This window comes from Salminus brasiliensis, chromosome 4, assembly GCF_030463535.1.
Source record: "Salminus brasiliensis chromosome 4, fSalBra1.hap2, whole genome shotgun sequence".
NCBI classification, from domain to species: domain Eukaryota; kingdom Metazoa; phylum Chordata; class Actinopteri; order Characiformes; family Bryconidae; genus Salminus; species Salminus brasiliensis.
The window spans coordinates 46929371-47073549 of NC_132881.1; the positions used below are offsets into that span (position 1 = coordinate 46929371).

General features: G+C 42.1%; 1 protein-coding gene across 1 annotated transcript; it reads right to left on the bottom strand.

The window, feature by feature from the left end:
- Window positions 1–16795: 16795 nt before the first annotated feature.
- Window positions 16796–78477, bottom strand: vegfc (vascular endothelial growth factor c). Its single transcript, XM_072677157.1, has 7 exons — window positions 78287–78477; window positions 54030–54255; window positions 52230–52420; window positions 44250–44389; window positions 27698–27798; window positions 20181–20502; window positions 16796–17952 (listed from the first exon to the last, which is right to left on the bottom strand). The coding sequence occupies exons 1-7, from the start codon at window positions 78416–78418 to the stop codon at window positions 17838–17840; spliced, it is 1227 nt and encodes a 408-aa protein (XP_072533258.1). The 5' UTR covers window positions 78419–78477; the 3' UTR covers window positions 16796–17837.
- Window positions 78478–144179: the final 65702 nt, after the last annotated feature.

The following is a 144179-nucleotide window of genomic DNA, read 5'->3' on the forward strand; positions in this document are numbered from 1 at the left end:
AAATTGATGTTGGCGTTCTCAATCATTGCATCCAGACGGTCTTAGTTTGTGTTTCAAAAGGTCAAAGATATCCATGTCGTTTTTCTATTTCTCGTTCGGCGCTGGGCAGCTTTCACAAGTGAACAAAAGAAACCCTGAACCCTTTCTGAAATTTGTGGTTTGATAATGATCGTCCTCCTCGGAAATTCTCCCAGAGTAAGCACGTTCTGAGTTTTGGTAAGGGATGAAAATAAAGCATGGACGTGGCCTTGCACATATTGGCAATCAAAATGATTTATGTACAGTGCTTGAAAAAGCAAAGGCAGCAGCCTAGAGCCTCTGCCCACTGACTAGACTCTCCTGCCTCTTTTGAGGAAGGCACACAAGGAAGCCGAGCTGCTGTGGCTCAGGTTCTCCTCCTTTTTGTGAAGAGCCGACTGCAGAGACCAGGAGGAGAGATCAGAGAACGGATTTGTCCCACGCACCTGTCAAGATGTTTGCCAGTGCTCTTCTGGAACAGTCCGAGTACAGACAGAAAGAGAGAGGCAGGCTGTAAGCACTTTAGAATGGATGGGCTCTCTCCACCTGGTTCTTCTGTCTGTCTTTCTTCCGTTGTTCTGTCAGAAAATGAGAACCAGCTAACCGCAAAAGCAGATGGAGGAGCAAAGGCAATATTCAGAGAACAGCAACACTGCACACCATGAACCTTCAGGCGGGGGCAGATTTAGCACTAAGCAAACAAAGGCAGCCTAGCGCCCCTATAAAAAAAGCACCAATTGGATATGTAAACTGATTCCATTCAGATGCATTTATGTAGGTTTTTACAACAAATGTTGTCCCAAAGCAGCTTTACAGGGATCTGGGTCCGATTCCTTTCTTTTAAGAAAGCTAGTGGCAAGGAAAAACTCCTTCAGATTGAGTGGAAGAAACCTTGAGAGGAACCTAGACTCAAAAGGGGAACCCATCCTCTGGTCAACAAAAGAGTCTGTGTCTGAATCCTCTGGTGCAATCAAATGTTCATAAACACAGTGAGGATGAATCAAAGTGAGAAACCAGAGCAGCGTAGTGGAGAGACAGTTCTTGTCAAGTCAAGTCAAATCAAGTGGGTTTTATTGTCATTTCAACTACATACAGAGTACACAGTGAAACGAAACAACGTTCCTCCAGGACCATGGTGCAACATAGACACAGTGCATACAAAACACAAGTGCAACACAGTACAAGTGCAGACAGACAACACAACACAGTACAGACAGAGGATAATAAGCCTGGATGGCCCAGTTGGAACTGGACATCTTAGATTATGGATAAGAAAGAGAGGGGAAACACACAGGATTGGGAGGAGAGTTTTACAGTGGGGCAAAACTGACCCAGAGGGTAGGCAACAGCACCCAACCGCAAATGGAAAGCTGGGGGCAGCTCAGCACATGAAGAGAAACTGTAAGAGTGTGGATAGACTGATGTACTGCCTGTTAAATAAGTAGAAATGGAAGTACTGGTCACCGAACAGCAACAGGAATTTATTTCAGAGTTGAGGAGCTTTATATGACTATCAACTATCAAGGATGTCTGAGCTAGGCACTATTCCTGAGCTGACACATGGGGGTGGGTACACAGGGCTTGGACATCCCATGGGACTTCAACTAGGCTGCTTGAAACTTTGAGCCTCGTTCAGGTTTAGGATTATGTTTGTCTGAGCTGAACTAACAACTGGGGCGTTGGCCACGCCCCTTCCACCAACGGCATGTCGCACTTGGATCACCATATGAGATGGAGTCAAACTTTCCCTTAACTTTGTTGTCACCATGCGGACACTAGAGACAACCTTGATTGGCCGAGGGAGGTCATGTGATCTGCAAAGGATTCTTAAAATCGTGCAGGTTTGGTTTGCAAGCAATCGTCAAGGGGTTGTTATATAAATAAACGGTCAGTTCCTGACTTGTTGGAAGCAGGAAAACGGGTGATCATTCCAACCTCAGACACTTTGACAAGGACCACACTGTGAGGGCTAGGCGACTACAATCTCCAGAACATCTCCAAAACACCAGGCAGGTCTTGTGGGATATTGTTGGTATGCAGTGGTCTGTATAGGTAGGCCAATTGGGAACGAGAACGCTTTGTCCATCCCACGTATTGGATCCCCACAAGGGTCAGTGATCTGGTCTGGAACAAAGGCACCCACCTATCCCTCGTTCCACCCATGCAAGTCTCATGACACCTGAGGCTTTTAGATACTCTGCTGCTAATGACTTGATGCCAGATACCACAGGAAGCCTTCAGAGGTCTTGTGGAGTCCATTCCTTAACAGTTCGGGCATGAAGGGGATCTACACAATGTTAGGCAGGCGGGTTTAATGTTCCAACTGATTAGCAGCAGAATGTAGAGTAAGCAGAGTCATACTTCCATGAACTACGTCTAGAAGGAACAAATTACACATACCCCAGTACTGCAGCTGCTTCAGTTGTGTTTGTAAGCAGTTTGCGAGATTGCTCGCAATCTGAACATCTTGACTCCTACTGAGTGACGCAATCCCGAGAAGCGAGAGAACTGGCGGGGGAGCAGACCTGAAGCAATGTTTTGTGTTTATGATCTGAAGTGTTCTTACTTTCAGTGAAGCTGATCCATGTTCAAGTCGCACAGATCGTCCAAAAACAGAATGACGTCTGAGGGCCGATGGAAGACACTATGTCCAAATACAGTATTTGTGGACAGCCCTGCTAATGAATGCGTACAGCCACTTGAAGTTGCATCCATTGCTGCACACACACAGCTTGTCTAGTCCCTGTAGTTGAGAAGTACTGCTAATAGAATAGGACTCTCTGGAGCAGAGCAACTTGATGACCCTGTTGGCCCCATGCTGCCTAATAATGCCAGACGTGGGCTATTGGAGGGGTATAAAGCCCCCCAACATTGAGCTGTGGAAGAGTGGAGCAGTGATCTCTGGGATGATGACTGGTGCTCCATCCAATACTTTTGGGGTGAGCTGGGAAGTTGGAGATGCTGACCTCTCTGACCTCACTGACGCACTTGTCCATGAAGGTACAATGTTCCTGGACTGCTGAAACGGGACCCTGTATATCTGCTTCATGCTTACTCGATGTTTATGAAGGAGACGACCCAGTGCAGAATAGTTGTTGCTAAATGTGACCTTGTTTGTAATGATGTATTGTCGAAGGCGTATGCTTATGATGGCCAGTTCTTGCTCGAGGGGGGGTAAGGGGTCCAGGTGTATTGCAGTTCTGCAGAAACAAGATGTAAATGGCTATGAGTGTAAAGTGAAATGCTGCAGTAAATAAAGATCTGCAGTAGTACAGCAGTGTACACAGTTCATCTGTGTGTCCAGTAGTGTGCTATAGAAAATTCCAAAGGGTCTGGATAATGTTCGGCTTTAGATTAGGCTGGACCCTCTGCCCGGCCTCCCGAAACTCTACCCAAGGTTGACCACATGGTCAACCAGAGCGGCCCGGATCTCATTGCAACATAGTTGCTTGTGCTGGGCCTCGTTCTCCTGCATTTGCCTCCATTGTTGTGCAACCCAAGATATGTAACTTTTTGTGTGACCCCCTTTTATTGGGCTCAGGTGCTGATTTGAAAAGATTATCCTGAAGTGTGTTCACCTGTGAGGGCTGGGTGCTGGGTTTGGGCAATTGGTTCATGTGTGGGGTGTTTTGCATGGCAGTGTATCCCAAAAAAAGACACAGGGTGTTCTGTTAGTATTGCTTTATTTAATGTAGCAAAAAAGGCTATTTTTTAAAGTTTGTAGTTTCCAAAGTTGTGCTACCAGTACCTCTTTAGGGCCTTAGCAACTGCAAAAAAATATTTTTTCTTTCCAAGGACCACCTGGAACTACAGCATTGAAAGGAATCTTATTGCACCACCAAATTAATGGAGTTCATTTTAGACCCACATTTGTTACCCACATGGAAGCGTTGCTATGACGACCCTGAGCAACACTGTTTTATATAAAACAGAAGTCTGTGTATCGTTCTTGCAGAATATGTTTTTAGAAAATATTCTGGCATACACACACACACACACACACAGGCTCACACACATCAGTGTATAATCAGATAACAGATTTCTATCAGTGTACTTATGCTGGACGTTTGCCTCATACCTGCACGGAACCGGCTGACTACACTGGAGTGGACGGATTAGTCCAGTGCACTGTATCTGTCGCGTTCTCAGGAATTTACAAGTCTCCCACAGTCCATTTAATTCAACATTTCTTTTATACGTGTGGCCGCATTGTGATATATATTGTCATGATCATGCTAAAACCTTGTATCTCCCTTTTTTTCTTTATTTTTCCTTTTCTTAAACTGTTTTTCACTTTTTTCCCATAAAGTGAATCTGGTAGTAGTTTTTTTTTCTTCTTTATCAGAATTTCCAGATGAATGGACCAATAGAAATGCTCCAAAATTACTTAAAGTCTTTTTACATTTGACCTCCCTTGAATTTTAAGAAAGCTTTTTTCTCTTGTAAAGCTGCAGTTTTGGACCTGAGCTCAAAATATAAGGTCAGGCTAAATCGGTTAGTGTTCGGTTTAGAATTAGGGTCTAGTTGCACAGAATGGAGTTCCATTGTGGGTTGAATGCCAAGTGTCTGTGAATGCAATCAAATCCTCACAGCAATGCTCCTCTAAAATCTAGTAGAAGTCTTCTTCCCTGGACAGTAGAGTTTACAGTTACTCCAACAAACCCAGATTTTTTTAAAACCCTGGATTTCAGAAGAAACTATGAATGAACAGGTGTCCCAATACTTTTGTCCTTATAGTGTATCTGTAGGATTCTTCAGAGATACTGAAAATGTAGAAAGGGTTCACCTAGATTAACAGTTGTTGAATACACCCCCTGATGCTGATTTGGAATAGTGTTGTGTTCCTCGAACCCGAGCCATTTACAGAGCCAGGGGGCGAAGCATGACCCACAGATATTTTCCCAGCATGCAAACAGACCATAGCGCTAGCAATAAAGATGTTTGGTATCAGAGCTTGTTAAGAAATCTGCTCAGTCTGCAATCACTGGTGTGTGGATGGGTGGGTTGAGGGGTTAAATAAATGAAGCAATTAATTCATAAAGTGGCCAATCAGAGGCCCACAAGTGCACTTGGCTTTAAGCCTTAGTCAGCCTGTGCATTAAATTGTCCATGAACACCAGCACAGCCTCCAGTGAGTAACTTAAGGCTAAATAACTTTAACTTTAGGCCCATATCCAGATAACATGCCATTGTGGGCCCGTATGGGTAGCCCAACTGGAAACCACAAGGTTTTGACCATGGGTTCCATGCTGGCTCCACATCTTGATGCCCACCAGGGTCCCAACAGAAACCGTGATTGGAGGAGGGGTTAAACATGGGCCCCATCTGGGTTTGTACACAGGGCCATGCCCACCTGGAACCCACCTAGCCCACGTTCTACCTGTGTGAGCCCCACTTGAGCATGCTGGTTGGGTAAAGACATGCAATAATTAAATATATAAAAAAACAAAGTTTGGTGCATGAGTTATATAAATAAAAAAATAAAAAAATAAACAACAAACTACCTCATGTGGAAAATATGGTGACCATGACCATCACCTTACTGATGTGCTGTGACTGCAGCAAAACGAATTCAGAGAAAAACAAACTGTTCGGATCCAACCATGAGCCCCCACCGGGACAGTGATCCACCTTGCAGCAGGACAGTGACCCGAGACATGCTACAAAAGTAAATCCTGAATTTTTCAGTCAAACAGTGGAACATTTTGGACTGACCAGTCCGTGAGAACCCCACTGAGCCATATAAAGCTAAAAATTAAATAAATAAAGATCCGTTATTGTTCATTATAATGTGTCCAGTTACTTTTGACTTTTGATGACTCCAGTGTGGTTTACCAAATACAGATGTTTTACTGTTCGTTGACTCTCTTAAGATCAAAATGCAGCGAGATTCTTCTAGGCTTTCTACTAGATTCGAGAGGAGAATTGCTGTGAAGATTTGATTGCATTCAGCCACAAGAGCGTAAGTTTGGAAGTCAGGATGTTTGATGATCTCACCATCTCAACTCCCTAACTTATCCCAAAAGTATTGGATGGAGCACCACTATCAGTGCAGAGAGCACAGCTCTTCCACTGCTCCACAGCTCAATGCTGCTGGGGGGCTTTATACCCCTCTAGTCCACACCTGGCTTTATTAGGCAGCATGGTGCCGATAGGGTCATCTAGTTTATCTGCTCCAGAGAGTCCTATTCTATTGCCAGTGCCTCTCTATAGGGACTAGACAAGCTGTGTATGTGAGCACATTTGCACATCTGTGTGCACAGTAATGGGTGCAACTTAAAGTATCTGAATGCATTCATAAGAAGGGGTGTCCACAAATATTTGGACATTTTAATGTCTATCAATTAGCACCTTATTTTTCAGTGTACGTTTAAAATTAGTGTTTTCAGACTCTCTGTGGCACAAACAGGGATTTAGGAAGGTCACGGTTTGGAGAGTGTTAAAAGCACAGCTCCAGCACTGTGGCTTAATCAGGACTAGGCCGAGGTGTGTCAAACGAAACATCCGTTTGCGGCGGGCCCTCCGTGCTTCAGGCAGACTTCCAAATGCCAGCGAAGGAGGAAATGCTTGTAGGCGTTCATTAACTGCAGTATTTGGTTATTTGCTTTACAGGTGGAAGCATGGAGGCTTTTCACTGTCGCAGGAAAAACACACTCCCTCACCTCGCCAATGTCCACATCCTCCCTTTCTGGCTCTTTCGATTAATTCTGCATTACCACTTAATGACTTCCTTTTCCCACGAGCTAAACAAACAGGCCCGTCAGCGAGGGCTGATGCTTCCTCTAGTTCCAGTTCCAGCTCCAGCTCCAGCCGCCCCTCTGTAGAGGTCATGCTGCTCTGCCTGGCTGAGAGGGGGAGGGTTGGGTGGCCCAAGGCACTGCCCAGGTTGCACTCAGGTCTCCGCTGACGTATGTTTGATGTGTCTTCCAAAGTGTGTGTGTGTGTGTGTGTGTGTGTGTGTGTGTGTGTGTGTGTGTGTGTGTGTGTGTGTGTGTGTGTGTGTGATGCTGGGAGGATGGAGTCGAGTTTCTGATTGATGGACTTGCTGAGAAGGAGAGCGAGAGACTGCAGCAGACATAAGGCAACATCTCTCTCTCTCTCTCTCTCTCTCTCTCTCTCTCTCTCTCTCTCTCTCTCTCTCTCTCTCTCTCTCTCGCTTTAATCAAAACTAGTGATCACCAAAACCCCTTCTGGAGATCCTCCATCCAGACAATTTTCACCTGAAACCCTAAAACCCCCAAAACAGTGTTTGTAAAGACCCCCGGGGGTGTGTGTGTGTGGGGGGGGGTGGCACAGAACTGAATAGGGCTCAATGCTGAATACACTGTTCTGAATGTATTCAGTAATGGACTTCAATACAGTACACAGAAAGGACCTCTTGATAAGACACACACACACATACACCACATTCTTTATCTGGTGGAAGTTTGGGTTCATTATGTTCATGTAGCACCAAAAACTATGACCCCATTTACACCAGGTCACTTCATGTGACTAGTAACTGGATTGTATCCTGATGAGTTGGCCCACAAAGCCAAGACTGGACCAGCCAGACCCTCCGTACTTGATGGCGATGGTCAAAAGCCTGTTCTGCACCAAGAGCCCTTCCGGCTTCAAGTACGGCTCGGCTCGACTTTTTATCTGTCCTGCACCGAAGTGGTGGAACGAGCTTCCCCTGGGTGTCCGAACAGCAGAGTCCAACACTCGCTGTCCTCAAACCCAGACTGAAGACCCTCCTCTTCTGAGAGGACTTGGGCGAAGAGTAGAGTATTATGTCTTCTGACTTCTGTATTAAGTAGTATCTAAGCTTAGAGGGGTCTTTTGGATCCTAGCCAATACAGTGAAGCACTTTTGTAAGATCAGAGTGTCTGCTAAAGGCCGTAAATGTAAATAAGATTGTTGCCACATACAATTTACTGGCTTGTCAAATGTGTCTCCAGTTAATCCGACTGAAGTCCGACTAATGTGTGGCACAGAATATGCAAATTTGTTCATCGCACAACAATTACATCATCAAATCACAATATTATGACCACATTGCTAATAGTGGGAGCAACCACCCTTGGCTCGGGTGAGACTACATGGCATGGACCATGATTTTTATTATTATTGTAGAGGTTCGCTGCTCCCCAGTGACTCATCGATTGCTCAGTACCACTCGTCGAAATCATCGTTTCTGATTGGGAGGTGCTCGATATATGTGAGTGTCCATTCTCAGGACACCTAAACTACAGTTGCTCTAGAACATCCCACAAAGTTGTTGGCTTTCGGGATGCTACCACCATGCTTTCACCTGGTTTCCAATTATCATGCCCTTTTGGACGTCAGTCAAAACGTGGCCTTAGCTATGACTGTGGTTTTTACTCTGCTACAACTGACTGGTGTGCTCGCTTATTTGTATGTAGAGCAAGTCCGGTCACGTGGCATCTGTGACGTCCTTTGGTTTGGGGTGGTCAAAATATTCTGATATGGGGACTGCTCTGATGACCATGGTTGGAGAGGATTCTGGAGGAGTCGGCCTTATTTAAACCTCAGACGTTTAGTCTGGTCTGTTCTTGATGGTTGAAGTGAGTGGTAAAGATGATTATCGTCATCATCATCATCATGGCCAGATCCAAAGAGCTCTCTGAGGCCTTCAGAAAGAAGGCTGGAGATGCAGAGCAGTCTGGGAAGGGAGTTAGAAAGATGTATCATTTTATAAGTGTGATATTTCTTCTTCAGTCCTACTGCAGGTGGAGCTGAGAGAGGAGTCGCACAGTTTTCTCACTCCGGTCAAGCTCAGAGCGAAGTGGGTGGGGTTGGGGGAGTTTGGCTAGAGCGCCAGGTCAGGAAAAGGAGCTGAGATTGAAAGGACAGGAGTGGCGACTGGGGTCAGAGGCACGGAGGTAGAGGCTGAACTCTAGGCCCTCAGATCAGGCTGACCAGGCTTTTCTCTCCTTTGGGACCGACTGACTCGAAGCGGGGTCTAGGATCCGCCAAACTCCACTTCAGGAGAGATTGCATCAGAGCCGCTGACCTCTCGTAACTCCAGATGATATCACTTTCCATATAAATCACATTAGGTGTTTTCATATCGGCTCTGTTTTTCTGTGTGAGATAGATGAGCTGTGAGTTTCAGAACCCGGTTATCTCTACGATAACAAGGTCAGGCTCTCTCGCTTTTCAAAATTACAGGTGCTGGGTCCAAGACATGCCTCAATTTCATCAAATCCAAATTTATCCAGTATTGTTCTCTTAACCCAAATGTAGTCGGTCAGCCAAGACATGGTTTGGTGTCTGAAGTGCTGTACTGTAGCAATGAGGTCAGTGTAGCTAACCTCTCTAATCTCCTACACAGTCTGATAGTCGATAAGTCTGGTTCTTTAACAAAGCCAAGAACCGTCTACTTTGGCAGGAAGTGGCCATGCAAAATGACCAATCATAGGTTCTCCATGTAGGGCCATTCATCACACTGTACAGTGCCGGCAGCTGTTCACACTCTCTCTCACTTCTCACAAGCAGCCAGTACTCTTTTCTGCCCCCTACATATCGGGTCCTGGGCAAATCCTATATTTATACACTAAATCCAGGACAAAAGTATTTGGACATCTGCTCATTCATGTTTCTTCTGAAAGGGTTTTAAAAAGAGTTGATCCTGCTTTTGTTGGAGTAACTGTCTCTACTGTCCAGGGAAGACTGCTTTCTACTAGATTTTGGAGGAACATTGCTGTGAGGATTTGATTACATTCAGCAACTAGAGCATGTGGTGAGGTTAGGATGTTGGATGATCATCAGCCAACCCATGTATTGTATGTAGCGCCATCCAACCATCATTCCAGAGAACACAGGTCTTCCACAGCTCCACAGCTCAATGCTGGGGGGATTTATACCCCTCTAGCCCACGCCTGGCATTATTAGGCAGCATGGTGCCAATAGGGTCATCTAGTTGATCTGAGAGTCCTATTCTGATGTGTGTTCACACATCTGTGTCAGCAATGGGTGCATTGTAAAGTAGCTGAATACATTTTGACAGTAAAAAATGCCCCGCCCTCTCAATGCCACTATTGGTGTACATGTACCCGCATCAACCTCAGCCATTGGTGAGACTGGGCCAACATTAAATGAGGGGAGTATCATCCTGGTTCACACACAGCTTAAATAATATATACATATAAAAGCACTGACCAATGGAATGGGGCGCTTTGGACCAGCCATGAGCCGTGAGCTTAAGGTCAGATAGTATACTAGTGAGCATTCGCACGTAGTGGACAATCAGCACACATGCCCAGAGTAGTCGGCAGACATCTCTGCGGTGTCCAGGGACCACCACTCTTCTTCTTCAACATGAAGAGGGACAAACTCCCTATTAATACCCCTGATTTGAGAAGAACGTTGGACAAGCAAGTGTCTACAAACTTTTGGACATGTGCATTTCAGCCACACATCACTGGCAATAAACAATACCAGCCTACAGGCAGATCATCACGTCAGGTCAGACGAGTTTTAGTCAGCTCATTTAGGGACTTGTCATGAAACTGAGAGTGACGGCAGCATGGCTACACTTCCCAGCATGTCCAGCTCCATAAAGCAGAGGGGGTGGGTACAGAACAGTGACCCCTACAACACGTCCCGGTCCGACACAGGCCCTGATTTACAGCCTGGGATGACAGGGAAAGACACAGAATCTGCTTCCCAGGCCGGTCCACCAGTTCACAATCTGCACGTTTGTTTCTTTGACAATGAGTGGCCTGGGCTGGGGTGGTGGAGGCTGGGGTGGTGGAGGGTGGGGTTGCGGCTGTTGTCATGCCCTGTCTGAATCAATGGCGAGAAACCGGATTCAAACACGAAACTGGCCTGGAACCACAGAGGAGATTCCCCTCCCTACATACTGTGTCTGAGTGTTAGTGTTGAACTGGGGCTATTGGAGCTTGGCCTTTTATTTCGGATCATAAATGTCAGAAGTGTCAGAAATCCCTCAACACGTATGTCAAAAATGTACGGCCCACATTGGGGGGAAAACTGGATAAAATAAAACAAACAAACAAACAGAAAAACCTACACACTGTACGTACAAAATATCCTGACACTCCTCTACTGTGTACCCACAGCTAACCCAGGCATTTAGTTGTACATGCACAGCTTGTTTAATGCATGATGGTTTTTATAAAGCGCAGAATTGTTCACAGCTCTGCTCTTATAGTGTTGTATACCATTTGTCCTAGTTCAGAAATAGGCGGTGTGTGTGTGTGTGTGTGTGTGTGTGTGTGTGTCTATAGTGAGTATTTAACACAATAAACCATGTATGTAGGCCTACACTTCAGGCCTACACCATCATAACTGTTTCATACAATTTCATAAACCTTAAAATAGAACCTTGTGGGACTCATGGGGAGTGTTTATCTGTAATAATATATGCTACACTGTTACCAAATTTTATATATATATATATATATATATATATATATATATATATATATATATATATATATATATATATATATATAATAGTTTCTGCATTCAGATAATTAACAGAATAATTATCCTCTTAACTCTCCAAGGTTTATCACTAACACTAAGGTGTATTACTCAGTAACTACAGGGACTTCTGTACAAACTGGTGGGGCTCTTCTCCGCTAATACAAGTTTGTAATAACACAGGTTTTAACATCTGGTTCAGAAGGTTATGTTTTATTACTTTAGACGCTGAACTTCTGAACTCTTGCAGTCTGAGACCAGTTTTGCTAGTGAGGACTGGGAGGTGAATTCAGAAGACATTTAGGCTGGAGTTTGGGGCAGCTTCATGGCGTCATGGAGCCTAAAGCTGAGCCCCTATAGCTTGTGGAGGAGATGGTGTGGATGTGGGTGCGAAGTACAAAATTGAAGAAGAATGGTCTAAAGACACTTTAGTCAATCTGGCCTCGGGTATTGTTTTCTTAAACCTGGTAACAAAGGCCAGAAGGTCAATGGGAGAGCTCGCTTGGCTGTATCTACCGCCTACATACGACAGAGGACAACTAATCCCTGGGTGGCTTAAAATTTTAACCCATTTGATCTTAAATAAAATACAAGAATGAAATAAAAGGATGGCTGCACTTTTAAAAACAGCACACGTGATTATTATTCTTTAAGTGAACAGTGAATTACAGACTTGCCAGAAATCATGGCACCAGAGAGTTTTCACAGTACCAAAAGTTGAGAGATGGGTATTTACACCCACTAGTGAACTAGGGGCACTGAGAACATACACACCCAGAGCAGTGGGCAGCCAACTAAGGAGTAGAGAGGGTGAAGGGTCTTGCTCAAGGGCCCAACAGTGGCAGCTTGCCGATCCCGGGTATCGAACCCACAACCCTGTCATTAATAGCCTGGAGCTCTAAGCGCTGAGCCACCACTCCCCTTTTTTATTAACCTTTTGACCCCTAGATTAATTATTCCTAATTCAGAAACTATTATTTGGTAATCGTATAGCACGTAATATATGACTATACTGAGTCCCACAAGGGTCTATTTTAGGGCTTTTAAAACTGATAGCTACTCAGTTATGAGGGTGAAGAACTGAAGTGTAGGCCTCTGTACAGGATTTAAGGAGTAAACCATCAGAAATCTGTAAAACCAGGGGAGACCTGGTGAATTTGGGGGCATAGGGGGCGCTTTTGTGCAGCCCTTTAAACAGCAGGATAAGAAACAGGACACCCTACGGCTTCCTATTCCTCAACGGCACGCAAAAATTAGGCCTGCCTGACCACAAGTGTGCCAGTTGGGATAAGGCCCATAGATGGAATGGTGCCGCTGTTTGTGAAGCATCCCAGTTGAGGCCCAGAACCACACAAGGGAGTGAAGCGAGGCTGCTGGTGGTGCTCAGGTGCAGTCGGCGGGGGTGAAGGAAGCAGTTCAGGGGACTCGGATGACCGCAAGCTCCCTGTCATACCACGGGCACAACGAGAGCCAGACCCCATAATCAGCTGAGAAAATAAACACCCTGAGCATTTTCCTCCCACAGACAACACAGGCCTTCCAGACTCATTCACTTCCCTGAGTGATTCTAGTCTCGGAGGGGAAAAGCGAATGGAATATTTTATCCTCAGAGGGCCAGTTTGAGCCAGAAACGCTAAAACAGCTAGCAGTGAATGGAAACTGGTGTGGCATGCTAACTGCAGGCTCTCATGCCATGCTGGCTTCTATTTTTCCGAGTCGTGTTTTGATTAAACCGGTCATTGAGCTGGCTTTGTGAATGGACGCTGCACTAAAATAAGGAATGTATCTCAGTATGATCTCAATGTAGTTTAGAGAACTTGTCATCAAATCCAGTAAAAAGGAGGAACAAGAGCTTCTCATTCTGAAGAAAGTAGTGAGATCTTGTCAGTGAGCTAGTCTGAAGAACAGAGCTCGGTTCCTCCAGGTTTCTCCTGGACGCCAGACCCCAGTCCAGCCAGCACAGCGTGGAGGATGTGTTCAACTCCATCATCATCATCATCATCAGCAGCAGCAGCAGCAGCAGCAGCAGCAGCTCACCTGATTTACCATCATTAAGCCCTGATTTACCCCCAAACCAGGTGTTGATCTGAGGAGAACTCTAAATAATACTAGACTCCATGAGGAGAACTTTGGAGATGTTCTAATGATGAACACAGTGATGGAGAACCACCACCACTTTCTGTAGGAGTGTTAATATTAGTGTTTATTCTAATATCAGTGATTTACTGAGCAGATAAACACTGACTGACCAGATACACTATAAGGACAAAAGTATTGGGACATCTGCTCATTTACTGTTTCTTTCAAAATTAAAGGTGTTGGAGTTGCTTTTGTTGGAGTAACTGTCTCTACTCTCCAGGGAAGAAGGCTTTCTACCAGATTTTGGAGGTGCATTGCTGTGAGGATTTGATTGCATTCAGTGACGAGAGCGTTAGTGAGGTCAGGATGTTGGATGAAGATCACCACCCCACCTCATCCTTAACTAATTATTGAATGGAGCACCACTATCATTCCAGAGAACACTGAGGGCTTTATAACTCTCTAGCCCACTCCTGGCATTATTAGGCAGCATGGTGCCAATAGGTTCATCTAGTTCATCTGCTCCAAAGCATCCTATTCTATTGGCAGTAGCTTTTTAGTTTTTCATTTTTAATGGGGGACCATAAGTACAGTATAGGGTGGGATATCTAACTGCACAATATCTGTCCCAGAGCACAACCTGAAAACGCAGCAGGTAAGTGAAGCCAGGTGTTCAATACTGGACGCAGTTCAGGTCAGCCACGCGGGAAGACGCTATGCTTTTATGGACTGGACTTTTTTTTTTTATGACTGTTGGCCGGACCACACGCACAAACACACACATGCACACATTCAGGCCTTCTCAGCACTGCTGGCCTAATGTTTTTGGACGGACGGTTATTGTTTCTTGGTGCAGGGGTGTGTATTTGTGTGTTACTGTACTTTTGGCTCGGGCTTGTTTGTGTTTGTTTGGTGTAAACACGCTGGCTTGGATGTGTGTAACTCGAGCAGTTTTCTCGGGGAGAAGAAACAAGGCGCTCATTTATTTGTCCGGCTGTCTGCGCCGTCCTCGGGACTGTTTTCATTTCTTGTGTAGCGGAACACACAAACACTAAACACGAAGCTCTGCTCTGCTGTGACTTCAATGGAGTGAAATGTAAACTTTAGGCTCTTCTTCAGCTGTCAGGGCAGCGAGGCCAAACGGAGCAGAGGGAACTCGGGCCGGACCACGCTCGCCCTCCCCTAGGCTGGGCTTCGTAGAGAGTGCTGGGGAGCTGGTTCTAGTTATTCCAGAGGCAGCGCTGGGGATGAGGAGCCGGATGTCGCTGATGGTTTGCTCGGTTTGAATCCAGGCTACAGGGGGTGGGTCAGTACTGTAGAGCTTTTCAGTTCAGCTCAGCCTCTGGAAGAGGATGTATCTCCATTGGTCTGATCACAGTTAGAAGTAGGACTGCACAATAGCCCCTTTCACATGTGCACAGTAACCCAGAAACCTTTCCGGACATTACCCGGGAGGAGCTTTCCACCATATTTTGCAACAGCAACTTTCAAGAGTGGGTTTCTTTTGCTTCTGTGTAGAATTTCCCGTCATTTGGTGTCAAGCAGTTTGTGGTCGTATCCTATTTAAAGGGAATGCAGTTAAAAGAAGGCTGCTTAAAGTAGCTAGCTATGCTAACCCAACATGCCAACAGGCAATTTAAGAAGTGTGTTTGTTTGTTTGTGTGTGTGTGTGTGTGTGTATATATGTATGTATATATATATATATATATATATATATATATATATATATATATATATATATATATATATATATGTATGTATGTATGTATGTATGTATGTATGTGTATATATATATATATATATATATATGTATATGTATGTATGTATGTGTATATATATATATATATATATATATATATATATATATATATATATATATATAATGAGAGAGAGAAGACATGATCTAAAAAAGCTAGCGTCAGCATGTATGGGCTTTTAGCCTGGTATGGAGATCTGCTCACATCCCTGGCTTAAGAGTTTGAGCTCCCCTTCTGCAGACACCAGCACAGGAACAGCTGTGGGCATGAGGTCTGGTTTCCATAGAAACACGTCTAAAGGTGATGAGCAGCTCTCCTGTATCAACAAATGTTACATTATCCAGTTTAGCCTTTCTCTGGTGGGCGGGGTTTGCGTATGTTTTAGGGGTGTAAATATAAGAAGTCAAGACTGTGATGTAACAGTTTTGGGGTTTTAGAACTGACCCGTTTTACAGCTCTGTTTTGGTTCTGCTGGATGTTCTTTTGAAGGAGGAACAGCAGTGTTTGAGGTTCATGGTTTGTAACATGTGCATACTGAACTCAAATTATTCAACTACACCAAAATAATTCATATAATAATAATAATAATAATCCACCAAAATTTCCATATTAGTGCACCATTAAGTAACGTATTACTATCAGACAGATGCTCAGATGTGAATGATATATCTGAAGGCGCATTTATTAGACTCCAGAAGACCAGAAGTGTTGTTCTGATATTGGGCTGCTATTGTAACCCTCTGCTACTAAACATAATCTTAGCACAACTATATCATACTTCATACAGAGCTCTCAAATTCCATAACTTCCATCCACCTTCTGATCTTCTAATTCGCTTCTTCCCGGTCAGGGTTGCAGAAGGTCCGGAGTCCACCAGGGATCATTTGGTGCAAGGCAGGAATGCCCCCTGGACAGGGATCCAGTCCAAATTCCATAACGGTCCATCCCTAATTAGAACAATATCCTTCACAATGTAAAGGTCCTTTGGCCAACGGTGTAAAGACTGATATGGTGATACGAGCTATACTGAGAGCTGCTGTGGTAATACAGTCCAGATGCACAACAAAAGTGAGGGTGATGTGACCCCACATGTGAACTGCCCTCCAGACAAGGAATAGCAAGGGTAATGTGTGTGTGTGTGTGTGTGTGTGTGTGTGTGTGTGTGTGTGAGTGCTGGGGGAGGAGTGAATCTGGAGCAGTGCAAATGTGTGTGAATGTGCTAAAAGATGGCGAGGTCCTGAATTTAATAGCCAGGATGAAGCTCTAAGAACATTTGATACCCAGTTCTAATAACATTGACCTCCAGGATGAATTTCTAATAACTACAGGGGGGATTCATCTGAAAAAGAGTGCGCACACACACACACACACACACACACAGACACTCTGTCATGTATATGCATGGTCTGGCGTGAAAGCAGAAGTGATTTATTGTATTTACAGTGCAGTCAGACACAGTGTGGAGATGACTGGTGGAAAAAGGGCAAGCACACAGTCCTCTGTATCTGCACTCCTCTGTTGCTTTCTCAGTGCTACACTGGCCCACTCACACTAACTAAACAAGACCTCAACCAACCAACCAACCAGACACAGTCAAGCAAATCAGTCACCTCAAAGGTCCATCTCCTTCTCCATGTGTGCAGGCCTCTTTGGTTGAAGGTCATTCTTTGCTCTCCATTTTGAATCGCCCCTGGTTAAGACGTTGGTGCGTTCACCGGCTGTGGGTTACCGGAGATACAGAGAACATTCTGGCCGCCGAGTGTCTCCTCTGTACACGCCATAATGAGATCCTGCATTTGTTCTGTCCTCCCACACTCTTCTGGTCTTCATAAGGAACGTCCTTGAGGTGGAAAGCCCTCGGCAGCCCACAGAGTTCTGTCACCAGCGCTCAACTCGAACGTTTAGAAGAAGCCTGGTTTCGTAACTTGTGTATCTTTGTGATGAATGACGCCGTCACTAAGATGTCAAACGTCCTCTGCAATAGATGCGGATACAGTATACACAGGTTCTAGTGCTAGGTCATAACTGAATACATTTGAGGGTTTTTGCATTATCTGTACTATTTCAGTATGATAGACTAGCTTATAAATAAGTTAACAATATATAATACAACTTTATACTTTATTTTACGGGACTTCACATGATACAAAAATATGGATCACAGTGTATTTCCTTTGCAAAGATCTGAAGTCGCTATGAACAAAGACGTTTCAAAACATTTAGTGGCAATAAATTATAGAATCAATATCTGACAAATAATGAGTAAACAAATCAATTAAAAGATGTAGAAAATAAAACGGCTCCGGCCTTTAAAATCTCTCACGGTGATCAAGTTCAAAGTAAGCTCGCTCCCCTCACTCGTCTGATGAGTCCCCCGTTAACGTTTGTTTTCCGTCGCTATTCCATTCCCCATCCCCCTGTAGGACCAGCGAAAGGGAGTCCATCTAGCAGCAGGCACCCTGAGGGCCGCTTCGTAACGTTAGCGTCTCTGTGTTCGGTTAGCTCTGTTAGCTGCTTGGTTCTGATGGTTTAATCCAGTCTCCTCCAGTACTTGGGGATGCAGTGACAGACTTCCTCGCTGAAGATAAAACCCTCCTCACATCGCCGCCTCTTGGGGTCCACATGACACGGCAGCCTGTAGCAACTGCAGATGAGAAAGAGAGAGCAGTTTTGAATTTATTAATAAGAAATAAAGGTGTCATTAATAAGGAGCCTTGTGAATTTCCCCACTGTGGGACTAAAAAAGGATTATCTTATCTGTCATTCTTGTACAGTAGAATGAAATTCTTCTTTTTAAATATCCCAGCTTAGAGCTGGGGTCAACCATGTTACATCGCCCCTGGAGCAGAGAGTGTTAAGGGCCTTGCTGGTCCTTGGTATTGAACCCAGTGCCCTTACCACTGAGCTTTTACTTTCCAGTTAAAGAAACTGTTCAATGATTCTTACTCCGTTTTAATTTGGCTTCTCATCAACTGGTTTGAGAAATAAGAAAACTGTGGTTTGATTTTTATCCAAAACCTCATTTTAATGGAAATCAGTTCCATTTAACAAAGCATTTCTTCCATCATCTAAAGCACACTTTGTGACCACTGCAGATACAGCAATTTAATGTATGACTCCTAACCAACTGACCATTGTGTACTGTTAGGATTAGACTGTCTAGATTAATGATAAAACAACAAAAAAAAAACTATCTATTTTTGGTAATATTAGCCCCAGTGTCAGATAGATGATCCCTGCTCCATCATGTCAAACATAAATCAACTTTGATAAGGCAATGTTCCTTGGCCTTTTGGACCAAATAAATCAGCCACACATCCTCCCAGGCAGTCTGGCTGATCACCTGCTGCACTCACCCAGAAGATCTGGCAGGCTGTGAGAATGAGTTCAGCTGTAATTAGGCAACACACTACTGGACCCAGACTTTATGTTATGAGTTATGAGCAGCTGTGTACCTTTCCAAAGATCAAAAAGGTCAATGTGTACAAACTGTATCTGTCATATTCCTTAGATTATTATTAATAAAGGCAGTCTAAAACATTTCCATCATTAGTGTTCTACTGGCTCCGTAACAGTGTGCAGTGCTTGGACCCCAATAATCGCCAATTTATGGCCAAATGTTTGCCAAGTGTCCATAGCGGTTAGAACTGACTACATATATCAGTGTGTTCCACTTCAATTTCAGGAATGAACGTAATGGAAGCTGACTGTCTTGGTTGCTCACAATTATGTTCACATATGTATTATATTTTTCATCCACTGTTAAGAAAAAAAAGCTACAAAAGAAAAAAATGAATATAAAAATGAAACAAAGAGAAAAAAAGTAAAAAAAAGTGTCTCTCTTTATGTTGTGTATGTATGTTTATGTATGTTTTTATGTCTTATTTCTGATTGGTCCAAGCACAAAGCATTTTTCACTGATAACTTTACTACCTCACTCGACTCAATATTTATTACACATTCCATAATTTGCACACTACCCCCAATTATGTATTATCCTCTGTCTGTACTGTGTTGTGTTGTCTGTCTGCACTTGTACTGTGTTGCACTTGTGTTCTGTATGCACTGTGTCTATGTTGCACCATGGTCCTGGAGGAACGTTGTTTCGTTTCACTGTGTACTCTGTATGTAGTTGAAATGACAATAAAACCCACTTGACTTGACTTGACTATGGTGGAGATGCTTGGTTCTAGCAGCGAGAGAACCACACTCCTTTCCTTGGTTCTAAACCAGCTCTGAACGGCGCATTCAGAACCTAGGAGGAGGCTAATGCTAATGCACACACACTCAATGATCTGACTGCAGTGTTGTAAAGGAACTGGGAACTGAATGGTCAGGTGTCAGTCAGACTGAACTGTAAGATATTAATTAAATCAAAAAGAATTTAGTCGGATTTTAAAAACTGGTACTAAAGGAGTGATTTTACTGCTGTTTATTATTGTGGATTCGCACAACTTACCTATAATGGGCAGCTGTATTATTGCTAAAGCACAAAGATAGGGTTGGATCGGTATTGGTCGATAGTCAGCGGTAAAAGACTCTGATTGGATTAGGGGGTAAAAAACCTTGACTGGGACATCCCTATTCTCCACACTCACCCAATACTCCTCTCTATTACAAACGGCTGTTTATGGAAGGAAATGTGGTTCTTCTATGGCATCGCTTAAAGCTCCTTTATTTTCAGGAGTGTACACTGTTGAAAATCTCCAGATTTCACCAGATAGTTTAACAGTTTGGACATCTGTAGATAATCTGCAGTGGGCTGAAGTTTACCAACCAAATAAAGTGATACCACATGAAACAACAAGCTGAACCATAAGTGTTTATAAGGCCAAGCCTCTCCCCAGTTGCCCCCCGCCTGTTAATCCTTACCTGCACGTGGCCGGCTGGAACCTCCTTCCTCTGAGGAAGCATTTGTTGGGTGACTCCGTGCACTCGCACAAGCACTTGGTGCGGTTGAGCGGCTGGGCGCTGGGACACACCTTGCTGCAGGTGCACTGGCAGGTGTCCTTGTTGAAGGTTTGGTGAGGACCACACGACGAAGGCTGTGTTTTACATGCGCACTGGCAGGTGTTCTTGTCCAGGTAGCGCCGTGGCCCGCAGCCGGCCGTCCTCAGGTCCTTCCGGCACACACACTGACACGTGTCCTCGTCCAGCTCTTTGTTCGGCCCGCAGAAATCCTGATTGAAGGAATCTTGGTATGTGGGAGAGAGAGAGAGAGAGAGAGAGAGAGAAGCTGAGTCAGCATGACTAACATTAGGATTGCAAAATAAGAGGAAATGAATGATATGTTCCTCTATTTTTAGGGTAGGAGGTATTGGGTAATCTAATGGGAGGCCTTGGCCTGCTTTCTAGCTAATTTATTTAAGTAAAGAATGATGTCCAGGACACATTTTTGTCAGACACGATAAACTGTTTAGCATTGTGCATTCCTGCAGAGCCTCCAGCGAGATGCATTTTCCCCCATGTCCTCAAAGTAAGATGTTTGTCTTTTAGGCTTGGCGACAGGCCAGTCGCAACGGTTAACATGACACAGTCTTGCCTTTTCTTTCCCTAAATATACATAAAACAGTGCAGGGACTTGGATAAAGTAAGACTCTTTTTCTCGTTCAGCTACAGTCATATAAAAATAACCTAAACACCACATTAAAACTTGAACATATAAAAAATCAGGACATATTTAAACATCTGGATGTTTGATTTTCATGTGATCAACACTGAGAGATGGAGGTAGTCTAACTAAACTCACACAACTGCAGAAACGTCTTTAATCCTCATTTATAAAATATAATTAATATAAATGTAAATTTCCTGTGAGAAAAAAGTTGCCCCCCCCCATATTTATTACTCAAATTTGTAGAATCAGACTCAGCTGCAGAACATCAGCTGCAGATGGTCAGAACATGGTTGGAGAGGATTATTCTTGAGGAGTCTGTCTTATTTAAACCTCAGACGTTTAGTCTGGTCCTGTCTTGATGGTTAAAGTGAGGTGATGAAGATCATGGCCAGATCCAGAGAGCTCTCTGAGGCCTTCAGAAAGAAGGTTGTAGATGCAGATGGGTCTGAGGATGGGGTTTACAAAGATTTTCGAACAGTTAGAAATCACTGTGACGTTTTATCAATTATGTATATAGTTCTGACTAGAGGAGGATGGGTCCTTTTTGTGAGTCTTGGTTCCTCCCAAGGTTTCTCCTCCAGCTCTGAGGGAGTTTTTCCTTGACACTGTTGCCTTTGGCTGCTCACTGGGGGGTTTTTAGGTTTTTATGTTTTGATGATCTCCTGTCCTCTTACTCATTCCAGTAAAGCTTCTTTTCGACAACGCACATTTTCTCTTACAGGAAAATGGGAAGGATATTAATTAGGTTTCTATCAATTCATTTCTGCAAGGAGGAGACTTTGCTGTCAAATACAAAACATCAATGCTAGACTGAAATAGTTTGCCAGAGGACACCACAATAAATGACCAGGGGTTCAGGACTAATGTGTTTGAACAGATAAATCCAAATTGGTTTACAGATCTTTACAAAAACAATTCTCTTTATCTGTAGATACTGTTTGAAAAAAGATCAAATATCGCTGTGTCCAGAACTTAATAGTTCATTGAGTGTCATTGAGTGTTTATTCACAATCAAACTGCACTAGTGACACCTAAAAAAGAAGCTGACCTGTTTCCTCCTGTGATGGACTGAAAGATTAAACCATCTAGACTAAACATTCAGCTTTTATTAAGTTGAGGCGGAAAGCCTTTAAACGGAATAAACTGTAATGTAACAAAAGTTTGTTTTCCACCTTGATATGTGGTAACCGTGGGCACAAACTATTTTTTGCAGTGTGGTTTCCAATGATCTGACGTTCTCTCGGGAACTGCCAGAACTGTTCTAATATAATTGCCTCTACTGGGCTATTTTGGCCCGGACCTGTGTTTGTCTGGTTTGACAGAGTAACCACTTATAAACCATGCCATGGCCCTTGTTTACAAAAGAGCAAATGTCTCACGGTCAATCTAACCCACTGTCAGATCCTGAAACACTGGGGCTGGTTTGGGTGCTACACCACAATCAAACACACAAGTATCAATCCATATTTTCATGCAACAACTGTAACAGTAGAGTCAGTTTGAAAGCTCAATTACGAACAGCTCCAACAGCACCACAGCCGCCCTGGGAAAAGGCTCAGAGTCTGAGTGACGGAGCTTGGTAAGAGAGCATATTGGACTTTTGAATAGTCTGGTGGGTGGGTGGGGGGGGGTGTTATTCGAATGCCACTGCATGAAAAGTGGCCTGGCAGATTGCTGCAACGTTTGGGGATTTTCCGCAGTTAAACTGAGTTTCATCTTTGATGTCTACTAAGTTTAATCCCACACGCTGTATTATGTATGATATGCTGCATGAAAAAGACACTTCTGCAAAGTCAGCAGAGACGACGTGTATTATGAGAGAAAAGGGTATCGGCCACAAGTGCAGAACAACAGATGGGTCCACAGAAACCACCCCATTTACACAGCTACACTTTCTCAGAGCATTCCAAGCATGTCCTTCTGTGAGTTCAGGAGTCAAATGGTAAAGATTAAGAAAGAAAGAAAAAACGGATAGAGAAATGATAAATGGCTATGGCCTCTCTCGCTGAGGCAAGTGTGTACCTCCAACTTTCTTTATCTGATCCTCCACAGCACCTAAGGAGGCAGTTCTCCCAGCTGTATCTGAAGTGCTAATGGAGTGTCCACCGCCGCGATTTACGAGTATACTTACACAGTTACTGCACAGTTTGAATGGAATGATGGATGATTGCTAGAGCTAGCCATTTGCACTTGAGGTAAATCCACCTCACTGGTAGGCTGAGGGTCCGGTCACAGAACCCCTGGCTATAGGATGAACAGCGTGTCTGTTATAGAGTAGATTTCAGTCTGTGTAGTGTCGGGCCTCTCTGGCAAAGACATGAGCCAGGAATGAGATGCTATCTGATATTTCTGCAAGTTCAAAAACCCTCCAAGGCTGGGATCTTGCTCCTGGGGCGGCTGGGCTTTGATGGAGAGACATTTCACCAGTCCTCTCATGACGATTATAAAGGAATGCAATGTTGATAACAGTAATCTTTCACTTAGGTGCAGGCAGTGTTCAAAAATGTTCGAAATGCTGATCTGATCTGATGTCTGTCTTTTCTAATCAGAAAATCCTTCTATACACAGTGATCTAAATTGGACCCATGAATCTGAAAGTTGCGATTCTTTTGGCATTGATTTGTCACTGTTAGATTGGCTGGTCTTAAAATTGTACGATTAACGTTGAACACTAAAATGTCAGACAGATTTCTTTGGACAAAATATATTTTTTAACATGTGTGTGTATTGGTTTAATTGTTGTAATCTGTAATTGTTGTAAAAAGTGGTTGTCAAACCACCTTCAGGGACCCCCAGAATGGTCCACATTTTTGCTCTGTATTGTGAGTGAGGAATCCTTAAGGACCAGTTTAAGAACCACTGACTATATTAGAATTAGAATTCCTATAGATCTCCTATTTGTGCATTCTGTCATTCTGTGGTAGGCGTCATATGCACCATTTTTCTCTATGAGCAACAATGTTTTTGAAAGTACACCCCCCGTAGACCTGTCGACTTATCATACAACATATAGACATGACCTCGATAATGTTTGCTGAACTTGATATTGCCCACTGTGTTTATTTATGTGTATTTTAGCCAGTTTTGAGTTCCGATCTCTCGTCTGCTTTCTGTTAGAGACAAGCTCAAGTACTGAGCACAGCAACATCTAACACAGTGAGATTTTATTAAAAACAATTACAACTGCTAAATATTCTTGACTATCAAAATTATCAAAAGGTCACTGCTCTTTAAAATGGTGTCATTGCCTCAGTGATATAAACTGGCAATAATATATTGTATAATTATTAATATTAATAATATATTTATCTTAAAATGACTATAATATCATCATTTCTTTAGCACAATTCTTTTTGGGCCTATTTAACTCTGAGATCTGAGGCATTGTGACCAGGCCTACCCCTCTCCCTCAGTTAAGGATTTTGTATAAACACTAATCTAAACCTGACACATGAATCTGAAAGTTGATCTAATGGGATTGAGTTTTTACTGTTAGTTGATTCTTATAGAAATTCAATAATATTGAACATAACAAGAGTAAACATAACGTAATAAGGTTAAACATAGCTAGGGACTTCCATTATTTATTGGCCAAAATAAAGCTCTTCAGTTTACATAGTAAAATGTGTTTATATTGTTTTTAATTGCTTTAATCCATTACAGAAGTGGACCCCCAGATGGTCCACATTTTTGTGTTGTGAGAAATCCAGACAGTTTGGGGGGTTTTGCACTATACATGTCCGAGTTGTGCATTCTGTCAGTGTTTCTGTGGTTGTCTTTATGTGAATGTAAAGAATTCCAGGTCTAAGCTATTTTTCTTTTTTTTGAATGTCGCTGCTGTTGGAATAAAACCGTTACGAAGCAGATACGCTTTATTGTCCCCTCCTTCTCATTTGTGTGATACTTTGGTGAGGCTGCCAGTCTAGCGATGCTAGTTCACAGTGTTGCTAGCTTACACTATGTGTTAAAAAGTTTGTGGACACCCCTTTTAATGAATGCATTCAGCAACTTTACTTTAACCATGGCTGATGCAGCTGTGCAAATGTGCCCACATACACAGAGTTTGTCTAGTCCCTGTAGAGAAGTACAGCCAATAGTATAGGACTCTCTGGAGCTGAAACACATGATCATCATGTGCCAGGTCTTGGCTAGATGGGTATAAAGCCCCCCAGCATTGAGCTGTGGAGCAGTGGAAGAACTGTGTTCTCTGGAACGATCATGGTGCTCCATCCAATACTTTTGGGGTGAGTTGGATAGTCGTGGATGAAGTGGGGTGGTGATCATCAGCCAACCTGACCTCACTAATGTGCATCTTATTAAATTTAATCAATTCCTCACAGCAATGCCCCTCCGAAATTAAGTAGAAAGGATTCTCTGGACAGTAGAGACAGTTGCCCAGCAAAAGCAGGATAAACTCTTTTTAATACCCTAGATTTCAGAAGTAACAATGAATGAGCAGGTGTCCCAATACTTTTGTCCATATAGTGTAAATGTGGTATTATTTATAATTATATTTACAAAAAGATGATTCAGGTTCAGAATTGCAGTCCTGATAAAAAGGATTCTACAGAATTTGAGCAGAATACATCTTTGGACCATTATGGCAGTCAGGGTTGGGGTGGTCACTTTGAACTTCTCTTAAGATTTATGTCTAGTGGTACACGTTGACCCCAGGGTGCCTGACTCCATTCTTCCATTCTGATGGTGAGTGTATACACCTCTGGCACTAACAATCTGCATTAGAACAGGCCTGTCAAATGTGGTTTAATGTGAAGTGAACAAACACATCTGCTTCCATACTGTAAACATGCTGCTGGACTAATACACACACACACACGAGAGAAAAACGTCCGTCAGAAAAAAAGAGACAGGGGAATGGAGAGAGACATGTGGACAGCAAGAGAAAGACAGCGGGACGGCTAGAGAGAGAGCGTGTTGACTCAGGGGTCTTCGGGTGATGTTTTTGTGTGGTGTGGAGCATTTGTGACCAGTGAGCACAAAGGCGAGGGCAGCAGTTTGAGAGTCTTGCCATCACAATAGCGAGCCTTGTGTGGGTTTACTGCTGGGTTAGAGGGTTTGCTAAATATTATGGTTCCTAAAGCACAGTCTGGACGGGTAGGAATAAAGCTTTTTAAGATCAGTATTATTTTAGGTCTGGTTTGTTGACACAGACTGCACACAGTCACGTCCCCTGAGCATTAACTGACATGTTTTTGCTTTGTGGACCAAACTAGAGTAAATAAGTTTCAGCCACATTGTAAAGCAGCTAATTATGGGGCGTATTATTGTGACACACAGTCATAAGGTTTGGACACCCCAGTTCAAATGACATGCTGTGGTGATTTTAGTGGTGATAAGTATTGAAGGCATTTTTCCTGCATATTTTAGAGAGCAATTATATATATATATATATATAATATATGTGAATATATCTTCTTTTATTTTTTTTTTTTACTGAATTTAACATAAAACTTAAATATAACAAACTGCAAAAATGTGATTTGCCAATACTACATCTTAAGTAGTATTTTACCCCAAATACAGTCATGTAAGAGATTTACATCCCATTAAAACCTTATGTGTTTTTGTTTAGATTTAAACATGTGGACATTAGATCCTTATTTGAACTACTGAGAGATTGAGGTAATATAACTAAACACACACAACTGAATAAATGTCTTTAATCATCATTTCTAAAATATAATATAACCATCCTATATATATATATATATATATAACTCTTCTAGAACCATCTACCAGTCTCACAACAATACTTTCTCTCCGAGGGTTTCCTCCTTGCACACCTCCAACACCAAGCTTGCTCAGTATCTTTCTCTAGTATTTTTGATAGATGCTGTACTTGGCATCAAATGTGGTGAGAGCTAGCTAGCTGCTACTGTGATGACATTTTAGGATTGTTGGAGACTTCTTTACTCATCTTGTGGTCTGATCTTTCGCATAACTTGTTAGAACAGTCGACCTGGCCATGTTGGCACTTGTAAACGGTTTAGCGGTCAGGTGAACGTCTGATTTCTAATTGTTCTCCTTCTTTCTGAAGGCCTCAGAGAGCTCTTTGGATCTGGCCTGGGTGATCCCACTCAACAGTCCAAGAATCTAGAGCAAAAACATCTAAATGTCTGAGGTTTAAATAAGACAGATTCCTCCAGAGTCCTTTCTGACCATGTTCTGATCATCTGCATGTGATGGTTTTTCTGTCTTTTACTAATTACTAATTATGTAAAGCTGCTTTGTGACAACAACAGTTGTAAAAAGCTCTACAAATAAATTTGACTTGACATGACATGTTTGACACCTGATTCTAATTTGACATGTTTATCACTACATAATTAGGGGGGGTTCAAACTTTTACCTCACATGAAAATCACGTAGTTACTAAATACATTTTTACAAATGTAATCACTGGCTGGTCTAATGTTTTCACATGCATATATGTTGAACTGAGTAAATAAACAGTAATTGTGTGATAAAATGTGAAGAACTGTGGGGAACTGAGGGCTGAAGTTCAGCACAATCTGTTGATTTTGCTGCTCTAACACACCAACTTAACCTGGCAATTGACAGGTGAGTTGAATCAGGTGAGCTTAAGCAGGAAAAGCACAAAACTGTGCAGAAATCCAGGCCCCCAGAAATTCCTCATTCCTGCTGTAGAGGATATGACTTATTTACACAGGTATGAAGTATGTTGAATATAACACCATCGACACATACACTCTTACATTCTCCTGGGTCATAAATGTGTAGTAGCTCTTACCCGAGTGGTGCTGGGGGAAGAGTGTGTCGTGAGACACACATCTGCATAAGCTATTGCTCCAGCTCTGGTTCTTCGAGCATGTTTTATTCGCCGCATGGCATCTGCAGGGGAAATCAGTGATTAGCCATGAGACAGACGGTAGCACGGAATAAAGCATAAAGAGAAAAACACACGCATTTTGTCTTCTGATGCCGATTTATCAGGGTTTTCTCCGAACTTTTTACTTATGAAAGCTCAGCCAGTGAATCTGATCCTAAGGTAAATTAGCTTTTAGGAGCTTGAACATCTCCAATACAAAACTCCTCTTCAAACGAGTCCTCAGAAGACCTCATTTTAGCAAGTGAATAAACAAACACGATTCTGATTAAAGTTTTAAGTGAACACAAACACTCCTCTCTTGGCCTCCGCTGTGCAGTTTTTATGCCTTGTGAAATATATATAAAACTCTTCACTGGGTCCTTGCCTGAAAGCAACACATGTTGGTTTGGCTAGCCTCAGCGGGGTCTGTCAGCGGCAGTCTCAGAGGAGCGGATTTAGTAGGAAAGGAAGAGGGAGTGATGCTATCACAGGCTCTCACTGTCCCTCAGAACAACAACTCCTCCTGGAGCTGCCAATTCACTTTCAATCCGATGGAGAAAGGCCCGTCTGGCAGCGAAGGGAGGAATTTCCCAGAGGGGGGCCATGGCAGCATCAATAGACAGAAAAACCAACAGCGTTCGGTGAACTCTTTGTGGGTTCATATGAAGAATTAAGAATTGGTGATTTGACAGTGTGTAAGAAACATACAGCAAAATCCACTCAAGTCATTTTGAATTCACTGGTGCAGGCTGGTCAGGCTCACAATCAGAACGCACTTTTGTCCACGTCTGTCAGACAGGGGTGGGGGATGATCACATGCATCATGATACCTTTAGGAATTTTTCACAATGCACAATACGTATCAGAGATTAGAATACAAAGTTTCTTATAATGCAACAATAACACATGCCTGATTATGCTTTTCTTCGTAGTGAAACATGTAACTGACCACTGTTCTCCATGTAAGTACTGACAATATCCATGGCATGCTCAGAAAAGCATACTGTATTTATTTTAAGGGGTTATGTTAAGATAAGATACAATGAGATTGTATCTTATCTTGATCTTATTTGTGAATTCAGTGTTACAGCAGCAAAGAGATAGCAAGTTATAAAATTCACACTCAGTTATAAAAAGTTGATAAATTAGCAATATATGTATAATAGAGATAATAGTAAAGGTCAAAAACTCTACAGAACTCAAATATTTACAGACAATTAGTTGCTTTAATAATGCAGGCAGTTGCTATGGAACTGCTAGGTGGTTGCCACAATATTTTATGTGATTGCTATGGCATTGCTAGGTGGCTGCTATAGTATCCCAAGTGATTGTTGTAATGGTTGACATGGTGGTTAGTATGGTGGTGTTAGATGGAGGCTATAGTGTTGCCAGGTGATTGCTATGGTCTCCCAGATGTTGTATGTTCTTTTAGGTATTCCCTGTGATATACTGTTAAAACTATCCTAAGGAACTTTTGGAGGTTCCTCAGAGAACCTTAACAGTTTTCATCCACAGTATCAAACTAAAGAACCTCCAAAAGTTCCTTAAGGATCTTATATTTTTAACATTCTTTAATCCCATGTAGTTGGTTGGGTGCCACTAGTGAATTTGTATTATCATGACATGGGAAGGGCATACAAACTTTTGCCCCATACATTAAAATGGAGAATAAACAGTAAAAAAAAATCTTCCTGTAAAATCAGATTACACAATCACCCCGAAATGTCTTGAGATGGAAGTGTTCAGTTCTCAAAATGCGGAAGAAGTTACCAGCCATGGTTGCCAACAATCCATAGGCTGTAGAAGAACCTATCAGCTAACAGCTCCTTGTGGTTGGACACTGAGCTGAAACATCTGCACAATTCTGCACTGTACTGCACCACACTGTAGTGTGTTCACCAGTAGATCAATCCAGGTCCTTTACTGGTGTTCACCCTGGACCTAGGCCCAAAGGCTTATCACTGTTATCATCCATCCATCTATCCATCCTTCGCTGTCCTCCAACTGCAGCAGTATGGCGCACGCCTGCAACTACTGTGCATTAGCTCCAACCAAAATAAACGTTGCTCTGGCTCCTTCTCAAACAGAAATGCAAACCAGCCACCTGGGCGAAAGAACTAGAGCAGTTCTGAAGGCTGCAGGACAGCAGGCAGCTGTATTTGTCTGCTGAAGCTTCACCATAGCTGACCTGAGCTTTCTGCTGATGTCCACGGGCGATGGAGATGACATGAAGCGTAAGACGCAAAGCATTACTTGCATCTGGTCAGGGCAAAGTTGTCTGACGGGGTCATTTCCGCTCTGATCGCTCTGATACGAGGAAGCTGTCTTCTCCGCTTGCATGCCGTGAAACTGACAGACATGAAGCGAGGGGTGGGAGAAGAAATTGCCACACTGATGACACCTAAAATGCCTGCTTTATGCATATGCCTACATGAACTGTCAAATAAATCATCACCAATGGCCTTTTCACAAGAACTGAAAATACAAAAAAGATGTCTATTACACTACTGGCTTATGGACCAGTATTTATTTATTTATTTATTTATTTATTTCAATGGTAAGCATTTGGGTATGACATTTCTGTCAAGCAGTTGTAGAACCACAAATCTCAACCAGACCACTGAAATATGCTCAGCGTATTCCACAGGCTGCTGTATAACTCCAAGACTTCATTCATCTCAGCCAATACAAATGAACAGCGAAGCACAATACTTCTGTGGACCCCCAGTAAGATAGCAAAGCTATGATTTAATGCACTTCCATAGGGACTCGCTGGGTGGAATTCAGGGAAAAGTACAGAGAGAACAGCTGAGGTGACAACTTCAGACTAATGAATATTTAAGTATATTCAATTTATCACAGTGTTTGCTGTTGAAGGGGCTGTGAACAAGGGAACTGGGGCCAAAAGGTTGAGCTATGGGTTCTTCTATAGTTAATGACAGACTGGAAAAACATGCCAGACCTGAGTTTTTTGTTCATGTAGCGAAAATTAAATTAAAGAAATAAATGATTGCGTTTCACTGTTGCACTGTGTGACTAAACCTGTGACTGCACCCTAACATCTGCTCAAGCTTTTTCTTATCCCTTAAGAATGTAGAGGAATTTATGTCCTCTTGATACTAATAAAGCAAAAAAAAAAAGAGCTGTTTGAGCTTCTGCTGCCCACAGTCCAATTCCTGCCCTATTCATGAGGTATATTCAGTTGTAAAAAATTTTCATTTTTAACATATTTTAAACAAACTGGCATTTGAACAATATTAAGAAATGAAATTGGGCACAATAATTAGATTATTAGCTTATCATAATATATGTACAGGACCTCCATCATTTTATGTGACCTTGATATTGCCTAGTGTGTTTCCAAGGGTGTGTTGCTTTTCTGCAGGTGCACTGTTCTGTCCTCTTGTCTGAGAGGACGAGTCCGAGAGCAGACAGTGGCATCTATTGCGTAGAAAAACAGTGCAGTGCGCATAATGGCAGGTAGTGGTGTAACATAGCGCCTCCCCACAGTTCGGCACGTATGTGAACCGTGGATTTACAGTCAAAGGTTAATAATATTCATGTTACACAGGTTGCAAAATGTAGAGTTAGTTGTAATACCCAAGTACTCTTGTTGGTGTAGTGTTGTGTGATTGCCCAGCTGAGGAATTAACCCTATTCTGTCATGGGAAGGCAGTGTTTTACCCCCGATGCTACACAAACCAAATGAACATGCACTTAACACTTACACTTATTTCCCTACTAAAGGTGTTAGAATGTGAATATGGCTGAGCTCTATGGTCAAATCTCAACCAGACCACTGAAATATGCTCAGTGTATTCCACAGGCTGCTGTATAACTCCAAGACTTCATTCATCTCAGCCAATACAAATGAACAGCGAAGCACAATACTTCTGTGGACCCCCAGTAAGATAGCAAAGCTATGATTTAATGCACTTCCATAGGGACCTGTTGCAATATCTGAGCCCCCCCCAAACATTCATTTTTCTTACCATGAAACAAAAGAGCTGGAGAAAATGTGGTCAGCAAAGCATATTAAATGGGGATTACCATTTAAAGTAACATAGGCTCGAGCCTTGTCTGAGAAAACATCCCCTACATGTTTGTCACTAAGTGCTTCATGCAACGGAGCAGACGTAGTAATGAAACCTGGCTCAGATGTGAGCCTCCTGTCTAGGTCCAATCGGCTAGACACAGTCTAAACGTCCTGATCGTTACTAAAGTTACTACTACTAATAAAAACAATAAAACATTTAAGAATAGGAATAATTTCACACAGCCACAGTCGCTTCAAAGTTGCACAATACAATCTACCCAAGAGTAGTGGTTGAGAGGGAGCGGAAGTATTCTGAGAGAAGAGCCAGGCCTAAAATGTAGAAAGCGCGGTACAAGAGAGAATGGATGTAGGTAAGGTTCCAGAGTTCCCGAGTTCTCAGACAGCTAGCAGACCTAAATCAGAGGACCTTCATTTACAAGACAGAACATCTGGATGAAGCAGTTCAGACATATATGCAGGTATGAGACCATGCAGGGCCTTGAAGGTTCTCTTTTCAAGACATCCTTAAAGGTATAAAGGAACGATTCCTTACGTTTCTACGGGTCAAAACCTTTCTTTTTGCCTGCAGTGGGTTAGATTAGGGTTAGAGGTTCTGAGTCTGGCTTGGAAAAGCATTAAGATTTCCACTTACAGCATTTGGAAGAAAGTCTTATCCACTTCCAATCTAATCAGGTTGCAGAGGTAGGTGACTGCAGCTCTTGCCCATGTGTGTGTGTGTGAGCGCAGGAAACGTTCACACCCTGCGGAGAATGGGGTCGGATGTAACAGCTCGAGTTACAGGTTCACCCTCATTAATCTCCCTTTAACATTAGGTCAAAGGTCAGGGCCAGTTGGCATGACCTAGGGCAGGACGAGGTTCAGACTTCTAAAGGAAGGCGGTCTTCATGTGTAACTTTCACTTCTCACCCCTGTCCTGTCCGTCTATGCCCAGCCCCAAGTCTGCACTCAGCACCTTCAACAGCGGTTGATGTATGGCCAGCGAGGACCAGGCAGTCATGTGGGGTCACATTATGAAGGCTTTTGAAGAACTGGTGAGTTCTTACACAGTGTTGGGGCTGGAGTTGCATGATATATTATAAACTGTTTTATTATGTAAACTGGCAGTCTTGATATTACAGTATGGAAATATGATTACTCAAATGTCTTTTAAAAGCAAGCATGTTTAACAACACCAGATGGTCTAGATTCTAGAGTTCCAGTGGATGTTTTACTCAAGGCAAGGCAAGGCAAGGTCTGTATATGGTGGCTCACAAAACTATTCAACCCTTTAGAAGTCCTGCTGACTTTTTAGGATTTATCCAGATAACAAATGACAATGGCACAGATTATTACATATTCTCTTAACGTAAATATTGTATCTTGGAGTCGGTTCCTTCCAGCTTTGCTCACCTTGCTCAAGTGATTTTTGCCCATTCTTCACCTTTGACCCCATGTAAACTTGGTCACATCATGACAATAGTCTCTGGACTGTATCCTGATATGATTTTAGCCGCATGCATTAACACTGGATAGTCAAATGCATCTCCTATGAGTCAGACTGAAATCTGATTGCTGCATGGAATGAAATATGCAAATTTTAAGTCCCAGCTGAGAAAAAACATCCCCACAACATAATGCTGCCACCGCAATGCTTCACTTTTGGAATGTTGTTTGTTAAGGAATGGACAGTGTTTCATTACACCACAAATACAGTTTTGAATTGTAGCTAAAAAGTTACATTTTGTCTAATCTGACCACAAATACCATATTTTAGTTAGATCACTCTGCTTTCTGGCAACCCCCGGGCCTGCTTTTTCTTCAGTAGTGTCTTATTTCTGGCCTTGTTTCTATACAGCCCTGTTGTATGAAGAGATTTTGATATTGTTGACTGGTGCACTTTCACTCCAGTCTAAACCACTGAACTCTGTAGCTGCTTCAAAGTGATTGTTGGTCTCTTTGAGACGTTCCTCCTTCTTGCTTGAACACTGACTATAAAAGAACAGCTATGTCTAGTTATGAAGGTATAAGTCAGCAGTGCTCAGTGGGCTTTCCAAACACTTATTAAACACTTATTTTGTAGACTTTTCAGACCTTGAGCTCATCTATCTCTAATTTCTTTAAAATTCTTTTTGGTCTGCATTTTCAAAGCTTTCCTACAGGCCAATGGCAGCTGAATTAAGGGGGTATTTTATCCATAAAAGGTGAACTCTATAATAAGCTCTATAAGTCAATTGTGTCCTCATTAGGACAGTATATTTCTGTGTAATTTGGAGGTTTACACCAAAGAAGTTGAATACTTCTGTGAATAGCATTTTTCAATGAATCATTTGTCAGAATTACATTCATTTGACTACTTTTATTAATTCAATGTGATACAAGACAAAGTATTAAAGGGTCTTTTGTAATCCAGATTAAACTGAGGACATCGGCATCAGCAGATACAATATGTACAGGACAAATATTGGATATTGCTGTATCCATAACACAATACGATTGCAACATGGTACTTTGCTCAATTCATGCAGCTCATTTCTTCCTACTTGGAACTACAAAAATGGGGTAACAATAACACTTCTCCATATCCTTGGATAGAGTCAGATACCTATTGTATTGTGCAATGAATTGTAAAGGGTAGAGTCTATTTTGATTTGAGACTGCATTTACTCCTAATGTAAGAATAAATGTGGAGATGATTACCACTTCAGCTCATCAATCTAGAAAAACACAACCAGGCAGTCTGCAAGCAGCGCCGTAAAATAAAACAAATTGCCAACGTCTCCCCAGAACAGTTCAGCGGTGGGCTACACGTGGGCGAGCTCCCCAATGTGTTTTCAATTACCATGCGCTCACTGACTTAATAAGACAACACATTCCTACGTAGCGAAAGGAACTCATGACACAGGCTACGCAAGGTGACAGACAACTTATCTGATGACTAACATGTGCACTTACACCTTACCTAACGCGAAACAGATGCGTCCGTTTAGAGCGGCAAGGTGTCCGAAAGAAGATCTATAAGCCTTGATAATTTGGAGCGCATGTCTTTTAATGCTGTTATACTGCTGAACAGCCCTGTAGCCCTGCACGAAGGGAAATCTGCACCAGCATCTCTCCTGTGGCCGGATGGCTTTGTAGAGACGGCTCATATGTTAGATATTAGGGCTGCGTCTCCTTCCTCGCTACAGGCTGCTTAAGAGTTCTCCACTTCACGATCATGTGCTGATTTACATCTGCATGGCTGCGGGTATATGCATGTCCACTTTCCGTGATGTAAATGAGTCCCGAGGGGCATACTGTGGGTTGAGTGTTGAAGTCCATCAGCATAAATGACTACCCTACACTCTTAAAAAATAAAGGTTTGAGCAATGACATAGAAGAACCCTGCTTGGTTCCATGAAGAATCATGTTTACAATAGGGATGTATCTGTAAAAAAAAATAAAAAATAATATATATATAGTAAATAACCTTTATATTAAGTGGTGGTTCTTCAGACATTAAAAAAGGACACATCTTGCTCAAAAATCAGGTTCTTTATGGGAAAGTGATTCCTCTATGACATGGCTCAACGAATGCTTTAAGGGACTTTTATTTTTAAGAGCGTATATCCAGCTATATACTACGTTACATCTCTCTGGAAAGCTAGATGAGATGCCAGAAGGACGTCTGATTCGAACATTGGTGGGGTGCAAAGAAAGAGTGGTTCAGGACTCAAAAAAAAAAACCAAAAAGCCAAAGTTCGTCCATAACCGTGTGAAATATAGTTTTACTGCTACTGTTTTTTTTCTTTTTTTGGTATTTTCTACAGCAATACTTCCCTCAGTCTGGATGCACAGCTGCAGTGTAAACACAAAGACTGAGCAGCTGTCTGTCAAAAGAACGCAGCGTGTGGATAAAACCGGTATCTGCATCTGCAGCACCATCTGCAGCACCATCACTCTGGTGTGTGAGTGGACAGTTCTAATAGTGTGAGTCATGGGATTCTCATATGAACATGAGCTGAGCTTAAAAAGGAGAACTCTTCAAGTAAGTAACCCAGAGATGTTATAAAGGAGGAAACCGCCACTGGTTTACATATAAAAGGGAGTTGTCGTAAAGCTCGACATGGCATCTGTTTAAGTCTTGCTCTTTAACAAAAAGAGCCAATCAGAGTCTCACATTTGTCTCCCTGTTTCTATCTTAATCAAATTGGGAAATTGATTAAGAGAAAAAACAAAACAAAAATTGAACATCCTTGGTTTTAAGTTTTGACAGAAAAAAGTTATCTTTTATATTAGCAGTTCAATAAAACTTTTTGAAAATAATAATAAGACTTTTATAACTTTTTTAACTATATTTATTGTTTTCATTGTTAGTTAGCAAATATATAAAACAATAATCAATAATCAAAAGATTATTCAGCTTGTTTGCCGCAGCAATAAACATTGGAAAAATTGATAGCAGATAAAAATGGATGAATGATGTCAAAACCCAGCTCTGGCTTTGACATCAACCTCTAATGCTGGACAGACCTTTTCAGTTGGAAAGTCTGATATCTGTCAAAAACCAACATTGATGTCAAGCTCCAAACACTGGACAGGTGTTGTATTTTGGTTACCTGACATCACGATTTGAAATCAACAAAATATCAATATCTGACAATGTCGGAACGTCAGGTTGAGGAGATGTTGTTTAAAAGACCATGTTAATCAGACGTTCATGTGGATTTTAGTTACTTAACATCACAACAAAATGTCAACATCAGTTGCCTCCAGTATTCCACCTCTATTTAATATTTGCATTAGATGTTGGAATTTTGGTCACCAGACATTGCAACCCTACATTCAACCAATGTCTGATACTTTTTGTGACCAACATCCAGTGACAGCAACAGTATCTGCATGTTCTAACCAATGACGGTACATGTAGCATCTACAGACACTATATATTTCACATGTCATGGTTTTGTTCGACATCAGTGGTGTGTTTTGTTGTAAATAATATTTTAAAGCAACTTTTATATTGTTATAAGTATACGATCCTTGTGGAACTTTCAAACTTCAGTTTGAAACTGTGGAGAAACCTCTTAATGTGCTTTGAGGAACCTTTTAAAGGAACCTTTTTCTTCTAGAAAACCTTTTCTCGAAGGGCTCTCAAAACACCTTAAGATGTTCCTCCGCAGTTGCGACCTGAAGAACCTCCAAAAGTTCCTACTTTTACCAGTGTACAGCGCATGAGCAGCTGGCCTAGTTTAGCCTAAAACGACAGATGGTCTACAAGGGTCAAACTGGGGGAAAAAATGTTAGTGGCGTTAACAGTTGGTGTTAATGCATTATTAACGGGTCAGCTCGAACAGAAATAGAGCATTGTAATGTGAATCTCTCAAGATAAAATCCACACTAACCAGCATTAGTTTGTGAATGCCTTAATATTAGAAGAAGTACCTGACCACAAACCCAGGTTAGAAACTTCTTCCTCAGTCAAATCTCTGAGACAAATGTCATTTTAGGTGAGCGCTAGAGGCTCCTAGGAGCTCCCACCCTGCCTCCTAACTGTTTATCCTCACGGAGAGGCGTTATTTTCCTAAGGTAGTGAGTCACCGCCTCTCAGTCCAAACAATGAAGCGAAAGAGAGAGTGAGAGACCAAAACAGAAAAAGGCAGAGAGAGTGAGAGTGAAAGTGCCAGAAGCCCTGCCAGCTCCCCGTAATTGCTCCCAGTCCTCTCTCGTTGCATTGCAAAAGCCCCGATAACAGCTCAACACTTTGATATGTGACGTTGCCACACAGCGCCACACGCAGGGGTTTCAAAGCGTGGGCTAACACACTCCGTTTCTCCTTCTGCTGATAACCGTTCTGATGACCTGTAATCTTTACTTGAAGGCATTGTTGGCACCTTGAGGTGCCTCGGCCGTTAGTAGACAGTGCAGGCTAAAGCAGGACCCCTTCCAGTAGATGAGATAGGAATCAGAAGGAATGCGAAAGCAACCTGGGCGCCAGAAACAAAGTATTGACCCTCCTGTTTTTAAAAGCAATGAATAAACAGGGAAGGTGAAGTGCAGAGCATGGCCTGGGCCTCTTTCTCAAAAAGGCTGATCCTGCTCGTATAGATGATTAGCACGGCAGCTGTCTGGAGATCGTTTGTTTGTTAATAATTATTGCAACATTGCATTATTTGGCTTTCGCAATACGAATATCACTGAAGACTGCAGTTTGCAAATGAGCCCACAAATAAGACCAGTTTTTGATTGTGCTTGGTTATTGTCTCCTGACTACTCTCAGCTGTTCTACGTCAGTGTTGTCTCAGTGGTTTGATGAATCAAAGCGTTCATGGAATCCAACCAGTGCGAATAATTTTACATTTACATTTAAGGCATTTAGCAGACGCTCTTATCCAGAGCGACTTACAAAAGTGCTTTGCCATTTACCCAAGATAATATAGAGCTGTTAGTGGCTATGTTCTGATAGTGAGTATACTGGTGGACTCTCAGTGTGTATTTGGTTAGTGGTGTTGCTCTGCTTCCCTAAGAGACTCATTGCATTGTACACATTCTACAGGCTGAGTTTGAGTCAGAAATGGTTAAAAAATACAGACTGATGATATATTCTTTATCGTAACACAGCAGTTATGGAAAAGGTATTTACTGTATGTGATGTTCTGAGGAAGTACTGTAGTTCCCCAAAAATGAGCTATTATTAAACAGACGATGAGTAAAGCTTTCATTTCGAAGTACTCTTGTACCTCCTAAGGCTGAAGTCAGCTTTTCACCTTAAACAGGGCAGCAGTTCTGCTCGGTCTTTCAAAGTGGAACAAAAACTACAGTCATTTGGCTAATGCTAGGCTACAGATGCTAAACATTAAACAGTAGCAGTTTAAATGTGCCACACCAGCTTAGTATAAATATCTAAAGTTATCTGTCTCACTGTATCAATGATGTCAACCCGATTCACACCTCATTTTTTAAAGCATAAATATCTCAGACATCACCTACCTTAGCTGCAGCTCACAGCCTGCATCAACACAGCATGAGCTAGAACAGGCAGACAAGTTAAGGACCTCTGTAATTTCATAAGGTTTCATAAAGTTTTTTAAGCCATGAGATTTAATGTGCCAATAATAGCTGAGAGAAATCAGTAAAACTACAGCTTCCCAATATTATAGATGCTACTGATTAATTTACAATTACACGAGATGTTTTCTCCTTAGTGAACAACGTGCCAAGATCATTTTTTTTCTTGTTTTTTTTTTTCTATTTATTAAGGTACTCACTTTGGGAGCATGTGATTCATGCCTATTATTACTCGATTTTAAATGATGCAGACAGAAGCAGCTTGCATGATGATGGTGCCCCCTGCTGAGAGCAGATTACATAGCGTGCAAAAATAAAAGACCATGAATATCGCCACAAATTTAAATGATCACAATATCCGATATCAAATATCATTCCAAGGCTTGCACACACAAACACACTGCAGTCCCCAGTGGCGTGAAGGTATGAGAAGAATGAGGGAAGAGAAGCCTCTCTGTGTCCAGCAAAGTAAAACAACATGTAACACACTTCTACCCAGCCTGCTGCTCAAAACACCCCCCCTCCTCCCGCGTCCTACACCACCCCCACCCCCACCCCCACCCCACAAGTCACATCTGCTTCTTCTTAAGCATAGCGTAGATACAGGAGACCTTGCAGAGGGACCATGCCTCTTCTCACTCTCTCACTTTCACTCTTTCTCTCTGTTTGACTCACTCGCCCTCTGACGGGGATTATTATTGGGAGGAATATAAGATCCTGGAATTCTGGAAAATGAAGTATTAAACAAATCAGTCAGACTCTGGGGTGCTCATTGTTCAAGCAGGCCTGTGGTTTGCTTGGAGAGATGGGGTCCTAAATCAAGACTATTCATTGCTAACAGTGGACGATATTCCATCCTCTCGTGTAACTTGGAACGTTACCCGTATGTGCTTCACGCCTTATGCACAGCAGTTGATCAAAATGAGAAACAGCAACTGTCTCAATCAGGGCCTGACTTGATTATCTATCTGAATTCTGTGGCAGTTCTGCTCGAGAGTAGGATTACACTCAGCAGCCTCAACAGCAGCCTCAGTTATTCTGCACTGAAGCCTTTGCTGATAACTGATCCACAATCCGTAGCTATGCTACTACTGAGATGGTTTATAGCTTCTGGAAGCTCTTCAGCGAGTTCGTGCTTCATCAGTGACGGAATCCGCATTACTACAATCAACAAGGCGTCCATGAAAGCCTGCAGCTACAAAAAAAGAAGTGCTGGTGAGGTGAAAAAAATCCACTGTAAACACGGTTCTTCTGTGTTTGTCGGAGTTCCTTTAGAGATACAAATCTCTATCTACCAGCGCTAACAACAACATCTCAACATCTCCACCTCTCCTCAGCACTGCTGAGTGCAAACAGACCTCTGAGCAGTGCCGGAATAAGCTGGCTCCACTGCCGCCCATGTGGGATCGATCGCTTTCAGCCTGGTTCTCTTCCCTCGTCCAGAAATGCATGGAGGCTTTCTTCAACACGCTGCAGCATGAAAGATTCAAAAGCAGATTTTTCCCCCCTCTATGTTTGTGGCGCTGAGTCACTTCTCCTCGTGCTGACGTGTCACACGCACTAACTGTAGATACAAGGCGCTAAACATTTACAAACCGCTTGACGAAAAGGAGAGCCGGTGATGCAAAACAGACCATTATTGTTTCTCAGTATTCTTCACACTCAACTTATGTAATGTCTTAATGCATTATCCTGAGCCTGTGTGCCAAAAGACATGTATTACACCAGATGCTCTGCCTGCTTGTCTGTGCTTTCGTGGATCGCTATGAAACATGCCAGGGAAGTGCGTTGACCGTGACACTTGTCATGTTGGTATTTTACCTATGTGCATTTAACTACTGGGCTCCCGAGAATAGCACTATTTTTTATATTTACATTCACTGCCTGACTATCCACATCACTCCTTATGTGTTGCCTAACAGTTGTAACTCACTACGCATCTCCAAATACCCTCTGAAGTGCTCTGCTTAACTGAATCATGCTGATATAGAGCCTGATTGAAGTAGTCCTGGCTTGCCACATCTGGCTCCAACATACAACAAACAGACTGCCTGCAGAATTACTGTGATCCTTCAAACAGAACAGCGGCAGAGAGCTGGACCTCACTCCTGATCAAATACACTGCAATTGTAGTCTTTCATACCCTATATTTCCCTAATGTTTGTGGACATCCCTTCTAATGAATGCATTCCATTCAGCTTCTTTATGTTGCACCCACCTGCTGACACAGATGTGCAAATGCACGCACGCTGCTTGTCTAGTCTGTGTGGAAAAGTACGAACAGTAGAATAGGACTCTCTGGAGCAGATAAACATGAGTGCATTGGCACCATGAATAATACAAGGTGTGGGCTAGAGCCCAAAACTATGAGAAGAGGAGTTGGGAGTGAGATAGGGTGGTGATCATCCAACATCTAGACTTCTCTAACACTGTTATTCAAATCCTCCTCACAGCAGTGTTCCCCTGAAATCTAGTTGAAAGTCTTCTTCTCTGGACAGTAGAGACAGTTACTCCAACAGAAGCAGGATCAGCTCTTTTTCCATTACATTGATTTCAGAAGAAGCTATGAATGAGCAGGTGTCCCAATACATTTGTCCATAGAGTGAAGTCTGATTGTGGTATGCCACATACTATTTTAAAAACCATGCAGATGAACCCTTGAATAAATAAAGACAGGCCTGCTTATTTTTTTTAAAGATTTACACTAATTGGTTTGATTTGTCAAAATCCTCAGAATAAATATTTGTGAAATAAAAAAACGAATTGTCACAACAGTCAGTAAACAGCTTCTGGGTAATGTGCAAGCCTCCTGATCATCTGGAGAATTCTGCTATTATGCTAGAATTCCCAAAGCTGAAAACATTTTGGATTAAAGTATTTGGAAGACCTCAATGTCAAAACATTTTGCCAAATCCGTTTGCTCCGAGGTAAGCAAAACTTGATCTACATTTACTACATTTTTATTTTTATTAAAAACAGCTTTAAGTTTAAGTAACATTAATAAGCTGACTTTAGTTAGTTAGCTAAAAGACCTTGTGCAGTCTTCCTTATAATCAAATCCTGCGACTCATCTGAAGGAGTGGCTTCCTCTGCTCTAACTTAAAACCTCTTTCTTATTAGACATGCAGAAGCTTTAACCTCCAGTGACTACTTTTTCCTTTGTGTTACTGAACCGTTTCATCATTTAACCTAAGTATTGCCCATGCTGACCAGGTGACCAGAGTAGGGTTGCAGGAGTATGAGATTTTCACAGTATGATGACCATCTCGCAAATGTCATGGATTTACAGTATCATGGTATTCAGTATTTCACAATTTTTTTTGTTGTTATTGTTCTTTTTTATTACTATTATATATATATATATATATATATATATATATATATATATATATTTTTTTTTTTTTTTTTACTACTACAGTTAAAGCATAAAACAATTTATTAATGGAAATACATGTAAAATGTCTCCTTTTTGATGATGAGAAAATAGGAAAGCTGCAGATAAGGTGGAACTAATTTGAACTATTTTGTTTCCAGCTAATGATTATTTTCATTATGGATTAATCTGCTGATTGTTTGGTTTTTAAACTCTTAAAAAAAAACAGTAACAATGTGGTGTTTGGTTGCATTTTTCCCTTAATACTTTTCATACCATGACATATCTAATAACAGCACATCCCTGCAACCCTGGACCAGAGCTAAAAGTTTAAATAACAAGAGAGTTTAGAGTTGTTCCTCACTCCAGTATGACTGATTCACTCATCTGTTAGCTATCAAGAATTGTTTGAAGATGACGATATGTTTGAGCAGAGTAAATGAGATGCCGTACTTCATCCTTCTGAAGTTTGACACTATAGAACATACATGCTCTGACCTAAAGTTGTGAAAACCATGACCACAATCTCAAGGAGATTATGCTGAGCATATGTAGCTTCATTTATTTGGTTTGTGGATCTTGGAACAGCTTGGTAGTTTCTTAGCACATGTGAATGCGGAGAAGATGTAAATCTCTGTGGCCGCCGCAAATACTGTCTGGAGCACTGAGCCAAACTGCTCGTACTGTTGTGCTTTAAAAAGAGCTTAGTGGTTGAGGTTGAGGTGAGGTTATCATCGGTCTCTGGTTTACAAGGAAGCATCTTTATTTATTCAATATTTATACAATTAACCTGCTCAGACAACATACACTACAAATGCTATATATTGTTACATACACCCTGTCCAAATGTTTGTGGACACCCCTTTTAATAAATGAATTGGCTGCTTTAAGTTGCACTCATTGCTGACGCAGATGTGCAAATGCACGCACACACACATCTTGCCTAGTACCTGTAGAGAAGTACTGCAAATAGAATAGGACTCTCTGGAACAGAAACATGAATATGAACCTACTGGCACCATGCCTTAATGCCAGACGTGTGCTAGAGGGGTATGAAGCCCAAAAGCATTGAGCTGTGGAGCAGTGGAAGAACTGTGTTCTCTGGAATGATGGTGGCGCTCCATCTAATACCCTGACTTCATTAACGCTGTTGTTGATGAATGCAATCGAATTCTCACAACAATGCGGCAATGGATAAACTCTTTAATACCCTTGTTTTGAATGAGCAGATGTCCCAGTACTTTTGTCCTTTATAGTCTACCTTCAAAATGCAAGCATAAGACCTCAGCTGTTTTCGGCAGATGAGACAATTAAACATAGTTAGAAGCACTGAAATTCCAACCAATCAGTGGCCATTTAAAGTAAGCCCAAATCAGGTAGTGAAAATCTGAACTTCATCATCTGGGAAGCAGCCCCTCAACACATAAATGACCGTCTTTCAGTTCATTAAGTCTAAGCTTTGTATGGTAACTTCATTATAACGGCCTACTGGGAGTTTCACTCTTTACTATGTTCCAGAAGTAACACATGAGCAGGAAGCTCTCTAGAGGATCCAACAATGGGTGGCCACACCAAGCCAGCCAACTGAAAAATCTATTTTGTATGTGCTACTGTGCAGCACTGAGGCCTTCTACATCCAAAATACACACATCAATCTCCACTCTTAGACTCCAATGAGAGCATGAAGAGCCAAAGCACACTTTAGAAGTGTAGGGTAAACATGCAGAGTCTTAGTGTGAGATCTGACCTTCCACAGACATTACCCTACATTGGATCCCCCACAACCTGCAGCCATATTCATCTTCCTCCATCAACATTTCCAGGAAAAAAATAATAAAGGCATATTTTCAACTTTTTGATCACTGACTTCACTTCATTGTTAGAAGCCATGAGCCAAAACCATAGCCCATGCCACTATGCACAAAGGCCATGGTCTGATTTATTATTCTGGTTCATGAAACAAGGTCAGAGTGATACAGCATGGACAAGAAACAGAACAGGGTAACAGAGAGGAATCTTACTCTGGCAGGGCTCGCCGGATGATGGAGTGTCGCTGCCTGTACACATCCAGCTTGGACAAGCAGTTGCAGGAGGTGTGGTTGGCAAAGCTGATAGTGACTGGCTTCGGTGGCTGTTTCATGGGGACCGTGATCTCAAACAACTGGTGAAGTGAGGGGAAAAAAAAGGAAGCATGGGTCAAATTTTGGACATTATCCATATTAGAAATACAGTCCTGTTAACGTTTAGCTGTAAGCTAGTGTAAAAGCTGCTTCTGTAATTCTGCTTCACCAATGTACAGTGGTATAAAGGTCTGGACATCCTGGACACATCCTGGAGAGAGTAGCGGATGAACTGATCTGTTTTGGACAATTTTAGACAAATAAATAAATAAATAAGCACAATGCAAAGGTTTGGGCACCCAAAAAGATTTGAGCTCTCGTACATTTTACCAAGGTCTCTGGGTGGGTGGGCAAAAAAAGAGAAGTCAAGTGATGTAAAGTCTTTAAATCTTGTCACAATTGTTGGCAGCCAAGTGCCCCTTGTAAGCAGCTGCCTGACACTCTCAACAATCAAAACCCTCATATGACTGCAAAGCATCTTCTGGACGACTCAGCGGACTCTGGAGGGGTGATTCATTATTCTACTGTGTAGCGACACCCGCACTAATATGACCTCAATGGAAGAGTCATTAGAAGATAACCTTCAGCAGCAGGAGTATTTTTGCGTTTTGTGGACTGATGAAGTTAAAATAGCACTTCTTGGCCGCAAAAAGCAAAGCAACATTTGTGGAAAAAAAAACTCAAGGTGAAAAGAGGATGGCTTCTACTGCAGGATACTGACCCAAAACACACCTCAGAATCCAAAATGGAATACCTCAAGAGGTGCAAACTGAAGGTTTTGCCATGGCTCTCACAGTCGCCCAAACCTAAACATCATCAAAGATCCTTAGACCGACCCTAAAAGAGCATGATTCTCCTAGAACTCTGAATCTCCAGAGAATTGCTGCAGGGCGAATGAGTAAAATGCTTTAACATTTGAAGCAGTTTTACAGTGTTTTACAGTTTTAAAAGAACAAGAAATGAAAATGTCTTGGAACAAGGTGTGGGCATCCTGCAAAACACACCTCAGAATCCACAATGGAATACCTCAAGAGGTGCAGACTGAAGGTTTTGCCACGGCCCTCACAGTCACTCAAACCTAAACATCATAAAAAAATCCTTAGACTGACCTTAAAAGAGTATGATTCTTCTAGAACTCTGAATCTCCAGAGGCTTGCTGCAGGGCAAATGAGTAAAAATCCCCAAACAAGAACTAAAAGACTACCAAAAGTGTTCAGCCAAAGGTGGTACTAAGTACCGTCCATGCAGGATGCCCACACCTTGTTCCAGGACATTTTCCTTTCTTGTTCTTTTAAAACAGTAAAAGACTGTAAAACTGCTTCAAATATTAAAGAAGGATTTCATCTTTAACGTTATGCCTTTTGGAAATTGCATCATTGTTTCCTTGCTTAGCTATTCATGGGGGTGCCGAGTATCTGTTTATTAAACACTTAATATGGGAAGCCATACAATTAGAGGACCGCAAACCTGAAACCACTGAAACCACAGCGCAAACACAAACAGCTACCCCCCAGCTACTGCACCACAGAGGAGGAATGAAGAGGACAAACATGGAAATGTGCAAGAAAGGCAAATGTTATTTGACCAAATAAAGGCAGACATCTTCGAGCTATGACAAAGATTCTAAAAAGGGCTTAAAACCTTCTCCCAAGGTCGTGGAACAGTGAAGGAAGGAACATGGTAGCCTGTGTAAGACAATACCCAGCCCTACCACATGAACTAAAATGACCTCATAACTATTAAAATGAGTTAATTCTGTAAGGCCATGTTAAATTAGCAGCTACCTACTCACCAAAACGTCAGACTGTACACTGCCAAAGACATTGTTTCTGTGAACTGGATTTGACCGCAGGAACATAACCTGGAACGTGACTAATCTCAGTGACTTGATCTGCTCCTGCCTCACTCAGAAACTCACTCCCTACACCTTCCATCCTCTGTTCTAATTAACTCTGCACCCTCCTGTTTCTCCTGCCTGATGGTTTCTTGGCCCTTTTCCTAGGCAGTGATTAGGAAGTGGCGGCCCTGTCTCATTGGCTCATTCTTGCCCTAAGCAAGATCATACAAGCACAAAGGTTGGTAGCTTAGACTGTTCCTGTACAACCTGACACTCCCAAGAATCTGCTGGAATCTCTGTATCCTATCCTGTCCTCCAAAGCCAAACGGCACAACGGCCTACTTGGGCGGCTGCAGGCCAACTGCTAGCTGACACCACTGGTTCTCTAGACCTGTTGTTTTTAAACCCGACCCTCAGAAACATCCGGACAGTCCATATTTTGCTATATGCCTATGTATAACAAGCAGGGCTGGAGCAAAAATCAGTACTTTCTAGGGGTCTCTGAGGACCAGTTTGAGAACTACTGCTCTAGACACGTTTCGTCTACACTGTGTCTCATAGAATCAAGAGGAAGATCATATCTAAATGTACTGCAAGGCTCCTGACTTGGCTTCACTAGGCCACACTGAAGCTATCTGAATATACTACCTTCAGAAAGCTATGTCTGCACAACTTACAATGCAAGCCCAACACTGCAAACTGCCCCTATCAACTGGTTTACCAAAATAGGCAGGCTCTGACCAACATGTGTACAGACTATAACATGAAGTTGATGTGCCAGAGGTAAAAGTGTCTTGTTCTGGAATCAAGGACAAACTGGACCTTTTGACACACCCCATGGTTATCAGAATATGCTCAGCATGTCATTAGCTTAGCAGGGAATTTGACTATTGGTATACACAGTCATTTCAGAATATTACCTACCTAATAGTAGTGGGACAAAAACACCATTTGTCTGTCCTCTGTACACCTTCACTTGGCTCTAGAACATCCCACAAAGTTAGTGACCTGTGTGTCCTGGGCCAAGTTCATTCCAAACTATGGGTGGACATAATATTCTGATATGACTCTGACAGTGGGTGAAGGGTGGGAGCATCTCAGAAACTGCTAACTTTGTGGGATGTTTTAAAGCTGCCGTAGTGAGGGTGTACCGAGAATGGACTTTGGAGTACCCCCAACGGCATAACAGTGGTGTTCCACGGGCCACTGATGCCCGTGAGAGGGGGACAACAATTCTGACGAGAGGTACAGAGTAATTGTCGTGCCACTGTGGAGCAGTTAACCTTTATAATGAACACCTTCCGTCACCTCATACTGTCAGAGGACTGTTATTTCCACTATTATAGTTGGTAGGAGGTCATAATATTCTGATATGACTGTGTAACATCACATCCTGTGCACAGGCCAACGGTAAGATTTCACTATCTGCCATATTGCAAAGGTTATCTGGAACTCATACATGTTTGCAGTTTGCAGACAGCTCTGTTGTTGGGCTAAAAATGAAAGAAGTAAAGCACTATAATTCATAATCACTATGAGTAGCAACTAATAAGCTAACAGTAGCTCTCATGTTGGATACAGTTGAGGACTCTGTCTACATGTTAGTTTGACAGAGAAATAAATTCATAGGTTTTAAATTAGTCCTTTTCATTAATACAAGCAGAACTGGGGTAGTGTTTCGTGTGCTGGGCTGTAAGGTACAAAAAGTAGGTGTGATTCTTACAGTCACTCTTGTGAGGATGAGGAGGCAGTAAACATGGGAGGGGAGAGACTAAGACTTGCATGCGTACAGAAATAAAAATAAAAAGGGTGGCTTTCTAAGGCACTTTATATTGCCTATGCCAGCACTGCTGCTGTGATTAGGACTTAGGCCTGCAGGATTTGTACCAGGGAAGGAGAGGCTCAGCACCTCCAAATGGATTTGGCAGCACAACAAATTCTCAAACCAGTGAAGACCTCCACAATGCCTGCAATCTCCATTTCAGCCCTGGCCAAAATCACACCCTCCTTTACACACACACACACTGATTTACATACACATGTCCTCATTCCTATTATAGGATATTCTGTGCTGATCTGAACACCCAGTTCTTCCATCTCTTTCTATGTGTGTGTGGGGGGGGTCCTTCCTAGCATTTCTCCTATGTCACAGAGCAGAGCTACTACACACACACACACATACAACTACAGGCATCAGGTACACAGTGTCACAACAAAGAGACTGCATCACAATACCATTCAAACAGGCCAGGTTGACCAAGTGGAGGCAACAAGGCAAGCATTGCAAGAAGTGTTCTCTGAAGGGCCATTAGCTCCCACTGTTAGATCATCAGAGTGGACAGGGGAGTGGACAGGGGAGTAAGTTGTAGGTTGTAATGCTTGAAAGTACCTATTCTTAACACACACACAAACACACTCACACACACACATACACACACACACTTACTACACAGTATTGCCTAGTAACAACTTTTACTAGGGAGCAGCCTTAGTTGGCCCCTTCACTTCTCCTGATAATAAAAGAACCTCAGCTCTGTATTTACAGTCTGTCAGGCCTGTGGATCGTCTGGACCAGATGGAGGGTCAGATGAAACCAGAGATGCATTTAAACTGACCTGCCTTCCTTTTCTTGATGGCAGTGTAACACAGGGGACTGGTAAACCTGACACAGGTGTCTGGCAAGTGTCAAAAACAGAAAAAAAAACAAGATAGGCTTGGCGCACAGAGCTGCAGAGACAGAGAAATAACACCGAAGAGTCTGCAATGTAGGAACAAATAGTACCTGTAACGTAATTGTTTCTGGGCCAATACACACTGCCATATTCAGATGTGTTTAGTGGAAAGTAGGGGTGTAAAGCTTTAATACACATGAAAACACTGAATTTAAATTCAAAACTATATCACCTCGATACTGAAGCGCTCTCTTGCATCATCCTCTGTTGAAACCACTTGCTGAACCAACGTTGAAACCAGCGTTACACACTGTTCTTAACCCTCTGGAGCCAAAGTGAATTTTCTCAATTTCTGCATATCATTAAATTCGTCTCCAAAGGCACTTGCATATAAGACACTACCCACGTGTTATACCAGACTGCTCAGAACAGAGTCTATTCTGTCTGTAATGAAAACCTATGTGACCAAGACTACAGATTTTTTTATTTTTTCATTTGAAGAACTCTTTATTTTCTTTAAATGTTTCTTCAAACCTTTACTCATGTGAACGAATTGTTCTGGTGCTGGAAACAGGTTTAACAGAGTCTTCACTATAGCAAAGGACTGTCTGAATAAAACAGTATATATAACAGTATGTCTATTAGTTACTTTCACGCAAACCATAGATGGACGCACAAATCCACCAATCGCAGATAAGAGGCAGATTTCACAAGAATCCACCAGTTAGACACGAAGAGAGGCAGAGACGTCTATCCTGACCTGTCTTCATAGCCTCGTAAGTCCGGATATAAGTCACATACAATCTGGCTCTACAGATTCAGCAATTGTCTGAAGCGTATTTCTGCATGGTATTATTACAACGTGTCAACCCTTTAGCACAGCAAGGCTTATTACACCTTAAGGGATTCCTGTACAAACTGAAGGGGCTATTCTTTGTTGATTTGAAGTTTGCAATAACACTTTTGGCTTCTGCTTGCGGTTCATAGCCTTTTCTAGAAACATAAAGAAACATGTATTGTATCAGTGTAACTCTGGTCCAATGAACCAGACACTTAGAGGTGTTTTAATGATACAAACAGAATCTAAAAGAGTATTATATAACTCAGACCAGATCAAAACTGCAACGGTTAACCGTTTAAGAAAAAAAAAAAAGAAAGTAAATTGGGTCAAAACCATAGATCTGTTACAGGCAAAACAAAAGACAAAACAGTCTAAACTAGGGGTATAAAAATTATACTATATACTATTATATTAGTATTTTTTAACACATGAAAATACATAGACATTTGATCTTCAGTTGAACAATCCATAATTCTAATGCCATGATGTTTTTATGGCAGCAAATGTGTCAAATGGTCTCTTTCTGGTGATGGAGTACTTTAACCACATTAACCATGGTGAGATCTACCTGTAGGTCCCGTGATGACATTTTAGGACTGTTGGAGACTTCTTTACTCATCTTGAGGTTCTGCTCATGGGCTGAATTTGCTAGGAAGGCCTGACCAGGCCATGTTGGTCAGTTGTAACACTTGTAAATGATTTAGCGGACAGTGGAACAGCTGATCTCTAATAGTTCTGAGATCTTCCCAGATTCATCTGCATTTACAACCTTCTTTCTCAAGGCCTCAAAGGGCTCTGGATCTGGCCATGGTGATCTTCACCACTGAAGAGCAGACCCAGACTAAATGTGTGAGGTTTAAATAAGACAGACTTCTCCAGAATAATCCTCTCCAACCATGTTCTGATCATCTGCAGCTGATGTTCTGCACCTGATTTGGATTCTACACATTTGAAGTAGTAATAAATGTTTGAACTTTTTAATCACAAGAAAATTTCATTTCCAATAATAAAATTCTGTTAGTCATTCTTCATGTCCGTGTCTTTTCTTTAACTCTCAATATTATTTAATAAAGATCAAATGTCCAGATGTTTAAATATGTTCAAAAAGACAAAGATTTCATAAGATGTCCTCATTCCCTGTGACTACCCTCAGTACCCAATGCTGCAATGTGAATGAGAACAGTGTGAGTGACAGAAAGACCTCTATTCTTCACCTGGTGGGAGGGCGTCATGGTTTAAATCACTTATAGAAAATATGTAGCCTCTGGGGTCAGCCCACCCAAATGATTGAGCAATTAAGGGGGATACCCAGTGCTGTGACCTCATATCTGGACTGTTGATCTGTGTGTGTGCCCTAAATCAAAGCTTAACACAAGGACTGACACTTCCACAAGCACACAGTGGTCCACTAATGCTTCTGTGGTCTGCTTTTTCTCAAACGTTCCTGAGCGAAGAGCAGCCTGCGTCACATGGAGGTCACAGGTAGCTGAAGGAGCCATGTTTCAACTTGCTAGCACTCCAGAGATGGGTTCAGTCTGATATACGTACAATCATGAATTCAACAGCTATGCACCTAGACTGGTTTGCAGATGAGGAATGGAATTTAATCCTGATGAACTAAGGGTGACTGTTAACCTCAGATCTGGTTATCACATACACATGTGCTCACTGTCATGTAAAAACATGTATATAAACATAATTTATATTCCATTCATCATGAAATTCTGATACAATGTAAAGAGCAACTGCCAGATTCACATTATCGATGAGGCCTCAGAGAGCTTTTTGGATCTGGCATTGGTGACCTTCACCACTCACTTCAAAATTCAAGAGCAGACCAGACTAAATGTCTGAGGTTTAATAAGACCGAGCCCTCCAGAATCCTCTCTAACCATGCAGGAAAATGACCTTTCTATTAATTTTTATAAATGATATGTTTAGTTGTATTACCTGCATCTCTCAGTGTTGATCACCTGAAGATCAAATGTCTGGATGTTTAAATATGTTCAAAATGACAACGATTATTTTTTGGGGGGGTCCTAGTTTTTTACATGGCTGTGAAGCCCTATTCAGACAGAATTAGCCTTACATGGGGAGGTGGAGCAATGTAATATAATTTTACTACAGGACACCTGTAAAATTTAGGCTTGTGTGGTTTTGTTTCATGGGTAAGGTTTGCATTGTCTCTTCCAAACAGCCAAACTGTTGCAACAGCACTATGCATGTTGTTTAGCCCTTGCCTGACAAAAGTCCTGCAATCTGCAGACCATGCTTGGCAAATCTGTGAACATGCCCAGAAAGCCTGACAATCATTATGCTGACATTTGTATCCTTAATTGTCAACGACAATCATCAACGACAGATCCTTTAGTTCCTAAACTTAAAAGGACATCCAGCATCAATTTCCATGGCTCCTCTTTTGATTCTTACATTAAACAACATCTGGTGTATTGGGTACACTGGAGAAAACCCCACTGTGTGGTCATGGAGACCAACGAAATGTCAAATAAAGTGCTCACGCTGAGACTCACCGTCTTGCTGATGTAGGAGGTAGTGATGTTCATGCACTGGTGTTCCTCGCTGTTGCAGCAGCCTCCACATCTGTAGACAGACACGCAGGGTGGTTTATAGAAGGTGTTTGTGGCTGCCCCAAACTCTTTCCCCACATCTAAACAAACTTCGCGTGGCATGCACAGGGTCTTTCTCCACTCTGCCTCAATACCTGTTACACGATGAGAGAGCCAGACAGGAAGACGAGAAGCATTAGATGGAGCAGAGCAGTAGTGAAAAGTGTTACGAGCAAATTTTTCACACTGTGGTTGATCCGTATTATTGATTTGTTTTGAGGCTGACAGGCTCTTGGCAGTTTGGATGGTTGGAAACTCCAGCCACGCTCCTGGGGAGCTACCCTGGAGAGCTTCTGAAGTTCTAACCCTAATCCACCACAACAGACAAACAACGTCTACAAACGCATTTGAATACTGAAGCAAGTGCGTGTAGGACTGGGCTTGAACTGAACTCCAGAAGACTGCAGCTCTCCATGAAGCAGGACTGGAGTTAATTACCTCATGCAGTCATTTGTAAAGTATAAGTGGTTAAAGGTCATTTGTTCTCTTTCTCCAAAAACATCCCAGTGTTGCAGTGATTTAAGACTGGTGTTCTGATCATTTAGGATAGTGTTTGAATTGATACTCACTGTTGACGTTTGCGTTACAACTACTCTAAAGGTCTCAACCCAGGAAATGGGTCTCATCCTGGCCTATCAATCTTTCTTTCAAAGCTGCACAGAATCCTTTTTTTCTAACTATTGAGAAATTGTAGCAAACAACACAGATTTTGTCAATATGTTTGTAGATATCTGATTGGAAAGATACTTGATACATTGCAATACAATATCATATTCCTAATATATTGGAATATTTAAAGTTGTTTTATTTCATTGGTATATTCTTTCTTTCACTAATTTAGGTATTTGTTTCATTTATATTTATATTTATGTTTGTGTGTTTGTACATTTTGCTTTGATCAGAAGGGAGAGGCATAGATGTGTTTTGGGCGGCAGCCATGGAACAACAAAGTGTTCAAACTGTGCAATGTTCATGTTGGTGATTTTGGAAATGTAATAAACAGAACTCTAAAATACCTACACCTAATGCCCTTTATACTGCATTATTAATGTGTATTCTGTAAAAATTGGTAATTTTTATGCTGGTAGAAGTGATCATGTACTCAGGGACCGTGACAGACACTACAGTTGAAAATTAGCCACATTGGCTAAACTGGCAGTTTATAGAAATGTCCCTGTACATCTTACAAATTATGTAAAATTAAAACTTAAAAAATACAACTGAACTCCCCACAGCTGTTTTAAATGTTGCTAGCCTGATAAGTTAACATATGCTGACATCATTTTACCCTGTATTTGTTGTATGTAGACACAGATTAACCCCTTAGGCCTAATTCTGATTTAAAGAACGCTGATTCAGTCTATAATTATTCATTACTCAGTAATTACTTTGGGCCCAGATACAGGCCTTTAAGGTTTAAAGCTTGCAGTTTTTACGATTCTGTAGAGAATATGTGCTGCTTTATTACACACACTATCCATCCTTACATTGTGATCTTTCACATGCAAGTAAATATAAATATAAATATAAATGAAACGGAAACCTGAGCTGTGTGCTACAATTTCTCTTTAGGTTCAAAGAGCTCTTTGTCAGTGTTCTGCAATCCTTGTCCAACCTCGCAACAAAAGCCATTAATAAAAACCTCATTTTTGAGCAGAGCATCATTGCGATGCAGCCCAACAAGGAGTGTACAAAACGACTCACTTTTAAACATGTCGAGGTTGATGTACGCTGCAGCGAAGGACATCTCCTCCATACGTGTTTCAGCAGAGGGCTGCTCTTTGTGTTCTCGTAAAGCAAAATGGGGTACGGCCCCCAGTTTGGAGCGGCATTTGAGCATGTTCCAGTAGCTTGGGTACAGTAGCCTCATCAGCTCATCCACGCTGCCGGCGGAACGCAGCTGCTCCTCCAGGTCGGGCTCTGAGGGCTCCTGATAGAACACACAGAGGCAGAGGGGAAGTGAGAGAGGCAACTAATGCACAGTATACAGCACTGCTACAGTAAAGACAGGGAATGAATGGACTTGGTGAAATTCGGAAGAAAGGCTCTAAGAATAGGTTTTAAAAGTATATCGTTTTAGGTGTAACTGAACTGAGAATCCTGCCAATTTCTTTTCCTATATTAAGAGTTTTAAAAACAATCAGTTGATTAATGTAGACAGTAATCATTAGATTAATCCAATAGTTTTTGTTTATTTATTTTATTTATTTTCATCTGTTTCACCTATTTCTTTAAAGGCCAGAGCACACAGACCAGACGAACAAGAAGGAATACCAGCAAGCACGAATGTTTGGTTGGTGTGCCTCGGTTGTGTGTATTTGTTCTGAAATGTTTGGTTGAATCTGACATGCTGAATTTGTGTTTGTTGGTGTTTGATGATGTTCGGGCAGTCGGCCATGACTTCCAACAGACTTTTCTACATGCAGCTACGCACCCACTGAAACTCAGCTCACGCTTTCCTGCTTTCAATAGCGACCAGCTCACTGATTATGCTGTTTACCTCTTTTCTGCTAAGCTAAGACATTGATAATGGCATCGTTTTGGACTGAGTGGTCGTCCTTATTATCAAGTACATTTCAGTCTATTGTTCCTCATTTGCTGATAATTTGCTAATAAGGAAGATCTGCTGTTTTGTTGGGTGGTGTTTGTCCGGTGTGCCATGGACCTGTTGTTTTTAAGAGCATTTAAAACAGCTGCAACGTCAGAATGTTGGAGTTTGGCCTAGACGTGGCTGATGTGCTCCGTCCTTAAAAATGTAAACATTAATAATAATAAAACTAAAAAGAAGAAAAGGAAGAAGAGCAAGAACTGTTAAATTCTGTATACTGTAATACTGCAAAAGAGTTGAGTTTCTGAGATGGTTATGATACCGTGAAAACCTCATATCATTGCAAACCAACTGGATACACAGTTCTTAAAATGTCTATATAGGATCAGTGTTGTCTGGCATCTCAGCTGTGCATGACTGTGGCTGCTGACATACTTATGAATAATTAAAGTTGTATGATGTGGTTTATTATACACTGTATTACAATGTTATCCTCAATTGATGCACTAGCAATAAAATGGGTAATGCTGGCTGAAACGCTGATGTACATAAAGCTTCTATAAATCGTAAACCACCCTATAAGGAACAAACCTATAGTGTAAAATGTTACTGGATAGAGTGCTTGGATGAAAGAATCACTAAATCAATCAATCACTCTAGAATGTCTCATTATAGATAGGATCAGTATTGGCTGATATCAGCATTAAGAGACTCGGATTGGATCAGAGGAAATAGAACTGGATTAGAGCATCCTTACTTAAAATACTTTAGGTATAGATGTGGGAACATCACCTCAGAAAACAGCCAAACACGCTCGTTGGGTCCGAACTTGCATGCAAAATTTTTCACATTTCCACTTAACGATAAACCAAGTTCAGGCGGTACTTAAGGATTTCGTGGGATTTGTACCTGTTTATTAGGGATTTTTTCACATTTTTAAAATTCAAAGAATCAAACAATGTGGATAGAAACATCCTTAAATCACATAGAAAATAAGGCCATGTAAACAGACCAAGATTCAATTAAACAAACAGGACTGCAAATAAGGGCTGGGCGACATTTTTCACGTCATGTCAGGCGACATGTTATAACAGTCTATATATATATATAACAGGTTCAGGTACTCTCCCATCCTGAATACAGTGATTTTATATTCAACATCTGCTGCTCTTCATCTAATTAAAGCAGTATAATTACACTGTAATGAAACCTGCAGTTCATCTGTGTTTATTAAGCAGAAACAATATCCTCAATATGCTTAATATATATGTTATTATTTCATTTGTTTCAGACAACAGAATGCAGAATAGCAGGCCAATGTGAAGTACATAGATCTCTGACTTCAGTTCTGTTCAGTTCCTTCCTCTGATTTATATGTAAATGAATCATTTGTATAGTCACTGCATAGAACTGCGTTACTGTATTACTGCATTAATAGTATTCTAAGCACATGGCATAGAATTAAAGATGTGAGGATGGGGTATTCCGTGGGAGTGGCTAGGTAACTGGCTAAGAGTGCACACCTGTGCATTGTTCCCTCTGGATCCATATACAGCCTGTTTCTCCTCAGAAACAGGTGTGAAAATGCACTGGACCTGTTTGTTTTCTGTGCTTCTCTACCTCAGGGAAACCAATGATAGGAAAACATTCCCCGGCCTGGCCTATGCTGTCCTTTTGTTCATCAATTCTTCTCACTTTAGTTATACACTATGAAAGAAATCTTACACAAAGAGTGCAGATAAACATGGGCCTACTGGCACCGTGCCTATTTCCAGGCGTGGGATAGAGGGGTATTAAGCCCCCCCCAGCAATGAGCTGTGGAGCAGTGGAAGAACTGTGTTCTCTGGAATGATGGTGGTGGTGCCACTTCCAGTACTTTGGGGATGAGCTGGTGAGTTTGGAATGAGTTGGGGTTGGGGATCATTATCCAACATCCTGACCTCACTAACGCTCTTGTCACTGAATACAATCAATTCTTACAGCAATGCTCTACTCAAAATGTAGTTAAAACACTTTTTCCCTGGACAATAGAGACAGTTACTCCAAAAGAAGCAGGATAAACGCTTATTAAGACCATTGATTTCAGAGAAAACGATGAACGTGCAGGTGTCCCAATACTTTTGTCCAAACAGTCTGTACCATAAACATTCATCATTTGAGGCCTCTGAATTAAGCTCCATTAAAAAGGGGGCCAACATTTGTTATACACACACAGCAGTTCACAATCCCACAGAAGACAAATCTACCAATTGCAAATTAGTTACGATTTTCATCCATTTGCATTGTGTTTGATATACAACAGCAGCGCTCTGCTGTGATGGATTACAACTTCCAGCATCAGTCGCTGGCTACACTCAGCACCTTGAGTCTCGGGTCTCAATACACTACATCCCAGAATGTATGCAAACATAAACTGTATGCTTTGGAAAAGCCTTTCTTTCCTTAATAAAATCAAAGGGTGTAAATCACTCCATAATAGACTGGATTGTCATCACTTGTGGGTCCCAGGGCTCCCAACCTACTGACAGTGATGCTTATTTAGTAAGCTGAGGCAGGACTTACAGGTCCGTCTGGGGAGATGAAACCGTGTCTGTCTGCAGTAAGAATACCCAGTGCACACTTCTAAACCCCACAGAACCCTGACCTCACAGAGTCTCAGGGGAGCTGGAGTTTGCCAGAGCGTGAAAACATAAGCAGCGTCTGCAGGCGGCCGGCAGTCCGTGATGGAAAATGATACCGCTGTCTGGGACATTCCAGGAAGCGTGCCCAGCTCACCGCCATGACGGATCACCTTTGGTGATAAAATGCGCAACCCCCGCCGGCGCATCTCAGAGGTGTCAAAAAGAGAGAAAAATACAATTGAAATACATTCAATATTTATTGCTGCTCTGTATGAAAAGAACAGACTTGGTATAAGAGCAGCGTATTAATAATCAATTTCTGAATGCCACCTGCATAAGGGGAGTCCACTGTTAGGGGGATGCATGTTTATGTCTAAGACTAGTCCTTGAGGGACACCATATGTGAGGGAGCAGAGAAATGTGTACCAGTGGATATAAGATGAGTGACAGCAGAAAGATGTGAACATGAGATGCAGGAAAACTGTCTAATAATAATAAAAATAAAAATAAAAATACTAAACCAATATACATGACATAAAACACCAGAAGTACTAGCCATGTAATAATCCCTTCCATGACCTCTATAATTATTGGCACATTTGGTAAAAATTTGGAAATTTGAATTATAAATAATATAAATGATAACACTGAAATGCTGTTTTTCAGCTGCATAGACAAAAAAATATAGATTTTTCACGTTACATTATTTGAAAAAACACAAATCCATATATTGCAATATATTAACAGGCAATATATTATCACCTTACATCTCCAAATTGCAGTTTTGCAGGTAAAAAAACTTTCAACCTCCTTCTTCTTTTAGTGGAATTCAATTTATTCTATTGTAAAGAACTTGAATTATGTCAAAATTACAAACTGTTACAACTGTAATTGTTGCAGGGCAGCAACATTACACATACATATTTATACCGTAAAATCTTACAATGGTTCACCATGCTACATTTATCCTATGTATTAAGGGTGGTCAAAATATCATAGTAAATATTGTGTATCATGAATTGTCTTTAAATGACATAATATAATATTCTTACCACATTCTCTATTTTGTATGGTTATCAGCCCTCCAGAGACTCTCACACACAACCACTGACAGGCAAGATTACAGTCTGGGCAATAATTCAGAATCAGATAAATCATTCATGACTTTTAGCCATTTGGCATACTGATTACAAATATCAACATGTACATATGTTTGTGGACACCCCTTCAAATGATTGCATTCAGCTACTTTAAGTTGCACCTATTGCTGCCACGTATTGCTGTGCGAATGCACACACAGCTTGTCTAGTCCCAAAAGAAAATAGGACTCCCTGGATCAGATAAACATGAAACTGTTGGCACCATGCATATTGTCGGCAGTAGGCTAGAGGGGTATAAATCCCCCCAGCATTGAACTGTGGATCAGTGAAACTGTGGATGGTGGTCATCAAACTTCCTGACCTTACTTATGCTCTTGTCACAGTATGCAACCAAATGCTCCAAAATCCAGTAGAAAGCCTTTCCTGGACAGTAGAGATAGTTACTTCTGCTAAAAACGTTTGGACGGGTGTGTTTGCACTTACTTTACCATACTTTAATTAGTTCAGTCTTTTATACTAGCTGTGGGTGTGAATGCTGCTTGCCCTGTGTGGCACGTCCCAACAAACAGTGTTTGTACTAGATATCAACCACTATCAACTTTCTGTTGTATCTGCTTTGGTCATTTCTATCATTAATGTTTAAAATAGTCTGGCCAGAGGAGGATGGGTCCCCCTTGTGAGTCTTGGTTCCTCCCAAGGTTTCTTCCTCCAGCTCTGAGGGAGTTTTTCCTTGCCACTGTCGCCGTTGGCTTGCTCACGGGGGTCTTTGACCCTTCATGTTATTTCTTCTTTCTTCTCTGTCCTTTATTAAGTACTAATTATGTAAAGCGGCTTTGTGACGACAACAGTTGTAAAAAGCTATACAAATAAATTTGACTTGACTTGACTTGACTACTAGATTGAAGAACACACATGTAACATTAACCATCAAGCAAGATGATGAAGGACATATCAGCTCATAAAACCCATTCAGACGAAGCTGAAATAGACTAATGGGGTGGTGGAGGGGTAAACTTGGAATAGAGGCAGTAGAATTACCATGAGATAGCTGCTTTTGTTAGCTACAGCAATCAGGGCAATGTTATTTTAGTGACCATCTACAAATTGCAAACTTCAACAAAGGATGAGTAAAGGGGTAAAGGCAGACAGGAGGAAAAGCTGTAGAAGAAATTGATATTCGAAGTTTGTTGTAGAAACGTTAACTTGGACTAAGACCTAAACAACAGAACACTGCTAAACAGCTGCAGGAATTTGTTGAATAGTGAGGTCACCAAATCTCCAAAATAGAGCCAAAAGAGTTTGTCCGACACGTCATTCATATTTACACAACAATAAAAAATGCCCATATTTCATACTGTGGATGTAGTTCTTTTCTACATGACCTTGACTTTCTTATACCCATCTGCTATTTCCTATTTTTGTCTCATCTGACCAAAGAACCTGGTTCAAATCAAAAGCCACAGTGATGTTTAGCAAACTCCTAGTGCTTATGTTTGTTACTGGACAACAGCAGAGGTTCTCTTCTTGCAAGCCTCCTAAATAGGTTGTTGGCACGGGGTGGGTGTCTAATTGTAGTTTTGACAGCCCGGTAACCCCAGTGTGCAACCAATTCCTGCAACTGTTCGACAGTGTTCATTTGTTTAAGTCTGTAACAGTATAATTGCTCTACGCTACGTAAAACCCAGGGTGGTGTAGTGATCATATAACACTGCTATCCTCCATTATTGTTGTAATGTTCTACATAAAGATGTCATTTTTGTTATATATTAACGCTGCTGTCCGACTTTAGTTAGCTCATTGGTTTTGCCTCTGCAGCCCTATTCTGATGGCATTAGTTTTACATGGAGAGGAGGGATAACGTAATTATTACTACAGTGGAGTTTCTCTGTGATTGTATGTATCTGCACACATGGAAATGATGCATCTAAAAATGAACACACTTTTAAGAGGCTGTTTACATCTTGCATCATCGTATTGTGTATTTCACCTTGATTACACATACAGCCAGTTGTATTCAAACCAAGGATGCCTTGTGATCAGATTCAGAGGTAGTCAGAAACAGACCTTGCCCTTGCCAATGCAATTTCTAGATCTGCATACAATTACATAAACAATGCCCTTCTTTACAAATTAAGCTGAATACCCGGTGCTTTACGCAACAGCGAAAACCGGCATCATTCTTCTCCATCAGTCTTCTCTCTCATGTCTAAAAAGAAGTCTCTTGACTGTAGTTCTGCTGCAGAAACGTGGAGCTGCAAGATAGCCTTCTACTCTACCAACCCAGACAATCGGTTGCCTGACCTTACTTGGACACAGTGGGCACACAGCCAAAGTATGTTCATCACAGATCAGATAAGATTCAGCCATGAAACTTGTAAATGGTAATGCATTTACTGAGTACTTAAGTTATCGTTTGATAACGTGTGGCTTTACCTGACTATTAACCACCCTGTTAATTTACCTCGGAAACTCATGATAAAAAAACGAAAGCTAGTATCAACCACAACATATTCTCCTGAAGGCTTTCTCTACTGGGCTGGGGATCTATACATTGTGGGGGTGTAAATACATCACAGGTCAAGACTGTTATGTGAGAGTTTTGGGGTTCTGAAATTGGACTGGTGTTCTGATAATTCAGAATTTTCCGTTTGGTAAAGAGACAACCGCTATGCCACTCTCATTATTACCGATCTCTCATTATTCAGTTATGCCAAGATAAATACTACTGTCCACTTTAGAGCACTTTTAAACAGCCTTAAACATGCACGACAAAAGCTCACATCTCTCCCTACAAAGGCTGTTGTGAATAATTTCCCATAGTTCTCATCAAAGAATCACGCCCAGAGGAAGAGTTCAATCTCGGTAGGAACTGGCCGTTTCTTCCCACATTGACTCCTTCGTATTTACTCAGGGAACTCGAATACCACCAAAAGAGCCCGAACAAGCCCATTGTATTTGGCCTCTTCCATGCCTTTGTTTACGGTGATCTATGAGATAAAGTGCCAGTCTGTTTCCTATGCAAAACAATGGGGACTGTGTGAAATGTTTGTGTGTGTGTGCCAACTACACAAGCGCATTCACACGTTACTGTGTCTCAAACCCCAGGATTAGTAACTGCAAAAACTTCTCAGTACAATGCACTATTTTTACATGTCTGTGAAGTCGTCATAAATAGGGCAGGAATTAGACTGTGGACTGGGAGGCACGAAGTCTGTGGCAGCTGAGCCTCAAAACAGCTCTCATTGTTACTTTATTAGCATCAAGAGGGCAGAAGTTCCTCTACAACATTAAGCAGGAGAACAAACCAGGCTCAGGTGCAGCTTACTCACACCACGCAAAGTGAGTAATGCAGTACTAACTAATGTACCTGCATTTCGCAGCCACCGACTTGAGGATTTGTCCGGGTTTTAAACCACATTAAACAGTGTCAACTCCACCAGTATCACCTGTCTTGTTTGCATCTTTTGCTCCAAGCTTGTCCTTCTAATTGTTGTTTTCACATCCGTCGTGATTACCCATCAGAACCCGTTTTATCTGGGAAAGAAATCCTTGAAGATTCAGTGTCTTACGCAGTTATTTATAATGAATGTTTAAGAGACCTCTCAGACAGTCTCTCTGGAACAGGCCTAACAGTCAGAGCTCCTTTAGTATAAAGTCCAGCAGCCACCCACCATGCAAAACCTCCCCATGTCCTCCTTTCTTTCTGAGCTCATTTCAGTTAATGTGGCCAAGGGAGGCATTTAGTCTCTGGTAAGATCTCCCAATACTCATCTCAAAAGGAATAAAAGCAAAAGCAGCAAAATGTATTAGAATGTTTTTACTACATATTGAAACAACAGACCAAATCAGAATTGGGTTGGTGGTACTTTCGAATACATTATTGACATAGAAGCTAATTTTAGTGTTCGCCAGCTCTCCGGTATTGTTTGGTGATTGCTCTTCACATACACACTCATTAAATCTGGTAATTAACAGTTAAATTGGGTATGCTTTAGCAGGAAACCAGCTGTGATGGGCAGGACCAGACCAGAATTAAACACCCCTGTACAAAATATTGGGATTGTGCAGAAATAAACATGCTCCCATAACATTTAAGCCACTTTATGTGAAGTGAAAAGCACTAATCTGATTATATGGTAAGAGTGGCTCCTTCAAGGAGTGGATATATTTGGCAGGAAGTAAACGGTCAGTCAGTTTTTTTTTGTTTTTTTTTCTCTAGCATGCAGTGGTCAGTACCTATTAAAAGTGGTCTGTGAAAAGACAACCAGGGTCATTTGCACCTAAGGCTCATTGATGCTTCCAACTTACACAAGGATCTGCTAGTAATGTCTAGGTGCCACATACCACGTGACACCGTTTAAATGTCTTTTGGGGTTAGAGCTGTTTTAATGTTTTGGCTAATTGGTATATAGCTCAATTATGGATTAGGCTTCATTTGCTAACAAATGATCATGGCTTTAGCAGAACTAGTGTCAGTGGATAGCTAGTTTTCCATAGAATTCTTTAAATACTTTGGTGAAATGACGCAGAAACCCACCACTATTCAGCTAAAAACACAGCCAGTTCTTTGCTGCTGTACCATCACAAGGCTTTTGTCTGAACTTATTGCTCCTTTAATTACGCTCTTGTGTGCTTTATAGAGTTATAATGTGAATGACGATGTACTGAAGGATATGAGTAGCATCAGGAGGAAGATGAGACACAGGAAGGCCTGCATTAATAATTAGACAAGGACCACAATATCCTGCTGACAAACTGCATGAGTTTTCCTACAACGCCGTACCTCTCGGGCAATGGTGTGCCCGTATGATAAATGAATCATAATGGAAATACTTGCAGGGAAGGAAGTAAAGCATACCAACAAAGTCAATACAACACCAAACTAATGCCACTGCGGCTTATCCAGCTAAGTAACTTAAAATCAACATGATGTCACCCTAAGCTGAAATTCTGACTCATGGGACTGTCTTTTGCAACAGGACTGCGAAAGGATGTTTCGGATTTCCTGAACTGAAGAAGTGCATTCCTGTTCCGTGGCTCACAATCTCGTTCCTCTGGCCGAGACTCACTGAAGTGTAAGCCGAACCTGGAGGTAAAGCCAAGGCGCTGATTTGGAGCAAGAGGTTTGTGTATATCCGTCCGCTGCCAGCCTCCTGAGCCATTCTGGATCGAGCAGCTGGACCCCTCGTCCAAGAAGGGAATTCCTCATAACCTTCATCACAAAGACTCGAGCCAGGTTCAGGATGCTGCAATTTCAACACATTCCTCCCTAAATGACTCAAAACTCTGAAACTTGCACTGTTCCACATTTGTTTTTGATTTTTAAATCTCCACATACTAAAAAATTTACTACAGTCGCTAATGCAAGACGACATACGTCTCTCACACTGAAGTCAAAGTATCATGAAGTTCAAGGGGTGTGTAAACATGCTAGCCAAAATAATCGAAAAACAATGTCGTAATGGACATGCCGTAACCCTTAATTGTGCAGTTATATCACCGAGAAGTATCGCCAGGCAATGTAGTGATGGAAAAAAGTATGAAATTCACTCCCACTCTCAGACGGAATTACTCATCCTTTTAAAGAATTGAAATAGCCCAGTTGCAATACAACAGAGCGAGGCGATGGAGAAGAAACAGACAAAGACGAAACAAAGGAACCTTCCTTTATTTCTCTCCAAACTAGTGACTGAGACTGAACTCTGATGCTATAAAGAGGGGAAATTCTGGAGTCTCTGCAGGCAGGCTGAAGCCCAGACAGGCAGTTTTGTTCGCAATAATAATAATAATAATAATAATAACAACAACAATAGCAGCATGTAACTGTAACAGGCCTCCTGAGAACGCTCCACATTGTCGGTGTCATGCAAAAACATTCTCCATGTTTGCCCTTTTCCACTCTTTTTCAAATCTGGCCGTTGTTCGTTACATTCTTTGCACAGCATTTCATGATGAATGAAGCAATAAAAATCTGTTTACATTGTTTTACAAAGGTTTTTTTCTTTCTCTTGTAAAGTTGCCATGTCTGAGATACAATGTTTTTGTGTGACAGCAACTATATATCATAAAGCTGGCAGTATCATATAATCATTTAGGAAATATGATGTTAAACATATCAGTTAAACTTTAAACATACTTATGCATTCCTATGTGCAGAACATATTCTGATAAACAAACCAGGGGGGAGAGCAATAGGATGTCTGACCACTACTGACTACGCTTCTGTGGCCTAATCCAGCTTCTCTATTTAACTCCTTAAACCCTGTACATAGGCTTACATTTCAGTTCTTCACCCTCATAACTGAGGTACTGTCATAATTAACACAATTTCCTAGAACCCTGTGGGACTCAACAAATACTTCATAGTAGCGTCTGCATTGTGATTAATAACAGAAGAATAAACCTAGGGCTCAAAAGACTAAATACATCCAGGGTTCTGTCTATACATTTCCAAACACATGAAAACGGAGAACTTTCTGGAATTTCTATCGAATTCACCACTTTGCAACGTTGCAGGATTAGAGAAGCATGCACAGGATCTTCTCCAGACATGGCTTTGATCCTCATGAATGAGTCTCCAGAGACGGAGGCCAAGTACACTGACTTCTCGAGTAGGCTCTGGGTCTGACAGCCTAAACTCTAATGCTCTGAAGGATGCAGCTGAAAGATGTAGATGAAAAGAATACCTGAGGCACCAACAGGAGGTGGCAAGGGGGTTACAAATTAGGTCTGAGGTACGATTAGAGCTCCAAGATCATTGAGAGTTGAGACCCTGACCTGAGATGAACTAAAGGAAACGTGTGCCCTGCAAATGCAGAGAGGGGAACCAGACTAGGCTCAGACATTCAGACGCTAATCTCTGTGTTCTTTAAACACACCTAATCCTTCTTTCTTCTTTCCAACTGAGATGTTCTCCTGAGGAGGAAAAGAGTGCAAAATACGAGCCCCATTAAATGTTATGATACAGCTCATAATGTGACTCTAAACCACCAAACTGACTCTACAGTGTCCTCGCTCAGTTATATATATACACACACGCACACACACAAATCTGGATCTTTCAAATGGAAATGGTTTTTCCAGTCTTAAGATATACCTGCTGGATCCATTAGGGGAAGTCAGCAGCATCCGTATAAAGCTCGGCCAGTCTTGTGCTGCCAGGGTCAATAAGCAGTTTGATGAAACTTTGTATCAACTCATTATTTTACCTATTTTATTAACTCACTCTTGTTATAGCTACCATAACTAACATGATCGAACTTAAAATATGGAATTAATTTAAAGCATTTCATAATTAATTCATGGAATTAATTCAGGCATTGTCTCAAAGCGTCTTCACAGAAATTCTTAAATGAATAGACTAAGGGTGACCAAGGCAGAAAAGGTTCTCAAGAAACTTGACAAGGACGCCATCTCCCACTGAGCTTCAATAGCTAATGAAGTTTGGTCACAGTAGCTATTTTTCAGTAGCTACATTTCCCCTAAAATTGACTGTAATTCATATATTCAGTTGCTACTAATATAGTATTTGATTACAAACCATATATTTGGTTATGGTTTCTGTGGTGCAGTAAAGTTATTAGCCTGGAATATGAAATTGCGCTAAACGATACCACAGGGATATTAAGCTCAACGGTCTGAAACCCAACTGCTGAACTCTCCAAATAGCATAATAAATGCTCATGCTCAGAGCAAAAAAAAGAAAAATAAACACTTCATTCAAAAGTGCTGCAAAGATGGAAATATCACGTGCAGCCCTTTCCTACTTCTTGAAATCCCATAGCTCTGGAATAATGATATTTTACAGCATCTGGTCTAAACAGCTGGACCCCAAAAACAATGAAAAAAGTACACAAGGCTGAATCTTATTAAGGTTCAGTTTCATGACGTCATTGCCTCTTCTTCTGAGATTAGGCAAACTGCACCACATATTTTGGTTTGGCTAATGTCTCACAACTTAAACAATTAAAAAAATTCCATTAAACTAAATACTCTCAAAACAAAAGGGCAAGGGCATACTGGTCTAGAGAGACCACCTGTGAAACCTTATCATTTATTTCACTATTTGGCATGGGTTGCATTCACCAGGTGGCTCAAACTAAAGAAGAGAGCCTTTTATTTTACATGTATTGGGACATCTGCATGTACTGAAGAAGACTTTCTGCTAGATTTTGAAGGAACATTGCTGTGAGGATTTGATCGCATTTAGTGAGAAGTGCGTTAGTGAGGGTCAAGACCACCCCACCTCATTCCTAATGCATCCTAAAAGTATTGGAGGGACCACCATCATTCCAAAGAACACATTATTTTTAAAATGTTAAAAATGTGTGCATTTCATTATAGCTATATAAGCAGACAAAATCATAGTGTGTGTGTGTGTGTGTGTGTGTGTGTGTGTGTGTGATCTTTACTAACATAGTACACACTATTTAAATGACTTGCATGCAGGGTTCCATTAAAAGCATGTGAACATCCAGCAAGAGCAATAGTGGCTCTCCAGAATTACTGAAATGCCTTAATTAGCTATTCAATAAAAAAATAAAAACTGACAGAATAGTTTCAGTGTTTTGGAAAAGGTTGATCGTTTCTCTTTTCTCCTGTTATTTATTTAAATTAATCAGGACATTGCACAGCATTCTGCACAGCATCTGGTCATGGAGGACTTTGAGATTTGAAAACCCTAAAGTTAAAATAAACCCAAGGTGCTGAAAGTATTATTTTAAATTGAAAGAAATCATAGCTACAAAGTGTGTGAGCACCTGATCTGCATATTACAGATGGTTAGAAGGGTCAGACTAACAACATTTGCTAACAGCGATAATCGGTAGTGTTGATAATGTATTGTATTAATGCATAATTACTGCATCTGTTATATATAGTTATTATTAGTGTTAACTGTTTTAATGTGTTATCTTAACTGAGTATTACTTTGTATATTTTAATAATATTTCAGCTATTTTTAGCCAGTTACTTTATGAACATCCTTGTGAATGAATGAATTTTAATTATATGAAATACTGCTTAGCATTTTGTTTTATTCATGTTGCATTCACTATTTTTCACAATAATTCCATGTAGTTGTTTATGATTTGCAGTGGTAAAAATGGGGGTTTAATAGAAACACACAAGCTACTAAATTTGGTCCTTACCACCAGGCTGAAGTTGGCAGCCTAAAGCTTATACAGGCAGAAAAACCCACAGTCTAGAAATTACTCAAGACCTCTGCAAAAATACTGCTGATCAGTATAGAAAGGGTTACAGTCTTGGGCTCCACTGAACCACAGTTAAGAGCCATGAATCCTAAAAAGAAGAAAAGATAGCAAGTCATGAATCTTTTTGTGAATGGCTTTCAATCTCTCCTACAACAAGGCAAAAAAAAATCACTCATAATGTGAAAAAAACTCATCTGCCAGTGAGCTAAAGCAAGAATCACAGCTGGGTCGCGCACCAAGACAACAATCCAAAACACACGAGTAAGGCCACATAGAAGAACAAGAAGGGATTCAATAAGAGGAACTTGCAAAGGACCGTTTTTACAACCGCCAAATACCAGACGTTAACCTCATTGAGATGCGCTGGCAGAACCTAAAATGAGAAACCGCTTGAAACCCTGCAGCGATCCATAGAGAAGTGGGCCAGAACTTTCCCTTACTGAGGTCAAGGATAGAAATTACAGGAAGCCTTTGCTTGCCTTCACTGCTGTTAAAGGCAGCATAAGTAACTGGTCGCAGTTACGTTTCCAGAGAGGGAATGGAATCTTAGATTAGTTTCATAAACAAATGAACTACAGAAATACAACCTGTAGTTAAAGTGCTGACTCCAGTTTCAGGATCTGTAGGATAACGCCGATCAACAAAATGAAATGAACTCTTACATGAATCATCCATGTGGTTTAGCTCTGACACAGGATGCAGCGTGGCCTTCTTCCCTTTTCCATGGTACACAGAGCGTTAGAGCTTTGCGGTCAGCAACATGTTAAAATAATCTGTGTAGAGAAGCAGTGGCAGCCACCGCGCTCCGCTGAGCTCCATCTGAAGGTCTCTGAACACGCTCACTGTTGCAGAGAGGTCAGAGGGCACAGACACAGGCATTTTGAACTGCGTACTGACCCAGACTGTAGCCTCCTCTGGAAGAGATTAAGAAGTGTGCAGTGGAAATTGCGAGGGCCACACAGAAATCACCAACACTGTGTGAAATTCCCTTCACACCACCACTGCCCAGCTTAGAGCAAAAAGGTGAGATTCTGGTCAAACAGGTGGCCGGCCAGCCATGCCTGTTAGGCTACACAATTAGACACAGCTATAACACAGAGTTATTACACAAATCCCAGTCTGTTCAAACTGCCTCCCATTAATTCTTGTGTTAGTAACTAATCAAGCACTTAGTTAAGCAGATTAGCGTAGCAGCTATAGTAGCTTTAGGCCTAACTAAGCCACATTTCGCTTGTTTTTCTACTTTTTTGCACTTTGTCCTTGCAACAGTAAAACTGATCCACTGTCCAGCCATAACATTAAAGCCACATGCGTGCCACCAAAACAGCTTTGACCCATTACGCCATGGAATCCACAAGACCTCCGCCACGAAGTGTCTTGTGTCATCTGGCACGAAGACATTACAGCAGATCCTGCAGGTTGTGAGTTAACGCTTCTATGACCAGCAATGAACCTTGGGCGTCCATGACCCTGTCGCCGGTTCACAGGCTGTCCTTCCTCTGACGACTTTTGGTAGGTACTGACCACCACATACTCACAAGACCTACCTGATGTTTTGGAGATGTTCTGACCCAGTCGTCCAGAACACCACAATTTGGCTCTTGCCAAAGTGTCTGAGATTCGTATGCTTGCCCATTTTCCCTGCTTTGACACATCATCTTCGAGAACTATATTGCTGCCTAATATATCCACCCCTTGTCAGGAGGCACTGGAACCAGTGTAACCAACGTAATCCATTTCTCCTGTCCGTGGTTTTAATGTTATAGCTAATTAGCATTTTAGAGGAACTAAAACTGCAGAGGAAAGGTTTACAGTACTCTCTTCAGCTTCTCCACCACGGATCCCAACATTAGCCGTTAAATCTGAATGAACTTATGGTTCAATATGTCTATGAAGATTTCAGTCTTTAAAGCCACTGAATTGTAAAAGTATGTAAGCAGCTGAACTGACGACTCCCCTCCTACTGCAGAGAAGGTCCACGAGCCTTGCTTTACTACTGTGGTCTTATTTTTTAAAACAGTGCACATAGAAGGAAGCTAGTAGAATTGGAAATAGTAAAATTGGATATAAACAGTCAGGAGATGCTTTTGGTAAGTGTTATTAAAATGGGCCGATCCCAATTTCTGGTATTTTGCATATTCATACATAAACATTGTTGCATTTTTTTTTTACATAATTTACATCTGGCCATTGTTCTTTACATTGTGTCCACATTTCATTGCTGAATGGACCAATAGAAATGTTCCAAAATGACTTGCAGTAAAAGTTGAAAGTTAAGGGTTTATTTTTTTTCCAAGTTAAGCCATTTTGAATATATGAGGTGTTTGCAAGACAGTGACAATTCATTTGTAGAGGGTTACAAATAAATTATTAGTGCCACGGGTTTTGAAATACTGGTCAAATTTAAACCTGCTTACAATTCTGATGCAATTCTGCACCCCTAGTTAAAATCTTCTTCTTCAGTCAAAGCAATGCAGTGAGGGTAAAGCACACATCTTCTCAAACGTCCATACTGTGTCACTATATTCACTAGTGCCACATGACTGCTGGAAAGACAGCAGAGCTGGACTGGCAGGGCTCACTTTATCTCTTCCCTGCAGGCCTGAAAAGAGAAGCATCAGCCAGTTTTACTGTCAGACAGCCTCATTCATCCACACAAAGCCCTGAAAAGAGAGCTAAAGCCAGTTCTCCTAAACTCTTCCACAGCCAACTCAAGGCCACAGTTCAAATGATTAACTGAAGCATGACTCCTTCAGAATTATAGTGCCTCTGTATCCGCTTTCAAGATAAGTGCATTCTATTGAGGAGACTGACGGAGATCCTCGCCTGAATACATGTGGGCAGTGTCTACTTTTAATCCACTGTGAAATGTAGAGTTTAAAAGACGTACAATTTATACTTTTGCCAGGAGCAATGTCTTTCACATTATAGGTATCCTCCATGTCTCGTTACTTAGGGTTTAAACCTGATCTTTTTTGAGGAAGAGAAAAAAACCCCACTTTTGTTCAACACCTTAAACAACGAGGTTTGGGTTCTCTGTTCTTTTCAGCTCTGCCAGGGAAATGAAATGATAGAGCCAGATTATAGTGCAGGAGTTTAGCCAAGTATGCTTCTGCTTGGATTACACACAACACAGCGACAAAGTCAGATTTCAGAGACTGTCCAGATGCCTGGAGAGGGAAAAGGGAGGACTATTACAGCTAACGAGGGCAGATGTAATTCAATTTTCTCCTTTTATTGCCTCCATTTCACAAGCAAACATTGTACTTGGATCACTGAAAAGGAAATATTAACATATGCAACAAGGCTGTAGAATTTTCTGCTTCACCTTGAAGGGCAGAATTACACTTGTTTATGCAGCAATATCCAGAAATTAGACTTACTCAGCCATGCCAGGCCATAGTGCAAAAAACACTGACTACATTCAAAGAACCATGGACCCAACCAACCCTTTCTGAGTGTGTTCCCAGAGTTCAACGCTAAAGTGTACTAAATAAACATGGGATCAACATGTATTTATTTATATATTGATTTATTATATGATTTCCAATCCTAAGCCCATAAGCCGACATGAAGAAGCTCCGCAGTTATTGGTTCAGAAGAACGTTGGAGACTTTTCTGCACTCTGCTCTGAGCTCAGCACACGGCCCTGACCCCACTCTGTAACTTTACGTGGTCTGACAGATACTCGGTGGCTGAGCTGCTCTCTGTGGTTCCTCCTAAACACTTCCACATAATACTACTCACAGCTGACCTGTCGTTGCAGTGGTGGCTCCTATTACAGAACCACGCTGGAGTTCAGTGAGCTCTTTAGAAGCACCCATTCTTTCACTAATGTCTGGAAAGGAGTTGATGCAGTTAGTACGGTTAATTAATTCTGTTTTACTACCCTTGATTTCAGAAAAAAAAAAACAATGACTGAGCAGGTGTCCAAATACTTTTGTCCATATGGTGTAGTTTACACATGTCAGTTCCTCACTCCTTTACCTTTCTTCCCTAACTTTTAAATGTCACATGTTACTGACCCCACAGCAATCTAGACCAAAGGTGGGGTTGTGACATTTGGGGACTTGTGTTGGACGTTGGACTTGTGTTGTCTCCGGACGTCTGGCAATGGCTCTGCATAATTAGTGTAAATCTGACTTTCTATGGTCCTCAAAGTTGTTAAGTGTTTTAGGATCTGCTCCTAAAATTGTGTCATGGCCTGCAAGGTCCCACTTTCTGGCTACTGTGAGAATGTGTGAGAAAATGGGGATGAAATCCAGAACAGATTCACTCTGGGTTTTCCAGCTGGCTTAGGCTCATTGGTGGATCTTTAGTCTTCCATTGGAAGTAACTGGGTCAGGCCCATTGTCTGGTTTTAGACAAATACATCAGAAGGCCTGTATAATCTACGGTCACTTCAGGAATACCCTGCTGAAGATACAATCCTGTGCTATCGAGAGCGAGAGAATCAGAATGGGAAGAGCATAGACCGGAGAGCAAGAAAGGGTAAGAAGGATGCTGACGTCAGCAAATCTATGGCGATATAGACGATAAACACTAAACATGATTGACAGCTCTGTCAATTCTTTAGCAATGCATTCTGCATGGCTTCTCAGAAACTCAAAATCTACTTTCCTGGGTAAGAAGAGGGGGTGTGAATGGGGGGTCTGTCTGGCTGCAAATTTGTCACATTTGTCTGGCTGCAAATGTCATATATCTCCATTATTTAAGCATTTCTCAACAGTCATGAATGTAATAGCGATGAAATAGCACATTCGCAACAGTTGCCCAATGCTGAGGGGCAGCTGAAGCTGTAGTGTCCCCGTGGAGCCTGCCAAGGCCTCATTCTTATGTCAGCTCCTCATATGACTGGCCCTGCCTCTATCCAGAGCTGCACTGAAAGCTGTGAAGTGCTGAAAAACAGCACTGATAAGCCTACCGAGAAGAGGGGCTGCTTATTAAGAGTGCAGATAAGGAGAACACATGAAAGTAATCTCTTCCACCTGTGTAAAATCCCTACCTGGGTGGTGTACACACACACATACACATACACACACTGGAGAGAAAGAAAGGTCCCAAGGGAATCCCTGTGTTATCTACTGGGCATTGAGTCATGTGAAAAAAATTTGACACCTCATGAAATACTTTGTCTTTTTTAACAGATTTAAACACATGGACATTTGATCTTCATTTGTTCTTTGATGTACATTATTTGACAGCAAGGGTTTCCTCTTTGCCACCTCTCATTAAACTCAAAATTGTCTGGTCTCTTTCTAATGACAGATTCTGTACTTTGATATAAACCGTGGCGAGAGCTTCCTGCTACCGTGATGAAATTTGAGGATTGTTGGAGACTTCTTGACTTCTTGTGGTCTACTTTTGGCTGAACTTGCTAGGATGGCCTGACCATTTTGGCAGTTGTTTCTCTTGTAAATGATTTAGTGGACAACTGATTTCTAATTGTTCTGAGATCTTTTTAAGCCCAGGCTCTTTGGGTCTGGCCATGGTGATCTTCACGACTCACTTCAACCATCAATCAGATTAAATCTCTAAGGTTTAAATAAGACAGGCTTCAATGGGGTGTTCAAATTTGTTCACATGACTGAATTGGTACTGAAGAATATTAGTATCAGGGATATCATCAGAAAGTCAAAGGGTATTGGAAACAGAAAATGCTGAATGGGAAAAAAGGTAAAGGTAAAAGGTAAAAAGAAAAAATACACTAGAACTGGGCGATATAGAAAATCTTTGTATCACAATATTTAAAGACATTTTTTGCTGTATGTATCATAATATTTTGTCATGTAGACCATGCACCAACAGCGTAATAAAAAAACTGCTATCCAAATACTCCCTCATACTAAGTACCGTGATTTTTACTCAAAATATGCTTCACTCCATTGAATTACATAGGACTGATTACACTCTTTGTAATGAACGTGCAGTTATTCCGTGTTCTTTAAGCACTGACTATATCTATGATACACTTATAGAAGCATATTGTGTAACATAAAAACACATTTTATCACAATACAATAACATAGTCATATTGCCCAGCTCTAATATCCACTGATATTGATATCATCACAGTCAAAAACCTGGTATGTCCAAAATGGCAACTTTACAGGAGACGGAAAAGACTTTCAAGTTCAATGGAAGTCAATGTAAAACGATTTTATGTATTTAGGCATTCTGGAGCATTTCTATTGGCCTGTTCATCATGAAATATGACAACTGTCAGATAAAGGGCAGTGGTGGCTCAGCAGTTAGAGCGCCGGGCTATTGATGACAGGGTTGTGGGTTCAATTCCTGGGCTCGGCAAGCTGCCACTGTTGGGCCCTCTGCTCCCCGGGTGCTGGAGTTGGCTGCTCACCGCTCTGTGTGTGTGTGTGTGTACTCACTGCCCCTAGTTCACGTGTGTGTTCACTGCCACGGATGGGTTAAATGCAGAGGACACATTTCGCTGTACAGTGACAAATATGTGCACCTTTACCTTTTTAACATTGTGAAAAATGGAGATACAAGGTTTTTGACTGGTGTTAAGCAATCTGTACTGTGACCGAGACTGTGACACTCATAGCATACATTAAGACCAGTACTAACTAGTCAATAATATAACAATAATAACCAACACGTTACATTAGTCCAACAGGAACCTCATCAGATCTGCTGCAAAACCTAAAACCAAAAGTGCCTAAGTCATTCTACACTTAGGCCACTGCTGTTGATAACCAAGGGGAGGGCTTTCACCAGCCTGACGAGAGACGGTCACAGCCGAAATGGTAAAGGAGTGAGAAATAAGGTCAGCGTAAAGCCTGATGAGGAGTGATGCCTGATGACTTATGGAAGCCCTGAAGTATCTGATCCTTTACGGCTCAGCCTTTCGCAGCCACATGTGCAATTACAGAGCAATTATTCACCTCCATGGCTCGAACACAAGACAAATATGCCCCAAATGGATTTAAAATAAACCATTAGAAATTCAAGAGTTTCTCACTTGTTGTCGCTGGGCAGGAGAACTTTTTTTGGGCCCCCTGGTACTCTCTGAATTCCAGCGAAATGAATCTTAATAAGCTTTGAATTTTACATAGACCCCAGGGACTTCGGGAGAGCTATGAAAACAAAAAGGAGAGCGGCTCTAATTTTAGGCAATCATGATTAGTGCTCTGCCTGTACCACACATTACTTGTGGGAAGCGCTTCAAGTTGTTGTCAAGACTTCCACCTTGCCGTGCGAGGCATATGGGATCATTTATACACTCTGCACCACGCTTACACCAGTTCCACAGAACTGCGCATTGCTGGATATCAAAAGTCAGATAGGAACGTCAAACCGTTCCTGAACTTTCTCAATGACTGTACAGTCGAGAGCAGGCCGATTTGCTAATGCTGGTGTTTCTGTGAGCCAAAAGCAACACTGAGATTACACTGAACACTTAGTGTATGTGAGTGTGTGTGTGTGTGTGTGTGTGTGTGTGTGTGTGGCAGTTAAGACAAAAACTGTGGCCTGCTCACACTCTTTGTGTGCCTGGGTTTTAGTCTTGAGGGGAAAAAAGAAACACCCTGGTCGTAACTTTAATCCAACCAATTAAGCGTATGATCAAATGGCCACGTGTTTGAGATTATCTGTCATTTTGCTGCTCAGCAGCCCATAATCTCCCAACCTCTTACACACACACACATACTCAAACTTGGTGACCTAATAGCACCTATGGCTCCTCTCTGGGTGATTCCCATGATGCCTAATATTGTGACATTTTTACAAGTCACATTTTTCTTCAGATCAGTTAATGATATTTTATATGGTTGTTTTTGTGGAATCAATTTAAGGTTAATTAAACAACTTTTCCAACCTTTCCTCCAAAGTTTGACATTCATATCCACCCCTGTCAAACCCAACAGTCTCTGAAAGCAAAGCCAAAGCCATTTTTCCACTAAATTAGTACCACCTCAGGTGGCCACCAGCATTAAAAAGCATTGTCATCTGGTTAAATGCAGGTCATGATGTCCGACAACCAAAATTCCACGCCAGGAAAACGTCTAATGCCAAGATCGATTTGACGTAGAATAGTATCGACAGCTGACGTTGGGATTGTTGTGGTGTTAAGTAACCAAAATCCAACTTCTTCCAAACATCACATGCCAATCACATATTCATGTAAAATCCCATAATTTAGTTGTGAGGTATGTCTGCTTCATAACTTCATAATGTTAATCTTCACACAATGTGACGTTTTGTCGTTGTAAGAAGTCGATATGATGTTGGTTTCAAGTCATGGTGTCCAGTAACTAATATTTTACATCTGTCTAACATCGGATTTCCAACCAAAAGTCAAGGTCTGTCTAATGTTGGGTTTTGAACACCAACATCAACCCAAATTTCATTTTCAACTAAAACTCAATGTCCGACATTACAACCTAACTTACATCTTTTTAATGTCCAATTGATGCCCGGTGCCTGCTGGGACCAGACTACCCACAGCACTAATTCCTAAGCATTTAAAGAACATCAGCCTGATGTTTACTTCTGCTTACTACACAGTTCATGAGATGATGATGGTTCACTCTGGAGTAGGTTCAGGAGAATTGGGGTTAAAACTGTGAAAGATGTGGCCACTGGGTTCCTCACTGGCTTTCCTTTTCACACAAAGCAATTTTTGCACTGAATTAATGTCACCCATAGCTGCCCATAGCACTACTTTCCAATACATGTAACAATAATATTTCAACCTGATGTAAGAGGTTTGGGTTAGAACACGAAAGACACTGGGGTTGCCACTGGGGTTCCTCACTGGCCTTCCTTTTCAGGTCTTTCCCAATCTTTCCTCCTCAAAAGCACCTATGTCAAAACCAACAGTCCCCAAAACCATAGTCAATTTATTTCCCACTAATACCATCAGACTGCCTATAGCACTACTTTCCAAACAATACATGTCAAAATATAATTTCAACCTGATGTAAGAGGTTTGCCACTGGGGTTCCTCAGTCTTCCAACAGTCTCCACAACTGAAGCGGAAAGTGATTTTTCCCACTAGTACCCTCACACTGCCCATAGCACTACTTTTCTAAGAATGATCCAGGTGTTTACTAACTTACCAAACAATACATGTACAAATATTAGTTCAACCAGATGTAAGAGGTTTGGGTTGAAAAGCAAAATTGGGGTTTCTCACTGGCCTTCTTCTTTGGATCTTTCCCAATCTTTCCTCCTCATATGCACTTCTGTCAAACCCAACCATCTCCATAACCATAGTGGAAGGTCATTTTCCCACTAGTACCCTCACACTGCCCATAGCTCTACTTTCCTAAGAATTGTCCAGGTGTTTCCTGCTTGAACCTGCATTTATATCAACCTGAACTGGATTCAGGAGGTTTGCCCATGACTTACAAACTGGGAAAGATGTTTCCATTGGGTTCCTCATTGCCTTTCCTCCTCAGACCTCTTCCCAGACCTCTTCCCTCATCCCTGTCAAACCGTTACCAACAGTCAACCACATTTCTACACTAATACTAGCTACTAAACAGCCTAGATTGCACTACTTTCTTATACACTATCGTGCTGTTTCTCCTTACGAGTCAATCCACCAAGTTCCCTGTGAAAGACGTTGACGTTGTGATTGGGGTTCCTCACTGACCTTCCTCTTCAGATCTTTCCCAATCTTTCCTCCTCATATGCACTTCTGTCAAACCCAACCATCTCCACAACCATAGTGGAAAGTCATTTTCCCACTAGTACCCTCACACTGCCCATAGCTCTACTTTCCTAAGAATTGTCCAGGTGTTTCCTGCTTCAACCTGAACTGGATTTAGGAGGTTTGCCCATGACTTACAAACTGGGAAAGATGTTTCCATTGGGTTCCTCATTGCCTTTCCTCCTCAGACCTCTTCCCTCACCCCTGTCAAACCGTTACCAACGATCAACCACATTTCTACAGCCTACAGACCTCTGTTCAACCTGAAATGTGGGTTATTAATGGTTATTAATATTAAACCCTGTGAAAGATGTTGACGTTGTCATTGGGGTTCCTCACTGACCTTCCTCTTCAGATCTTTCCTCCTCATATGCACTTCTGTCAAACCCAACCATCTCCATAACCATAGTGGAAGGTCATTTTCCCACTAGTACCCTCACACTGCCCATAGCTCTACTTTCCTAAGAATTGTCCAGGTGTTTCCTGCTTCAACCTGCATTTATATCAACCTGAACTGGATTCAGGAGGTTTGCCCATGACTTACAAACTGGGAAAGATGTTTCCATTGGGTTCCTCATTGCCTTTCCTCCTCAGACCTCTTCCCAGACCTCTTCCCTCATCCCTGTCAAACCCTTACCAGCAGTCAACCACATTTCTACAGCCTACAGACCTCTGTTCAACCTGAAATGTGGGTTATTAATGGGTTAAACCCTGTGAAAGTCGTTGACGTTGTGATTGGGGTTCCTCACTGGCTCTCCTCCTCAGCCTGCCTTCAGACCAGTCGCTGTTCTCTGAAACACTTACCAGGGCATCTCCTTCGTCCGGGTCGTAATCGTAGTAATCGTGACTGGACTGGAAGGCGAGGTTGGTGTAGAGGAACTGCGAATAGGCGAACAACACACTTAATCCCAAAAAGTTCATCTTAGCTAAAAACATGTAGATAGATCTCACAAAGTCCGGACGGAAAACCGGCCACGCGCTCAGCAGCAGGTCTGGAGTTCTTCTCCACCTCTCCTCCTCCACCTCCTCCTCCTCCTCCTACTGCTCCTCACTCGGCAGCGCTTTTTATTCGCAGAAAATAATGATATTTATCCAGTATTTCACCGACAGAAAGCTCCCGAAACGCTGAGGCGCCGTTACTGACCGTTACTGGCCGTTACTGACCGTTACTTTTTGAATCGTTCGAGTCGCTCTCGCGCTCTCACGCGCTTTGTTCGCGGCAAAGTTCTGAGGCTGCTCGGCATCCAGCGGCTGCAGTAGTGGAGCTGGAGGTCCTCGGCGGGCTGACTGGCATGTTTAGCGCGGTTTCACGCTGTCACACTGCGGCTCTGCTCTCCTCCCCCTCCGCCTTCGCTTCTTTCGTCTCTCCTTCTGTCCTCCGTCTCCTCAGACTGCAATTGATGCAACTTTCACACACAGCGCGCGAGCCGTTTGGCTGAGAGGAGAGGGAGTGAAGGAGGCACGCGCACCCTCCTGCTCGTCCTGCTCCTCCTTTTCCTCCTCCTCCTCCTCCTCCTCCTCCCCCTCCTCCACCACCCCATACACATACGCACGCGAGACGTTTTTCGCGGGAATTTGTCCATTGCCTTTTATTAGCACACATGACGTATTCACGCATATACGTTTACTCATATGATGTCATTACGTTACTACGGTTTCTTAATATAGTGCAATTACAACCGTGTGAGTATGGCAGCAAGTGCATGACTTTACTGTTTGTTTATCTGCCCCAAAACAAGAGCCAGCGCCGGCAACCAGTGACAGGTACATGGATCTACATAAGTCCCGCCTTCTCATCATCAATAGTGGTCTATGTGTACCTGCATCTACATGCAACCATTGGTCAAACTGCCTAAGTCCCGCCTTCTCACAGTCACTAGTGGTCTACGTGTGCCTGCATCTACATGCAACCATTGGGCAAACAGCTAAAGTCCCGCCTTCTGACCACTACTATTGGTCGGCATGTACATGCATCTACATGCAACCATTGGTCAAACTGCCTAAGTCCCGCCTTCTCACCGTCACTAGTGGTCTATGTGTACATGCATCTACATGCAACCATTGGTCAAACTGCTTAGGTCCCGCCTTCTCACTGCCACTATTGGTCGACATGTACATGCATCTACATGTAATCATTGGTCAAACTGCTTAGGTCCCGCCTTCTCACTGCCACTATTGGTCGACATGTACATGCATCTACATGTAATCATTGGTCAAACTGCTTAGGTCCCGCCTTCTCACCACTGCTATTGGTCGGCATGTACATGCCTCTACATGCAGCCATTGGGCAAACAGCTAAAGTCCCGCCTTCTCACCGTCACTAGTGGTCTACGTGTACCTGCATCTACATGCAACCATTGGTCAAACTGCTTAGGTCCCGCCTTCTCACCGCCATTATTGGTCGACATGTACATGCATCTACATGCAGCCATTGGACAAACTGCCTTAGTGGCCACTAGTGGTCTATGTGTACCTGCATTTACATGTTAAATCCCGCCTTCTCACAGTCAACAGTGGTCTACGTGTACATGCCTCTACATGCAGCCATTGGTCAAACTGCTTAGGTCCCCCCTTCTCACCACTGCTATTGGTCGGCATGTACATGCCTCTACATGCAGCCATTGGTCAAACTGCCTTAGTCCCGCCTTCTCACCGTCACTAGTGGTCTATGTGTACCTGCATCTACATGCAACCATTGGTCAAACTGCTTAAGTCCCACCTTCTGACCGTCTCTATTGGTGTACATGTACCTCATCCATTGGTCAAATTGTGGAAGTCCCGCCTTCTCATTGCTACTATTAGTCAACATATACATGCATCTACATGCAACCATCGGTCAAACTGCTTAAGTCCCGCCTTCTCACCGTCAATAGTGGTCCACATGTACCTGCATCTACATGCAGCCATTGGTCAAATTGTTCATAGCCACAGCGCGCACACAGGCAAAGCGCTACAGTAGGCCCTTAAAATTCAACCGCCCCCAAGTGAAGTGCTGTACACGCACTGCATCATCATCATCATCATCATCATCATCCGTTGTTGAACTTTACGCTACAACCTGACGACAGACATGTGTGATGTGTCTCTGGTGGGGAGCGAGCTGGACGAAGCCAAGCTTGGAGCGGTGGGTAAATAATTGGTTTGGAGGGCCGCTTCCCTACGGGGGGTCTCTCAGCCGTCAAAGCTCAAGTTCACTGAGGGCTCTTGTAATGCAGTGGAATGCAGGTCCGCTGTGAGGGATTTTCCTACCATAGTGTTTCTTTCACAGCTGTCTGAGGCTCTTAACTCTGTGATCAATGCAAGGGCCAGCACAAGTAAGAGACCAGCCATGCAGTGTCAAGCACATTATGTGCTCAGTCTAATGGCCTAATTGAGCAGGAGAGCTTGTTTTGAGACTTCGCTCATCAGAGTAATTCACCTGCTCCTTTGACGGAGCCAAACAGCAAAATAATGTTATCCCTCTGTGGAACAGCGGGAAGAATTTTCCATTATATGCTTACATAAAACATCTGATAATAGAAGACACATGGTAGTAGTAGCAGTGGTTACAGGATATCAGGCAGTGAGGAGAAGTGATGTTGGACCATGAGCTGTAAAATCGCTGGATGTTTGGCCCACCTGCTATTCTAAGGAGCTGTGACTAGCAGAGAGCCGTTAACATGCAAGTAAATGTGAATTCAGCACATATATCCTGCGTTTACATCAAGGCGATTGGTTCTGCCTCCCATTGATTTCTATGAAGACAGGCAGGACTTGTGTGCTAAGGATTGCAGGAGAAGCAGGCTAGCAACCTGTCCCAAAGTCCTCCATTGCAGTTTGCTCTACTTACCCGTGGGTATCTATCATGTCTTGGTGGGGCAGACGATTGGCAGCTTTCTCATGATGTTGACATTCGTCCCCAAACGACCCCTGAGGTGCCTTACGCCTGTCTTGGTATTATATCATCTATTATATATGTATATCTAAAGGGACTAAAGTATTGGGACACCTGCTCATTCATTGAATTCTTCTGAAATCAAAGGTATTCAAAAGAGCTGGAGCAACTGTCTCTACTGTCCAAGGAAGAAGACTTTCTACTAGATTTTGGAGGAGCATTGCTGTGAGCATTTGACTGCATTCAGCGACATGAGCGTTGTTGGTAAGGTCATCATCGCCCAACTCCCCAACTCATCCCAAAAACTACTGGGTGGAGCACCAACCATCATGCCAGAGAACACAGCTCTTCCACTGCTCCACAGCTCAATGCTAGGGGGCTTTATACCCCTCTAGCCCACGTCTGGCATGAGGCAGCATGGTGCCAGTAGGTTCATGTTGATCTGCTCCTATTCTATTGGCGGTACTTCTCTACAGGGACTAGACAAGCTGTAGTGGAATGCAGCAGAATGCAGCAGAATGCAGATGTTGCATATGTATGTGAATATATATATAATGTCTACCGAAATGTTTGCGGACACCCCTTCGAATCATATACGCTCTCCAGCTCCAGGATTCTTGGGTTATGGGTTCGAACCTTGCTCAGGTCTCTCTCTGTGACGTGTCTGGTATGTATGTGTGCTTAGGTGTCCTCCTACCTCTCAAAATCATTCAGAAATGCTTGAAGGCAGGCCACCAGGGAATCTCCTCAGTGCTCCCAACTGGCAGTCCAGGCCTGGTTATGGGTCTGACTCATTTCCTCCACCATCGCAATGATGTTGCAATAACGCCCGTGCCATTCCTGTTGGTCACAAAGTAATCTGTCCAGATATTAGAGCTTAAGGAGCTTAGCTTGATGAAAATCACTTCATATGAAAATCCAACAGCTAATGTAATCCTGACGTCCTAAAGAGAGCACTGTACTGTCCGCTGAGAGATCTAACAGATCAGAAACAGGCAGACAGCTCACCAGGTCTCTGGCCGCCACTGAATCCCTAGAACTGTTTTCCAAGCGGCTGCCATTTCAGATTCATTGTGCTGGTCGAATTTTCACACATGGCCTGGAGCTTCATCCTAAACTGTGCCAACAGCATCATATTCAACAATTTAAAGCAGGCCCACTGTTCCATAAAATATATAGCTATGAAAGGTTCCTGTGTGAAGGTTCTTCAGGTTCTTCCAGTTGAAATGTTACAAAATGTGACATGTTCTTTATGGAACCAAAGTGGTTCTATGGTATTACTTAAAGAACCCAATGTAGCACTGTCATTTTTAAGACTGAACAGTATTTAGTTGAACTTAATTAAGGTGCTGCACAATGTTCTTTCAGTGATGCCATAGAAGAACCAATTTTGGTTCCATCAAGAACCATTTTTGTAAAAGTGGGAGACTGGGGTTCGATTCCTGGTATGGGTGGCTACGCTGCGCTACACCAATGAGTCCTTGGGCAAGACTCCTAACACAACATTGGCCCACCTCTGTAATATGAATAACCTTGTAAGTTGCTCTGGAGAAGAGCGTCAGCTAAATGCCATAAATGTAAATGTATATATATATTTTTAAAGATTTAAAGGTTCTTCATACGGCCTTCTCTTTTACAAAACTTTCTTTATGGAACCATGGCATTACTCAAAGAACTCGCTGTAGCTCCTTTATTGTTAAGATTGTATGTTCCTTGGCTTTGAGTGGCTCAGCGGTCTAGTGAGCTATGACCACTATGGCCCATAACTCACAAGTCATGTCGCTTTGCCATCAGTCGCCGGAGTAGCCCCCTCTCCAGATGGGTAGGTGGCTCTCCTTCCCCTCATAACTCTTAACCGATGTTGAGCAGCACAGGCGTCTGTTAGCTGGTGCGGTGTATCTGGGGACTTGGGGACCTGGTGCTTTCCTCTGAGCGCATAGACTGCCTGGCAATGGCGCATTAGTGGCAGTTTGAAAAGAGGCGTTGGCTGGCTTTGCATGTATAGGAGGATACGTGTTAAGTCCTAACCCTACTAGTGTTGGGAGCTTTCCTAGTGCTAGGGGGAGCTATGAATGGGTGGGTTAATTGACAGCATCAAATTGGGAGAAAAGTGGGAATATGTTCCATTACTTTACATTTCCCATCTGATCTAGTTTCACTCTGTTTTTCTCCTTCTTTTAGGTGACGAACCACGTGTCACATTCGGGGGCTTCAGTTTATGAAGCCTCTCTGATGATTATATTCCACCTTAAACATCTAGAAACAATAGATGAATTAACAGGAGGGCAATTCACCTTAAATGCTGAAACACTACAGGCCAGTCGTTTTCCACAGTGTGTCAAAAAACAAAAAAAACAAAAAGCATCCGCTGACTTCTTTATGTGCCGTTAACTTGGAGCACTTGAGTCTGAAAGGAAGAGCCCCCCGGCAGGAATTTATGAGGGGTCCTCATGGCCCGCTGACCCAGCTCTGTGCTGCGCTCCTTCTTGCCCACCCGTGTGTGTGTACAGCTTGTTCCCACATGAGGGGCAATTGCTCTTGCCGGAACTGGGAACAATGCGGAGAGCAGAGTGGCTGCTTTGGGAAGCGCTGGCCCCTGCTAAAGCTGGAATTTGTGGTGTCCCTTTCGCTTCAGATAACAGCCAGGCAGAGCAGAGGCAGATTGATGGGGATAAGATCGAGGGGTCACAGAGGTCAGCCTGGAGCTTGCTGCTTTCTAGCAGCCCTCAGCATCTTTTCTCTGCTACTTTATTTGACGATGTGTCACTGGTGTGAGGGGTTGAGTATGGTCAGTTCGAGGAAGATGTGTGGGACCTAGGTCAGCTGCACTCATTCAGGTGTTTGACTACACTTACAAATAAAGGGACCAGAATGGATTCTTTGAAGCAACGACATCCAAGAATTGATGGTTTATTTACTTCTCTTTAAAGCTTAAACAACCTCCACATAACAGAAAGTCATCTATACTAACCTCAGGTCTATGCTAACCTGTTAGCATGTGAACCTGACAGGTGAAGTGACCAACATTGATTATCTTTATCTACAGGGATGGGCAAGCATAAGAGTCTGTGACGCCTTTGACAAGAGCCAAACTGTGATGTTCTAGACAACTGGACATCAGAACATCTCCACCAAAACATCAGGCAGGTCTTGAGGGGTTTTCCCAATATGCAGTGGTCAGTACTTACCAAAAGTGATTCAAGTAAGGACATCTATTGAACCAGTGATGCCAATGGAGGCCCCACCTCACAAACGTACAGGACTTAAAAGATCTGCTGCTAATGTCTTGGTGCCAGATACCACTGGACGGCGCCTTCAGAGGTCTTGTGGATTTCATACTTTGAGGGGTCAGATCTATTTTAGCAGCACCAGGGGGACCTCACAGGATTAACATTAAACACAGGCTGTTATGGCTGATTGATGCAGAACTCAAGTAAAAGTACTTCAAAATGTAAAAGTTAGAAATTATTCAGTAAATAGACTACTTAATTAGTATGATACTTCCTGGATCTCATTTAATAATCAAAATAGAACTGCAATATCACAGTCTTATTATTTGGTACAAAAACCAAATAATGGCCATAACAGTTTTTCTTCAAACTATTATTATTAATAAAATAAATAAATGTAAACGAGCCATTTGAAAACCCAAATTAGGACTAATTTCCACAACAAATAATAATGAATTAAAATGGTAATAAAATAAATAACAAACTAATTACAGATGTGATTTTTATGATATGAGGCCAGGGGAGCACCTCTTCAACAGCATCGCCCATTTGTGCAATCACAGTCCTGCACGTACTGTGCTGATATCAGCGGTTCCCCCTGCCGAGCCCACAGTGTTACAACTCGGTACCTGTAGTTTTCAGTATATAGCTGCAATTGATTGGTCAAGCGAAGTCCTGTAAGATGATTTTGATAGGAGATTAAACTTTTTAAACTTTTTGGTGAATGGATCTGATACAGATGAAAAAACAAACAAAATTCATTAAAAAATGCAAAATGAATAAAAAAATTGTTTACAAATGTAAGTAAAAATAGTACCAATTGTTCAAAAACGTTACTACCCACCTCTCAGTTCGCTGTGTGTTTACAGCGTAATACAATATGCCTATGAGCTTTCTGACACAATGAGATAGCATCTGTAATAATGAACTAAGGTATGGACACAATTTAGGCTTTCTTAGCTGTAAATCTGTCCCTGTTTATAGATGCCAGAGAATCATACAATGTCAGAAACCACACTTGAGGCAAATGTGTAATAACTAAGGCACTATGCTTGGCACTATGCTAAGTAGTTTATATTGGCCTACTTGTTAGCTACATTAGCTTTTTAGTTCCTCTACAAACTTGACACCCTAGTACCTGGCTGGCTGACTTGGTAAGGTGAAGTTTGGGTAAATTCTTTAATGCTCTGCTTTGATTGCAGGTTTTGGGACTAGAAGAGTGATAATCCTCATCAGCAGATAAACGTCAACAGGGTACAAATCTGCATCTGGGAGTGTGTGAATGTGAAAACTCTCCACCACACACAGACAGCCTACAGGCCTACAGTGTGCAGCACCATAGTGGGCAGGTCACTCTTGCGACGTTTAAAGGGGGGAAACATGCTGAGGGTGAGATAACGGCCTTTTAGCACTCCTTTGTTTCAGGATTGACACTCAGACATAATTAACTAACCAAGAAAGAGCCGTGTAAACAACTCCAGTGTGTGTGTGTGTGTCTGTGTAAATGTTGTTAGTAAGTAGTGCTATGTTCTGGACAACCCTAATAAAAAAGGTCATCCAAGGTCAAAGAAATGTTACTAAATGTAATTTGCCAAACAGAATGGGTCCAAAGAGACTGAGCTTGTGTATCTCTGTTGTCCATCTAAAAAAAAAAGAAGTGGACAAAGCTCTTCTTAGATCATGACATATCTTGTCTTGACTGATTTTCAGTGACCATCAATAACCATCACTGGGTTGTTTGGTTCAATAGCCAGGTCCACTGAGCTGCCACTGTTGGGCCCTTGAGCAAGACCCCTAACCCTGTCTGCTCCAGGGGTGCCATAGCAAGCTACTGTGTGAGTGTTTAGGTACATTGTACAGCATTGCTTTGTTCAACACCAAAAATGCTTATATGAGGTGGGAAAGCACCATGTCCTTTCTGCAGTGGCGTTTGGCAGGAGGTCAGTGAGCAACAATGAGGTGAAACAGCGACCTCACCCCTCATTAAATGGGCCACCGCCTGCCTCGCCTGGTGTCTCTAAAGTGTTAGAGCTACAGCCGTGTACAGCAAACAAGGCCCTACCAAGAACTACTAGAAGGTTCAAACCTCATGAGCTAGATTTGTACAGTGCAGGACATCTGCTAAAGTTTGTTAAGCCTTGAAATGGAGCTGACTGCATCAGTTTGGGCCTTCTTCCAGACCTTGTCAAAGTGGCAGCACCTCTCAGTTGTTTAAATGGATGGAATCTGGAATCTGCAATCCAGGAGACGTTCCTGACTTGTGTAATTCTACAATCATCCTTCTCAGATCTGCATTGATCTTCCTGGACTTTCCCATTGTACTGTGTGTGTACTGGGCAATCCAATAAGTGCTGTTATACGATCCCTTTTTAATGTGAGCAGAGAGAAGCTACCAGCGGTACACGCATGCCTGAACACTTGCTATCTAAGCTTCTCTCTGAGAACTGAGAGTCTCCCTGTAGGCTTAGGGGAAAGTCCCCGGACGCAGAGTAGAGATGCTCAGCCGGCTCGCCTGTGGCGTGGATAAGCTACCAAGACGTCCCCGCAGAGGGAGATATGCAGGTAGTGGATCAGTAATCCGACAGAATGGGGACGTGCATGCTTTTAGAGGGGCAGTGGTGGCTCAGCAGTTAGAGCTCCGGGCTATTGATGACAGGGTTGTGGGTTTGATATCCGGGCTTGGCAAGCTGCCACTGTTGGGCTCTTGAGCAAGGCCCTTCACCTTCTCCACTCCCCGGATGCTGCGGCAATGGCTGCCCATCGCTCCGGGTCTGTGTGCTCACAGTCACTGGGTGTGTTTCACTGGTGTGTATGTATGTGTGTTCACTGCATGGATGGAATAAAGGCATAGGTGTCCAAGCCTAAGGTGTGCCGAATTATTAGGCAACTTCCTTTCCTTTGGCAAAATGGGTCAGAAGAGAGATTTGACGGACTCTGAAAAGTCAAAAATTGTGAGATGTCTTGCAGAGGGATGCAGCAGTCTTGAAATTGCCAAACTTTTGAAGCGTGATCACCGAACAATCAAGCGTTTCATGGCAAATAGCCAACAGGGTCGCAAGAAATGTGTTGGAGAAAAAAAGACGCAAAATAACTGCCCATGAATTGAGGAAAATCAAGCGTGAAGCTGCCAAGATGCCATTTGCCACCAGGTTTGCCATATTTCAGAGCTGCAACGTTACTGGAGTATCAAAAAGCACCAGGTGTGCGATACTCAGGGACATGGCCAAGGAAAAACGAAGGCTGAAAAACGACCACCTTTGAACAAGAAACATAAGATAAAACGTCCAGACTGGGCCAAGAAATATCTTCTGACTGATTTTTTAAGGTTTTATGGACTGATGAAATGCGAGTGACTCCTGATGGGCCAGATAGATGGGCCCAAGGCTGGATCAGTAAAGGAGAGAGCTCCACTCCGACTCAGACGCCAGCAAGGTGGAGGTGGGGTACTGGTGTGGGCTGGCATCATCAAAGATGAACTTGTGGGACCTTTTCGGGTTGAGGATGGAATGAAGCTCAACTCCCAGACCTACTGCCAGTTTCTGGAAGAGCTTCTTCAAGCAGTGGTACAGAAAGAAGTCGGTAACAAGAAAAACAGGATTTCCATGCAGGACAATGCTCCATCACATGCATCCAAATACTCCACAGCGTGGCTGGCCAGTAAGGGTCTAAAAGAAGAAAAAATGATGACATGGCCCCCTTGATCACCTGATCTGAACCCCATAGAGAACCTGTGGTCCCTCATGAAATGTGAGATCTACAGGGAGGGAAAACAGTCCACCTCTCTGAACAGTGTCTGGGAGGCTGTGGTGTCTGCTGCACGCAATGCTGATCGTAAACAGATCAAGCAACTGACAGAATCTCTGGATGGAAGGCTTTTGAGTGTCATGGTAAAGAAAGGTGGCTGTATTGGTCACTGATTTGTTTGGTTTTGTTTTTAAATGTCAGAAATGTTTATTTCTAAATGTTGTGTTATATTGGTTTACCTGGTGATAATAAACAAGTGAGATGGTATATATTTGTTTTTTATTAAGTTGCCTAATAATTCTGCACAGTAATAGTTACCTGCACAAACAGATATCCTCCTAAGATATCCAAATCTAAAAAAAAAAAAAAACACTCCAACTTCCAAAAATATTAAGCTTTGATATTTAGGGTTTAGAGTCTTTTGGGTTGATTGAGAACATAGTTGTTGTTCAATAATAAAAAGAATCCTCTCAAATACAACTTGCCTAATAATTCTGCACACACTGTACGAATATTTCTTGACAAGAAATTATGCAAAATTGTCTTAGTAGATAAAATCACTTAAAGTTAGAAATAATAACCTCTCAGAATATGAAATATTAGACTACATTTATGAGAATTTCACTTGCTAAGATATAATTATTTGCAATGTAGCCAATCATGACCACTAACAGGAAATTAGGAGGCTTTGACCCTGGCAACGTTTTCCTCAATTAAATTCTTGTTTATTTCTCTTACAGATGTACATCGTAACTCATTCTGCCCCAGACAGGGGCACCGTATGAGGGATGGGGTGGTGGGGTGGAGAATTAGAGCAATTTGAAGGGCCTGTGACTGACAGGGGCACTAAAAGAAATGATTAACTGTGTATTTTGGCAGAATTGTTGGAATTGTGAGGCCCAGTGTAATATCTTTGCACTGGGCCCAAAATTCCTGGCAGCGCCCCTGGCCCCAGAAAATGAACAAAATTGGTGACATCCCATGGTGTCCATGATGAGTGTGTGTAAACTTCGGAACAAACTGTAGCTGCACAGTGCTTAAATTCCTAGCATAGGCTGCTACTTATCTAATAAGCTCTGGACGTAGTCAAGTTGAAGTAGGCATTAATAACCAGGCAATCATATAGTAACTACACTATATGTCCAAATGTTTGTGGACACCCCTTCTGAAGAATGCATTCAGCTACTTTACTTGTACTTTAGTTGCACCAATTGCTGACACAGATGTGCAAATGCACACACACACAGCTTGTCTAGTCCCTGTAGAAAAATACTGCCAATAGAATAGGACTCTCTGGAGCAGATAAACTAGATGACCCTATTGGCTCCATGCTGCCTAGTAATGCCAGGCGTGGCCTAGAGGGGTATAAAGCCCCCCAGCATTGAGCTGTGGAGCAGTGGAAGAACTGTGTTCTCTGGAATCATGGTGGTGGAGCTCCATCCAGTACTTTTGGGATGGGTTGGGGAGTTGGGGATCTAATGCTCTGGTCAATGAATGCAATGAAATCCTCACAGCAGTACTCTTCTGCCTTCTTCCCTGGGCAGTAGAGACAGTTACTCCAACAAAAGCAGGATTATCTTTTTTTCATATACTTGATTTTAAAAGAAACATGAATGAGCAGGTGTCCCAATACTTCTGTCCATATAGTGTAGGAGGTCAGAAGTTGTGTGGTGTGTTCAGTTTTTTTCCTTTCTGGTTATAGAAGCTGTAATGCAGTAGGTTAGCCGGTGCTTGGTGCTTGTTAACCTCACTGTCACTTCCTAGCTGCCCACCACCAGGTCTATAACCAGCCCCCTTTGGTTATTGGACCTCTGGCTTAGCCACTGGTCCAAGCATACTGCACCAATCCCCATTCTCTGGTGGCCATTTAATTCATTTACAGGTTTATCATTACCTCACAGGCTTGACAGAAAGCCAGACAATTTAAAGTTCACTTCACAGAAAAATAGGCCTTGCCCCCCGAGGTCAGTATGTAATATAAAACCCAATCCGAGGATTCCTCAAAGGTACTGAAACCGCTCGCATGTCCAGCTGACCCTTCACAAATTGAGTTTGCTAAACACAAGCTAATGGTGAAATGAACGCTTGTCAGCAGAGCGTCCAGAACCACTCTGCCGTGGACGTATGCGAGAAAGAGAGTGGGATGATTTCACAAATGCTGCTTGGAAATTTCTGCCAAGACACCTGCTAAGTCTGTCTCTTTGAGTGCTCCAGAATCCCTAATCTAATTCCAGCCTTAATTCCCTGATCCTGTGAAACACACAGAGCAAAACGTCTCTTTAATCTAAAACACTGTTCCGTCAATATAATTTTAACTAAGTCAAAACACTTAAAAAGCTTGAGCTTTGGGAATACGAGCCAGGTGTTGTTTCTAGTGGTGAACCCATACGGACATCTGATAAATGGCTGTATATCGTCGCTGTCCAATGAAAACCATGTATCTCAAAATTGAGAATTTACAGGAGAAGGCAAAAATGCTCTTATCTTTGAATGGAAGTCAATATAAAAGTACACTCTATTCCAAGTAATTTAGAGCATTTCTATTGGTTGATGTATTCAGAATTATGTATACAGTGTACAGAAGCAGCAACAGGGTTCAAACCATGGAGAAAAAAATGGGCATAAGTGGAGAAACATGCTTTTCATTGGACAGCAGCAATATGAACATATATCATAAAGGGTTGGGCAAAAATTTCAAAAGAAATGCACATATATGTATGCATATACATTATTATTATTATATACACAATTAAAAATCATGTTTTCCCATCATTCTGCACTTAGTATTCCATAACGACAAAGTGAAAAATGTACTGTATAGGAAAAATGCAACGTGACATAAGTATTCAGACACTTTACTCAGTACTTTAAACCATTGAAGCACCTTTGGCAGCAATTACAACCTCCAGTCTTCTTGGGTATGATGCTACAAGAGTTGCACACCTTAATCTTTTTTGCAGATCTTCTCAAGCTTTGTCAGGTTGGTGAAGATGTTCGATTGGGTTCCCGTCAGGGCAGCAGTAAAGGACACTCACAGAGTTGTCCCTAGGCCACTTTTGTGTTGTCTTGGCTGTGTGCTTAGGGTCATTGTCTTGTTGGAAAGTAAACCTTCGGCCCAGTCTGAGGTCTTGAGCGCTCTGGATCAGGTTTTCATTAAGAAGATCTCTGTACTTTGCTCCATTCAGCTTCCCCTTAACCCTGACTAGTCTCCCTGTCCCGGCTGATGAAATACACCCCCACAGCGAAATGCTGCCACCACCCCACTGTAGTGATGGTATTGATCAGGTGATTCCCTCCAGACATGACGCTTAGAATTGAGGCCAAAAGCTTCAATCTTAGTTTCATCAGACCAAAGTAACTTGTTTCCCACAGTCTGAGGTTCCTTTAGGGGTCTTTCATGTGTTTTACTGAGGAGAGGTTTCTGTCTGGTCACTTTTAGACTCTATTAGACACTCCTACCTAGCTGGTCCACCTTGTAGATGTTATGTCAGAGACTGAAGCTCATCTGTTGCTGTTGGTGTTGGTAATCCTCTAGTTCTTCATCAGTGTTCTCAGGACGTTGCTGCCTACAGGACATTGCTAGCAGGACATTTCTGGTTGGTCCTATCCTCAGTCCATCAGCGATTCTGAGCTGTTTAAGCACTCCAGCAGCACTGCTGTATATTATCCACTCGTACCACCAGTGCAACACACACTGTAAGTAACACTACTAACACTCGCCACCACCATGTCAGTCAGTGTCACTGCAGTGCTGAGAATAACCCACCACCCAAATACTACAGTCTGCTCTGTGGTGGTCCTGAGTTATAGAGTGCTGCTATTTGGTCAGTGGAGCTGATAGAATGGGCCCAAGCTCATTCCAAACCAGGGGTGGTCCTAATATTGATAAGATTGTGTATGTTACACATATATTTGTATATGTTGATATGCAAATTAAATATATTGTTCATATTTAAAAATCTCCAGTTATGTTTACAATATCAAAACTTCGTATCTCCAAAAACATTACAGAAGAAGGACATGACCTTCTTAACTTTTATAGAAGGTCAATGTAAATAAAAGGCATTTTGAAGCATTTCTATTGGTCCATTTATCATGTAATTTTGACACAATGGTAAGAACAACTGCCAGTGAGAAATGATACAAATCTTAGGATATATAAGACAATATATAACAAGATATAAGACAACTCCAGATATTCTAATGTGACGTATGTTAAAGCTTTTCGTTTGGTAAGTGAACTAATACACTAGCTCTTTTGCTGCCACTAAAGGAAAGCAACTCTAAGCCCTAATGAAAGTGAGCGGGGGTGTTTGTGTGGCTACACTTCATGAGTTGCCTCTAAAGAGTTGGGTACGAGGTCACAGGCTGCTGGGGCATTTGACCCTCACACCATTGACGTATTTGCCCAGCAAATTACTCTCACTGAGTGGGTTCCCAATGTGTGTGGCAGCTGACGAGACCTTGTCACATCAGCTGGCTTGTTTCCATTGGTTTGCTTCTTACACACACACCCACATACAGAAGCCAGTGAAGGGAAACAAGCCAGATTGAGAGATTGTGTGTGTGTGTGTGTGTTTGTAAGTCCACTTTGGGCCTGCTGCATTCGTATGGAAATAAGTCCTCCTGGGAAGTTTATGTTGAAGCCCCTGAATGGTGACTCCCCCTTCGCTAAACATAGCGATTACAGAGCATCCATCTCCCTCAGACAGACAGTCTGAGTAAATATATACCATCTGAACAGAATCACACACACACACACACACACACACACACACACACAAGTCAGGAATTCTGGCTCAAGCTCAATCAGTGATTCAGCTTACAGCCCCCAAATCTATTCAGGGCAGAGGATTTCACACATGGATTGGCTGCAACTTCAGTAACACTCACTACAAGCTACAGACTGGATGTAAATACTGTTTAAAAAGGTACAACATCAATTAAAAAGAAAATAACTATAACAGGCCAGTGATGACTAGGATTGGCCCATGTGACAGGCCTAAGAGTGAGTTTCCCTAAACCTTCATATTTGATATTTAAGTAAAGGTTATTTGTGTATTTCCTGCAATACTGAGTAGCTTCTGGAACTGCAATAAAACAAGGAACCACAGAAAAGGACAGTGTGTTGCTGTCCAATGAAAAACATGCATCTCCAAAACAGTGAAGTCAATGTTAAATAAGAGCTTATTCAAAACAATTCTGAGCATAAAGAATGATTAACACAGTGTACAGATCAGCTACAGGGTTCAAACCATGGAGAAAACTATAAATAGACAAAAATACATGCTTTTCATTGGACAGCAGCGGTATGTAGTATATATGTAGCAAATTCCATACAATGCAACCTTTGTGTTGCCATGCATTAATTATTCCAGATAATTAATTGAATGGAAATGTAACTGTTGCTACAGTGAGGTTAAGACCCTGTCCACACGTATCCGGGTATTTGAAAAAGCTGAGATTTCCCCTCCCTTCAGTCCCTCCAAGAGATGAAAACAGTTGCATGAGCATGCTAGCCTTCTGGCTGAATGTCAAATACCACCTTACTTCCTCTATAGTGATCTATAGAAGTACAATAGAAAACTACAGCATCTGCATGCAGATAGCACTAATTTTCAGATTTACACATATAAATAAATGTTAATTTATTTATATATAAATGTAAATTTATATATATATATATATATATATATATATATATATATATATATATATATATATATATATATATTAATGCTCATAATCAGATTTAGATTTTCATGCCCTGCGTAGTACACTACATAGGGAGTAGTGTGTAATTTGGGATTTATCCTCTGTGTTTTCGTCTTTCTTCTTTGTGGTGTTTTGAAGTCTCTCTCTATGAGGTACTGTTGCAGGGCTAGCATGCTCATGCAAGTGAATTTCCTTTGTCTCTATATAGACGGAAATATTTGAAAAATGAAAACCTGATCCATTGCTGGCAGGATATTTCTGGTTGGTGGACTATCCTCAGCCCATCAGCGATGCTGAGCTGTTTAAGAACTCCAGCAGCACTGCTGTATATTATCCACTCGTACCACCAGCGTAACACACATAATTTGGGATTTAACCTCTGTGTTTTCGTCTTTCTTCTTTGTGGTGTTTTGAGGTCTCTCTCTATGAGGTACTGTTGCAGGGCTGGCGTGGTAATGCAAGCGGATTATGCAAGAGACAAATATACAAGCATTTAACGGACTGGTTTCAAGAACAGCTGACCACACACCATGAAACTGCCCCGAATCTGAATGAAGGAATGAACTCCGCCACAGTCTTGGAGTGTAATAGTGTAGTGAAATTCCATGTCAAGGGCCTTGGTCCAGAGGGCATCGGCCTGCAGCTACACTGCTCTGTAGCCTCGTGTTTATACTACACCAGGATAAAGGGCCCTACATAACTTGTTTGACGCAATCAACAGTTTAGCCCAGTCGGCCTTCATCAGGGCAAGAACCAATTAGGTGACCTCCACGGGCCTGTAGAAAGCCAGGATAGTTAAGACCAGTTGATGGATTTGAGCATGCGTCAATGCCAGTACATACATTGTATACCACGGCTCTTGGTGGGCTTAATGACAACTACAGCTTAAACCAGGGAGGAGAACCAATGCTCTAACAGTCTAACACACCTACTCAACCTGGCAGTCAACAGGAGAGTTGAATCAGGTGTGCTTGAGGAGTTTCAGCAAGGCAAGCACAAAGCTGTGCAGGAATCCAGCCCTCCAGGACCAGAGTTCCCCACCCATTACGATGCTTTCTTTATGACTGTTAGAAGAACTGTTTGTACTTTCTCTGTACATCTGTTGGGACAGTCCACCGACGTGAAGTCTTTAGATGTTCTGCATCTTTTGTTATGTACTTTGGCTTATTATACTTGGATTATGAGCATGGGAGGATTACATTACATTATCATAGTGTGCTTTTTCATAGAATTTCCATTAACAAGCATTATTTTAATCGAGTTTATTCTTGAACATCCCTTCTAATGACTGGTACAGATCAACTTTGCCTCAAACTGGACTTTAAAATATAAGTCCTGGCTCGTTTTAGATCATGTGACTGATCCTAACAGTCATGGCTTTATACAGGCCTATAGAGATCACCTGATTTTGCCACGCTCACATTGTGGTCAACCTGCCTTCCTTTATGAAGCGTCATCTTCTGGACATTTTAATAGGAATCTGGGTGCGTGATGACCTCGTAATACTACGGTGCAGAGTGCCGTACCACTGTTCCTACACTGATTTTATGTAGATAACGGGGTTGTAAATGATAATTTACATTAGCTGTCAGAGCCTAATTAACATATGTTGTTAACCAATTACTTTTCTAAAATGGTTTTCTAAAAAGGCCCTTTATTTTCAACAATCTACATCATTTTTCAGTTTTTGGTTCATTTTACTCTGAAGCCCCGGCGGTTTGCTGCCTAACTTTGTACTATTTGAGGTCACGGGACCATTGTGAGTTATTCGATGGACTAAAATATCAATAAAAACAATGGAAAACTGGGAATGTTCTAAAACATTTGACCGTCAGATTTAATGGAAATTAAGGTGGATACACTCCTTAGTTTCAATGAAGAGACTTTTGGTCTGTTCCTGCATGTTTGACTGGGCCCTAGTGCATAAAACAGAGTGTGGTGTAGAAGAACTGGCCTGACCCACGCAGAGCCCTGACCTCAACCTCATCGAAAACCTTTGGGATTGAATCATCACTGTCTGACTTCTCAAATACTCTTTTGGATGAATGGGCAAAAATCCCCCAGACATCCTTCAAGTGGAAGCTGTTAGAGCTGCAGAGCTGCAAACTCCATGAATATTAATTTAGAATAGGAGGTCTTAAAAGCTCCTGCAGGTCTGATATGTAGGTGTCCTAATACTTTTGTCCATTTAGTGTATGTCAATCGTGGCTAATCTGCATACTATTCACTTCAGACTTAGTCATCTGCCCATGTTTTTTGCACATTATGCATTATTCTTATTATACTACACATTTTATGAAACCATTCTTTAGGTGCAAACTCAAAACTCCTCAGCACAGCCAACCCAAACCTACGAGCTGTAACCCCCAAGCTCTTAAACTGAGGAGGGAAAAAATGGCTTTACTTCCCCCATATAATACCACCCTGTTGACTGTCTGCAGCTGATTTCCTTCTCCAATTAACTGACTAAGCAGTTTCTGGTTGCCTTTGCTGGCAAGACTAGGAGCTGCTCTGCAAGTAAGCACATGATATAGCCCATAAAAACTCACATCCGGCCCTCAAATCCCTGTCTGGTGTTGGCTTTTCTACTGATCTGCAGTTAAATCAATGTGCTGCTGTGTGTAATCACACCTGCCTCCTCAGTTAAAGGTGGCTGGGAGCTCTGCAGAGCACCCGGCCCTTTAGAGCAGTGATCTCCAACCCTGCTCCTGAAGAGAGCTACCTTTATGTAGACTCTATCCAACTCTAATCCACCCCACCTGATCCAACTTACGTACTTACGTACTGCCTTCAGAAGTCCAGGATTGGCTGAATGGGTCTCCAGACTGTGGACTGAATATTTCCTGATCTGTGCAGTGCTATGCAAAAGAAAAATCGAGAATTTTAGAAATTTAGATAAAAGTTTTTGGTTACTTTTCCTTTTTTTTCTTTTTCTTTTTTTTTAATTTATTTGTTTATTCTCCCCTCCTGAAAATGGGCTTTTCACATTCGGTAGGCATTTTTCAAAAAGTAATGTAAGCTCAGCATTTAAACTTTTAATTATCATTATTCAGGAAATATTCAATTTAATTAATTAATTTAAATCACTAATTTAAATAAATGCTCACTTTCTTAAATTTGCAAAATGTTTCATGACATTAATTAAATATTGATTAATGACTAGCAGCACAACCTGATGGCTAGCAGCATAGCCTGGATTCGACCACTGATCCTCTGGTCATAGTGACGGCCCCTTATTCCGGGCCTTATCCAGCTGGACCACTCGGAGCGTTCCTATAACGTTCTCTGCTGGCTGGGCACTTTGTATTTTGCTTGTAACTCATACAGTTGTTTAGAAATCAGCTTTTTAAGATCATTTTATGTTATGTTTTACTGGTTTTAATATGTTGGAATTGAGCTTAAAATGTCCAGGAATGGTTTCTTTTATTTAATTATTTATTTGATTATTTATTGCACTTAGAAAATCAGCGAAACTTATCTGTTTTGAATCTTATCTGCAGGCAGATAGTTCACAGACCCAAATCTTATGAAACGACAGTGGCTGCCACTAGGCGTTCCCTGTAGTGATAGTCACTTGCAGATTTCACAGAGGACATTCCTGTCCAGCAGGAGATCTAAGCAATTGCTCATTGGGTCAGAAGCAATGGTGTGTGGGTGGTTTTACACCATTATATCACTGAGGCCTACATGGTGGCTGGTGCACAGGACAGACATGGTGACATTAAGCCTTCAGGCCAAGCCATGATCCTCACAGGCCCCCAAACCTAAGGTCTAAATCATGGATAGACCTCAAACGAGCAGTGCAGCATGAAGACCCAAGAATCTCACAGAAGTTGAAGCCTTCGCTGGAAGAATGGACCAAAAGCTCCCAAACAAAATATGAAAGCCGTTGCAAGCTGCTTTGCCGAAACTGATGAATGGGGGCCGTGTTCTTTCAGAAACCGGGGGTGAAGGACTTTTGTGCCCTCCAGTTTAGTCTTTTGTCCACAATTTCCAGTAGACTGGGATTCTTGCCACTGCTGGTAGACCTGTATGACCGTATGCTTCCATAGACCTGCAGATTCACGCCCAAATGCAGACACCCCTTTAGGCCAATCCTTAACTGTATCTTCTTTGTGAGCCATTTTCCACACATCCAATGAGCCCCTCACTGCACTGTCCCACCTCTTCTCAATCCACGAATCTCATCACTCTCACACCCCACATGTATTTATAGGCCGATCACCCTTGTGCAGCGCCATCTGCAAGAGCCTGAAGTTACCACCACCTTAAACATACAAGGAGGGGCTTATTTTCCATGATGTTGCCCAAAATGTAGCATGGTACTGTATACATACTGTATATACTACATATGTGTATATATATATATATATATATATATATATATATATATATATATATATATATATATATATATATATATATTTAGTAGCAGCATAAAGAGAAGAGTTCATTAAAGACAATAGGGCTGTGCACTGTGTGTCATTGGACCTGAGGCTACAGGCCCCAGTGCAACTACCCCACCTGCACTGCCAGAAGTTACACCACTGGAGAGGAGAGAGAGAGAGTGACAGCGGGAATGTTCTCTGGGAGAGACTCTGGCGTCATCACTTTATATAAAAGTTGTGCAAGGAGGGTGTAGAAATATTTAGGAAATATCAAGTGATATCAGATCCACTACTGCCAAAGAAAACCACTAAAGCAGAGTATGCACCACAGGACCGAGCTCCAAAATGTACGTGCACTCCATTCTTCTGCCATTTCTCCTGCCCTCGGACACCTCTTATGACACGCTTCAGCCTATGCCGGCGCTTTCTGGAAAACAGCGGAGAGCTTTAGACGGGTCCTCAGCCAGCTGTATCAGCATAGCTACTTCTCGCTGGGGCTTGATTGACAGCTCCCTGTGGCTGCATTTATTTATTCTAACGGACATATGTTTGTATGTATATCTTCTTATTTGAGGGGAAGACGGACCGTTTTGTTTTCTATTCCAGAATTTGATACGAGTCAAAATTCTCTTTCCGTTCTACTTCTGATGGAGCTACTGGTGGACGCCAAGCAACAAGCTCACCAACCATTACAAAAGAAATTCAATATGAGACGACTTTACCTCATCTAGCTTTGATGTCTTGGTGATAGACAGTATGGTCTGGATGTGGTAGTAAGGCACTGTGTTTGCAGCTGCTGTTAGGATGCAGGGCACTGTCCAAATTATTACTGTCAAAACCTCGTACCTCTGTTTGATAATCTTCTGGATAATGGATTAGAAAAATTACAACAATGGAACAAATCTTATGGCAACAAATCACTGCTGTAACACAAAACCTTGTATCTCCATTTATGCCGTTTTGTATTTTTTTTTACTATAATGTGAATCTGGTAGTTGTTCTTTACATTGCACAATGAATGGACCAGTGCCTTTTCCATTGACCTCCATTGAAAGTTAAAGTTTTTTCCTCGTCTTGTAAAGTTGCTGTTTTAGAGATACAAGGTTTTTGTATTTTTAAGCTTTTTTTGGATTTAGAAATTGTAAAAAATTAGGAATGCCTTATCTTCTCACTGTATAATGGGCGAGCTGATTAGCATGTGGATCCATATGGATACCAGGTCTGGCTAAATTAAGGAAAGCTGATGATAAAAGAAATCCCACTCTGGAAAGGAAAGGAAAACTGACCCTGAAGCAGATCCCCTCAAGCTTTTTTTTATTGAATTTTGTTTTAGTATTTGTTTTTTAATTAATCTTACATCCAGTTTGTTGTAATGCGCTTGTAATGTGTCTTACGCTTTTTATTTTTTATGGAGTGCCCTTCAAACGCTGCTCTGGGTGCCTTCCTCAGAGTTCAGTGGCCCTCAATTGAGGTGTTGAAGAGCTGAAGCTGGGGCAGATCTTAGCTGGTTGTACTACGCCCATCGTGCATGTGTGTAATACCGTTTGCAGCAGCATGGAGCTCAAAGGGTGAATGTGTGTTTTCATGAGTCTCTCAGGGCCGCATAAAGTCCACACTGAGGGTTAGGCAATGTCTCATTAGCCACAGTGAAGCTTTAATGGACTGCATATCATTATGAGGGAACTCTTGGGAGGTTGCTGCGTCCTGCCAGCCACACACAGCCACACACACACTCACACACACACACACACAGAGGCACGTACAAAACAACTGGCGCTGTTCAAAGGGCTGGTCTGGTCCTGCAGCAGCACCCGTGTGAATGGGGGGAAAATGACCCCTCCAGAATGACTGAGGAGAGAGAGAGAGAGAGAGAGAGAGAGAGAGGGAGGTGGTATGTAGGCCATTTCCCATGAACGTTTGCCAGGTTCTGTGGGTTTAATCCTCTGGGAGAAACAGGCCCAGTGTGTTTCAGAGCTCTACTTAAGTAACAAGGAATTCTGGCCTGAGTCTCTAATGGGAGAGAGCTTTTTTATTTATTTCCCAAAAGCTGAGCGGAGACTTATCTATCAACCTGAGTAATCATCAGGATGGGAAGTGCAAGTATTCCATATAATTCACATTAACACACAGTCAATCACATCTTTGTCAGACAATGTCAATGTAGTTCAGCAAAGGCCTACAAAAGGAGCTGATCTGGCTGAGATCCAGACAGGGGCTAATCCAGCACTCCCTCCGTTAGCAGCCAAGCCGTGGCTCAAAGTCCCTTGAAGTGGTTACACAATATTTTATAGCTTACCCTCTTTTAATAGCTTATTTGGGGTGACCATAGTTTGGTTTTCGAAAAAGAAGACACTGGGGACACACAGGTGGCAACTGAGTGTTATAAAGGGTCAGATATTATGGTCTGTTTTCAGGTTCCACTGTAAAATAGCTTCACACTGCAGAACCTCAACTCCTTTATTTACCTTCTGAGAACGTCCACTCTGCTGCTGCAGCCGGCTGGGGATAATATCTGTTTATGACACCTTGAGGACACCAGTTGGCACTTTGAACACTGTAGTTAAAACAAAGACTCGGAACTGGAGTGGGATTAAAATAGCCAATGCCCGATCCATTAACATATACCTGGATTGACCCCAATCCTGATCCAGTGGATTGGATCGGGAAATCCCTAACATTAAAATGTACTCATAATCAGCCTTAATAGCCTATAAGACCAAATCATCTCCTTTCTTTTTTTTATCTTCATGCTAATACAATAATCCAGGGGCTTTTTTGTGGTTATTTACATTTGTGTTTAAGCATTTTTTTACACTGTGGTGGAAAGCAGTGTGAATAATGTCTGCATGTAGATACAGGTACATATAGACCAGACCTTTTTACATCCCAAAAAGGAGAAGGAACATATGGTCACTCTAGTGTTTTCTACTTGTTTCTTAGAAAATGGGCATAGAGTGGGTTGTTCTGTTAAAGACATGGCAGGTAGATGCAGAGGAAGAAGCCTCTTTAACTTAACGTGGATTCTCTGGGTCTTTGAAGAGGATAGGCTTTACCCACCAGTGCATGCCCACGCCCCTTCCCCACTGTGCCCTTTACGGACTCAGTTTGACCTCTTTTCAGTGATACAGAACCAATGTGATTACAGATGAATGTTTGAAAGACTTATCTTATTTGGACACACCCACTACCCTTTACACTGTCTTTACAGCTAAGCCATGTGGCTCAGTTACTGTAGTTATGAATTCTGGGTCCTGGATTTTCATCTCCACACAGTAATGCTTTCTCGTTACTGTCAGAGCCCTCCCCTGAGTCAAAATGAGAATTTCTAGGCCTGCGACATCTCTATTAGAGCATGAGATTTCCAATTTCTGGAGAGGTTTCCTGTCACAGAGAAGCCCCTTACGCAAGAGGTGCCCAGACATTTTGTCTGGAGGGAGCTGAAGTGTAATGTGTGAGGTGGGCAGAGGGCCAAAAGGGGGAAAATACACATGAATAAAGATGGTAGATAAGCTTTTAATGACTTAAGCTACAGTTTAAACTCATGCCTGCTGTCTCATTGGGTAACTTTCTAGTGGGCCCGAAAAAACAGTGTTGTTGGCTAACTCTGACCCATGGTCCACACACTGGGCAGCCCAAAGCTTATATATAGACCCATTTGTCTGGATAAATCGTTCAACTATTTAATGCTAATAGTGCTAAAATATGTATACCAACCAAAAAACCTCAATTCCTCAATGTCAGCCAACGCGCACTGCTTTTCTTTTTTTCCCCGAAGTTAATGCACTCGAGTTGTTCTCCGACTAGTTTGTCTGTGTCTGCTGAAGGGTGCTGAAGCGACACTCTTCACCCAGTGTGAATATATCTACGCTGATCTGCGCTGCGGTGGTCTCGAAATGAGGGGTGTTCAGGACAATTTCTGGAGTATTGCTGTGTATCTTGGCAACGGAAAACACACCAGGAACTCCACTGACTGAAAACAGTCTAGGCAGACTAGGCGTTCGTTGCTATCTTGACAGTGAATTGTCAACACAGTCGTGTGCAGCCCGACGCTCGTACACCCCCCCTTCACGCTTTACACCACTGAAATAGCAACCCGCCAATGTCAGTCAGACCGCACCTGGCTCTTAAAGGGAGCGACGGCGAGAGACACGCTGATTGGTTTATTACTGCACATTACGCCCAAATAAAACACACCCATGATTAATTAAGAGACTCAGTACATGACTTGTATTACGCCATGACGTATTTTTCCCGTTGTTACCATAGCAACTTTTCCACCCATTTTTAAGGTGGATATTATTATATATTGTTCCTCTACATGAGGGTGAAGTTGATTTCTATTCGCCTATTTAGTGTTGTGTTCCACCTTAAATTAAGGTGAAATGACTACATCTTTTTTTCCATAACATATGAGAACGATATCGTTATTTTTTTTTTAGTTTTATTTAGGACTTTATTAGACATGGGACTCACGTGAAACCTCCCTGGCGTTAACCATCATCTAACAAGACACTTTAATTTTTTTTAAATGTTTGATCATTAATTTTATCTTGCTTTTCACTTCTCACAAATAAAGGGAGCTAATATAACTCAACATTATGCCTTTTTTAGCTAACCAGCTAGCTATCCATCTTTGCTGTGTAGCTAACCATCTTTGCAGGTAACTACCAAACTACCTAAACACTTTGTGTATCGGTCACCATAGTATAACTTTAAGAATGTTCTACAATCAAAAATGTAAAGAAATAAACTTATCAGAAGAAGCAAACAGCTGCAATTAGATAACAGTATATATATATATATATATATATATATATATATATATATATATATATATATATAAACTGCCCCCAGAAAGAAAATGATGGACCACAGCATCCTCTTTTCGATAATAAACAGTGAAAAGTAGCTGTTATGGCATGTGCATTGTACAATCAGTTTCAAATGACTTGATAATCTATTAGTTAATGAAACAGAAATTAAATATTAAGTTTTCAGAAATGCGTGATAAGTTATAATCACACTAACAACATTTTCAGAACAAGTTCAGATAACTTTTACTGTAAGCATTTTTTTTATTAAATGTTTGGCCTTACCAAAGATCCCTTGAAAATCCAGTTTTTAATGCTATGGAATTTCTTTTCACATGTTCGTGCTAACATAACCCCACAGCTAGACAAACGTCCTGCTCAACGCTGAGGCTATTGGGCTTAGAAATGTGTGATTTATCAGGGGAGCTCAACTTGTCTCAGCACTTGAACCCCTTTTGACCCCTTAATGAACTTAATGAAACACACGGAATTCTAATCTCTGCAAAATGCATGCAAAACGTATGCAAGTCAAACAGGATTAGCGGTTGTGTCAAAACAGATGAGACACTCTTCATGGCTATTCTTGTTGTGATCTAGAGAGTCCTTCAGCCGTTTCTTTGGTTTGAAGAATCTGTCATGATTAGTGTTTGTTTATTTGATTGTATATTAAGCTCTACTGCACTTAACCTTGTGCCTAAACTGAGAAACTGATACTATGGTTAGATGCTTCTGAGTTTAAATGATAGTGTTTACAGGTTATTACCAAATATGTGGTTCTCAGTCAGAAGTGAGAAACAGTACTTTTGGGAATACACTTGAGGTTTCTGTAGTTGCTCAGGTTACCAAATTTACAAAGGGGTTTCAACAATGCTAATGTACTGTAGTTACATTTTATGGACAAAATTATTGGGACATCTGCTCATTTATTCCTTCTGAAATCAAACTTCTTAAAAAGAGCTGATCCTGCTTTTGTTGGAGTAACTGTCTGTACTGTCCAGGGAAGAAGGCTTTCTACTAGATTTCGAAGGAGCATTGCAGTGAGGATGTTGGATGATGACCACAACCCAACCTCATCCTCAACTCCCCAACTCATCCCAAAAGTACTGCATGGAGCTCTACCATCATTCACAGAACACAGTTCTTCCAGTGCTCCACAGCTCAATGCCAATAGATTAGGACTGACTGCCAAAATGACTATTGGCACCATGCTGCCAATAGTATAAACCCCCCCCAGCACGGAGCTATGAAGCAGTGGATCTCTGGAATGATGGATGGTGGTGCTCCATCAAATACCTTTGGGATGAGTTGGGGAGTTGCGGATGTGGTAGGGTGGTGATGGTGAGAACAGTAGAGACAGTTACTCTAACAAAAGCAGGATAACTCTTTTTAATGCCCTTCATTTTAGAAGAAGGCGTCCCAATACTTTTGTCCATTTTGGCCAGTCCTGACCACTGTTCTTCCAGAGCCTGCTCCACATCTTAAGGCAGCGACCATAGCAGAGTCTGAGATCAGCACAGAAGAAGCATTTCTTACGAGAACGATGTGTGTGTTGATCATGTAAACAGCAGTGGCTGAAGCCCTGCCCTGATGTTTTGCGAGAGGTGAGAGATTTATCACCTGGTGTGTCACCAGCGCAAATGTATGAGTGGTCATTCGTTTAGAAGAAGGCCGTTCACAGGCGAATTCTCATAAATCAAAGAGGGTATGATGAGAGAAGGTGTTGCAGCGAGCTGTCGGGACCTTGTTTTATGGGGATCTGAGGAGTGGAAACATCAGCTGAACATCAGGCCAGGATTCACAAAGTGTCGGGTCATATTTCTCCAGGGTCACAAAACCTGATTCATCATCACTCCTACTCCTGAGGTGGATTGCCAGTGCAGACCCAGGAGAACAGAGAGGTAGTCTTCTGTACGCTAGGAAGATGAGGTCATGGCAAGTGAAATCACTGACTCACATGACTGTAGAAACATGGACAGAGCTACATCTTTCAAAAGTGTAGCAACCACAGGTCTAGCACCTCTGCTGACTGGTCACGCCCTTCCGCCGATCCCGTCTTTCCACCTCCAGAGTTTTCCCTGTGCTAATATTGCCACATTTTTAATTTCCCCCAGAAATCAGTTTTTAACCCCTTACTCTGCTCTATCATAAGAAGGCGGTGCTACACTTAGGAATGAAGTGATTGACCGACAGCCTTGGCCGAATGTCTGCAGCAGGACCTGCATGGCAACCTTTTTGTTCATGACATGTAGGAGCTGAGCTGTAGTGGAACTTACATAAGCTGCACAACTTTCACTGGTGAAGCGTCCACTTACCGGACAAACTGGGAATCCAGGGGGAAATCTGCTCTGCTTCTGCGCTGGAAGCTCAATGAAGACGGTCTGAGACACTGAGACTCAGTCTGGGAGTAGGGGGTGGGTCTACCATATGAGTAGTCGAGTCTCTATTATGCAAATTTGGCGGACACTTTTGGCTTAATTTCTGTAGAACTGAGGGGAATGGGACCACAGCATCCAACTTTTTTATGTCACTGGTTGCAACAAACACAGAATTTCATAATTGTGAATAACATTGGCGAAACGTTTCAATGGACGCCGACCATTTGGGTAACTTCCTTTTTTTTTATGTGTGCTTTCCTCTTAGCTTGCAAGCTTTCAAAGCCCACACTGAATGAAGGAGGAACTCTCAACAGCAGTATTCATTCACTATAGTGAAGCCACCAGTGATATAAAGAAACCAGTGGTCAGCAGGTCCAGCATTATGTAGGGAATTAGCAGGTGGCAGGCTAACAGCATTATTTCTTACAGTGGCAATTTTGCTTCAGGCTTTGGAAAGCCTTCCCAGCGTAGCTCCGACATATGGAACGGGTATATGTTTGGCATGGTTTCACTGCAGCTTTGCTTTTGTTCCAACATGACATAAAATTCAGGCTTCTGATTTGTGCCTTGCACTGCACTCGTATGTGGGTTTTATATTACCTTGTGCAGAGAGTCTGTTCTGAAATTGGAAAACCAGAAGACTCTGGAGTGAGATACTAGAATGGTGAGCAACCGTGATGTAGCTTTGTTCGCTTACTGGAGAGCAGGGCACAGTGTAAGCTGATAAGTTCTGTTGATAACAGTATGATGTGCTTTTGCTCACCTCAAATTTTCATAGCACAACGATAAGTCACAGGATTCTGGTGAAGAAAGAAGAACTGACCAGAGAAAGCTGGAGAATCCAGCAAAGTGAGCTGCTACTAAGTGGATACTACCCTGCTAACAGTATAAGATCTTCTTAAGGTGCTTTGAGGAACCTTCAAGAAACAGTTTTCCTCTAAAAACCTTTTCTTGAAGCACCTCAAAGTTTCTTAGAGGAAATCTGAGGAGTGGAAGTTGAGGTTTTCACGCTCTAGGTTCCAAGAGCATATAAAAGAGCATTAAGTGTTAGCAAGGTCAGGATGTTGGATGATCACCACCCCACTTCATCCCCAACTCCTCAGCTCACACACAAAGTACTGGATGGAGCTCCACCACCATCATTCCAGAGAACACAGTTCCTCCACTGCTCCACAGCTCAATGCTGGGGGTTTTATATCCCTCTACTAGCCCACGCCTGGCATTATTAGGCAGCATGGAGCAAACAGGTTCATCTAGTTGATCTGCGACAGAGAGTCCTATTCTATTGGCAGTACTTCTCTACTAGACTCAGACTAGACAAGCTAGTACTGGGGGAAGTGTGGATGTAACATAGTGCTCAAGGTCTTTATGGCGATCATGTTTTGCATTTGTAGCTCAGTGTATTTTAATGGGAGCCATAATGCTTGCACAGTAGATCAGATTTTACGCATTTTGGAATCTGCCTTGTGATTGGGGTATGTTTCCCATTAGCGTGGTTTGCTTTACACTGACAAATCTTTCCTTTCAGAGCACATATTGCTGGATCACTGGACACATTCACCCCATTGGTCATGCTGTCCCATCCATTTAAAGCAGGGGTTGTAAATTCTTACTGTCATAAACGTTCTGTAAAAGTTAGTAGGAGATTGTAGGAGAGCGCGGGACACAACCTAATACAATAAATGGACAAAATTCACGGTCTCTTCTGAAATCAAGGGCGTTAAAAAGATCTGATCCTGCTTTTGTTGAAGTAACTGTCTCTACTGTCCAGGGCAGAGGGCTTTCTACTATATATTGGAGGAGCAATTCTGTGAGGATTTGATTGCATTTAGTGACAAGAGCATTGTTAGTGAGGGCAGGATGTTGGATGACATCCTTATCATCCCCAACTTCTCAACTCATTTTTCTAAAAGTACTGGATGGAGCTCCACCACCATCATTCCAGAGAACACAGGTCTTCCACTGCTCCACAGCTCAATGCTATATACCCCTCTAGTCTACGTCTGGCATTGGTCAGAATGATGCCAATAGGTTCATGTTTACTAAACTTCTCTGTGTTCTTTAGAAAGTACATCCACATCAGCAAATGGATGCAACTTAAAGTGGTCGAATGCATTTATTAGGAGGGGTGTCCACAAACATTTGCACATATGATGTACATTTTTATTGCTTTTCTAAATAATTTTAAGACTATTGTCTTTTCCATGTTCAGTCTTTCATGATTTCTTTATATTAGAATACTCACTTAAAAAGAATCAGCTACAAAAGTCCAATGATCTCAATAAATCACCATTTTGCTGTTCCGAACATATTTCACAGGTGGAGGGGAAGTCCCGCCTTCCTACGCTTGTTATCGACCTCCTAACATGCATTTTTCAAGAGGGCGAGAGGCCCAATTAAATTAAGAGTGGATCTACTCTTTAAATACCAGCAAATTCTGAGATCAAACATTAGAGTAAAAAATCATCTCCAGCTGAAAATGAAAAGAGGATGAGCTTCTACAGCAGGATAATGACCCTAAACCCATCTCAAAATCAATGGGTGAATGCTGAAGTTTTTTCCATGGTCCTCACAGTCCCCCGACCTGATTAAAAATCTCTGGAGAGACCTCAAAAGAGCATTACTGCAAGACGACCCGAGAACCTCACAGAACTAGAAGCTTTCTGTAGGAAGAATGGGTGAAAACCCCCAAACAAGAGCTGAAAGAGTCCAAAGAGTCCAAAGACGCTACAGAAAGAGCACAAGCTGTGATACTCGTCAAAGGGGTTGTTAAAATAGTGAAGAGTGCTGCTTCACTGTTTACTGAAGAAGAACCTCAGCTAGGTTAAATAGACTAAAATTCAAAGATCCTCTAATCTTAAACTCTACTAAACTCAAGAGGGAGACCAGAATACTCTACTCTTCACCCAAGTCCTCTCAGAAGAGGAGGGTCTTCAGTCTGGGTTTGAGGACAGCGAGTGTTGGACTCTGCTGTTCGGACACCCAGGGGAAGCTCGTTCCTCCACTTCGGTGCAGGACAGTAAAAAGTCTGGACGCTCGTCTTCCGTGGATCTTAAAGGATGGCGGGTCGAGCCGAGCCGTACTTGAAGCTGGAAGGGCTCTTGGTGCGGATCAGCTTTTGACCATCGCCATCAAGTACGGAGGGGCTGGCTGGTCCAGTCTTGGCTTTGTAGGCCAGAGTCAGGGGTTTGAATCTGATGACCTGGGCAGCAGCTACAGGAAGCTGCAGTGAAGAGAGAACGCAGCAGCAGAGGAGTGACATGGCTGCAGGTTTCCCAGCCTACTGCTTTTGGCGACTTTTTGGGGTTATTATTATAGATCTTGCTTAAAATATTAAAGAGATGTATCACTTTTAAATTAGGCCATCTTCTACATCTTCTAGATATTTCGACCAGGGGGCCCAAACTTCCTGCCTCTTGCCTCAACAAAACCCCATAGCATGCTTCTGATCTTAAATACATGTGTGACTAGCCTAGCAACTGTTGCTATTTATTAGATGCTTGGACAAACTGCTTGGATAAACCGTACACACACTCACTGCACTATTGATTGTGACCACTGCTTAAAACAAACAATACAAATATTTTTAAAAGACACAAATAATTCCTAACATTCTTTAGGAGAGTCGCTGGCCTTGCTTTGGCAAATCAACAATGCTTTTGAATAATACTGAGAATGCCTGCGTGTTGTCATCCATTGTCCCGAGGTGTTTTTGAAGAGTGGCGGAAACTTTACAGCTTTCAAATGAAGCTCCTTTTGGGAGCCCTTAAAACAGTGTGCCTGCATTCTTAGCATTTGCTCTCATTGTGCATCCTTTCTCCAAGCATCTGCTCTTCATTTTCACATATGCATCAATAACGCACTCTCATAAACAGCGCTCTGCCCTGCGAGGCTCGTCAGGATAAAGCATGGTGACGTTTAGCGCATCCTTCTGCCATGGCCGCTTCTTCACTTCGGCTGTCCGAAGGGGCTTTCCCACTCAGGTTTCAGCGTGTTTGTGTTTCTAAGGCTCAGGGCCTGAATGGCCGGAGCTGTGTTTGTTGGTGTTCGTGGACGTGCACGCGAAGCCCAAGGCCTTCTCACAACAAGAGTGTTGGAGAACCTTGAAATCCAAGCCTGGGGAAATGGGACCACCTTGGGTTGGAGCACTGTGTGCTGTGACAAAATGACTTGTGGAGCTTCTTTAACCCTTCAAAGCCTAAACCATCAAATAGTTGCAACTTGGTAAAATGATTTGACCTTAAAACCAATTATTAAAAAAAAATAATAAATAAAAAATGTTTACTGCTACTTTAAGTTGCATCCATTGCTGACACAGATGTGCAGATACATGCACATGGAGATGGGTACTGACCATTCAATAGGACTCTCTGGACCAGATCAGCTAGATGGCCATCAACTATATTGGCACCATGTCTAATAATGCCAGACGTGGGCTAGAGGGGTATAAAGCCCCCCAGCATTGAGCTGTGGAGCAGTGGAAGAACTCTGAGATCTCTGGAATGATGGTGGTGGAGCTCCATCCACTACGTTTGGGATGAGTTGGAGAGTTGAGGAGGAGCGAGGTGGTCTTATGGCTGAATGCAGTCAAATCCCCACAGTAATGCTCCTCCAAAATCTTGTAGAAAGTCTTCTTCCCTGGACAGTAGAGTTTACAGTTACTCCAACAAAAGCTGGATAAAGTCTGTGAGCATGTGTCTCAATACTTTTGTCCATATAGTCTATCTGATAGTATTTTCATTGTCAGTTGTTTATTTGTAGTGTAGTTATTGAATTAGGTCTTAAATTGAGAAATATTATTATTTAATGGAATATGAAACACAAACACGTTTAAAGGGTTAACGCCCTCTCTCCTGCAGTCTGGAGCTTTTCCTCAATTAAGTCTCTACAAGTTTACATTTCGTTCTTCTCAGTAAATCAGCAGTAATAGTTTGGCCGTGTCCTCGATGATGAGACATACGTTAAACAGACCTCTGAGGCCGTGCCTCCACTCCACTAAGAGGAAACACTTCCTCAGCCTGTGGTAAACAAACATAAATCGGATCTCTCTGATCCTGTGTACCTGAATCATCTGAATTATGAGGCCAAAAATGAGAACATTGCGCAATATCCAGAACTCCACTCCCAGTACCTTCATGCACATGTTCTGGGAAGGCCCTGATGTAGCAGATCTGTTGAGGACTGCATTACCCCAAGTATCAGTGCAGTTTTAGCTTCCCCTGTCTTCTGGATTTCACTGTAATACGTTTTGACACCATCCTTCTTTAAGATAAGATAGATCTGTCTGTGTCTGCCGTCTGCTTGAGACAATGGACCTCAGGCATAGTGTTGTCATAGTACCATGTTCTGCCCACAGCAACATGAGAACTTCTTAATATATTAAGAACTGTAATGCATCCTGGACACGAAACACCTCCTTCATAAAATGCAAAATAGTACTTGTTGTTGGAACAGGGTGAAAGGAAAGAGCTGGGCCCTGTGTGTAACCCCAAATTTTAGTTTTTTTAGCTTGTCCTGTAGTATTTTACCCATTTCTACCCCAGTGACTTGATACCACTGCCTCCTTGTCCTTGTATTTGAAATGATAAATCAGTGTCTCATCAGTGTTTTCTTTAACTGAGGGGAAGATGCTCATGAATGGTTCTACTGCCAGAAATACCAAGATGTCCTCTATAAACTTCTTTATGTCTGTTTATCCAAACAGCGTTCACATGGAATATCTTATAGTTCGGCTCAACGAAGCAAAGCAGTCAGCTGTTGGCATTTGGGAGACGTCGTCTGACTCTCTTCAAGAACCTTCAGACCCAACTCCACTGTATAATATTTATTTCCAGATGAGGTCCTTGAGGAACCTACATTTACATCATGTAGCTGACGCTCTTATCCAGAGCGACTTATAAGGTTACTCGTATTACAGAGGTGGGCCAATGTAGTGTTAGGAGTCTTGCCCAAGGACTCTTATTGGTGACCTAGACCGGGAATCGAACCCCAGTCTCCCACATGGTGTGGTAGCTCACTGGCAGGTAGTGGTATTATCTGTTGCGCCACACCGTCCTTTCAGGGGTTCTTTTTTTGGAGGAACTGTTGAGGAAACCGTTGAGGAAACCTTCAAGGAACCTTCTTCTGCCAAAAGGTTCCTCAAAGCACCTTAAGATGTTCCTCCACAGTTTCAAATTGAAGAACCTCAAATTGATGGTCCTCAAGGATCTCATACTTTTAACAGTGCACATACAGTATTGGTTTTGTCATGTTGTCAGAATGTACAGAATCTGGAAAAAAAATATTATACAGTAGAGTTGGATCTGGAGGTTCCTGAAGAGAGTCAAATAAAGTTTCCCAAAGCCAACAGCTGACTGCTTTGCTTCGTTGAGCCGAACTGTAAGATATTCCAGCAGGAGAACCCTTCAAGAACATCTTCCCCACTTAAACATGGTACTAGGGTTTTTGTTATTATGTAAAATAGATATTTAATTTGCCCCAAAATGTATATAATTACTTCAGATATGTTCATTTGTTTATTATTGTCATGCCATGTGTTGCCATGTGCTCCCAAGCTCTGTTTGTGTCTTGTCTGTCCTAGCCCCGCCTGTCCATTAGTGTTTCCTTTGTTTTAGCCCTTCTTTGTCTGGTCTTGTGCATGTTCATGTTGGTTTGTTGACTTGGCCTGTTTCTGTGTGATTCTTGTTTTGTTTTATTTTCATTTATTAATGAATATCCTGCATGTACGTCCACCTTTGCCTTCAACCTCTACAAACTGTGACACTTATATGGAAGCTGTTCACAATCCCTGACTTTATTTCCTTGACTTAAGTCTATTTTTATAGTTTTTTAATTTTATCCTATATAAAAATAAACAGATTCTTCAGTTCATCGTTGAAAGAATCAATATATTACATAATTATGAATAGTATCAGTATTGACAACCCCCCCCTTCATAGCCCCCTACATCCTCCATGAGTGCATTCCTCAGCTTTGTAACTCACATCTGGTGGCTTGACCTGCCATGTGCCGCCGCCGTACCGCCCCGTATCCATCACGGCTTTCTCTTGGCAACCTGCTCAGACTTGCGAGGGAAAAAAGTCCAGTCTTTCGTGCCTCGAAATAGTTGATAAATACTCGATTTCAAGCTCCCCCGCAGCCTGCCAAGAATCAGAGGGCAGTGCAGTTCAGAGTCCCCATGGGGCGGATTGCAATGCAGACTGTCTGTGATCCGACCCCCAGCCAAACAACCCCATTCCACTGCTTTTACAGTAACAGGCTGTGTGTGAGTCTGCCTCAGCCAGCTGCTTTCATCAGTAGTGAAAGAGAAAGAGGGGTGGTTGTTTAAAGTGTCCCAGAGATGACATGTTTCTACAGGTTTGTAGGTATAGAAGTGACTGAGGTTCAGATACGAGTCATTTGGGTTATGTTAATACCAAAGATGTGGAACTCAGAACCTTTTCAGCCTGAACAAAGGTTGGTTAGCAGGTAGTTTGGAAAGCAGGCATGTCAGCTGACACAATAATTAGTTAATTTAGCTGAAGATTAAGCTGATCTAGAGTCTGAAGCATGGCCGAGCACAAAGCCGGGCTAAAGTTGTCCGAGCAACGGCCCATTTGCCCTCGGTCTTAGCTTGCTATATGAAATAAGCTAATGTGGGCATTAGCTTTCTTCAGCTTAACCAGCATGGGGTATGTTTTCGCCTGGATGACCATCTTTTCAACCACCTTCATCATCATCAAAGGCCAGCTTAAACCATCTGAAACCAGCTACCAGCAAAAGCTGGTCTTGAGTTGAATTGTCCAGCTCATTATTTGAAGTCTGCTATGTAGCTTGTTTTTTCTAGCTTGTGACACAAACCTCTAGCTACACGATATGGACAATTGTATATAATCAATTAAATAGATAATAATTACATAAAATCAGAAAAGAAAATCAGATGCACTATATGGACAAAAGTATTGGGACAGCTGCTAATTCACTGCTTCTTCTGAAATCAAGGGTATATTTGTTTATCCTGTGTTTATCATGCTTTTGTTGAAGTAATTATCTCTACTATCCAGTGGATAACCCACCCAGGGTATTCTTTTGCCTGGATGACCAGCTTCTCAACCACCTTCAGCATCATCAAAGGCCAGCTTAAACCATCTGAAACCAGCTACCAGCAAAAGCTGGTCTTGAGTTGAATTGTTCAGCTCATTATTTAAAGTTGCCAACCTTTAGCTTGCTATATAAAACAAGCTCATGTGGCCTTTTTCTTGCTTGTGACATAAGTCTCTAGCTACACATATATGGACAATCGTATATAATAATACATTTGACAAATCAGAATGAATTACATAATTGATAAATGAAAATGATATATGGACAGAAGTATTGGGACTACTCATTCACTGCTTCTTCTGAAATCAAGGGTATATAAAAAGTAAAACGTGTATCCTGCTTTTGTTAAAGCTACTGTCTCGACCACCCTGACCATCAAATCCCAGTTTAAATCATCTTAAACCAGCTTCCAGCAAAAGCTGCTCTTGATTTGTATTTCTCAGCTCATTATCTGAGGTTGTGTTGAACATGGCAGGTTTGTAGGGGGTTACTTATTTTTATATGTATACACTGCCCTGCTGGCTGCTAATATCCTGACTAAACTGACTAGTCTCAGACTCTCAGACTTTAGATATTTGAGACTTGACCGAGTCTAGCAGGAAGCAACTTGTGAACTTCTCTGGTCAATGCCAATAAAGGATTTATGCAAAGCGGGGCAAATAAATTCACAGACCGAGAAACAAGAATTCCTCAAATACTTTCAAACAACTGGAAGTTAAAGTAAAGAGACACAGCTGTTTGGGAAATAAACAACTACGTGAACACACTGCATAATGTCCTGTGCTTTCATTCGCTTTCCAAGGAATGTCATGTGACCCTGCTGCAATGTGTCGTCGCTTTTTTACAGGCTCGGTCAAGCCTTTTTCCACTGTTGGGCCAGGCTCTCATTTTACAGCTCTCTTTTATTGTACTGAGCTGCGTGTATTGACTGAAAGAATGATTTGGGCCTCCTGAATGTAATGTCCCTTTGGGTTCTCTCATGTGTTTGGCGATGGAGTGGAACTGTAATGCGGTGGAGGGTCAGATCCAGTGCACAAAACATCAGCGCTCATGTTCCTCTTCAGGCCCAGATGACAGCAGTGAAAGCAGCATTGCTGTGGAGCGTGATGATCAGGACGGCGCTGGATTTTAATGGTGCTGCAAAAGCAACAGGTTGCAAATCACTGTGTATGAGTGACGGTGGGGTTTTACGCTACAAAGCCCCCCCATGTGAGGCCGATGTGAAGTGTTTATGTTATTATCATAACTATATATTTTGTACGTGACCAACAGGGGTATGGAAATGCAGCAGATTCATTTGTCAACACTCCAATCCATGTGGGCTTTACTGAGCAGAGCTACAGAGCAAACACTGCAGACTCCCCCAAGAGCGACTTTTGGCCTGATTTGCTGTGATTAGTCGACAAAACCAGACAGAGAGTCCAAAAATAACCCTGTACATTATTCAGCACTAGTGACCAACAGTCCTGCATGGTTTTACTAGAAAAACAGTATAGAAGCACTCCAGTGTACAGACAAACTAGATGTCCAAAGGTTTGTGGGCACCCCTTCTAATGAATGCATTCCGCTACTATAAGTTGCACCCATTGCTGACATTGCAAATACACACACACACACACTTATCTAGTCCCTATAGAGATGTGTAGCCAATAGAATAGGACTCTCTAGAGCAGATAAACTAGATGAACCTATTGGCACCATGCTGCCTCCTAATGCCAGGCGTGTGCTAGAGGGGTATAAAGCCCCCCAGCATTGAGCTGTGGAGCAGTGGAAGAACTGTGTTCTCTGGAATGATGGATGGTGGAGCTTCGTCCGAGTGAGGTGGTGATCATTATCCAGCATCCTGACCCTGCTAATGCTCTTGTTGCTGAATTCAATCAAATCCTCACAGCAGTGCTCCTCCACAATCTAGTAGAAAGTCTTCTCTTATAGACAGTAGAGGCAGTTCTCTCCAAGATAGGATTAATTCTGTATCTGTATTTCTAACGAAACAATGAAAAGGAAGGTGTCCCAATACTTTTGTCTATTCAGACAAATGCTCTTTGTAATTCAGGCTGAATCGCATGAAACATACAGAAGTAAAGTTTGTTTATTACTACTTCAAATGTTCAGAAGATCAGCTGCAGAAGATCAGAACATGGTTGGAGAGGATTATTCTGGAGGAGTCTTAGTGTCTTATTCTGCTCTGGATTGATGGTTGAAGTGAGGGGTGAAGGAGATCACCATCATGGCCAGATCCAGAGAGCTCTCTGAGGCCTTCAGAAAGAAGGGTGGAGATGCAGAGGAGTCTGTAGATGGAAGGGGTTTAAAAAGATCTCAGAACAGTTAGAGATCAGCCACTGTCCCACTGTCCACTAAATCATCTACAAGAGGAACAGCTGACCAGCATGACCAGATCAGACCGTCCTAGCAAGATCAGCCCAAGATCAGAAACTCAAAATGAGTCAAGAAGTCTCCAACAGACCTAAAATGTCATCACGGTGCAGGTAGATCTCACCACAACTGATGTCGAAGACCCCATTTATCATCAGAAATAGGCCTAACCGATTGAGTTATCATGGGAGGGAAACGAGGAGGAAACCTGGATCTTCCTCATTTACCAGGTCAGTTTCTAAAGACAGACCCACTGTTGCCCAGATATTACTGGGATGTAGGACAGCAACAACACTGACCGGATGTAGTTCATGATCGTGATGCAGGTATGAGTGGATCAGGCACAGTTTTGCCTGAATTACGACATAAGTCAGTGTCACTGCTAGTTCTAAAGTGGTTCCACCACCCAAAAATTCTGCAGCCAAGAGCAGTTCTTTGGGCTGAAAAAACTGCCCATCAAGTGTTAACTGGGCATCACCAGAGTAATGTGTCATGCTGTGTACAAATACCATCTTTTTTGCCTTGTTTTATTACTTGGTGTTAAGAAGGATAAATCCTTGGAAGCACAAGTGCTCCAATAATTAGATGTTAAACCAATCCAAGATGGAATAACCCCCTCCAAACCATAAAACACATCTTAGCCTACTTCTGTAGTTTTACAACACACATGAGAACACTGTCAATCTGCTGTATATGAAACGTTGACTTATGAAATAACTGGGACTGCAGAGCAGAAGCTGTCCTGAACTCCAGCCCAAGTTCTCAGGGTTCTCTGAATACGGTGAAAGCTGGGTCTAAACTCACAAACCTGAGCTTACCCGCAACCTAAAATTAAGGGTAAAGGTTCCAAATAATGCATATATTGAGAAAAAGTGTGTGACTTCTGTTGGAGTAATGGAGAAATGCTCAGATATGGTTTTACAAGCCTATTTACCACCCTGTTATTCTTCCTTAGAATTAAGCTTTGCTTTTATTGGTTGGTTTACAGCACTGCAGAGCCCACAGCTGTATAGCTTGGCCTAGCCTAGCTTAGCACTGATTTTTTTTGTAATTATTCTCAATCCTTACTGGATAGTGTTGCTGTGCTCTCTGTGTCCACATGGTGTGTGGTTAGCATGCTGAAGGAATTGCAGCCAGTCGACTGGATTTGCTTTTAGCCTGGGCTAGCTAACACTCTCTCGCTTCTCCAGTACAACAACCTTCCAGCTTTCTCTGGTTGGCTGTTTTTCTTTTCTTTGATTTACCTAGCATTAGCTTTTAGCCTTTTTACTCTGCTGTCTTCCCCATGTGGTATCCTGCTACCTGAGCTTTCAACAGTCAGGCCTTTTCCTTTCTCCAGTTGGCCTATAGTGCTAGCCTTGATTGAATTATCATGGGAGGGGAACAAACTGCATCAGGGCAAAACTAAACAGTCGCCATTGTGTTTAGCTTTGGAAATCTTTCTCTGGAGGGCGAGGATTATGCCAATTTTTTGGGGCGTAAATACAATATGTCAAGCCTGAAGTTTTGGAATTGGCCTGTTTTACAGCCCTGTTTTGGTTCTGTCGAATCTTCCTGTCTGTCAGCACTCGGTATCGCACCCTCTCCCAGGGCGATTCCGAGCCACCGCCCACAGGCCCCAATAAGGACTTCTGCCTTGTTTGTGTTCATGTGTGTGGTTCATTGTATCAATTCAGTTCTTTTGGTTCATATGTTTCACCTGGGACTGGGGGTACTTAAGGAGCCTCAACTTCATGGTTCAAGGCTGAGAATTGTATCGTTTGGAACCTTGAGGCCGCTCGAAAGGTTCCCTGTACGAATAGAGGTGTGTTACGGTCAGCTTCGGCTCGGTATCCGCATTCAGGTCACCCTGCTAACCACATTATCAGTGAGGCTTGCTCACTGTCAGGATTCACTGGCTACCCACGTCCCAGCAAGACGACCCACACTTTTCAGATTGGGTCGGCCTTGCCGTTTGGTCTAGCTGCTGGTTCCCCAGCTCTCCTTGTCTGGTTATTGAGCGCTGCTCTAGTGTCTGCTCAGCTCCCAACTCCTCCCAGTCCCAGGTGTGTTATGTTCGCCCTTTGTGTTCACAGTTTTCCCCTCTCATTGCTGCTCATGTTTTTCGTACCCTTGGTGTTTGTGTTCGTTTTTGTTGAATAAACCCTCTGTGAGTGTTTATCCCATCTTGGTCTGGCCTAACACGCCATATCACTGTCAATTTGTGCAGATAAATAAATTCAGGTTTTCATTATAGGGGTATATAAAGCCATTATTATTGACGAGTCCAGTAAAATGTGCTGTGCCACAAGACCGCAGTCTGTTGGGGAAAACATTAGGCATGTTTTGGAGTTCCGACCAAGGGAGTGGACAGTGTATGAAAGTGCTTTTGGCTTGTAAATGGATTTAATGAACAGTAACTCCATGATCTACATGACAGGGATGACCTGTCTTGACTTGCTGCTCACAGAAAACCCAACATGCTAATCACTCCCCCCACCCGATACACACACAAAAAACGCCTGCGTCCAAAAAGAAAATGGGAATGCTTAGTGCAGAACCCAGACCCCACAACTGTTTTCAATTTGAGTCCCTCTCATTTTTAATTATCTCAAGCCCATGTTTTACGAAAAGGGGAAAATGGCTTGCAAAGTACTAACAGCATTTAGGCCAGACCAATTGCTGTGAAGTGAACAAGATGGATCTTGATATGAGACGAGAAATACTTTGCATACAAGTTAATCACCAATCACGGTGAAATCCGAACTCCAGCCTGTCTTTTTTGGAAATGTCTCTGCACTCATGTATTTATGTATGCATTTACAGTCACTGAGGTAGAGTGTGTTCCTGCTGACGTAAAGTCTCGCTGGGAAAATTCATTTGAGGCTCTAATCCCTCCTGATTTAGAGACGAAAGAGAAGATGAACGGTTCCTTCAAATGTTGAGCTTCTAAATTAGAAATGTGAAGTTCAGCCTGAGAAGGACTCTCATAATAACAGTCATGACCCTAAGAGTACTGAGAGAACTGAAAACGGCTCTTAATGCTGACTAGTCCTGTTTTAACTCTTTAAAGCCTTTAAATTCTCAAAAAATTCTATTTTGTTTAAATTTCTGACCATTTAAAAAAATATGAAATAATGTTTTTTTATATAGGATTTTTATTTTGTATTATATTTGATACAGCAAGAATTTATTGCGTACAGCAGTGTTTTTCTTTACTAATTAAAATAATATGGAACAAAATTTTAAGTTTTGTGCCTTTACTTAAATAATTACAATCGTATAACATAGAAAATGTTATTTTTCTGGTGCACGCAATTCATGGATAACCCACCAGGGAGCATCTATCCAATAATTATTTAAGCTAATTATTTATGAAATTGTTATTGCAAATGTCTCAAACTATGTATGGATGGTAAAAAAAGGGAAAATGTTTCTAATAAAGTGGCCAGTGATACAGCATAGCTTCTGTAGGCCTTCCTCCAGAGGTCATAATGGTAATCCTGCTCCTCTCTGCCACCAATGGACTTCCTCCCTAATTCAAAAACAATGAGATCATAAAAAACATATATTTTACATATATTTTTTGGTGCACACAATTCATGGATAACCCACCAGGGAGCATCTATCCAATAATTATTTAAGCTAATAATTTATAAAATTGTTATTGCAAATGTCTCAAACCATGTATTGATGGTATATTAATATATTGCTATATTAGCTCGTTTATTAAAAAAGCTTAAACCACTGTGATCAGTTCCAGTGCTGATATTCCTGTTTTTTCTACAGGCTTACTACAGAAAGTAACAGGCTTAACATCCTCCCTCCCTGCTATTGCTCAAGCCGGCAGCCCCCAGCAAACACTTCCTGCCTTATCGCTGCATTTTTGTGCGAAGTCCAAATCAATCAGAGACGGGCAGGAAACTGCGTGGAATTGAGGGTCACTTTATGGCCACGTTATGAACTGGAAGGCCGGAAAAAGAGAACCCCCTTTAGGGTCAACAATAGGATCGGAAGCAATCGGAAATCAAATCTGGTGTGATTGCACACTTGGCCCTCGGCCCTGAGGTTCAGGGGATGGTTCTGTAAAATGGGTTTGTGAAAGACTTGTGTATTTAAAGTTGAATCTGTCTGCTGCTGAAGTCATCTACACTACCTGGCCATTTAATTAGAGTAACCTCTAGAGTAGACTGCAGACTGCGGCCGACCTTCTGATACTGTGTTTGTGTTAGCTGTTATCGGAGCCTTCGTCAGCTATCAATTTCTGACCACAGTGGGTTTTTTTTGGTGGTGTAGAACCCACTCTGAACCTTGTAGGGACACTGATGTTGGAAGTGAGTGGACACAAAAGGGAAAGGTTTCTAATAAAGTGGCCAGTTATGCAGCATAGCTCCTGTAGGCCTGTAGTGAGATTCCAAAGAGTGGGCTGTGATCCTCCAACTACTTAAACACTCTACTACCCCACCGGACGAACATTTTTAGTCATTTAGCCAAATCAGCTCTGACCTATGGAGGCATGGACTCCACAAGACCTCTGAAGGTGTCCTGTGGGATCCTGTAGGTTGTGAGGTGGGGCCTCAAAAGCAAAAGGCCTTTCTCTTGTTGAGAGTTTTCTTGGTCTTCCCGGTCTTATCTCGACGTCAACATTTCCCTTGAGCTGAAAACACTCAGATCTTCATACAGTTGCTTAGAGGATCCAGTGTTTGTCCTAACAGCCAACATCATCTTGCAGGGTGAGTGTGTGTAGTGTGTAGAGTCGGGACAAATTTGCTACAGGATCGTATTTCTTCCTCAAATATACATCTCCATCCATGCTGTTGATTTTGGGCCCCATACCCATCCATACTGACCTGGAATCTCTCATTTGGACATTAGTCCAGAGCCACTCTGGTTTCCAGGTTATGTGTTTGTAGCTTTGGATGATAGTTCTCCTGCATTAATGCTTGTTTTTGTGGATTAGTTGTTAGGCCTTCCACCCCAGAGACCATAGTGAAACCTCATCATCACCAGGAATAACAGAAACAGAAGATGATTCATAAAACTGTGTCTGTTCATGTAAATAACCCGTTCAGTTCAGTGGTCTGATTAAAAAACACCCCTAACACAGTTACAGCACCCACAGGCCGGCCGACCTGCCTGCCTGCATTCCCCGAGGAGGTGTGTGTATGTGGACCTATATGTGACGGAGTGTGTTTGTGTGGGTGTGTGTGTGTGAGAGTTATGTGACTGTGTGAATGATGACGGTGGGTCATGATGTCGTCGTCACACATGGGTATCCGTCACATGCCAGTGGCGATCCTACATATGTTGCCGGGGTCAGGGGTCAGGCAGAGTGACATGTCTAATGGTGTCAGTGGAGAAAGGTAATAACTCTCTCTCCCATTCAGGGGGTCATTAGCCATGAAGAACGTCGAGTACATATGTTTGCGGACGAGTCGTTTGTGGAGTGGAAAACGATGGTACATTCCACGGGTCACACTCACATAAACAATGGCGCTATTGGCCGGCCCGGCCTGCTACGGTGTTAGTATTCAGGTCACTCTCGAGTTTGTTGGTCCCAAAAGTGTATGTACACGTGTCAGTGTTAGAAAAACATGGTGCATTATTAACAATGTTAGGGTTAGGGATTAGGAACAGGGCTGGGGGTTAGGTTAGGTGCTCAAACACCACCTAACAAAACAGCAGATCTGCACTATTGGATCAATGATTAGGGAATGATGAAGCCATAAAGTATAGCCCAAATGGGAGTGCCTCAAGGGGTCTGAAGGTATCCTTTAGGTCCTGTAAATTGTAAGCCGGGGCCTCCGAGTGCATGTTTCAGAGCTCCTCCAGTGGAATAGGCCTCGATTTGCCTTTTTTACCAGCATATGAGCAGTTCTCTTTTTGAGAGTTTTCTTGGTCTTCCAGATGTCATCTTCTTGACCTCCACAGTTCCCCTTAAACTGAAAAGACTCAGATCTTTGGTTGCTTAGAGGACCCAGTGTTTGATGAATGTTAGGACAAGGTTTGAAGACTTAGAGAATTTATAAAGCCTAAAATCTGATTCTGCTGTTCCTTATAACAGTTGGTGACATGCTTTAGGCCTGGTCTGCTCATTAAGGTCTGAGACCTTGCCCACAATTTCCCACAAGCCACATTGATTATTAAAAAAAAAAAAAAAAAAAAATATATATATATATATATATATATATATATATATATATATAATATTATAAGAAACAGAGTAATGTGGTGTTTTATGTTTAATATAAAAATTTATGAGATGCTGCCGCCATCTGCTACACCATCAGAACAACAGACAGACACCTGATGTTTATTTTTGTGGGAGTATATTTCTTACAAACCTGACATTAGAGCCACAGTTTACCTGATTGCAGACGCTGTCAATCACCGCTTAGCTATGAGTATTTTGTTGTGTTCATGCTGTTTTGCTGTCCTCTGCCTCTGCCTGTCCCTTTGACCCCTTAACACCCCAGTAACTACAAGGGCGTCTGTCGTTCTGGGGATATTCTCTGCTAATAGAAGTTTGTAGTAACACTTTCAGCCTGTTGTTGGACCATAGGCTTTTTAGGGGGGGGGTTAGGTTACTTCCAAGGCTTGAAGGTCGGTGGTGGGAACTGGAGTTGGGGGCAGTCAGGACGGGACATGGCTTGTGATGAAGTGGATGCTTTATGAAAGGATTAGAAATAGCCGGACAGAATGGTCTTGTATTGGGTTTGGGTGGGTTGTTTTTGGTCTTTGGAGGGTTTTATATGTAGGGATAGTGTGTGGTAAGCTGCTGCCATCATCCAGGCAGGTGCAATAGGTGGGGCTGGGAGCCTCATCAAGGGGAGCAGTGTGCTGGTGACTGTTTTCTCAGATTTTGGGTCATTTTAGTGTTTGTTTGGTAGTTTTTTTGGAATTATGCCTTAATTTATAGCTTGTCTGGCCAATCCTGATGAATTGCTCATGTTTGGGTAGTTGTACTGTTTTATTAAAGTGAGTCATATATATAACCAAATGTGGTGTCCAGATTTTTGCATAATACTGTGCATGCTTGTGGATGATGTATTTATGTTTTTCCCACCATATCTCTCGTTCCCACTCCCTGTCTCAGGCCATGGTGTCTCCTTCGATGAATTACAGTCCTCTGTTTAATAATCTTTAAAAAGGCATCCGCGGCCCCCACTTCCCACAGAAGCTAAATAAAGGGCAGTGCAGATGACATGGCTCAAGATGATCCTGGGAGATGCGTGTGAGGACGTTTGCTGATGGCAGCTCCCAAAACTGTTCCCCAAATGGCAGTGTCTCTGGGGCCAAAATTCAGGCCCAGTCATTATAACTGTGTCATGGGCATAGTTTTGAAGCCATTCCCCCCACCACCCTTTCCCTCCAACACCCTCAGCACACCCACAAAGGTCAAGACGTTAGCAGCAGATCCTTTTGGTCCTGTAAGATGTGAGGTGGGGCCTCCATGAACATCAGTGAGCCTTGGCCTCAGTGGTCAGTGTAACCATGAAATTGTGTAGCCTATAGCTCCATTTACCAGTGGTGTACCCTCAACATTAACGATAATGATGCTGGGCAGTAAGACTACAGTACTGGATTTTGAGATGATATCATTGGAAACTATGCCTAAATCTCTATTTATAACTGACAGATTTGCTCTAAGAGGCTGTTATCATTACAGCTTTCTCAGACTCTGTGTACTCTGGGTTTTCCACGTATCTGGGTCTTCAGTCTGCGAGCCGTTCGGACACCCAGAGGAAGCTCATTCCACCACTTCAGTGCCAAGACAGAAAAAAGCCTGGATGCTTGTCTTCCGTGGATCTTAAAGGATGGCCTGTCGAGCCGAGCCGTTCTTGAAGCTGGAAGGCCTCTTGATACTGACCATCGCCATCAAATACGAAGGAGCTGGTCCAGTCTTGGCTTTGTAGGCCAGAGTCAGGGGTCTGAATCTGATGACCTGGGCAGCAGCTACAGGAAGCTACAGTGAAGAGAGAACACAGCAGCAGAGGAGGAGGAGCTGAACATGGCTGAACTTGGAAACGTTGAAGAAGACCCGACCCGTGCTGCTGCATTCTGGATCAGTTGCAGGGGCCTGATGGTGCTTAGAGGGAAGCCAGTGAGAAGAGATGGTCTCTCTGGAGAGGACAGGTCAAATTCTTTGAGTGTTGAAAAGGAAAAGTCTGCCTGACACATTGCGAGTCAGATTTGCAGCAGGAGTTAAGAACGACAGCTGGTCATCCATGATTGCACCAAGGCCTTGTGCTTCTGTAGATGGAGTGATCAGAGAGTTCTGGAAGTGAGTGTTCACAACAGATATGGTGATTAAGCTTGAGTATTCCTTTTAAGGTGCCAGAAAGTGCATTTATTGAGTACTTGGGTTATTCTCTGATGTATAAATGGTAAGTGTGTGAGTTTGGTTGGGGTGACAAATGCTCAAATGCACTGTCATCTCTTAAATGGTGGGTTCATGAATAATCTGTTGAGCTAAGCTCTGCTCTGGCTGGTTTCCGTCACTGGGATGACTCATAAAAGGCTTGTAGCATTGCGAAGCGTAGCATTGCGTAGCGTAGCATTGCATAGCGTGAATAATTTTCCACTCTGTGTCCAAAACTTAGCTTGGTGTGTGGTTAGCTAGCCTCGGCTAGGGCAATCCTTTAGCCTAGCACGGCTACTTGCTCACTCTACTCTCAAAGTGGCTTGAAAAGGCCTCGAAGGTGGGCTGGGTTAATGTCAATTTTGTTGCAATAATGTGACAGTTTTGGGGTTCTGGACTTGGCCTATTTTAAGGTTCAGGGTTTGTTACTTCCATGCATGGAACTGAATAAGTAATAAAATCCAAAACTACTGAAATATTCGTTCCTCTCAATCCCTTCTCCTGTTTCTTCTCCAGTTCCTTCACAAGATCAGTCTGGGCTCCCCAAGGCCTTCCCTTCAGGAGCCATGGTACGTTCCAGAGGTTCAGTGCCGGGCCCATTTCACCACGGCATCTCCGTCTCCATTACTCAGCCGTGCCACGCAGCTTCTCTGGGAAACCTCCTGCAAAAATTTCTCAAAGTCACCAGAAGTGTTTCCTGCACAGTGTCAAAAGGGGGCAGCTTAAAGGGCCTCATTATGGTCATTTTCACCCCCACCCCCCTCCCCTGCTGTACTGATGTGATGAAGGCCAGAATTTGCCTTTCGCCCTTTCAGGCTAATCTAGGGTGTGTGGGCAGGACTTGTCAAGCCTCCGTCCAGAATGTCATTTTTCTCCCACATAGCAGCTAATTGTGGAAGGAAGTCTGCTAACGGGTGGGGTGTGGGGGGTGGAGCGCAGACAGACGGCTCAGAAATAGCTTTTATTGACCAGCCAGTGCAAGTATTAGATCCTCCAGAACTCCAGAACTGAATTCTCACACCTCTGCCAGCTAATTATAGTATCATATACCATATATAGTATCTTCAGCTAGTAGATATTTTACACACAGCTGTTGATATTTCATGTGTGTCGGTCTCTCTGCACTTTTACCAACACACACCCTAGTGCGTTAAGTAGTTAAGGCAGTGTTAGTGTAAGTGATGGGGATGCAAACCAGGACTCTGATAAGAGGAGTTCAGCGCTGATTCAGCTTCTGATAAATGAGACGTAGAGAGTTTCATACAGACCAGACAGATCAGTCAGGGTTTCACTGCTGACGTGAGAAAGCCTCCTGTTTCCATTACTGCTTTAAACACAACCTGAAGCCCCCCACTTTGTCTCCCTAGACAAACAAAAGCTTATCGCGGCCTCCGCCAAGTGTTTAGTAACTGTGGAAGCTGAGCTGTCAGCTCCACCATTGAAGTGCTGTGAAAGTATTCAGTCATGTGCAGGTTATCTAACTGGTCACATATCTGTGGAGCGTCAGCTCACGGCAGGCTGGATCTCTCAAACATCCGTGCAGGTTCTCTGGTTATTTTATAGGCTTTTATTTCTGTGTTGAATTTAAGAGTGTGTGCTAGCTGTGATTCCCCAGCTGTCTCTCAAATGTCAGTTGTACGAAAGATGTGGAAACACCAGCTGACCTAAGAGGTCAGGTTTAAAGACCCAGAAATAGTTTTCCACTTGAAGGAGGAAATCATTAAGAGTAACACCAGCTTCCTCAGTGTGGGAACGGTCACTCTGTCCTGCTGCTGTGAGGACCTGTGAAAAAACCAATAGCCCATATCAGCTCTGACCTCTGCTGCCATCTTCTGCTCAATACAGTAATTGCACCACACTCTAAAATATAAAGGTTCTTTGAGCGATGCCAAAGAAGAGATCTGACCTTTAAATAGATGAAGAACCTTCAAGAAAAGCTTTTAGGGTCTTTTAACGGTTCTTCACCCTCACAGATCTCTTTATCTATGATAAACAGGGTTCTTTGCAACCCAAAGTGTTTTTTCTACAACATCACTCAAAGAACCATTCTTTTTAGGAGTATATTTTTGTCCAAGAGGGCATACAGACCTTCAGTAGCACCAGTGTTTAGCCCTTAATCTAATTTAACTCACATACCTGTGATCTTCAAGGCTTAAACCCATAAAGGCATGGGCTTCTCAAGACCTCTGAAGGTGTTCTGTGGTATCTGGCACCAAAACATTAGCAGATCACATCAACGAGCCTTGGTCAGCCATGTCCTGTTTACCAGTCGTCCTTTCTGGGAGCACTTTAGTAGTAGGTACTGACCACTAGACACCGGGAACACCCCATAGGACCTGCCAGATTCTTACACTTGCCCATTTGTCCTTCATCACCTTCAAGTAGTGATTCAACTAGAATCCTGTAAAGCTTTGGTAAACCTTCTCTTGATGTAAAGGTTCACTAAGGTGCCAGAAGTTTTCCTATTCATTCCTCAGGTAGAAGTGAGTGGAGATACTAGGGTTTAAAAGACTTCTATAGAAGCTGAAGTATCAACTTGAGCTTTTTACTCCAGTAAAAGTGTAAAAGTACTGGTTTCAGAACGACTTCAAGTAGAAAAGTAAAAGTAATGGAAGGAAAACAAAAGCTTAGGCCGCACCACAGGGGTCTATAGTGCAGTTGGTAAAGAGGTGGTGGCTGGTTTCGCATGTATTGGAGGAGAGTGTCGGGAGCATTGCTAATGTTAGGGTCAGCTGGCAAACTAACTTGGGAGAAAAAGGGAAATATTCAACAATTGTTTTGTCCTTTAAAAACCTTGTATCTCCAAAGTGCCAACTTTACAGGGCAAGGAAAAAAACCTTCTAGCATTTCTATTGGTCCATTTATCATGAAATTGAGATGCAATATTACAGATTCATATTATGTCAAAAGACATGAGTATGCATGAGTAAACTGCATTAGCTATATTATTAATTATTTACTAATAATCAAACAATTGTTGCATTAAATAATAGCTTTAATTATCAGAGAGAGGCTCGGTGTAGAGGAGCTGTCTTCTTCGCAGTAAGAGGAGCCAGCTGAGGTGGTTTGGGCATCTGATAAGAATGACCCTCAGTGGTTTCCCAGTGGAGGTGAACTGAGCACGGCCAACTGGGAGGTGACCCAGAGAAAGACCCAGAACCCGCTGTGGGGAGTATACTGTATCTCTCAGCTGCCAGTAGGAGCCCCAGTGGTAGAACTTAGGTAGGGGACAGGGACGCCTGGGCTTCTTTGATCGTCCTACTGGCACCACAACCCTGAACTGAATCCTGCATTTACCTTGTATCTCTAAAACAGCAACTTTTTACAGGAGAAGGAAAAAACATTCTTAACTTTCAATGGAATATGTATTTCTATTGGTCAATTTTCATCAAGAAATTCAGTAAATGCAGTAAAAAACAAAACAAAAAAAAGGAGATACAAGTTTTTTGCATGGCAGCACGAATATACTTACAGGAGGAGTTGCCCTGCAGGACTGTGGTGAGTTGCTTTGCTCAGTTGTAGCATCGGTGGGCAAAAAAATAACCCCTATCCAAATGAAATTAGCTGTGATGAGAGATATGCACTCAGTCATGCTTATAATTAGAGCATCCGTGTTGATCTAATTAGTGTACGAGCTCGACCTCTGCTCTGAGTCCCTCTCTCTCTCTCTCTCTCTGTCTCTCTCTCTCTCTCTATCCCTGCCTAATTTCACCGTCCTCTCTCTTCTCCTCTATGCTCCGGCTGCTCCATTCAGGAGACAACTCTTATTAAGAATTAGAAATGGGGAAGATGGGCTGAGCTCATTTCTCAGCATCTGTATATAAAAGTGCTCTCTGAATACAGCGTTATTATTTTGTTGTGTATGTGTGTGTGTGTGTGTGTGTGTGTGTGTGTGTTTCAGTGTGTGTATGTGTGCCTTAAAGCCAAGAAAACACACTCACCCACATATCAGACCAAAGCCGTCCGCCTAATTTTCCTCTGCTTCCGCAGAATTCCTCTCTTAATTTCAGAGGAGTGGCTGAGAGACAGCAGCAGTGTTATTATTATCCTCCTGTGCTGGTCAGAGCTGGTCAGAGCTGGCCAGAGTTAATAATGGGAGCAGAGGGTTTCTCAGAGCACAGGATGGACCTGAGCAAAGGGGACATCGATTTTAATTAAACACAGAAAGCTTTCATTTGATTTTCCAGTTAATTCATACCACTGCAAAGATGGAGCGGCGCGCATTCTGTAAATTTAATTATCATTAATAAAAGGGAGCTAGGAGCGGTTAAAAGGGATTTACAGTATGTTCCCAAGGCTTATTGGGCTTTTACTGATGCAAAAATATACAAGACTCTCCTGCAGTCGGAATATAAATATATAACCCACTGAAAGCCAATTTCCACCCCCCCAAAAAATCCAGACTGCCGGACTGACTTGATATCGTCCAAGCAAAAGATTTGCTCAAGAAAAAGATAATATTATGAATAATTATAGAAGAAATAGTTTGAAAATGAGGAAATCTGAACATGCTCAGATAAATCACCTGTAACTGGAGATCAGCTGAAATCACAGCTCCAGGTGTTGTGCAACAGATAACAGCGAGCTACCACATCGTGTGGTTGATTCCCAGTCTACTACACCAAAAAGAGTCCTTGGGCAAGACCTAACACTCCTAACACTACATCGGCCCACCTCTGTAATACGAGTGACCCTGTAAGTTGCTCTGGATAAGAGTGTCAGCTAAATGCAGTAACTATAAAACTGAGAGATGTTTTTAAGCACTGCTAAAAGTGGAATTTTAACGTAACTACATTTTGGGAGAAAGACCACCTCCTGTCCCTCAAGCCCTTATACACCCCCGCTTCTCAGTTCAACTCCATGTCCAACGTCACACCTTCCTCCACCCTGTCTCCTCCCTTCATTATTATTATTTTTTTTTAGTTTTTAACATAAAAATAAGACGGAGTGAACAAACACTTTGATGCACAATGAGGAGGTTGAGGAAAGTAAATAATAAATTTTTTAAAATAAAAATATTAATAGTAGGTTTCCGGATGGCGCGATTGATATGGATAGGGTTGTTGTTGTTGTTGTTGTTGTTGTTGTTGTTGTTGTTTTTATTATTTATTTATTTATATATATATTTTTTTAATGATGACGAGCTGGAATGAAAACAAAGGGAAATGAAATAGCTGTTTTTAAAATGTAATGAGGAGAAAGTTCAGATAATTGGGTGAAAATGTAAGAAGTAGAAGAAAAAAGTCAGAAAAATAAATAATATAGTTTATAAATAAAGTTTAGATAACCAACGTTTCTACTTAAGAAACCACCACCTGTCCCTCAAGCCCTTATAGACCCCCGCATCTCAGTTCAACTCCATGTCAAACAAACAACGTACTTTCCTCCACCCCGTCTCCATTATTATTATTTTTTTTTGGTGAATATGTTTTTTAGAGTTTTTAACGGAAAAATAAGATGAATTGGCAGACCATGAGGAGGTTGAGGAAAGTATGGATGATAGGTTTGGTGCGATTTATCTGGATAAAATGTTTTTTTTTTCCTGAACAATGAACAGAAATGAAATAGGAGGAACGAGGCTGTTTTTAAAATGTAAGCAGTAGAAAGTTCAGATAATTGGGTGAAAATATAAGAAGTAGAAGTAAAAAGTCAAATATATAAGTCAAATAATGAAGTATTTGTACTTAATTATTTGACACCTCTGAAGGTTCATCACACTCTTCACACGTCTCTATATAAAGATCTCTTTTAGTGAAACCAGACGTGGTTCTTATGCCATCGCTTTCAGCACTTTTTGAATCGGTTTTGGTCGCGAGTTCGAATCCCCAGCCAATGCTGCTTTGCCATCAGCAGCCAGAGTCTGGGAGAGCACAAGTGGCACTCTCTCCCCCAACACCGCTTTTAAGCAGCCGGCACAGGCGTCTGTTAGCTGTTGTGGCGTAGCTGTGGACCTGCCGCTTTTCCACCGGCTGCCCGCGATGCTGCATCAGCAGCAGTTGGTAAGGAGGTGGTGGCTGGTTTCGCATGTATTGGAGGAGAGTGTCGGGAGCATTGCTAATGTTAGGGTCAGCTGGCAAAACCAACACCTTCCTCCACCCCATCTCCTCCCTTCATTTTTTTAATTATATAGTGTTTTAACGGAAAATAAGATGTAAAAAAACACATTGACGCGCCTTGAGGAGGTTGAGGAAAGTAAATAAATAAAAATACATGAAATGAGCTACAGTTTTGCGCTACACACAGCTTCATGTTTGATTAGACAAATCTATACAACGTCAATAGCATCGGACCACTGTGGAACAGTGGCTGCTTTGGCATGATGTAATCTGGCAGTAGTTCGCTCTAGTATCAGAACATCTGATCAATAATGAATCTACACAGGTTTTAAAAGTACACCCTTCTCAATCCTGACTTTTAAGATAGATTTGTTGGCTCCTGTACTAGCAGCCATTAATACTTGATCTTATTGAGAGCAGAATCCTCTCCAGGCTAAAGTACAGATGGAGAAAAAGGAAAGTCCTGATTCGACAAAGACGATAACATGAGTATAATAAACCCCCACAATTGTCTGATTGGAGGACAATGCCAGAAAACATGTATGAAGGTACCAGTAATTAGATTTATGGCATAATTTATCAGTAGACAGTTTCATCTGGACCGTCTCCTCCCTTTCTTCCATCACTCACCAAACCATTGATACGGCCTGGCTTCTAGCACAGACCCCCGGAGAGAAGCTTTTCATTTAAGAAAGAATTTTCGTCTTAAGACACTTTTTGTGAATCTGGATGGGATTGTGTTCAGAACCATAATTCCTAATTTATTTCCCACCATCTTTACATCCCTTAAATCAAAAGACTGTTTTGGTTAGTGTGCCTTTAGAACTGATACACAGTCAGATGCAAAATCTATGGTTCTGAAAGTTGGAGAGAGAAAGGAGAAGTGTGTGAGGGCCGCAGCCTCTTGATGGCGCTTCAGGCCAGACGAAGCAGATCTAGCAGTGATAGCCAATGAAAACTAAGCAGGGAGTTTCAGGCAGTTTCTAATTTTAATTTTGCATTGCAGCAGCTTCAATCTGCCACTAACTGCATAGCAACCACCTAACGGCACCCTAGCAACCACATCACAGAAACTGCCTGATATATAATAATACCACTAATACCACTTTAATCACCTTGGCACACTGTAGCAGCCATCTAGCTTCCACTTAGTGACACCATAGCAACCACCTAGAAACCACATAGTAACCACCTGGGATACCATATTGACCACTATCTAGCAAAATCATAGCAACCACCTGGGACACCATGGCAATGACTTAGCAGCCACCTAGCAACTCCATAGCAACCACTAAGCAACATCATGGAAACTGCCTGATATACCATATCAATCACCTTGGCACACTGTAGCAGCCATCTAGCTTCCACTTAGTGACACCATAGCAACCACCTAGAAACCACATAGTAACCACCTGGGATACCATATTGACCACTATCTAGCAACATCATAGCAACCACCTGGGACACCATGGCAATTACTTCGCAGCCACAAAGCAACCACTAAGCAACATCATGGAAACTGCCTGATATACCATATCAATCACCTTGGCACACTGTAGCAGCCATCTAGCTTTCACTTGCTGACACCATAGCAACCACCTAGAAAACACTTAGCAACTTCATAGTAACCACCTGGGATGCCATAGTAACCATTTAGCAACACCATAGCAACAACCTGGGATACTATAGTGACCACTCAGCAACACTGTAGCAACCACCTAGTCACTATTTAGCAACATCATAGCAACCGTCTGGGGCACCATGGCAATCATTAGCATCCACCTAGTAACACCATAGCAACCACCTGGGACACCATAGTGACCACTTAGCAACACTATAGCAACCACCTAGTCACTATTTGGCAACATCATAGCAACCATCTGGGATATCATGACAATCATGACTTATCAGCCACCTAGCAACTCCACAGCAACTACTTAGCAACACCATAGCAACCAAGGAACATCATTGAGGCCATCAAAAATACCATAACAGCCTACCTACTGCCTGGAAGTGGAGTCTATTTTAGGTGTGAAACATTTCTGCGTTTCCTTCAACAAATGCACTTTGCTAGGATTACTCTACCATCTCAGTCCACATGCTTCTTTACCCTCACATGCAGCTTTTTAGCTAAGGTTGTCAACAAATGCACCTGTACAGCTGTTTATTGTTGGGGGAGGGTCTCAAAGCATGACTTGTATTTGCATAAAATTCTCACATAAAGCTGCTTTAATTCGAAGAGTTTAATAAAAACACTGGATAAACTGTTAGGAATAACAGCTATTTTTGTAATCCCTCAAATTTCATAGGCTTAAACATGATTGAACAAACTAACATAATTACAAATAACAAATATTTTAAATATTTGGATGCAAATCTTTTGATGCCTTGCCAGGCCTTTACTTCAGCTGCCTTCAGTTGTGGCTTCAGTAAATGGTGTGGTGCAACAGATAACACCACCACCTGCCGTTGAGTTACAACAACTCCATGTGGGAGACCAGGGTTCGATTCCCGGTCTGGGTGACTATGCTGTGCTACGCCAATAAGAGTCCTTGGGTAAGACTCCTAACACTACATTGGCCCACCTCTGTAATACGAGTGACCTTGTACGTCGCTCTGGATAAGAGCGTCTGCTAAATGCCATAAATGTAAATGAAAAAAAAGAAAACGTTCAGTTAGTTCGGGGTCAGCTGACTGACTCTTTAAAAAACAGCCATGTAAAAATATTTAACTTTTTAATAAGCTGCTTATCTGGGCAGTAAGTGTTTATTTCCTCAGTAAAACACTGATATTAGAATAAACACTAATAATAACACTCCTACAGAAAGTGGTGGAGGTTCTCCATCACTGTGTTCACTGAGATCTTCATAATTTAGAGCTCTCCTCCTATCAACACCTGGTTTGGAAAATCAGTGCCTAATGATGATGCCTGGTGATGTGACTGTAGCCTGGGTAACCCCGCACCCCCAGGGCACCCCACTGATTTAGTGACAGATGCCACAATAGGAAAAAATGACAGAAACTGACTAAGACAGATTCCTCAAATGTGTACCATACCGAAAGGACGTGGTTCTGATTCTTATTCAGTGTATTTATTTCTTAAAAAAAAAAAGAGAGAGAGAAACCCGAGCTTGTTGCTTGGCTTGTTGACTCAGCGCAGCCGTGCCGGTCTGGTATACCGGGGTAAAGACGCCCACAGATTAGAGCGAAGGCCCAGCTGGCTTGAGAGGAAGACGCTGCCCGCTGCGCCCCGGAGCAAGCCGAACAGCCGGACAGCTCAGCTCCCTTCTGCTGGCTGTTGGGACGAGGCTTTGGCACAGAGTGGGCGGAAAGCTGCGCCTGGCCGACTCGCTGGAGTTTGGGATTTGTCTGCTAACTCCTTGGCAGGTGCTGGGTGTTATTAGCATGCAAGACTGCTCTGCTTTAGCTGCTTTTTGTTGTTGTTGTTTGTCTGTTTGTTTGTTTGTTTGCTTGCTTGCTTTTTTTTTTTCCCTTGCAGGACCATCGGACTAACAGCACAGCCACGAGCCGGTTCCATTAGAGCCGTGTCAGGGCATTGTTTTACAGAGCTTTCTCCTGCACAGCTTGTTCTCCAGAACGACACGCCTGGTTTGAAGTCGTTAATCAACAGCAATAGTTCTGACATTTGACATTAAATAGCGCAATAAAAAAAAACGCCACTGATTGTTAACCGCTTTCAAATTGTATTCGGCCTTCATCCGGCTTCTCGCCGCAGTCGCCCTGTCGCTCGTCGTTAGAGAAGGCCACTCACGCTAATGAAATCCAATGGGGGGAAAAAAGAAACTAATGAAAAAAGAGATAAATGAACCTGGTGTCACTCGTACAGAATAACGCTTGATGGACTGCGCATTGAACTACGGGAATAAACGGCCGGGTTGATTGAGTAATTCGAGCGTTTCTCAGTTGTCGAGATGACCTGCTTCATATTTTTCTTCAAATCACTGTCTTGCCTGCCTCTTCTCATTCGTCGAGGTGCACTGGATGACTTTACAAATCATGCTGTTTATCCTTGAAATGCTCTCTGGACGTTCATTTGCAGTGATGTTACAGGTTGCAGGTGAGTTGTTGAAATGTCAGAACCACCACAGGTTGCCAACATCTGTCATCTACGATAGTGTTCAGTTCCCTTTAAAAGTCAGCAGTTTCGTCTGGATTATAAATGATGCCCACCATGATTTTTTTTATTTGGAGCCTCCAAACCAATCTGCTCTCAAGGTCAGTTTATTGAACCTCTTCAGACCGGCACCTGGTAGAACTTTGTAGAACTTTGTAGAAATGTGGTGACACTTTATTTAGAGTGGTGCCTTTTAGCTGAAATACTTTTGGGTTAAGGCTAGGGTTTGGACCAGAATTAGGATTTTGGGTTAAGGCTAGGGTTAGACTTAGAGCCAGGATGAGGGTTAGGGTTAGGATTTGGGTTAAGGTTAGAGTTAGGATTAGAGCCAGGATGAGGGTTAAAGTTAGAGTTAGAATTTGGCCAGGGTGAAAGTAAGGATTAGGTTTGGGGTTAAGGTTAGGATTTGGGCCAGGGTGAGGATTAGGATTTGGGTTAAAGTTAGGGTTAGGATTAGTGCCAGGATGATTGTTAAGATTAGGATTTTGGGTTAAGGCTAGGGTTAGAATTAGAGCCAGGATGAGGGTTAGGGTTAGGATTTGGGTTAAGGTTAGAGTTAGGATTAGAGCCAGGATGATTGTTAAGATTAGGTTTTGGGTTTAGGTTAGGGTCAGGATTAGAGCCATTATGAGGGTTAGAATTAGGTTGAAGGTTAGGATTATGTTTTGGGTTAAAGTTAGGGCTAGGATTAGTGCCAGGATGAAGGTTAAGATTAGGTTTTGGGTTTAGGTCAGGGTTAGGATTTGGATCAGGATGGGGGTTAGGATTAGGTTTTGGGTTTAATTTAGGGTTCGGATTAGTGCCAGCATGAGGGCAAGGATTAGGTTTTGGGTTAAAGTAAATTTTAGGGTTAGAGGTTTGGGTTTAGGTTTAAGGTTAGAACTAAGGTCAAGATTAGGTGTTACTGAGACTCATCTACAAAAGTCTGATTGTATACTGTGGTGTGTTTTATTAGATTCTTGTCTCCTTCCTTCTCTCTGCCCTAGCCCCTCCTAGTCATTAGTGTTCCCACCCTCTCCCCTTTGTAGCTCCTCCCCTCTCATTATCTTGCCCAGGTGTATCTTGTCAGTGTTTGTGTATAAGTAGTCTCTTTCTTTTAGTGTTTCTGGGCTGTGTGTTTATGCCATACATAACCCCCCCTACAATAAATAAAAACAAAACAAAACAAAATAACATGCAAACAAGCAAACAATCCCATGGTTTAGCTGAACCTTTGATGTTGTTGACTCTGTAGCTGCTTCAAAGTGGTTGTTGGCCTCATTGTAGTTTTCTACACAACTCCTTTTCTTAATCTCATGCTGAGTTTTGAAGGATGGCTTTAAACAGATCTCATAAGGCTGACTATATGGCTATGTTCAGACTGCCATGTGTGTTCTTTCTAGATTGTATTCAGATTAATGTTTGATATTCCAGACAGTCAAAAACCACCTGAAATCCGAAATCCTTTCAAATTAGATCCAAACCACATTTGGAGGCGATTGCAGTCTGATTCGTACAGATGTGTCTTAGTGTGGACGCCGTGGTTTTTGCAATGACCATGTCAAACCCAGAGCAACCTTCACCTCTCCTGTTTCTGCATTTGAAAGCACCCACATTGTTACCACAGCAACCCATGCAGATAGGTTTGTGATGTCGGGACGCATAAATCCGATCTGATCTCTTGTAAATAACAGTGCGGATAGATCACCAGATATGACACAGCCAGTGCAGTGGTGTAGGGAGAGTAGCCAAACTGTGAAAAGACCAGGTAATATCAAGTAATTAAAGTACTGCCCAACAGTAACCCCCCCACCTCCCAAAAAAACCCCCAAAATAATCTTATAAAACATAATCAAAGAGGAAACCAAATTTACCAATTTAAGATTAAATCATTAAATAAAGTTTAACACGTAGTATTGATCAGCTGTACCTGTATGTGCATTCTATTAGTATTATAACATTATAACGCTTTAAATTTTGAGGTCTTTGTCAGGTCACATAATCAATTACCCCATTCACTTCAAATGCAAAACAAATTCAGTATGTGCTCCCTGATGTTTTGTGTGACAAGATAACTGGCAAAGCACAAATGAACAATGCAGATGATTAAAATGTGGGGATAAATAAAAATACAAATTACCTCAATTGACAGGGTGCTTGAATGCTTGTTTATTGAAGTCGCCAACGAATGAATTAACTAGTTGACTAGACTGACTTCATTGGTAATGATATTCTGTTAATAGCTATACCAGAGCATGACATTTATTGTCACTGCTACTCAAAAATCTAGTATCTCCATCTCCATACATTTTTTTTACTTGACATGATATGAATCTGGCAGCTGTTCTATTTTATGTTGTATATTTTTATATTGACTTTCTTTGAAAGTTAAGACCTTTTCTCACTCTTTCCTGTAAAGTTGATTTTTTGGAGATACAAGGAGATACAAGGTTTAAAATATAGATTTTTTGACATAAGATTGTATTTACACTTAAAAACTGCACATCTGTTCATCTACTGTATGTAATTGAATGCATGTAAAATCAATAGCATAAACAATAATGACTAAAATGTGGGGATAAATCAAATGAAATAACTTTTATTGTTGGAATGTTTGAGTGCCTGTTTGTTGAAGTCATTAGCTAATTAGCTGGTTAACTAAGCTGACTTAATTCGTAATGATTTTCTGTTCATAACTATAACAGACACTGTTACAGACTTTATGACATAATATGAATCTGGCAGTTTTTTTTACGTTGTGTGAAAAAGTCATGATGAACGGACTAATAAAAATGCTCAGAAAGATTTCCCAACTAGATCAAATGTTTTTATATTTACTTCCCTTTAAAGTTAAGATGTTTTTTTTCTCTCTCCTGTAAAATTAATATTTTAGATACAAGGTTTTGGTCTGATTGTGGCAAAATATAGATTACAGTTTGTTTGGTTTAAGATTATATTTACACTTAGAAACTGCACATCTGTTCATCTACTGTATGCAATTGTGCATCAATAAAAAAAGCATAACTAATAAAGTCTGAAATGTGGGGATAAATAAAAATAAGTAACTTTTCGGTTCATACTTTTTGACAGTCGCGTGAATCTGGGAATTTTTTACATTGTATCAAGAAATCATGATGAATGCACCAATGGAAATGCTCCTTACTTGGAATCACACATTTTTATATTGACTTCCATTTAAAGTCAAGTCAAGTTTTTTCCTTCATATAAATATGATATTTTGGAGATGCAAGGTTTTGTTCTGATAGTGGCAAAATACAGATTAGAGTTTGTTTGACTTAAGGTTATATTTACATTGCTGTTGGTTTTTGGCTGAAAAAACTGCTTGTTCATCTACTGTGTGTAATTAGAATTATGCATCAATTGAAAATCAATAATGTTGGCCTGTTCTAGTGATGACCATTCATATGGGCATGTATATATGTATATGTATATACAGCTCTACTTTTTCAAGAAGTGTTTGTGAAGTTGAAACTGCAATTTCTCAAAGATTTAAGCTTTTGTAACACTTGCTCTAGGCCTCACTCGGCTGTAGTTGCAAACCACATGCTACATTTTAGAAAAATTTTGGGATGTAAAACTTCATCAACAGTCCAATCTTGAAGCACATTTAGACGAGTAAAGAATAAGGTGGTAGAAGGTGGTAGAAGCTCGTACTGGGAGTGCAGCTCTCCGCAGTAAGTGCACCGAGCCGCCTTCACCGTTGCTCTCTTAATTTTTCCCCTCCCCTGCTGTGATTGATCTCGCTCTCTGCATCTCGTCGTGGCTTTGCATGTGTGACGGATCAATCCGGTCATGGTTGTCAGTTCGCGGCTTAGAGAAATCATGAAACTTTTCACTGGAGATGAAGGGGGATTGAATATTCAGTCGCGTCTCCCCTTCCTCTTATTGCCAGGGAATACCCGTGTAAGAACGGGGACGGCTTGACAAGAACACGCGTTCTAGTCTTTGAGCAGCCTCCTCCCGTGTAGTGCCAGTCAAGCCGAGAGAATTTAGCAGAGGAAGGGGCCTGATCAGACCTGTTTTACAAGTCTTATGGTGCTGCCGAAGGATCCGCACCACAGCACCCCACCACATCTCCCCCGGAGGCTTCCTGAAAGCAGCCTGATACCACTCGCTCCCAGCACGGCCAGCCCACAAACAAGCTCCAGAAAGCTCCAAACCACAAGCCCCACGCTCCCGCTCCTCAATGTCAGCCAACGCACACTGCTTTCCTTTTTTTCCCCGAAGTTAATGCACTCGAGTTGTTCTCCGACTAGTTTGTCTGTGTCTGCTGAAGGGTGCTGAAGCGACACTCTTCACCCAGTGTGAACTGTGCAGGATCAGTCACTGCTACCGGTACAGACGACACACTCCTCATGAAGCAACATTTGTTCAGGGCTCTGTGAAAATTCCTAATAAAGCCTCACATCACTTCTGATCCTGGAGGGCCTTGGCTCCAGCACAGTTTGGCGAGTCCCCTGCTCAAACACACCTGGTTGGCGTAGCGTAGTGGGTAACAACGTTGCCTTCTCTGCACTCGTAAGCATAAAAGGGTTCTTTTGAGCAATGTCAAAGGAGAACCGCCGAAAAAACAATGTTTGCAGTAGAGAACTGTGACCCTGAAGAATCTTTAAATTGGTAAAACCTTTAGCTCCTAAATGATTCTTGCATATACAGTACTAGGTAAATCTTTATTAGTGCAGAACCTTGTCTTTATGTTGAGGTTGAGTCTTACAAATAATGGTATATATTTTCTTAATGTTGAGGTTCTTTAATCCTGGACCATTTTAGACCTCTCAAGATCTTCCTAAATGGTTCCTGGCTTGAATTGAAGTTTGTTGAGGTTCTTAAATCTTTAACCCTGTCAGACCTAACATCTCACAGTCTTACAAATAAAGGTTCCCAAATGTTTCCTGGCTTGAATTTGCAGTTCTATGTAAATCTTTATTACTATAGAACTTTTGTCTGTTGGTGGAGGTTCTTGAATCTTTAACCCTATCAGAGCGAACATCTCACAGTCTTAAAAATGAAGGATCTTAAATGGTATTAAAAATGATCTTACAATCCTGGCTTGAATATACAGTTTTTGGACAAATCTTTATTACTATAGAACATCTCCCAGTTTAAAAAATGAAGGATCTTAAATGATTCCTGTCTTAAATATACAGTTCTAGGTACATCTTTATTACTATAGAACCTTGACTTTATGTTGAGGTTTTTAAATCTTTGACCCTATCAGACCTAATATCTCAGCGACTTAAAAAATAAAGGCTTCTAAAAGGTTCTTGGGTTGCATGGACAGTTCTAGGTAAATGTTATCACTTATTTTTTGACTATTCTTTAAGCTTTATTCCTATCATACCTAACATCTCAGAGCCTTAAAAATAACGGTTTCTAAATGGTGTCTGGCTTAAATATACGGTTCTAGGACTTTTCGTAATTATTATAGAACCATATAGAGTTCTAGGTAAAACATTATTACTATAGATCCTTTTCATTAATATTGAACTTTCTCACAACTAGCATCTCAAAGTTTTACAAATAATGGTTCTTGACTTGCATATGCAGTTCTAGGTACATATTTTCTTTATGTTGAGGTTCTTTAATTCTGGACCAACCTAACATCTCAGTCTTAAAAATAAAGGTTCCTAAAATCTTTATTAGTATAGAACCACAGTCTTATGCTGAAGTTTTTTAGTATTGAATCCTACATCAGACCTAACATACCAAAGGTTCCCAAAGGGTTTTGGGCTTGGATATACAGGGAATTATCCTAAATACTATAGAACCTTTGTTTTATTTTGAGGTTCTTACATTTTAAACCTATCAGACCTAACATGTCACAGTTATAAAAAAATAAGGTTCTTAAATTGTTGTTAAAATGTTGAGAATATAATCCAGACTTTTTACTGTCCTGCACCGAAGTGGTGGAACGAACTTCCCCTGGGTGTCCGAACAGCAGAGTCCAACGCTCACTGTCCTCAAACCCAGACTGAAGACCCTCCTCTTCTGAGAGGACTTGAAGAGTAGTGAAGAGTAGAGTATTATGGTCTCCATATTGACTTAGTAGAGTCAATATGGAGTGTTAGTAGTGTTTAGTAGAGTCGCTCTGGAGAAGAGCATCTGCTAAATGCTGTAAATGTATAATCCAACGAGGCAGACGAAAAGTGTCTGTAAGATGTACTGATGTGAGTCACCACAAACCTAACATCTCAAAAATGGTCCATTTTTAGCAGAAGGACAATTGGCTCCCACTTCATTTGAGTTAAACCCCCCGACTACTGAAGTTGTGCCATCATTGTGTAGTCAGTTTTACACCCAGATTAGAAAATCTAGTCTAAAACGGACAGAAGTGAAAGGGATTTTCAGTAAATCACAGCGATCATACCCTGTGATTAACAAAACCCAGCAAGCATTTGGTCGTTGCAATAATCTTTAAGTGCATAATTTCAACGAAGCTTTAACCATGATTTAGTGGCGATTGCTCACTGGGAAATATTCCAGACATGGGTTTTTTTTGTCCCGTCTTTATTTTCCTCCTAAATGCCACTGGATCCTCTGGATTGTGAGCTTCCTAACAAGTCAAGTCTTTGCCACGTGCAAGCTAACACTGTTGTGAACTGATGTCACAATGCAATTCACTTGTATCTGTATAAGACTTTTCACAGTGGGTGTTATCACAGATTTAGGGGCAAGTCTCCTGTAAACAGGAAGAAATAATGAGAAGAACCAAAACTCAGAAGTGGAACCCATCCTCCTCCTCTGGTTGATGTGTGACTGACACCAAGCCTCAGAATGCCCTTGGTTTGAGATGTGAAAGGAGTTTGAGATAAACATAAAGTCAGTGGTCAGTGAGAGTGTCTACCTGTAATTAACTCTATATAACATTAGAATAAACCAAATAAACATAAAGTCAGTGGTCAGTGAGAGTGTCTACCTGTAATTAACTCTATATAACATTAGAATAAACCCAAATAAACATAAAGTCAGTGGTCAGTGAGAGTGTCTACCTGTAATTAACTCTATATAACATTAGAATAAACCCAAATAAACATAAAGTCAGTGGTCAGTGAGAGAGTCTACCTGTAATTAACTCTATATGACATTAGAATAAACCCAAATAAACATAAAGTCAGTGGTCAGTAATCTCTGGGGATAATGTGTTGTTGGTCAGTAAAGTTATTGAGATGTTGGTTAGAAGAGCACAGTAAGAAGAACCGAGTCTAAGAGTGTCTAAGAGTGTTGGGTCACTAGCGGTCAGTGTTAAAAGTTGTCCAGCATCGTTAGCAGAATCATTCTGAGTTGTTCCTCCATGGCATGGGTCAGTAGATGTGGACCAAGCCAGGCGAGCAGAGTGAGCACCGCGAGGAGCTGTTGACATTAGCCACAGCCGGACTCTGCTTACAGACGTCCCACAGATTCCACCACATGCCCCCCTCCACAGCGACTGAGCAGGTGGAGATGCATTATTCATAAAGTTCCATCATTTTCACACTGAAAAACAGATCTTCTAACATTTCCACCTTGTGAAGCCATTTAAGGACTAGATGCAAGCATGGTACCTTTTAATAACTCTGGGGACTTGCGTACATCTAATAGTTTGTTAATGATGGTTAATCATTAACTAACAGTTATTCGTGCATTAATAAATAAGACCATTTCAATTAATAACCATTTTTATTGAAAGAAATATAAATAATATATAAACAATATAAACAATATAAATTTAAAGTTTTCTACACTATGTGGGCAAAAGTATTGGGACACCTGTTTAAAAAGAGTGTATGCTGCTTTTGCAAAGTGCCCGATGGGCGCGGTGGTCTTGAAATGAGGGGTGTTCAGGTCAATTTCTGGTGTATTGCTGTGTATCTCTGCAACGGAAAACACAGGAGCTCCACTGACTGAAAACAACCTAGGCAGGCGTCAACAGTCAGGCGTTCATTGCTATCTTGGCAGTGAATTGTCAACACAGGACACAGGCACGTGCAGCCCAACGCTCGTACCCCCCCCATGCTTTACACCACTGACATAGCAACCAAGGTCAGTCAGACCGCACCTGGCTCTTAAAGGGATTGGCGAGAGACACCCTGATTGGTTTATTACTGCACGTTATGCCCAAAACAAACACACCCATGATTAATTAAAAGACTTAATTAATTAAGTACATGCCTTGTACGCCATTCAAACCGAGCAAGGCAAAATTTTCCCGACACGCCGACACGCCATGAATCAAACTGTACTGTGCGTGGTTGACACCTCACCTCACCTCACCAAGATCAGCTAAATAGGGCCCTAAGAGTCCAACATAAAGGAAGTTAGCCAGGCAGCAGCACAGTGTGTGGTAATATTATGAGCAAAGTCTTAGGCTGTGTGACAGGCTAACTTATTTAGCATTAGCTTAAACTTGGCACTGGACTTGCCTTGATGGAATCCAGCCTGCATCATTAAACACACATGTATTCAGCTGTAAAAAGTAATTAGGCAACATGACACATGATGCCAGCTGACTAATGTTTAGTAGTTAACACATTTCACCATCTGATGGCCTACTTTGTATTGCGTGGCACTGCAGAATGGGGACAGTGAGCAGTGGGGAGCGGGTCATCATTAATGTGGTCATAATTCTCTGAAAATGAAGCGTGATGAAATAATGCTGTTATTAAAGAAGCTTACCCATGTTTCATTTTCAGAGACAGTTTTCACTTCAAAGTAGTGGCTCAGAGTGGTCCGAGTGGACCGAGGTTCTGCCACTGTGACCCTCTTTTTAAAAATACCTTTGATTTCAGAAGACACACACATAAATGAGCAGGTGTCCCAATACTTTTGTCCTTGAAGTGTATGTTGATATGTGTGGATACCTGTGGTGGTGCCACAAGGTAGTATGTGTGCTGCACAGCTTCAGAGGTCTGGGTTCGATGGTGGTGTTCTGGCACCTGGGCTAAAGGGTATTCCTGCCTTGTGTCCAGTGATCCAGGTGACTCTGGACCCACAGGGACCCTGACCAGGAAGAAGTGGATAATGGTAGGTGGGCCTATTAACCAGGTAAGCGTGAGGTACAGCATGTACTTCTCTAGTACCTTAAACTAAAACTCATTCTGGGCTGTAACAGAAAGTAACAACACACAATATGGACAAAAGTATTGGGACACCTGCACCTTACACATAGAGCTTTAATATGGCGTTAATATGGAGTCGGCCCCACTTTGCTCTAAGCTCTACCAGCAGCAGCAGGTCTGGAGCTCTGCAGTTATTGAGTCAGTTGGAGGCTTTTCTGCACTCTGCTCTGAGCTCAGCACTCGGCCCTGACCCCGCTCTGTAACTTTACATGGTCTGACAGACACTTGGTGGCTGAGCTGCTCTCTGTGAGCTGTTCCTCCTAAACTCTTCCACTGCTCAATAATAACACCACTCACAGCTGATGGAGGAAGATCTAGGAGGGAAGGTCTAAATTTCACCAGCTGACTTGTAGTTGTTGGTGCAGCGGTGTCTCCTATTACATACAGAACCACGCTGGAGTTCAGTGAGCTCTTCAGAACCTCCCGTTCTTTCACTGATGTGTGGAAGAAAGGCCGACTAGGACTAGAGGCTTGATTT

Coding starts and splice junctions, on each gene's coding strand:
- vegfc (XM_072677157.1), bottom strand. CDS start 78,418: ATGTTTTTAGCTAAGATGAACTTTTTGGGATTAAGTGTGTTGTTCGCC. Junction 27,799..44,249: donor ATCCGGCGAGCCCTGCCAGA/GTAAGATTCCTC, acceptor TTTCCCCTGCAG/ATGCCATGCGGCGAATAAAA. Junction 20,503..27,697: donor CTTCCCCCAGCACCACTCGG/GTAAGAGCTACT, acceptor CCACATACCAAG/ATTCCTTCAATCAGGATTTC.